At 45.5% G+C, this 119,975-nt stretch overlaps 2 protein-coding genes across 2 annotated transcripts; both read left to right on the top strand.

Annotated features, from left to right (window-relative positions):
- Positions 1 to 43,272: 43,272 nt before the first annotated feature.
- On the top strand, positions 43,273 to 55,528 carry LOC140719033 (guanylate-binding protein 1-like). Its single transcript, XM_073033386.1, has 9 exons — positions 43,273 to 43,502; positions 44,003 to 44,130; positions 44,699 to 44,808; positions 47,673 to 47,860; positions 48,493 to 48,738; positions 50,220 to 50,497; positions 50,924 to 51,136; positions 52,402 to 52,504; positions 54,737 to 55,528. The coding sequence occupies exons 1-9, from the start codon at positions 43,292 to 43,294 to the stop codon at positions 55,063 to 55,065; spliced, it is 1,806 nt and encodes a 601-aa protein (XP_072889487.1). The 5' UTR covers positions 43,273 to 43,291; the 3' UTR covers positions 55,066 to 55,528.
- Positions 55,529 to 79,161: 23,633 nt separating this feature from the next.
- LOC140719472 (guanylate-binding protein 1-like) lies at positions 79,162 to 111,330 on the top strand. The gene is made up of 10 exons (XM_073034170.1): positions 79,162 to 79,277; positions 89,020 to 89,231; positions 89,755 to 89,882; positions 94,098 to 94,207; positions 96,644 to 96,831; positions 98,315 to 98,560; positions 100,320 to 100,600; positions 101,079 to 101,291; positions 102,475 to 102,577; positions 109,785 to 111,330. Exons 1-10 carry the CDS (start codon positions 79,261 to 79,263, stop codon positions 110,147 to 110,149), a joined length of 1,863 nt encoding a protein of 620 aa, XP_072890271.1. The 5' UTR covers positions 79,162 to 79,260; the 3' UTR covers positions 110,150 to 111,330.
- The last annotated feature ends 8,645 nt before the right edge of the window (positions 111,331 to 119,975 follow it).

The raw sequence follows: 119,975 nt of genomic DNA, 5'->3' as shown, positions 1-119,975 counted from the left end.
TTCGGAACAATGGGGTGTCATCCATCTCGTCCAGGTGACTGATGCATCTTCACACCTTTCAGCTTCTCAAACAACTTCTCCTTAGTAATAGTAACTGCACTTATTTCTGCCCCTTGACACTCTCTAATTTCTGGCACAGTGAAGACTAACACAAAATATTGTGTATATTTGTCTGTCATTTCTTTGATCCCATTTCTATATCCTCAGTGTCATTTTCCAATGTTCCAATATCCACTCTCTGCTCTCTTTTACCTTTTATATTTATGAAAAAATGATATCCTCTAGCTTACCTTCATAATTTTATCTTTTCTCTCCTTATGGCTTTTTTAGTTCCATTCTACTGTATTCATTTTAAGAGCTTCACAATCTATAAATACACAAATTTATATCATATTATATGCCTTCTCATTTACTTTTATTCTGTCTTTGACTTCCCTTATCAGCCTCAGATGTGTCATCCTCCCTTTAGTATACTTCTTCATCTGTGGTCTCCATCTATCTACACTGTTACTAGAATCACCCCTATAATAATATCAGAGGCACAGAGAGAATCTGAGATTACCAACAATTACATTTATTGTCTAAATGATTGAAAACTAAGAAATAAACAAGTACCTGCATGCACAGACACTTGGTTTCCCTGACTCTCCTTAATAGCCAAACAGAAGAAAGGGTCTACACCAGCCAGATGTCCCTTGTTGTCAGGATTCACTCTCCACGTGTTTCACATAAGGTCTCACACCCTTGCTCTGTGATGGTTAATCTTCGAAGGTATCTCTATTTTGCCTTTGAAAGCCTCTGCTTTTATATTCATTCCTTATCAGATGTTGTTTTTAAGTGTCATTGGCTATGGATCATCTGACTGACTGATAACACCTTCTTATTGGCTTTGGTCCAGGCCAGCATCCATTTCAAAGATTCAAAGTATATTTATTATCACAGAATGTTTAAATTATACACCTTGAGATTTGTTTGCGTACAGGCAGCCAGAAAGCAAGAAACCCGAAGAACACAATTGGAAAGAAAAGAAAGTCTATAACCACTGCATTGAGAAAGAGAAAATAAAACACACACGCACACATTATGCAAACAATGGCATTCCGAACCAGACTGAGTCCTTAGATCCGCTCATCGGAGCAGCTGGAGTCATCCCAAGCCTCAATATTTGTTCTTCACCTGCAAAAATGCCGCAAAACTCTCAGACAAGTAGTTCACAGCCTCGGTGCTGCAGAGTGACAAATAGACGCCCCAGGAAAGCAAACAAAATCAGCCCAACCCTCGTCTCTGGTCCTGATGCTCAGGATTCCTAAACTCTCTGGACTGGCATTTAAACTTTCCAAGCACTGGGTAGTGCCTCTCTCTAGGACCCAGATCCCAGCGCTGCGATACACTTGTACACTTGTGATACAGGCACAGCCTGAATCTGTTCTCAATCTGACCAAATCAGCTCAGCATTTGGATCGATCCAAACTCACACCCGGGTTAGCTGGACAGGATCCAAAGCTGTTTAACACCGACTCCTCTCCAAATCGCTCACCCCAACTCCAGCAGCGATACCAACTACATCTGCAACTATGCCTTGAACAAGTTACACCTCGGCTTTGAAACGCAACTCCAGGGCCCATCCTTTGGATCTGCATCACCTCTGCTTGCTTCTTCATTGTTTGTAGTGATAGTTTACCACAATTTACTTCAGAAAAAATAGTTACCAATAAGGCTTTTAGTCATATATTTATGCACTGCCCTTCTTCCACAAATCATAAATGGTCATTTATGGCTCTTTGCTCTAAATCACTTACTACACCGGTAACTAGCTTGTATCACTCAGGGCAGACACTGACTCCAATATTCAGCAACCTGCAAGTTATATTTAACCAAATATCTCACAAATAACTTTTTAATTAGAAATTATCTCTAGGCCAGCCAATTACCTGGAGCATAATTGTGTCTACTTTAAAGCATTAATCAAGTCAAGCAATTCCAGTTCACAAAATGGACAATGCAGAGCAGCTTCACAAAATGGCAGCCTCCCTCTCCTTCAAGCACAATGCAATAAGAAAGACAATTGGTCTGTCTGCATCCACCGTCCTTGATTCATTCAAATTCACTGTCTTGTAGACTATGGTTCTTTACTGGCTTACAGCACCTTCTGAATTACTCCCAGAAACTCCAGCCGTTGCTGCACCATCCTCCAAGTGTACCCTTCCAATTATATTTTGTCAATTCATCTCTCATGCCTCCATAATTCCTTTTACTCCATGTCTGACTTTGATGTGATACATCTAACTTTGGCTTCTCACTCTCAAATTGTAGAGTGAATTGCATCATTTCATGCCTCCTTAGAGTTCCTTCATTTAAACTTCCTAATTGAATCCAATTCATTACATAGCACCCAATCCAGAATGGCTAATCCTCCAATGGAATCAACCATGAGCTGCTTATATACATATACATACGTGTGTGTGTGTGTGTGTGTGTGTGTGTGTGTGTGTGTGTGTGTGTGTGTGTGTGTGTGTGTGTGTGTGTGTGTGTGTGTGTGTGTGTGTGTGTATGTGTCATGAGTGTCATCTGCCTGCACTGACTGCTTTTAAGGTGCCAGTAGCTCACCTTTGCCCCATCATCTATCAGGAGAAACGATGCTGCTGGGATTAGCAGCTAAACCCAACGTGAAATCCAGAAGATCCTTGGCAGTGGGTTGCCGACTGGGATCTAATCCAGGGGCTTGGAGAGTTAATATTAGAAATACAGATCCCCAGGAGTGGGTTACAGTCTGCGATATACAGTAATCCAGGAGCGTGCACCGAGAAGTCTAGTCTCCAGAACCAGCAGGAAAGGTGTGTGTGACTCCCTTCAACCTTTCACCCTTAGCCAGTCACCTTCAAGCATGCAGATCACATAGAACAGAAAAGATTCTATCTGCTGGACTACAGAATGGTGAGAGAAATGAGAAAAACATTTAATTGCTGAGACATTTTGATAGCTTAGTTAATGGATAGAGAAAGTAATCAGGATAGTTCAAAGTAAAATTTATGATCAGAATGCATACATGCCATCACATACAATCCTGAGATTCTCTTTCTGCTGGTATAGTTAAACCAAATCAGTAGAATGGTAACTGTAAACATCAGGCATTATAAACTGTAAACAAACTGAGCAAATGCAGATATAAATAAATGCCTGTGGCGACCCACTTCCTAGCACACTCGAACCGGCTCACAATTAATCAGCGTGCAGGCACAAAGGCCAGGACCGCAACAAAGGGAGACAAGCCTGGGGGGGTTTGTGAGTACGTGTCTCTTGGAGCATCCGCGCCCGGGGGGGCCGGATGAGGGAGGCCTTAAAACAAGGCTGTGAAGTTCGAATAAACTTAACTTTGACTGCAGTTTACCGACTCCGTGTCGTTATTTTAGCGCTGCGTGTTGCACACCGCTACATGCCAATAAATAACGAGCATGAAATAACTATATAGTCATTAAATGAGTGTAATTATCCTCTTTGGTTCTAGAGCCTGTTGGTTGAGGGATAGTAACGGTGGTGCGAGTTCTAAGGTACTTGTACCTTCTATCTGATGCCAGCAGTAAGAAATGTGCATGGCCTGGGTGCTGAGGGGTTTTGATGATAAATGCTGCTTTTCTACAGCAACATTTCATGTAGATGTGCTCCACGGCTGGAAGGGCTTTTCCGTGATGTACTGGACGGAATCAAGTACCTTTTGTAGGATTTTCCACTGAAAGGCATTGGTGTTCCACACCAGGCCATAATGCAGCTAGTCAGCACACTTTCCACCACACATCTATAGAGGCTTGCCCTGGTTTTCAATGAAATGCTGAATCTCTACAACCTCCTGAGGAAGTAGAGGAGCTGTCGTGCTTTCTTTGTAATATTCTTATGATGTGTCCAGGACATATCCTCTGAGATTGTGACTCCCAGGAATTTAAAGTTACTGACCCCCTCTACCTCTGATCCTCCGATGAATTCTGGCTCATGTACTTCTAGATTCCCTCTCCTGAAGTCTACAATCACTTCCTTGGTCTTATTGACCTTGATTATTGAGTTGCTACTATTACACCACTCAGCCAAATGTTCAATCTCCCTCTTGCATGTTGATTCATCACCCCTTTGATACAGTCCACAACTGCGATGTAGTCATGGTTTTGGTGCTGTACTTTGCCACACAATCATAGGTGTAAAGCGAGTAGAGCAGGAGACTAAGCACACATCCCTGCTCCTGTGCTGATGGAGATTGTGGAGGAAATGTTTCTCCCCCAATCCGAAATGACTGGGGCTACAAGTGAGGGAATCTAGGATCCAATTGGATAAGAGGCTATCCAAGTACGTCGAGCTTACTGATTAGTTTAGAGGAGATGATAGTGCTAAATGTTGAGCTTTAATTGATGAGGGTATATTGATGTGTGCAGCTCTGCTGTCTAGATGTTCCAGAGTCATGTGAAGAGCCAAGATAGCATCTGCTGTAGACTTGTTCCTTTGGTACGCAAACTTGATCAGATCCAAGTCGCCATTCAGACAGGAACTGATATGCTTCAACACAAACCTCTCAAAACACTTCATCACTGTGGATGTAAATGTCACTGGGTGATAATCATTTAGACAGGTTACCACACTCCTCTTGGGCACCAGTATGATTGAAGCAGGCGGGTAACGCACTGGAAGAGCGAGAGGTTGTGGAGATCTGTAATCAGTTGGTCAGCACAGGTCTTCAGTGCTCAGTCGGGTACACCATCTGGACCGGATACTTTCCTTGGATTCATTCTCTTGAAGGCAGCCTGAATGTTATCTTCAGATATGAGACCAAGGGATCATTGGAGACATGGGGATGTGCGATGGTTCCTCCCTGTTCTGGTGGTCAAAGCAAACATTGAAGGCATTGAGCTCATCTGGAAGTGAAGCTCTGCTGTCCACTATGCCACTCAATTGATCTTTGTATGAGGTTCTGGCATTCAAACCATGCCATAGCTGCCAAGTGTCCCTCATTAACTCCAGTCTCGTCCAGAATCTACACTTCATAGCTGCCATGCGCCCCTCGTTGATTCCAGTCTTGTCTGGACTCTCCACTTCACCAGAAAGAGGACTTTCCGGAGATCCTACCTGCACCTCTTGGAGCATTCTTGATCTCCAAGTTTAAATGCCAATGAAATCTCAGTGGATTCTAGATTTCATTGTTCATACAGGGCTTCTGAATGGGGAAAACACTGAACAATTTCGTGAGGACACACTCATCCACAGCTGTTTCAATGAAGTTTTTAAGAACCCTGGTGTAATCATTCAGATTCTCAGATGAGTTCTTGAACATGGTCCAGTTCACTGATCCAGGCCAATACTGTAACCGTTCCTCAGACTCCCACGACCACGTCTGAGTTGTCTTCATCTCTGGAGCGTTCCTCTTTAGGCTCTGTCTGTATGCTGGTATCAGGATTCCAGCCAAATGATCTGACGTGCCAAAATGCAGTCTCGGGAAGGAACGACGGGCTTTCCTTATCGTAGTGTAGCAGTGAACTAGTGTGTTGGGACCGCTGTTGTAACAGGTTATGTGCTGGTGATTACTGTACAGGGTTTTCTTCAAACAGGCCTGGTGCAAGTCGCCGACTACAGTTCGAAATGCGCCGGGATGAGCTGTTTCTTGTTTACAGACTGCATCGAGCAGTTTCACGAGTGCTTATTGAAAGTCAGCTGCTGGTGGGATGTAAACTGTGGTCAGGATCCCGGATGAGAACTCCCGAGGCAAATAGAATGGTCTACATTTAATCGTTAGTTGCTTTTAAGTCGGAAGAACAAGAAGCTGACATAACCCAACGCCCGTGCACCGACTAGAATTGACTCTAAAGCATTCCCGCCATCTATTTCCTTCCGAGAACTCGAGGTTTGATCCATTGTGAAAATGGAAAAACCTTCTGGTCAGATTGCAGCGTCCGGCGTGTTTGCCGTTAACCAAGTCTCAATGCAACAAACAACTGAGAGCTGCCTCTGATACAGCAGTCTGGCCCGGAGATCGTCAATCTTATTTTAATGTGATTCTACCTTCTCAAACTAGATGCTCGAAAGAGGAGGCTTCATCCCCCTGCGCTTCAGCCTGGTTTAAATCCCGCTTCTCTTGCCGCCTTATCGGCCATGGCCGTGGCGTTGTCCCTTAAAGGAGCTGCTCCGAACCTCTCCGCATTTAATCGTCGAACTTGAGATCTGAATATCATTGATAGAGTTTCGTAGTCCGTTTCTAGGAGGAAATTTACACGTTGCAGTTTACAGTGAAAGAAGTCCAAAAGCAGTATACTTAAGAGGAAAGCTCGTGTGATTTCCTGCAGCCTGAAGAGAGTCGCCATTGTACTCTGACGCCATTTTAAGGAACAAAGCTTTTCAAACCACAATAATTTCTACAGACTTGAGAGGATGCTCCATGATAGGAGAAAGATCCAGAACTGTGGGTATCATGTTGGAATAAGGGTCAGCTCACTTCAGAGAGAGACAACTAAGATTTCTCCTTGTGGATCTTAGGAATTCTCATTAGAAGGGACAATGGGAAATAAAATCAGATGGAGGATATCATGGCTTCTCCATCATTCTATCATGGCCGATTTTTTTTCTCAACATCATTCTTCTGCTACCTGAAACCCTTAACCAATGAATAATTTATAATTCTGTGCATTAAATACACCCAATAATTTGGCCTTTGTGATATCAGATTCTTCTTCATTTCAGATCGAAATGGATGTTCCTTTATATTCTCAGATCCTAAACACTCCTGCTGAAGAAAAAAAAACCTCTTGGTGTCCAGCCTATCCAGCCTTTCAGTACCTTGTATGTTTTACTCAGATCCCTCCGCTCTCCAGCCTCCACACTCCCATTGAGTACAGACGAAAGGCATCATTATTCTTAAATAATGCTGAGACTGATGGATTTTTCAATTCCCGGTGCCTTAAAGGTTTGGAGAAAGACAGGCAGGCATTGGATGATTCATTAAAAAAGTGAGGTTTGTATCAGAAAGAATTATGAGGGCAAGTGCCACATGGAATAGAACACCAGAAGTGCAAACGGTTTGGAGGGGGAGGAGTTCGTGAAATGTATCTCAGAACTCTTCATCAATATATAGTGCGGGTGCAACACTGGACCCCTCTTAGGGAATGAGATGGGACAAGTAACTGAAGTATCATTTGAGAACATTTTGGAATGGGGACCTTTACTCAATCAGTTTTTATGTTTGAATAGGTATGAAGTAAATAGGATGGGCCCACAGGTTAAGATCCACTAAGCGTTACAGGTTGACACACAGGTGAGGAAAGGCATTGCAAAGTTGGCATTCATTTTAATGGCACGAGAATATAAAAGCAAAGATGTAAAGCTGAGGCTGTGCAAGCCATTGATGAGGCCTCACTTAGAACATTGTGAGTGGTTTTCGGGCCCTTGTTTAAGGAATGACGTGCTGAAACTGGAGTGGGTTCGGGGATGCTCATGAATACGATTTCAGATACAAGTCAGCAGGGTGATGAGGCATTTTCCACTTCTCTGGGTGGGATTAGTCCATGCACTCCACATTCACCACATTATATCTCTCCTATCTACAGCTAAGGAGTGTAATGGGATACTCCCACTTCTCTGGGTGGTATCCACATCTGCCACATGATCTCCTTCCCTCCTACGTCAGCAGTGTGCTGAAACACTCTCCACTTACCTGAGTGAGAGTGACTCAGCACCATCCAGAACAAACCAACCCATTCCATCTGCTCCCCATCCACCTGAAACACAATTGCTGTGCAACACTGACACACAGTGGCCGTTGTGTGCACATCAGCACCCTTTATCACAATTTAATTTATCACACTATTTGTCTATGTTACACACACAACATAGCATCTAACACACACACCTCTCTCTCAACCAGGACGAAGGCGGCAGGTAGAGGGAGCTCTTGGCTCACCCACCAATTCCTAGATCATACTGACTTGGATATACACTCAGTGGCCACTTTATTAGGTTCAGAAGGTGTATGTCCATGGTATCTAACTGATGTAGCCCATTCACTTCAAGATGCACTTTTTGTGTGTTCGGAGATGTTCTTGTGCACACCTCTGTTGTATCGTGTAGTGATTTCATTTACTGTCGTCATCCTGTCAGCTTGAATCAGTCCGACCATTCTCTTCTGACCTTCCTCAATAACGAGGTATTTTTGGTCACGCAACTACCACTCAAAATATTGATATTTTTGTTTTTCACGCTATCCCCATTACATTCTAAAGACTGTTTTGTGTGAAAATCCTCGCGGATCAGCAGTTTCTGAGACACTGAAACCATCCTGTCTGGCACCAAGAAACATTCTCTAGGCACTCAATCACATTTCTGATGTTTGGTCTGAACAACAACTGAACCTCTTGACCATGTCTTCATGTTTTTATGCATTGAGTTGCTGTCACATAATTGTTTGATTGGATATTCTTCGCAAGCGGAGGATTTCCGGACCAACTGTATGGACAGGCACTACGCTTTCAGTAGGAACGGCCTCGGGACCGGGAGGTTCGACGTCGGGGAGCAGCCCCATGGGTGACCCGGTTCTCACTGATTTCGCCAACTGAAATGTCGTGGAAGACTGAAACATCGAGACTGGAACACTGAGACAGCAAGCAGTGTGTCGGCTAAACGCAACCTGCCGTGAGAGGAAGGCATCTGTCCTTGAGCGTTCTATCTCTTTCGAGAGAGAGAGAACCCATTGGTCCTCGAGATGGGCGTCTTAGAGTAGGAACACTCAACATCTGCCACATTATATTACTCCCTTCTACAGATAAAGTGAATTTTGTGCAACATGTTTAAATTCTCTCTTATGTATATGGCTCCTCCTCCACTATTTATGATCTTACCTATCTTTACTTAGTAAAGTTTTTCCTTTAATACTATATTCATCACCATCCTTTGAGATCAGCCTGGTTTCAGTTACTGCTAGTATATCGTACTTATACACATACTATCAGCTCATTTATTTTATTCTTAGTACTTCGTGCATTTATACAAGCCATCCTTAGTCTATTGCTAATGTTTTTCATCCGATTCCGACACATTTTTATACTCTTGAAGCCTATAATCAATTTTTTATTCTCCACTAAGAAGTTTAAACAGATGAGCCTGGCCTGTTCTAAGTTCCCTGTCCCACCCCACTCCCTAGTTTAAACCGTCATCAACTCACTGAAACATAAACCTGCCCAGTGCATTCGTGCCCCTCCGGTTCAAATGCAACCCGTCCCATCGGTACAGGTTCCACCTGCCCCAAATGGCGCCCCAATATCACATAAACCAATGCCCCTCTAACCTACACCATGACTTGAGTCACACGTTAAATCTTCTAATCTCCTCCGTTTTACCTGGACTAGTGCGTTGCACAGGAAGGACTTCCGAGAAGACCACCTTGTCAGTTCTGTTCCTAAGCTTCAAATATGCCTGCCCTTCCCGATGTGGATAATGACTACTGTTTCCTCCCCAGCTGTGGGCAGGAGCTTATCTACTCGTCCAGAGAGGTATGTTACTTCTTCGCCAGATAGACAACACATTGTACGACACTGCTTGTCAGTATACATCTGATTCTCAACCCCGCTGACAACGGAGTCTGCTCCTATCACCATTTCCTTTTTACAAGATTTTGGTTTCGGATTAGGGGCCTGTGGGGCTCCTCTGTTCTGCGTTCCATCTCAGAGGCTTCATGTTGGTTGTCTACCATTGCTAGATGTTCAAAATGGTTGAACATTTCCAAGTCTGGAGAACAGTGTGCACCTCGTATCCTCCGCTTCCTTCCCACGGTCTGTCTGATCTGGGGTTTCAACCCGTGGTTCTCTTGAGTTACACACTACCTCCTTAAAGGATATCTGGAGGACTTCCGACAATTCTCTACAACATCACAGGTCAGACACACACTTCTCACCTGCAGCCACCTTGTTCCGGAGCTGTTGGATAAGCTGACATTTCTCGCATATGAATAGTCCAGGAAGCAACTGTCCGTAATCCGAACATAAGGCAAGATTGACATTGCAGAGGCTGCATATGGGGTCGTGGGTGGGATAACTACGGGAGATTAGTGTTTGTATTTATTTAAATTCTTAAAAGTAAACTACTGCTTGTACTACTATTCCTACTTTGCTCCCGATGTACCAGGTAACGCCGAAAGCTTAGCGTGTGCTTGGACTTACTAGATATGCGTCCCCTGATTCACATTCTCTGCCGGAAAACTATACCCCGAAGCGACACTTGGTCCCATTATGTTCGGCTTACAACAACTTCCCCACTATCTAAATATCGGCTCGCTTCTTCTTCGAAAACAAGCTAAACGCTTCTATTACCGCTCGCGCTGGCGAACAGCTTATGCAAAGGCGAAATAAAACGGCCGTCTAAAACAAGGGAAAGGTGGGGAGGGAAATCCTTTACGACCCCTGTAATGCGACTAAACATTAGTTATAAAAGTAGCCGCGTCCAAAATTTAAAATTGAACAAATGAAAACGAACAAATGAATGCTACAACCAAACTTTTTCTTACATTCTCACACTCAACTAATCGGCGCACACAGTTTGCCTACACCAATAACAGCACAGCACGGAAGTGCCGGGAAAGAGAATATCAGCAGCAAATTTCCCTTTCGGTTGACTCTCGATGCTAGGTTCCGACGGAGCGAAGCTGCCGGCAAGAGAACGCGTTGTCTTGATATTCCAGATATTCAGGAGAGAGGAGCACGAAAAAATTTCCTATGGATAATCTAAGTCAGTGTTTCCTAAACGTTTTTAGACCAACGCCCCCCTAAAGCACTTTCAGACTTGTCAACGTCCCTCTTAGGCATATATACTTTCCGGCCCCTATATTGTAAAAATATGTTTACCATATGCTAGCATAACAAAAAAAAATCTGCTTTAAATTTTTATATTTAAGTCGAGCTTACACAGAACCTGTGCGCGGTACAGCAGTATCAATATCAATGCGATCTTTGAGCTTCATGGTTTTTAGCAAGATTTGAAATATCTGGTTCAAGTTGTGACAGCAAAACCCTTACGTCCCGACGCGTAAATCTAGGCGGTTTCTGTTTTTGTTTTCTGTGAGTATGCGGTTCACTGCACTGAAGTCTCCTTCAACAAGGTAGGAGGATGGAAATGAAGAGCAGTTTGGCTCTTCTCCAAAGACCAGGAAACTTTGTATCATGATATAACCACACAGCGCAAGAGCTGACATTTTTGAAAAGCATTTTGCTTCTTCATCATTCTGAATGTCGATCATTTCTTCTTGCAACCCCTCTTCCTTTTATCCCACCTTACCCAGTCCGGAATTTTCAGATGGTTCAAATCCTTGAATCAATTCTGAAAAACCTTCAGTGACTGCAATCCACCGTCTCTGAGATTGAATGCCATACTTTCCATGCAGGAAAACTGATAATATCTTCTCTCAATGTTTTGCTTACTGTAGGGATTTCCTGTTTTTTTAAAAAAAATAAAAGCAGACATTGCATTTTTGGCCGGATTCAATGTTTTGTTTCGACATTTCCTGTTTCGAAGAAGTAGCTGGCTCATAGTTTGGCCTGCGAGATGTTGACGATGAATTACACAATGGATTGCAAATAGACTTGCAATTTATTTTTCCGATAACTGCCACTAAAACAATATTGCGACCTGTCATATGTGGTGCTCCGTCTGTTGCACAAGAAATCATGTTCCTAATCGGAATACTTCTATCCTCAAAATACATTTTATACATTGATACTCCGTTGATATTTGTTTTCAACATTTTATGAAAGAGAATCTCTTCATAAATTTTTTCATTCTTGATAAAGCATATACATGCCTCGTTGTCTCACACAGTTGATTCATCCAGCTGTACCCCAAATTCTATTTTTGTAGCACTGTGCATCGTTAGTACTCAATGTCTTCACTCATTTGATCAACACGACAAGCTACACTTATTATTGAGGAATTGATTTTAAAATACTGATATCTATTTTGAGAACAGTGGTGAACACTTCTGATACAGCAGCAGGTATTATTAATCTTTTACCAGTTGCATGAGATATTCCACACTTTGAAAACGTTAGAAGCAATGAGAGCACGATCAAGAGTTTTTTTTTAGCTTACTTCGCAAATGACTCGAGTGTGCAATGCTTTTCAAATCCCATAAGTAGCCTTTTCACGGTGTCTTTTACGGAACTGTTTCTGCAATCTTGATGGTTTCATGGCTTCATTAGAAGTACAGCATTACATATTAGACACATGGAGCTCTGCTGATCTGACGGGATCGGACTACAACCATGCTCCATGAATGTAACATTGTATTGACGGACTTTCTGTAGTCTCTGCTTCGTAGCAGAATTAGAACTCAAGGCTTCACTGTCTTCAAGCTATAGAGATCGCGCCATACGTTTTTATCCGTCATTAACCGGGCTAAATAGAAATAAAAACAAAACCCAAACTAGGAATGCCTATCGGATGTTTAAGATGGCAGTGAGTTCACACTGATGCATCGATAGTAGCGGCACGCAAAGGAACGCCAGGAGAACATGAAGACGATCACATCAGCGAAAATTACGCTGGCAAGGATTCAGATTGGAATGTGGATGTTATTTGGGATAGACCTGATATTCGGCAAACTTCTGTTATACTATTCCAGTTAGCGCGATTGACTAATCGCGTAAGGTCTGGTAATCCCCAGTGATAGTTCTTGACTGCACATATGTAGCCGAGGTCGCGTTGAAATCCTCAATAGGAGTCCTCGGGGATGACAATTAAATTGCATGAACTCGTTCCGCGTCTTGAGTCAAGGGGAATGGTTGGGCACCATGGCTGCTAATTTACGCATCCCCAATAACATCTGCTTGGTTGATAAGGTCTGATGAGATTACCGAGTTACAGACTCGTTGTGACGATGAGTGCGCACCGACTGCAAAGCTGTGGCTCTTCCTATGTACTAGTGCAATGTACGTTTTTGTAAGTGCCTACTCTACTAATGGTTGGTCAGGTGTCGTGCCTCAAGTTTGGTTGCCGCTTACTGCACCCCCCCCCCATCCCCCAAGAATCTCAAACGTCCCTTGACGACTTCTAGTTCCCCGAACGCCCCCTTAGGACACGCAACCGCTTCAGCTGGAAATTGCTTATCCACGTCCATCCGCATATATGCAATTTACCGGTAATTTAACGGATAACCGGGTCTGGAGTACCTGAGGTATAAGGAAAGATTATGTAATACTCTCACCGGGGATGGTATACAAACTTGCCTCGTTAGCCAACTCTGCTAACAGCCGCCTAACTCAGTGGTGAGAAGGCCACCTTTCGTAAGCAATATTCATCTTGGGTCGGTATGATTGGGAAACCTGATATTGGAATGGGATGATCAGGAGAGGAACATTGATTGTAGCAAATGGTGTTTATATAGAGCTCCATGTAAAGTTATCGCTTGCCAGAAAACTAACAGATCCTATTCCAGCATAAAATTACAAAGGAAATACATTTACCAAAATTTCAACTTTAACAGTTACCGAAAAGGGGGGGAAATTTTTTTTTTTTTAAAAAACCATTACGTTAAACGTTGAAGCTCATTTCTGGAGAAGTTAGGGTTATCGCTTTACTCACTCACTGAATCCACGTTCTTCATGAAGGACACCAGCCACAGTTCGGACTTCCCTCGATGACCACCGCAAACGAACTGGCTCTCTCAGGAATTTTGGCACTTCCTCCTTGGAGCCATTCGTCCGTACAAAGCACTTCTTACAATAGAGTGTTTCCTTCGAAGAATATTCTGCGACATCTTTCCTTGTGTCCCGCTCAAAATACCCCGAACCAGACTACTGTCCTTTGATCTAGACCAACTCTCCGGTGTCTTCCACTCAGCAGAAACTTACAACACGTAGCAAGACAGACCTGATTGACTGACACAACATACCTAAGTTGGACAACATGGCTCTTTATCTTTAGCTAAAATCAAAACACTATAACTAACTGGACACGCTACATTTGCAGAAAACTGTAACAATAAAAATTTGAGAACCTTTGTCAAGCATAGCTTCAGCATCGACACCTTCAATCAACTTCATCAGAGCGTGGTTCTAGACTACTTCAGGAGTAGCGTTTTGTCTTTAATACACTGATTGGAACATGTTCTCTCCGAAATGTCAGGCTAATCCTTTACTGGGTCCCACTGTAGCTTTGCTTCTTTTCTTCTCTGTTTGATTATCGGCTGATTTGCTTTCCAAAGATTTTCCTGTCCCTCACAGTCTCGCTTGAAATATCTATCTTCTCCATTGTTGTACCAGAAAGTAGCGGTCGCTCTTTTGTGGAGGAGAGGAAAAATTAAAGCAAGGAATGAGGAATGTAGATTAGTCGGAGGAGGGAGGGGAGTTGGTGGGAGGGATTAGTGAGAACAAGGCTCCCTGCAGGATGCTCACTCATTCTCACTCCTCACCGACAAATTCCAGCTGCAGCAGAAGTTAGCGTGGTGGGGAGGTAGGGTGGAGGAGCAGTAGAAGAGATGTAGGAGCAGAGGGAAAGGAGAAAATAATAGGCAGAATGGATGATGAGGAGAAGTGATGTATAAGAGGGGGAGGAGTGGTAGAAGAGGGGAAGGGGCAGAGAATGGAGGATCTGGAAGGAGAGTTGAGGGGGAAACCGGGCAAAGGGAGTTGCAAGAGAGGGCTGTCTCCCTACTAGAAGCTCATTTACTGAACCCCCCGCCAACAATCTCTGGCCTCGAGAAGATAGAATATGCGTGGAGGGGAAGGGGAGGAAGGTAGGGAGGCAGGGGAAGTGGTTGGAGGCGGGAGCGTGTAGAGGAAGAAGGAAGATAGGGGCAGCAGAGGATAAGGAAAGTGGAGTAGGTGAAGAAGCTGGAAGAAGGGGTGGGTAGGGTGTGGTGGAGAGGAGAGGGGTGATGGGAGAAGAGAAGGTGGCCTCACCACGGGATTCTCCCTCACGAACACCCCCACCAACTACACCCTCCAGCAGCTCCAGAAAGTGGCTGCATCAGTGGGGAGGTGGTTGGGGGGGGGGGGGCAATGGAAGGATAGATGGAAAAAAAGTCAGAAGAAAGGAAGCGAGGGTTAGAGACGGAAAAGGAGTGGAGGGGGAGGGGTCAATGGGAGAATAGATGAGGAGGGGGATGTGAGGGTCAAGATGGGTGAGAAGACAGGCGGTGAGGGAGGAAAGAAGAAAGGGGTAGAAGGGGAGTAAGGAGGAGATAGGAGGTGGGAGAAATAAGAGGAGGGTTGTAGGGTGAGGAAAAAGGTGGGAGGGAGAAACCTACGGGGAATTGTATCGCATGACTTCACCTGATCATTCCTCCTCTCTCGCCCATCTCCTCGATTCCAATCTCCCTCTCCTCTCTCCCCTTCGTCTACTCTTTTCCACTCTCCTTCTTTCTCCACCATTCCTCTCTCCCGCTCTCTCCCCTCTCTGCCCCCACCTCCTTCTTTCCCATCTCCTTTCTCCAGATCGAGGAATTTATCCAGCATCAACGGGAGGATCTGATGTCGGACCCCCACCTCTCCTACCAGAATCGTCTGATGAAGTGAGGGAGGGGTTCCTCATTACCCCTGACCCCCTACCCTCCAGAGACATGCCTTTTCCCCTTCACCCTCCGCAACTCCACCCCAACCCATAATAACCTTTTAATTAAGTTTATTTCACAACCAGGATATGCTTCTGTTCAATTGGTAGAGAAGAAATGCGAGAAAGTGAGGAGGGTGGAGTTGAGCGAAGGATGTGTTGGGGCGAGTGTGAGCAGGGATCATGACGAATTTTCACAAAACCTGGGAACAGGCGTGGTCTTTGGAAGTGAATTTTGGGCTAAACCCACCTGCCCCTACTCCAGCACGCCCCATAATCACTGTCCACCCTCCTGCTGTTCCTCTCCCAACCCGAACCTCTCGCCCAATCTCTCCCTGCATGATCTCCAGGCAGTTTCACCTGGATATCTCAGCATTGGAACATATTTAATCCCTGAGTCTACTTAACCCTTAAAGCACCATGCAATCAACTTAACCGCTGCTGTCTGCAGTCTACTGAAGCCCATTGATCTGTGTGTGGCATCTATTGATCTAGAATCTATTTAAACCCTTCTGTCTAGAGAATATTCTTAATTTTAGTTGTCTACAGAGTCTACTTAACCCCTGCTGTCTACAGAATCTACTTAATCCACGTTGTCCACAGAGTCTACTTAAGCCCATTGTTCTACAGAGTCTGCTTTTTCCCTGTTTCGTCAGAGTCTACTTAACCCCACTGTAATACAGTGTCGACTTAAACCCATTACAATACAGAATCCAACTTAACCCCTACTGCCTGTGTCGTGGTTTTTCATGCCTTACAAATGACCAGGAGACGCAGAAGATTCTTCAAGAAGGGTTAAACTTTAATTTGCAAATCAAAGCTGAGACAGTCATTGAGCTAGTCGCTGATTGCCCACCGATCCTCGGACACAGCAGCTTTTAAAGCAATCTCTAGTTGCATTTTACACGTGCTGCACGTACACTGTGCATAGCAAATAATAAACTCAGAACTGAGCAATGTTCTAATCTACATTTCTTTAGTTCTTTAGCTACCTCTCATTAACACACCATTGTCTTCTACATTCCTAAGATTTCATTCTACTAAATTGAGTAAATTGAGTACATGCATAGAAAATAATAAACTCAGAACTGAGCAATGTTCTAATCTACATCTCTTAGCTACCTTTCTTTAACACACCATTGTCATCTTAAGACTGCAGTCTCCTACCAAATTGGGTACCTGCATAGCAAATAGGAAACTCAGAACTGAGCAATGTTCTAATCTACATTTCTTTAGCTCTTTAGTTACCTCTACATTCCTAAGATTTCATTCTACTAAATTGAGTACATGCATAGCAAATAACTGACTTCATAGTTAAAGTTTATACTTTTATGCTCCAATACCTGCAGAATCTACTTATGCCTTTTGTACCAAAAACCCCACTTAACCTTGAGGCTCTCTACTTAACGGGATAATATTGCAGACTCTAGAAATCTCCATTGTACAATAGTGCGTACATAGCCTCCATTGTAGAAATAGTGTTTAATTGATCCCTGGTGTATTAGAGTCTTTAAGCCCTCTGCCTGCAAAGGAGGCCGCCCTGACTACTTGCTATGCACGCAGCTGTCGGTAGTCTACTTAATGTAGCATCAGTCAACAGAATATATTCCACAGAAGACCCTGAAACGGACGGTGCACAGAGTCTATTTCCCCATTGGTACAGCTGGGCTCCCCAGCCAGAAGACAGCGTGAGGAGGTGCTGACTGGGCCAGGGAAACGGCTCTGACTCGTCAAAGGAGCTCCAATCCCGCAGATCAAAACTGATGCGAAACAGCTATTCCCTTCGGAGAAAGGGAACGTAATGGGAAACTTGGGGTTGGCTTCGAATCAGCTCATGCGGCAACACAGCCACCCCTACACTAGTTTTCAAATCCCCGAGTGTTAATGTATCGAACAAGTCGGATGTGCTTTAGGGTGGTTAAGAAGGCGTATTGAGTTCAAGAACATCAAAGATCCCACACCATTAAGGCCACACCATTTTCTCGCAACTCCCATCGGGCAGGAGGTACGGAAGCCTGTAGTCTCACACCACCAGGTTTTGGAACGGATACTTCCCTTCAACCACTCGGTTCTTGAAACGACCGATATAACTCCAGTCACTTCCCCAGTTCAAAACACCGTGACAACCCTGCACTACAATTGGCTTTAAGTTTTGATCTAGATGTGTTTTCTTGTAAAATAATGTTTAATTTATGTTTAATTTATTGTTCTTTCTCGTGAATGTTGTGAATCTGCTACTATGTTTCTGTGATGCTGCTGCAGGAAAATTTTTCTCTGTACTTGTGCAGACGTGTATTCGCACAGCTGATGATGAATTGGCATTCATCCATTTATTTAATTATTAATTCAGTAACACAGCACAGAGTAGGCCTTTCCATCTCTTCCCAGCATCTCCCGATTAACACCAACCTAATCACGGGGGGGGGGGGTGGAGGGCAAAATTTACAATGACCAATTAGCCCACGTGGTACCTCTTTGGATTGTGGGAGGAAACCGGAGCACCCGGAGGAAACCCTCCCAGTCCACGGGGAAGACATACAGAGACTCCTCACCGAATGGCAACTGAATTGATCAAGGACCCATCTCAGAAACCAACATCAGAAATTGCAGAATTCACACATACCAACCAAGTGGTAGAGTAAGCATTTAGGGAAGGAACCAGGACTCCTATCTGCCCATCCGATTTTCTCCAAATGAGATAGTTGTTCCATTGCCAAGCTGACGTGGGGAAAGTGATCATGATATTATCAGTGACAGCGGGGGATCTGAATCCGAAAGGCTTCAGCGGGGAGGAATTGAGAAAATTGGAAAGTAAATGGCAGCTCATTTGTCTGTCGGTGGAGAAGCCGGTTGGTTCAAGGTCTCATCACAGTCTCCCTGATATCTCCCTTTCATGATGTCCCTGTACTCGCGTTTAAAAAGTCCAACCTAAAGAAGAAAAATTAACAGCTGCATTAACTTTAGTGTGGTACGGTGGGGTTTAGTGAGAGAGATGGATTAACATCAGGGGGATATAGACAATGTTACGGCGCAGTGGAGAGGGACGGTGTGAGGGAGCTGGTCTAATATCAATGCGGCTAGCTAAAATCGGCGACATGGCGCTGGGGGAGAGGGGTCTGAGGGATGGTGTGTGGGGGCTGGATTAACGACAGTGTGGATACAGTCAGCAAAATGGCACTGAGAAGAGGGGTCACTGTAGGATGTTGTGGGGAAGCTGGATTAATGTCAATGGAGATACAGTCAGCGATACAGGGCGCTAGGTAGAAGGATAACCAAGGAATGGTGTAAAGGAGCTGGATTAACGTCCGTAATAATACAGTCAGTGACACAGGGCGCTGGACTGAGTGGCGACCCTCCGAGAGCTGGTGAAATTCACAGCACAATTGCGGCTAAAAGGAGACATTGTAGAAAACGATCCCAACCAGGAGCAGAATTACGAATCTTATAACCCTCCCTCCGATAGCGTACGGCAAAAAAACCACTTCGACCAGAGGTTCAATGACGGTTACAATCTGAAAGGACAGGAGAATTCACAGTTAATATGAATATGATATCAGTGAGCCTGGAGTCTTCACAGGACAGAGAGGGATTGGAAGTGAGCGGGTCACAGATTCGGAGAGGGTGAAAGGGCGGTGGAGGTGTTGGCTCATGGAGATCGGAAGGAGTGAATGTGAGGAAAGGGGTCTCAGAGTCGGAGAGGGGTGTCGTGGAAAGATTAATGTAGAGGATGGAGAGGGCTGGGAGACCAGGATGCACGTAGCAGACACAGATGTTAACGGAGCTGAGCAGGAATGTTGGAGAAGGAATAGGTCACTAGAGCAGGGAGGTATGTCGGGAAAAGAGGGAGGAACGGAAATTGGGAGGGATATAGGGGAAGGTAGTGGGATCACCGAGATTTGGAAGGGGTGGGTGCCGACAACTGATCCCGCCCTGGTATTGTACCCACGTGCGCTGGGAGCAGGGTCTCTCCCTCGGCTCCTTCCTCGTCTCGGTAGTACCTTCGCCTGTCAAAGTCCAGGATTCCCGAAGTACGCAGCTCATACTTCCCCATCCTGGCCTGGAAGTGAAACAGGAGTTGGAGAGTGATTCCTTGTCAGGGTGTGTCCTTGCCTCCCCGCTCTGGAAACAGGACTCACTCAGCCCAACCGCTACAGGCCAAGGGTGTGTTGGATGTCTCCCCACTTCCATGCACACAACATCCACCACGTTACCCATAAGACACTACCTCTCTCCGTTTCTTTGGTGGTGGGGAGGGTGTAGTCCATACACACTGCAGACGCCATGTAGAGTATCCAGTTCACCGTCTAAGGTCAGGGTTGTGATGGGAGATGTATAGGTTTGTGAGGGGAGATGGGGCAGGTTGAAGATGCTGGGAATTACCACTCGCTCAGGAACTACACCCCTCTTGATCCCTATAGTAGTCACTGCCCTCCCCACCCCTCTCCCGCTTTACCTTGTTCTGACCATCAACGTAGAGTTCCCCTCTGAGAACGAGGGTCGGAGCCGCCTGATCGCTGAGCTGATCGACAGTACAGTTGATCACCTGATACTCCACTTGGTCACTGCCCTTTGGGGAGAAGTGGTGCAGTTTGGCTGGAGATAGAACGTACCCCATCCACAGATCCCATCCTCTTCCCCCGTCACCGATCCGTCAGCCATCCAGTTAATACTCTCCAACAGCTCACAGATATTCTAGCTGACTTTGCCCCAATCTACCACCGCCCCACCTACTGTCCACGGACACTCTTCCCCGACTTTGATTCTTTCTTCCCAACCCACCAAATCCCTTTCCATAGACCGCGGACTCCCTCGACCAGCATCGACTCTCCCCCGTCCACCCACCGAGTGCCCTCTCATAGCCTATGGCCACTCTCCACATGACCGACTCTCCCCTTCCCCGCCCACCGAGTTCCTTCCCATACCCCACGAGCACGCTCGCTACCTATTAAATCCCGCGCCAGCATCCCACGGACTTGTCCACATCGTCAAATCTCTGCACAGACACTTTCCCCCATTGCCAACTCTCGCTACCCGCCAAATCTTCTCCCACAGTGAACAGAAACACACCTCCATCATGGTTTCTCCCTGCACCCATCGAATCTCCACCCACAGCCTAAGGGCATGCTCCGCAATCAAGTCTCTCCCACCCACCGAATCCTCACCCACAGCCCAAGGACACCCTTGTCATCACTAACTCGCCGTGGGTTATTGGGCCGAACAATGGAAAGTGGAATTTCATTTAGAAGCATGCGAGGCATTGCATTCCGGGATGACAAACCATGGGAGGGCTTTCACAGGGAATGATAGGACCTTGGGGAATGTTACAGAACAGAGCGACCCAGAGGGTACAGATACATGCTCACCTGAAACTGGCATCTTTCGGCAAACCACGTTCAGAGCGTTAACAGGGCGGTGCAGAAGGCATTTGGCACATTGACCTTCGTCAGTCAGGGGCCCTGATTGCAGGAGTTAGAATGCTACTCGGGATCGCACTTAGAGTACTATGTTCAGTCATGTCGCCCTGCTCTTGGAAAGATACCGTTAAACTGGAAAGAGTGCAGAGAATATTTACGAGAACGTTGCCGGGACCATACCTGTTTGCCCTCGGTAACCGAGGAGTTGGCCTCCGACTCTCGACCTTTGACCACACCTGGAGGTAGGCAGTTGAGGACATTCGCCAAATGTTCCTGGGGTGGAGTGAGCCTTGAAGTTATAACTTCTGACCTGGTAGCATGAGTAGTGGGAAGAGGGTGTCATTCGAGGTCTGACCCATTACTTCAAGGATGCAGTGTCATCACGATGCTCCCTTCCTACACGTCCCTCCCCCTCCCTTCTTGTGCCCTCCCCCTCCCCTTGCGCCCTCCCTCCATTTTTGTGCCCCTATCTCTCCGCCTCACACCCCTTTCGTCCCATTCCTCGTACACTCTTTTTCTTCCTTAGTCCCTTTCCCTACCTCACCACTACTCCCTTCTCCCTCTCTCCCTCTGCTTTCCATGCCTCTTTCGCCCTTTCACTTTCCTCTCTTCTTGCCTATTTCTCTCCCCTCTCAATCCACCCTTCCTCACCCCACCCTCCCCTCCTTTGCACATCTCGCCCCGTTCCTCGCACCTCGCTGTCCCTCTCAAGCTCCCTCACCTGCTTCAATGTGACATTCTTAACATCCCACATGAAGATGTCCGATCTGTATCCAACGCAAAAGGAGATGGAGATGGGCAAAGACTGTTGGGCAGAGTTCATCAACTGCGGAGTAGGAGCCACAGAGGGTCAGAGAGAGGTGGAGGGGGGAAGGGGAGAAAGAGAAGAGGGAGAGACGTGAATGGTTGAGGGAGGAGAGGGGAGGAAGAGAGAAGAGAGGGAGAAATGAGAGAAGGAAGTGGGAGAGAGGCGGAAGTGAAGAGGAAAAGGGAGAGAACAGAAAGAAAGGAAGGGAAGGGAAGAAGGGAAAGTAAAGAGGTAGAGATATGGAGAGAAAGAGAGGAGGGAGGAGACAGGGGAAGCAGGGGATAGAAAGAGGGGGAAAGGAAAGAGAGGCAGAGAGGAGCAGTGTGGGGGCAGGATATGTTACAGAAGGAATTGGAGAAGGGAGAAAGGCAGAATCAGAAAGAGACAGGGAAATACATGGAGAGGGTGGAGACGTGAACATGGCAGGTGGGGAACCGTGGGGGACGTTGGTTACCTGGTATTTGTGAATGAGTTCATACGTAGAGGTCCGTCCCAGAGTGAAGTTGAAATATCCGGGGAAATGCACGCTGGGGACACAACACAGATTGTCAGAACATCACAACTCCAGTTTGCGGGAGGGCGGCGGGTGAGACGAAGGAGGAGTGAGGTACGGCTGTGAGGGGATGACGGAGCATGAGCTGAGGACGTTAGTTGAGTCAGATATTGTGAGAGAGTGGGAAACGGCGGAGAAGTGGGAGGATGTGGGTGGCGGAAGAGAGGGGTGTGACGATGCTGGGGCGGGGGTAATGCTAGATTGGTTGCCAGGATCGTTACCTGCGGACTGCGAGCTTCACTCGGTGATAGACACTGATGTTCAGTCTGTTATCCGCGAGCGCCTCCGGTGCTTCATTGTCAATGGGGTATTGGAGGGGAGGCATAGAAAAGGAGAAAGGTGGTGAGAGAGGGCAGGGAGCGAGAAAGCGAGAAGGGCGAGAGAGATGTCCAAGAGAAGGGAAGGAGGAGGCAGGTGCAGGAGAGGGGAAAGGAAGGGAAAGGGCAGATGAAGCAGAGGCGTGGGAGGGAGAAAGCAGAGGAACGAGAGTGGGGAAGAGAGACAAGAAGGATGGAGAGAGGGGAGACGGAGTGAGGGAGGAGAAAAAGGAGAGAGAAGGTAAGAGAGGGAAAGGGAGGGGAAGGCAACTGGTGGACGGATAAAGAATAGGAGTGGGTCATATCTGGGTGGCAGAGGGAGATAGAGAGGTTGAGAGGATAAAGAGAGGGTAAACGGGAGAAGCGAGATCATGAAAGAGTAAGAGGGAATTACGTAGTGGGAAGGGGTCTGGAGAGACAAGGAGAGAGGAAAGGGCTAGCAGAGAGATGGTGAAAGAGGAAGGGAAAAAAAGACAGAGAGAATAAGGTGATTGCAGAGGGAGGGGAGAGGGAGAGAAGCTTTAAAGGGAAGGGTGTTGCAGAGAGGAGATGGCGTGAGCGTACCGAGGGGAGGGGAGACTGAAGGGGAAAATGGAAATGGGAGGGAGCAGCAGAGGAGGAGCAGTGAATTAATGTAGGGTGGGATAGACAAGAGCCAAGCAGCATCCTTACCTGGATAGATTCAAATTCATCAGAAAAGAATCACTCAAATTCCCAGTGTCTGCTACATCAAAAGTCACCAATAGTGAAACCTAGAGAGGAAGAGAGAGTGAGAGTGTATCGTATACAACGCCTTATATTCCGTCTGAGTAGCTTCCAACCTGATGGCATGAACATTGACTTCTCTAACTTCCGTTAATGCCCTTCCTCCCCATCTTACCTCATCCGTTATTTATTTATTCATTATTTTTTCTGCTTTCTTTCTCTCTCTTTTTTCTCCCTCTCTCCCTCTCACTATAACTCCTTGCCTCTTCCTCTGCGATCCCCTCCCACTTTCTTTCTCCCTAGGCCTCCCGTTCCATGATCCTCTCCCTTCTCCAGCCTTCTATTCCCTTTGCCAACTTTCCAGCTCTTAGTCCATCCCTCCCTCTCCTGTCTTCTCCTATCACTTCGGATCTCGCCCTCCCCCTTCCACTTTCAAATCTCTTACTATCTCTTCTTTCAGTTAGTCCTGACAAAGGGTCTGGGCCAGAAACATCGACTGTACTTCTTCCTATAGATGCTGCCTGGCCTGCTGCGTTCCATCAGCATTTTGTGTGTGTTGCTTGAATTTCCAGCATCTGCAGATTTCCTCGTGTTTGTGTATTGTACACTGACCGGTGACTTTCCGTCCCTCTCTCTCAGGGGGAGAGCTGTACACTGACCGGTGTCTCTCCGTCCCTCTCTGTGGATGGTCTGGAATGTTCAGCTCAACTCTGTTTTCTCTCTGAGGACAGGATAACCGATGTTATATCTGGTGTGGACGTTGCCTGTGACATTGCCCCCGTCTGTGCAAGTAACTTGAACTTTTCTGTTTGACTGGGGGAGGCGATGAATTATCGTTAGATATGAGTGAACCGGAGAACGGAGGGGCGGCGAGGAGAGAGGCTGGCGAAGGGAATGCGAGGAGGGAGCACAGCGCAGCAGGATTGATGTTGTGTCGATTCCACCTTTACGACTGTAACTTTGTGGAACGAAATTCCCGCTGGATCTTCGAAATCCAGAACAGGGAGGCGGGCAAGTTCAGCTTTATTCTGCAACCGGATCGTTATCTTGAGCAGATATCCCAGTTTTCTCAATAAAACGCCCGAAGTATAGAAGACAACGAATTAGTTAGCCAGGTCACAAGCAACAGAAAATCTGCAGATGCTGAAAGTCAAACCAATACACACAAAATGCTGGAGGGACTCAGAGGCCAGGGAGCCTCTACGGAAAAGAGTAAACAGAGGACGATAGAGGCCGAGACTCTTCAGGATATCGGTCAACAGTTTACTCTGTTTTTACACATGCTGCCTAGCTGCTGAGTTCCTCCAGATTTTTGTGTGTATTAATTTACCAGGTGTCGGACACCGCCCTGTATCCATCTTTCCCGTCTAGGACCAGGTGTCCAGCACAAAGTCGTCTTCCCCCACCCCACCCCATGGAAGCCGGCATGAGATACACTCTTCTGTCCCCCACCCCTTTCTGGAATTGGGCGTCGGACACTCTGCCCCTTCATCCACACCCCCACCCCACACACACACCTTACCCTCTGTGATCAGGCATCAGGTGCATGTTCCTCCTCCACCCTTCCATTTGGAATTGGGTTTAGGGCACACGGTCCTCTCCTCACCACTCCTACCCCCGAGACCAGGCATCGACTCACCGTCCGCTCTCCCCTGGAAGTGTTGTATACACCTACCTTGGTAAGACAGCAGCGAGGTGTAAATCGGTGACGCATCTGTGCGCACCTCTGCAGGTGATATTGAACGGGACCTGTGAGTGTAGACAGAGAACGTCATATTTTCTGGGACAGAATTCCAGATGGAGAGATGAATCAGTCTCCGACTTCCCGTTCGCATCTCCCACCTAACTCCCGGTGTCTTCTTGTCCAAACCTTCCTGCCTCATACCTCAAACAAGAGAAAATCTGCAGATACCAGAAATCAAAGCAACACACATAGCTCTTCATGTTTTCCATCATCCATGTACCGATCTAACAATACCGTTAATGACACCAATATATCAGACTTTACCGTCATCATGGAAGTGCGTCCCACACGCCCACCATTCTCTGTGTAAAAAAAACAACAATGTGCCTCTGATATTCTCCCTGTTCTTTCAACTAATCACCTTAAAATTATTCCAAATCTTGTTATATTGTCGCTCAGTGAAAAATGGCATTGTCTGTGCACTCCATTTCTGACTCTTATAATCTTATACAATTCTGCCAGTTCCCCTCTCATTCTCCTACGCTCGAAGGAGAAAGCTTTTCTAAAGCTTTCATATCCTTCCTATAATGAAATGACCAGATCAGGACGTAATTCTCCAATACATTAAATGCATTAGGGGAAAATTAAGAGAAGTAAGCAGTTGAAGTTACTTGCTGATAATTTTCATTAAGACTGCACAGGAAGCGGCAGAAGCCACAATAAGAAGGTAGTGGCAAATGGAGGATTATAAATTGGAAGGTGTAAAGTGAAACTAGGAGATTACATTTTACCATGTAGAATGGGGTGGAGAGGGTAACCAGAGCGAGGCGACAGGCAGGTGAAGAGAACGGGTCAGGCTAACGACAACGGTGAAAGGGAGAAAAGACAAAGGATGGATGTTGAAGTTTTTCGAAGTTAGAGAAATCGACAAGAATGCTACTGGGAGGCTACAGAGACAGAAGATGAGGTATTGCTCCTCCAATTTGTGTTTGGCCTCATCGTAGTGGTTGAAATGACCATAGGCAAACATGTCAAAATGGAATCGGGAAACCGATCTACTTCTGTCTACTTCCTTTCCAGGCCTAAAGGTGGGTTTTGGCCCGAAACGTCGTGGGTTTATTCCCCTGGATAGATTGAGGGCAATGTGATAAAAAGAGTTAGATTGATCTTAGCATAGGTTAAAAGACTGGCACGTCGTTGTGCACAGAATGGCCTGTTTTGTGGTGTACTGGTCTATGCAGGAAGAGAATTGCCCAAGGTTGCAAGGATAGGATTCCCTGTCAGAGGTCACACAGGTGTAGAGCGTGATGAAGGATCTTGGTCGTAGAGGGCACTAAGTATCAGCAGTTGGAACGTTATGTCGCGTGCAGGTCTTGCCATCCCCATTAAAACGAGGGTGTGATTAATTGGAGAGATTTAGAAAATATTAACGGAGATCTTTCTGAGACTGGAGGGCTTGAGTTATAAGGTGGGACTGAAAAGGCTGGGACTGTTTTCCCTGGTGCAAAGGAAGCTGTCAGGTGACATGATAAAGATATATAAAGCCAGGAGGGGCGTAGATGAGTTAGGCCATCACAGTTTGCATCCTGCATGCTTGGGGAGTCCAATTCTAAAGAGCACAAAATTAAATGGAAGTTTTAAAGAACCCGGGGTGGGGGGCAAGTTGGTAGGGTGCATTAGATGTTGCATGGTGTGCTGGTGTAGTTGGGAAATTGAGCTCAAGAGCCACGAGCTGCTCTGGTCAGCTCTCCAGGTTCGGCAACATCCTGGTGAAAATTTTCTGTGCTCCCTGCAGTCGAAACCCGTCTTTTGTGTAGGACAACTAGAACCAGACATTTCTCCAAGTGAGTTCGCTCTAGCTTCTGAAACATCTACAATATAACCTCCCAGATTCTATACTCAGTGTCCTCTCCGATGAAGTGTCTTTCCGCAGCCTGTTGAACTGTGTCATTACCATCGGGGAACTTGCAGGCCATGATATCTCTATTCTACAACAGAGATCCCAAATAGAAGATAAATTATGAGCCCTTCAGCTCATCATCTACAGCCGACCAAACAAACCGACTCCACGGTCTAAACCTTCCCTCCTATACAGACCATAGTTCCAGTTGATCCAGATCCTTGTGTAACTTCTGTCAACTTTCAGAGGTGATAGGATGGGAAATGACCCAACACGAAAGTGGGCAGAGAGATGGCAGATGCAGTTTAATCCTCAGCAGTGCCGGCGCTGGAGTTTGAACAGAAGGGATAGGGAGAGGAAACGTACTGAAAATGGAAGTGCTCCATCATCCGATGAAGTTGGGATTTTTTGTTTTGCTGCGTCCTCAGTTCTGAACTTGTGTGTGTGATTTTTCTCTCTCTCTTGAAAGAAGAAGATTACATAATAGATTTCAGTCTGCGAATCTGACGGTTGGAACATGACAGAGATGGCATTACATTCGGGCACAGAGAGGATGTCTATGTATAACCTCGGAGAGGGACGATAATGGGGAGTACGAAGTTGGGAGGGAGCTGTACAGGAGGAGTAGTGAGCGTCATGCCGTGGGATGGGTGGTGAGAAGACCACAGCAGCAGGATCAGTCAGCAGAGAGGAAGCAATGTGAGAGAGGCAGTGCGGAGAGAGCGCTTCAGAAAAGGAGTAAGGAGGATAAGGAATTGAGAAAGGGGCCATGGTGAAGGTGCGGGGAATTAAGAGTTATGGAGAAAAGGAAGGTAGATGGATCTGAGTCCATGGCCAGATCAGTCATAATCATATTAAATGGCAAAGCATGCTCGACGGGCCAACATAGGTTTCGGGTGGGGAGGAGTTTCTGATGGAGAAACATGAGTTATGGAAAAGGGAGGATTCACTGTAAAAGGTATTCGAAAGTTTACTTTTCGGCTTCCAAATGAATTAGCTGTTTACTTCCTCTATGTCTCTATGACTTCCGGGTCTGACACTGAGTTGAAGCTCCCTCCTCACCTTCCCTCCAGGCACTCTTGGGGTCAGGCACAGAGTGAAGTTCCCTACACACCATTCCAACACACACTCCCGGTGTCAGACCCAGAGTGAACCTCCCTTCACACCGTCCCATCACGCATTCTAGGGTCAGGCATATGGAGAAGCTCCCTCATTTTCTGTCATCTCATACTCTTGGTGTGATACACGGAGTGAAGCCTCCTCAGCACCACCCGGATGTGCGAATGATCTCGGCAGCTGGTCCGAAGAGTCGGACCGGCCAGTATATCTCACTCCCCGAGACACACAATGTTGCTCCATCGCACTGGGGCCGAGGCTCAGCCACAAATTGAGGGGGCTGCTCCCTTCAGATACTCCGAAGGGGGTTGAATCCCGCTGCAAGTTAAGTGCGCCTTTGAGCAGACTGGGAAAGAAAATCTGCAATTCGGTTCAACAGGCGTCGAAAGTGATAGTTTCTCGCACCTCCCGACCCTGTTCGGCATCTCCCACCACAACCCTTCACCACCCCAAACTCGGCAAGGCCCTGATGGAGCAGGGGTGGGGGAGCCTTCGGCAGCTTTAATAACAGCAGCCATATGGACAGAAACTAGCAACAAATTCTGCGAAATGTTCTTGCGGCTAATGAGCAATGTCAATAAGGAAGCAAAACTCGCAAGCTTGCAAGCTGAAAGTAAACGTACGATCTAAGTACGCATACGTTGTCATATACTGCCTTGAGATATACTTTATTGGAAGCACTTAAAGGGAAAGTACAAAGGAATTTTACTTAGATGTAGTTGTACGGCTGGAGTGTGCGGTAATAAAGGAGAATGCAGTGCAATGAAGATATTGTGTATGTGGCCTGACTAAACAACAAAGCTATTAATAAAAATGATGGAAACGGGAGCTAAGTTTCATGGTTCTTTACTGGCGGAGCTCCGAACTGGACACACACGTACAGATCAATATGCGTCTAGTAGCGCATGTTCAATATGCGCCTAATAGCACATTCAACGACGTCTTTCTAAAACATAAAGTAGTCCCTTATTATACTGTTGGCTATATGGTTCACTGCTTCCCTGTTATTTTTATAGTGTATCAACTGTTTTCTTAACTGGGACACTATGCTAAACAAATATGTTTACCCTTAACATACAACGCCTACCATTGGTTTATTTAGTAACTTAATAATATCGAATTATAACAAAGTAACGTGATAATATCAAACTATAACAATCGCTTTTTTTACTTTTGGTCTAAGACCCATTTATAACTCAAGTCGCTAGCGGGGGTGGGGTGGGTGTCTTCTCTCGATTGTCCGGCACTGAAACAAACAAATAGTTCTTCACTATATTGTCTGGAATAAATTAAACAATTCACAAATTGGCAGGTTCCGGCCATAGACAGTAGTCACGTCCATCTTGCAAAGATGTCGAAAAGCAAAGTGAAATCCGTGAAAAGGTGAATGGTATTCTTAAAAATATGCGCAATCATCAAAGGTGAGGGTTGCAAGGAGCCCTGACACAGAGCCTTGACACGGAGATTTGGCTCATAGACTTAACACGGAGCTTTGACTCGGAGAGACGGAGCCTCATAGATAAACCTTGAAAATGGAGCTAAACTTAGAACAAATGTTTCTAAGCGGTCGGGAAACGTAGTTGTGTCACTGGAAAAAGACAAACGAACTGGAGACGAGTGGTTGTGACGCCGGGGTTCTTATACTGCGGTTCTTGATGGAAACCAGGTGTGCTTTCATCAAAGATAATTAGCAGTAAATGGGAAATTATAGGTCGGAATCAAGGCATAATCAAAGGATATTAACAGCAAGATAGGGAATTAACGATCGGGACCATGACACCAAGATGGCATTGGAAAGTGTCTTCAAATAGTTTGTTCTTCAAGTCTATAAACGTGTTTGTTTTAATACAGATTTCCTTATTAAAGTCATGAAATTTTGACTTCTGAGGATGGAGAGTTACGAAGATTTGTGCCTCCAAATTGCTAAGAGTTCTTGGCAGCATTTCGCCTCCGTATAATGAAGACTCCTCTGTGTAGTTGTCCTAGATATATATGCATCTTGGTGTTATCACTTGTCTTCCTTACCCATATCTCATTTGTTCCAACTGAGCTAATTACACAGCCAATCTTCGTATTCTCCTTAGATTCCAGATAGATAGCCTGACTTTTATGATACCATCTCTTAGCGTAATATAACTTTCCATCTTTTATTCGTGCTTCATATCTTTGTGCTGATGATTCACCAGGACTGCTGGGAAGATGCTCAGGAGAAGGCGGAGATGCTGGTCTTTTCGGAGATTTAAGTTATTAAGAGTTCGCAGATCTTCCATTATCTGTTCATTTGTTAACAAGCAATTTTACTGCGCAGGTGCAGGTTTTCGACTTTTGACTGGAATTGGAACAGGGTCATTGGGTCTCCTCTTTAGTTTCCTAGTCATTATTGGTTTTACCTCTATTGAATATCCCGTGAGTTCCATTGTTAGCCTCTCATTCTCAATCATCTTTTTTCTTTCATTCTAACTCAATCTTTTTATATTCAAATTCCTTCACTGCTGCTTTCTTCTCTTTAATATAATTCCTTCCCACTTGTTCTATCCCCAGTTGCAGAAAAACCACTGCATTTCGTATTGTTTCCTTGTACTTTTGATCTGGTTTATTCATCCCCTTTTCTGATACTCCTGCGAAGTGCCTTCCTGTAAATGCTGTAGCTGTTTTTTGAGAGATGTCAATTTCTCCTGGTACATCTGCTCTTTTACTTCCAGGTAGTCTTCATCACCTTGCTTATTGGCAATACCTGTCTCACTAGCATCCTCTATATCTTCATCAGAGTCGTGGCCATGGATATTCCTTTCTTCCTCATTGTCGACGCTATCTAGCTCCTCCTCATCGTTATAATAGTTGACAATGGGTGAGAGGAGAGCTGCGGACATGCCCCCCCCCCCCGAGCAGCCCTCCTTTGTGACACAACTAGTGCCTTGATGGTATGCCAATTCAACTGGATTTTCCTGAGCCAGTCACGCCCCAGCAACGGTGGTCTTCCATTTTTAAGTATAGAGGTTCAGCTGCTGTGTTTTGTCCTTTAGGTCACTGTCACTTTAATTTTAACTTTGGGACGCACTCTCTGTCCTGTGTAAGTCTTTAGCAGTACTTCAATTCGCTTCAGAGGTAAGTGCAAAATCAGTCGTTTATAGTCGTGTGTAGATATCACTGTTAAAGCTGAGCCTGTGTCCAACTACATTTTCAGTCTCACGCCTGCCATTGGTGGAGTGATGCATATTGCTCTTCGATCATTTGTCTCTTTCACACTGTGAGGTTGCAGACAAGTCAGTTCACTTTGGTCTGAGTCGTTTTCATCAGAACTGCTTTCATTCATTTTGTGTACATTGTTGTATTTTCCTTTCTAGGGTTTCTTTTTTTCTCTGTATTTTGTCCCTTTTTTGCTGTTTACAAGCTTTGTACACTCTGCCAATGTGGCCCTGTATGCCACAGTTTCTGCATTCTTTCACTTCAAAACAACACTCATGAGGGTCATGTGATCTGTTCACACAACGGTAACATTTCTTTCCTTCACTTCTGTTCAGTGATATTTTATTTGTAGCATATACCAGAGATTTTTGTTGTATCTCTGAAGCGCCCCGTGCTGCTGTTTCCCATGATATTGCAATGTTCAGCGCCTCCTCTAATGCAAGGTCTTTTTCACACAGGAGCTTCTTCTGTATGCTTTCACAGTGCATGCCACACACTAACCTGTCCCTCAATGCGTCTGATAGACCTGCTCCAAATTTACAAGGTTCTGATAGTTTGCGCAATTCAGCACAATATTCAGAAATGCTTTCATTTTTGCTCTCATTCCGTTTGTGAAATTTAAATATTTCATCAATGACCAGTGGTTTGAAGAGAATCGGTGAGGCTAACCAGAACGATAAATGAGAGAAAAGACAAAGGGTGGGTGTTGAAATTTTCGGAAGTTAAAGATAATCGATGGGCATGTTGTTAGGCGGCTACACAGACAGAATATGAGGTGCTGCACCTCCATTTTGCGTTTGACCTCATCGTAGCAGTAGAGGCGGCCATAGGCAGGCATATCAAAATAGGATCGGGAAACCAAACTGCCTCTGTTTCCGTCTTTGCCAGGCCTAATAAAGGGCTTTGGCCCGAAACGTCGTGCGTCTATTTCCCTGAATAGACTGAGGGCAATGTGGGGCAAGAGTTAGATTGATCCTGGTGAAGGTTGTGAACCGAAGGGCCTGTATTGTGTTGTACTAATCTATGAAGGAAGAGAAATGTCCAAGGCTGCCAGGATATGATTACCTTTCAGGAGTCACACAGGTCTAGAGCGTGATGGAGGGTCTACATCTTACAGGATACGAATTCCCAGGAGTTGGAACGTTATGTGGCGTTGTACAATACCGTGATGTGGCCGCACTTGGAGTATCATGCGCAGTTCTTCCCATCCCCATTGCGAGTCCAGAAACTGTGTCTGAGATAGTGGCGGTGGGCAGAGGGGTGGGTGTACTTCCACAATGCAGAGGAGGGAAGATGCTTGGAATTCCTGAAGTGGACCCGCGTTGTGAATTGTGTAGAAAGTTGCAATAGGTTACATCGGGACATTTACAGGGTGCAGAGCTGGGCTAAGAAGTGGCACGTGGTGTTCAGTCAGGGAAAGTATGATGTTATACATCTTGGAAGGTCAAACCTAAAAGCGATGTACAGAATTAGTGCCAGGATTCTTAGCAATGTGGAGAAACAGTGGCATCTTGGGGTCCACATCCATATATCGCTTAAAGATAGGGTGCTAAGAAGGCGTATGGTGTGTTCACTTTTTGACGGAATGAGTTCCAGTGTAACGAGGTGATTTCGCAACTCCGTAACACACCAGTTAGATCATTCTTGGAGTATTAAGTTCAGTCTGATTTCCCGATTACGGGAAAGATGTACATCCATGGAAAGCTGATCCAGAAAGTTGGCAGTGGTGAGATCCATGGAAACGTGGCTACGTGGAATCAGAATTGGCTTGTCGAAGGCAGTGAGTGGTAATAGATGGAGTGTATTCTGCGCGCAGTTCTGTGAACAGTGATATTCCTTTAGGGATTTGTTCTGCGACCCCTGCCCTTTGGGATTTTTATAAATGACTTTGATGAGGAAGATGAAGAACGGATTAGAAAGTTTGAGGTTGAGGCATATGTTGACGGAGGCGTGGAGAGTGTAGAAGGTTATCGTTGTTGCAGTGGAACGTGGCGAATGAGGCGAACCCAAGTGCAGGACACAGGCACGGAGATTGAGTCAGGATGCTTACACGGGTGTAAACGCCGAACAGCAAGCAAGAGGGATCCTGACACGGAGCCCTGATATAGAGCCTTGACACGGGCCTTGATACAGAGCCTTGACACGGATCCGTGACTCATAGACTTAACACAGAGCCTTGACTCAGAAAGGCGGAGTCTTACAGATAAACCTTGAAACCGGAGTTACTCTTAGAACAAATGGTTCTAGGAGGTCGGGAAACGTTCGTTATCACACAGGAAAAAGACCAACGATCTGGTAACTAGGGTTTGTAACGCCCGGTTTCTTATGCAGGTCCTGATGAAAACCAGGTGTGCCGTCATCAAAGAAAATTAGGAGTAATTGGGAAATTAACGGTCGGAACCGTGGCACAATCAAAGAAAAGTCGAGGAAACTAAAGAGTAAAGGACCAGGACGGTGCAGTACCTCACCCCCCTCCCCCGCCAACCTTAACGGGAACCTATAGGTGAATCACCAGGCTTGTCCTGATTGTCACAATGGAAATCACGAATGAGGGAAGGGTCCAGGATGAAGAAGCGTGGAATTCAGGAGCGCTCCTCCAGGCCGCATCCCTCCCAATCGACCAGGTACTGGAGGCCTCTGCCTTGCCGGCACACATCCAGTATTCGTCAGACAGTGTATGCTCGATGTTCGTCACTGATTTGGGCGGCTGGAGGGAGTTCGGCAGGAGGGCACAAAAGGGCTGACAGATACCGGTTTCAATTGGGAGACGTGGAATGTAGGATGAATGTGCATAGACATTGGCAGTTTGAGTCTGACCGCCGAGGGGTTGATAATACTCGCAATCTCGAATGGTCCCAGGCAGCGAGGGGCGAGTTTCCTGGGTTCACTCTTGAGGGATGGGAAAAGGCGCGTAAATGGGAGGAGAACGAGTAGAGGGAAGGAGGAAGGGAGAGTAGAGATGGGGAAGGGAGACTGCAGGAAAGAAGTGGAAGAGAGGAGTAAGAGAATGGGGACGCCGAATGAGGGAGGTGGTGGTGGAGAGAGTAGGGGAGAGGAGTGGAAGAACGTAGGTGTGAAAGACATACGGAGGAGAAGCAGGGGAAGGGCTGAGGAGGGGTAGGTAGGGAGCCTAAGGGACAGGCGGATAGAGAGAGAAAGATAGCGTGCCGGGATAAATAAGGAGGAGAGTGGGGTGGGGGAGAGATGGAGAGGGAAATGAGGAGGGGGAGAGACAGCGCAGAGAGAGGCACGGAAACAGGAGAAGGATATACCAGAGATTGAGAGAAATCGTACTAGGGGACCATTCAATAATTTTATAACAACGTGAGAGAAGCTGACCTTGAGCCTGGTGGGATGCGTCATTTGTAACTTCTGCACCATGGGCGGGGGGCGGGTGGGGACAGAAGACAAAATGTACGGTGTGGGTCGGAATTTTGATAGTACTGTAGACAGAATCCGTGGAGGTGGAACTGCTTTCACAATGTGCTGAATTATGTCCACGACCTTCTGCAGTTTCATGTGTAGAGCAGTTGCGCACCAAGCCGCCATGCGTCCCGATACGCTGCACACGACCAGTGATGGATTATGGGGAAGGATAGGGAGGTTACAGACAGACAAGGGAGGAGTTTTGTGTGTAAAGAGTACACTAACATGACCTGTTCCCACCTACAGAACAAGAATCTGAAGTGTAGGGACCCCATGGAGTATCCGAAAGACGCCATTCAGGATCTCCTCAAGGAAGAGGTTAGAGGGAGCAAGTGCGGGACAGCAAGGAAGGAGAGAGGGTTCGGGGCGAGAGAACGGGAGAGTGAGGAGGTAGAGCCACGGAAATGGCGGAGGGTGAGGAGGAGAGGCAACGAAGGAGGTGGGAGCTCCGGAACGCCTCTCTCCTCCCTCTCCACCCAACCTGCGAGCTCCTCCTTCCCAGATTATACAGCCTTCTCCCTCCCTCAATACTCCTACAATCCCCTCCCCCACTCCTTGATCCATCACTATTTATGCTGCACACTCTCCCCCGACCCTCGTACCAGCCCTCCGAATCCCCACCTCTCTCCAGCCCCGACAAGTAATCCATCTACATTTGTCCCCAGAACTCACTCGTCCCCCACCCGCCACAGCCCCTCCTGCCCTGGCTATATCAGCCCTTCCCTCTGCAGCTCGATCTCTCTTCCCTTTCCATCCCTCCCAGACTACTCCCCGAATCCTTCCCCCCTCCCGTACTTCACCCCACTGACCCCACCCGACCATACACCTATCTGCCGCTTCCCTCCCCATCCCCATCTCTCCTTCTCTCCCTACGCACTTTGCCCCCGTACCTCGACAGGCCCACCAGCACCCAGCGCTCCCTTGGACAACACCCTCCCTCGGACCATAAAGCAGGGAACTGTAGGTAGCTCTGGAGCGCAGCTCGTACAATCCGAACAGTTTGGGAGGTTTCCTCTGTTGCCTTTGCTGACCGCAGACCATCCTCTCCCCCCCCCCTCCCATCCCCGCAGGAGACACCCGGGATTCAGGTCCAGGCGGCCGTCTGCAACTTTCGCTCAATCCCCAAGATGACCGCATTCCACCTCAGGGTCTTCACACAGCTACTGGTACTGAGGGGATGGGGAAAAGGGGGTGGAGTGGGGACGGGTAGGACGTAGGAGTGTCACGGTGACGGGGAGGTGCTGGGGGGAATGGTGGGGCTCACGGAGACGGAAGGGTGTTGGGGAGGAGGAGGGTCAGAGACGGGCTTAGGAGAAGAGGTTTCTGGAAGTGGGTTCGAGCCGTCTCTGATCCCACCCTCATTCCATATGCCCACAGCCTAGGGGGGACACGCCCATGATGACGCTGTTGAGCTCGGCTCTCATCTCTGAGAACAGCTCCCACCACGCCAGACAGAATGGAGAACTCAGCCACCAGGCGATGGTATGGAACCCAGCCTGATCCTGGGCATGGCGAGGGTGTGAGAATTTTCAAGAATCCGTACGGCCCACCCGTCTCTGATACATTCCACAAAAAAATCTCCCCATAAATCACTCATTAAAACATACCCGCCTCTTCCTATTCTCTCCCACCGTCCGCAGCAACAATGGAACGCACCCCTTTCCACCTACTCCCAACGGGATCTTACTCCTTCCCGTCTCTCCCGCCTTCCGCACTCCCAATGGGAACAACACATTCCCGTTCACGCCCACTGTCCAAATTCCCAATAGGACCGCACCCCTCCGGTTCTCTCCCATCTTACACACTTCCATTGGGACGCATAACTTCCCACTCACTCCCATCGTCCGCACTCACAGGAGGACCCCACAGTTTCAAATTCACTCATTCATTCCGCCCTTACGACGGGAATCCGCCCTTTCACGTTGATCTCTCGCCTCCGCTCAGTGTTGGGATTTGTGTAACTCCCCACGCAGGGTCAGATGGAGGTGCAAATCGACCCAAAGATCAAAAGGACCCTGATGGTCATCGGCAGCGTGTGTGGGCTTTTTATCCTCCTCGTTCTTGTCCTCATCCTCGGAAAGTTTAGGGCGCTACATCTCTGGGATGGAGGGAAGGACGACGAGGAGCGAGGGAATGCTGCTGAAGGCAGCGAGAAAGGAGCGTGGCGCTGGGAGCCTCAAGCTGAGTGGGAGCACCGTCGGGATGTAACAGTGTAGGAGAGAGTGACGCAGGAAGGGCGGAAAGGAGGGAGTGTGGGATGGGTGATAAGGGGCAAGAAGGAATGAGCTAGGAGGTGGATTGAGGAGGGGATAGAGCAAAAAGGGAAGCTAGGAAAGACAGAATAGAGAGGCGGCAAGAAGGGAGAAAGGGCCGCCGGCGGGATTGCTTGGGCGGATGGAGCCCCTTATTGAACGGTTGCTTTGGAGGTAGGCTGGGATTGGACGCGCTCCCTCTGGGTCAGATCCTCACCCCCTGATTCCAGCCCTTCTCCCTGGTTCCCAGTGTGGATTCTTCAAGCGGACTTCCCCGGAAAGTTATGGCGGCGGGGTGTAAGCAGCCGGGAATCAGAAAATGATAGTGATGGATGGGAAGGCAAAGGCTTCGACAATGGCCAATAACAACAAGGGACCGGCGAACTGCAGCTCGCCATCGCCCATTGACAAAATGGCACCACCCAATGGCGACGCACCGTTGACCAATACGGAAGCCTCCCTGTCTCTTTGACCCCCTTCCCATGCCCGTCCCTCTCCCTGTTAACCCCTACAATACTCCCGCGACGTGCAACCCTTTTTCCCTTGCCCACACCTCGGTTCTGTGCCCCCCCCCCGCCCCCGTCACTTTCTTCCTTACTGCATCCACACAATGGACTAGGGTCATACTGTCTTTGAACTGAGAACTCAGCCATTCCGTCTGAAGGGTGGGGGAGGAGAGGGGTTAGCCTGTTCTGTCAGGCAACAGCGAGCGAATGGAGTGGTGGAAACGGTCTCAGATAGGGGTAGAGGGGGCGGGCGTTTATCCTCAGTCTTATGAAGGCATGGCCGGTGAGAACGAGCTGGATGGGATGGAGAAATCAATGCCGAATGGGGCGGAGGAGGCCGCTTCTGCTGTTCTAGAGGCTAAAAACAGTCTGTTGAGGAGCATCCTGTGGTAGTCCGAAAGAATCCTTCTGGACAGAACTGTGGAATATATCGTCGAGCCCCGGCTTCCATTTTCTCTGCCAGCCCTCCTACCTTCCATTCCTCCCTTCCCGTCTGTGAAGCCACTTCCACTTTCCAGCCCTCCCGTCTCCGTGACTCTCGCCGTTCCCGACTTACCTCCTCACCGCCGTGACCACCATTATCAATCTATGCGCAACACTCCAAATCCACCAGACAAAAACAAGACCAAAAACTAAAGCTATAAGACCTGCACAAAACCGCATAGTTATAACATATAGTTACAACAGTGCAAACAATAGCATAATTGATAAAAAAAAAAGACCATAGGCACAGTAAAAATAGTCCAAAGATGTTAAAGGAGTATAAGTTCAAAAGAAATCACCACACAGTTTCCACAAGTCCCCAGGGTCCCAACAAACTCGCCATCCCACGCCGGCGGCAGAAGGGAATACCCCCGCTGTGGACTTCCACGGCGCCGCCCGACTCAGCCTCGCAGACGCAGCACACACTGAAAGCGACCTGACTGCAGCGGATTCCGAGTCCGTCGAACCTCCGAGCCTCCGGCACAGCTTCTCCGAGCACCATCCTCTGCCGAGCGTATTAAGACGGCCCCGCCGATGGCCATCGGCAACGCGACCCCGAGGAGTGGGGGCTTGTTCTTCCCAGCAGAATCCCGGACCTCACAGCAGCAGCAGCAACGAAGAAGGTCTTCCTGGAGATTTCCGATGTTTCTCCGTGCTCCCAAGTACGTCTTCAATCTATTATGATTGCGCACGGCACCCCACTTCACAAATAACAGATAATCAGCTCCGGAGTGGCCGCTGCAAACTGCGTCGCGCCGCCATCTTGCCTTCTCAGTGACATTTATGAAGATAGTCTCATATTAATTAATATCAACTAAATTATTCTGACCAAACTAGGTTGGGAATTGAAGTGTGAAACAAAATGTCAGCTGCTGAATTTTCAATGTGACAGTTGAGGTGGGAAAGGTGAGCCAGTATTTTCCCTTACCTCCATAAGCAACTCTGGTGAGATCACTATAGTTCAAATTGTGAAGTTCTCAAATGCAAGTAACTGGATTTTGGATTTTATACCAGAAAATAGCAGGTACTATGGAGTGGATCAGAGAGGGACAAATATTGTATTTATTAATAGGAATTAACATGAGACATTATAACCTTTGATCATAATTCTTATATTGGTAGTTATATCACTCATGTTTATTATGTACTGATTGCTATTATATTAAATTCTGACCAGTGGCTCTATTGAAGGCACAATAATCAATGACCCAAACTTAGGCGACGTTGCAGAGTTGACAGGTTCGAATATCTGCTGAATGGGTTTGTTTGGTGAAAGGTATAATCAGTTTGTTGGGCCGCCAAGTAGGAACCAAAGCTTGTTTGGCCTGCTGTCAATTCTGATACTGTTGCCCCTACATCCAGCACCCACAGGTGCTACAGAGCAAATAGAACATCGACAAATACTTGTCTCAGGATTTGGTTCATCATGTGTGGCATGTTCTTGTACAGCACTCAGGTCAGCATCATTACTGCATCATTGGCTTGAACATCTGCACCTGTATTATCATTGGAACAAGTTAGAATACAAATATAGAGTACTAACAGTGGAATGACCACGAGCTGTATGTATGGACTCAAAGAGGCATCATTTTCAATGATGCTGAATCACTGCCTCAGAACTAGAGAAGGTAATTTATGTTCAAATTCTTCTGGAAGTGAATTAGAACGCAGGTCACTACAATGTTTACTAATGTTGGAGAGACATCAGTCAGGAAGGAAAATAATTGTTCAGGACCACTAGGGTTGGGATGTGAATTTCATCTTGGTTGGCCCTTTTAAGCGGTCTGATATCCACTCTCGGTGATCTTCACTTTCTACACACTGTGTCTGAAAAAGAATTAACATCTTCTTTTACATTATTGCCTAGTTTACCTTCATATTTTATCTCCTCTCTCCTTGGCTTTTTAGCTCCCTTCTATTTGGGTTTAAAAGCATCCCAATCCTCCAGTATCACGTTAAATTTTATCATATTGTATGCCTTCTCGTTTACTTTTAATCTGTCTTTGACTTCCCTGGGATGTGTAATCCTCCATTTATAAGGCTTCATCTTTGCGATGTATCTATCTGCACTGTTAGACGAGCACTAGAGAGAGGTGATGGGCAGATAAGGAGAAAAAGGGAGAGAGAATAAGGGGGAAAGATAAAGTAAAGATCTGAGAAGTTAATAGGTGAAAGGGATAGAAGGCCAGAGAAGAAGGAAAAGGAGGGAGGAGCACCAGACTGAGGCGATGAGCGGGCAAGGAGATAAGGTGTGGAGAAGAAAAGGGGATGGCAATTGGTAAAGTTGTGGGGGTGCACTAATGGAAGTTTGAGAAATCCATGTTCATGCCATCAGGTTTGTGGCTACCCAAATTGAATATAAGGTGTTGTTCCTTCAACCTAAGTGTGGCCTCATCACAGTGGAGAAGGCAATGGATGGACGTATCGGCATGGGAATGGGAAGTGAAATTAAAATGGGTGGCTACCAGGAGATCCCACTTCTTCTGGCAGGCAGAGTGTAGGTGCTCAGCGAAATGGTCTCCATATCTACATTGGGCCATCCATTTTAATTCCACTTCCTATTCCCATTCCTATATGTCAATCCATGGCCCCTTTCGATTGTCGCAATGAGGCCACACTCAGGTAGGAGGAACAACACCTTGTATTCCGTCTGGGTAGCCTCCAACCTGATGGCATGAACATTAATTTCTTGAACTTCCAGTAATGCCCCCAACACTACCTTCTCCTTCACCAGTCTCCAACCCCTTTTCCCTCTCTCACCAATCTCCTTGCCTGCCCATCACCTCCATCTGGTGCTCCTTCCCCCCCCCCACTTTTCTTTTTACCATGGCCTTCTATCCTCACCTATCAGAATTCCCATTTTCCAGCCTTGTAACTCTTTCACCAATCAACTTCCCAGCTCTTTATTTCATCCCTCCTGCTCCCACTTTCACCTATCACCTTGAGTTTCTCTCTCCCCTTCCCCAACTTTTAAATCTACTCTTTTTTTCTTCAGTCCTGCCGAAGGGTCCTGGCCTAAAACATTGACAGTACTTTTTTTTCCATAGATGCATGGCATTCTGAGCTCCTTCAGCATTTTGTGTGTGTTGCCTGGCGCTTTCTAATTATGCCATGAGTTTCCAAATGCTATCCCAAAGTATTTTCTCCAGCAATTTCCCTACAACTGACATGAGACTCACTGGTCCATAGTTCCCAGGATTTTCCTTTGTTCCCATCTTAAATAGAGATTCAATATTAGCCACTCATCAGTCCTCCAGGATCTCACCTGTGGCTAGAGATGACATGAAGATACCGGTCAAGGCACCAGCAATCTCGCCTCTTGCCTTCTTTAATATCCTATGGTAAATCCCATCAGATCCAGGGGATAACACTTTAATGCTCATTAGGAGACCCAACACTTCCTCCTCCTTAACCTCTAAATGCCCTAACATATTTATGCACACAGCTCTGATCTCCTGGTCCTCTCTGTGCTTTTCCTTGGTAAATACTGAAGCAAAGTACTCAATGAGTACCTCACTCACATTCTCCACATCAAAGCATGATATTGGTTCCCCTCCAGTTCAGGTGTAACCCACTCCTCTTGTACAGGTCACTCCTTCCCTAGAAAATATTCTAATGATCCAAGAACTTGAAACCCTACCCCCTGCACCATCTCCTCAGCCGCTCATTTATCCCTGGTATCACCCCATTCCTACCTGCTCTAGCCATGACACCGCTGGTAATCTGGAGATTAGTACCTTGGAGATCCTTCTCTTCAGCCTCTTTCTTAACTATATATACTTACTAAGTAGGATCTCTTTCCATTTTCTGCCTCTGTCAATGATGTGAATATGCACCACAAGCTCTGGCTGTTCAGCCTCCCCCAGATAATATCCTGCTGCCATTCCAATACATCCTGGACCCTAGCAGCCTAGAGTACACACAATCCTGGTGTCTCTTTTGCGGCCACAGAATCTCCTTTCTGACTCCTAATGAGTCCCCGATCACTACCACAGTGCCTGACTTTAATGTTGGCTGTTTACTCTTTTCCATAGATGCTGCTTGGCCTGCTGAGTTCCTCCAGCATTTTATGTGTGTTGCTTTGATGACTAGCATCTGCAGATTTTTTTCTTGCCAGTAAAGCCAAAGCCTTCCCACTCTATCTCTGGCACACTCCAATATTAGCCACTCTGCGTGACCCCATCTTCATTTATTTGCATCTGAGTTTAGGCCTCTGACGCCAACACTTACCATGTCTGTGAAGCCGAGAAAGATTGGCCTCACCCAAATCTGCTCCTTCTATACTGTCTCTCCCAAATTCCGTACGCCTCTGACAGTAACACTCACTGCACCTGAGCCACTGAAAAAGTAAAGTCGAGAATCACTAGGTTTATAAAGGATGTTGGCTGTCAGTTTCTCTCCACATATGGAGACAGGGAGAGCAAAAGAGTGAAGGGAGGTGTCAGAGATGGACCAAGTTAAATTAAGTGTATGGTGGAAGTTAGAGGCAATATTGATAAAATTGCTGAGCTCAGCGTGGGTGCACGAAGCAGCACCAACACAGTCATTCGTACTCTGCTGAGGTCACGATGTCTCAATCATGCTGTAACACGAGACCTATGGATGGTGGTTAACCCAAGTGCAGAGTAAGGTCCAGAATGAATTCAGACTCAAAATAAACAAGATGATACAAACAAAATCCAAAGACAAAAATCAGAAACAGTAGTACTGGAAATGAAACTTCCATGATTGAGCACTGAGTGCTCAGCGTGAGGCCTTTAAGTACAAACTTTTCATGAAGGAATGTGGCAGGCAATACTTGGCAGTCTGAGTCTCTGAGGGACAGTGGCAGTTAATCATACTCTGGGGAATTGGAGGGCTGGATCCTGGATGCCTGCTGCTGTTCAGTCAGGACCATGGCAATATCACAGCAGATTCCCTGGCTGGGGTTTTATATTGTACAACAACAGACTCCCAGGAGTGAGCTACATCCTGAGACGTAATCCAGGGGTTTGGAGTTTTCTATTTAGTAAATAAGCAGATCATTGGGAGTGCTTTAAAGGCATGGATTTGGAGAGATTATATGTTGAATAACAGATTCCTAGGTGTGTGTTATAGGCCATAATCTATTCTAGGTGTTCAGAGGGAGTATATATAAAATAACAGATCTCAGTAGTGATGTAGAGGCTGGGTTACAATCCATGGTATTTGGGATTGGTATGTACTGTAGGTAACAGATTCCAGTGTATAAAATAATGTTTGGGATCTACTCCAGGGGCTCAGGATTGAGATGCAGCTGTTTTGATGATGTGCTCTGTATTTTGTCAATTCCGTTTACTCTGATTCAATCAGCGTGTGATTCCCTTGCTCTGATTTTGTAGACAGTTCGGGAAAGGACTGTCTGATGTCGGTAAACAGGGACCCTGATGCCAACAAACAGAAGATGGAGAACCCCTTGCAGCTAGTTTTTAACAAGGACGGGAAGCTGCAACTTAACCCAGAGGCTCTGAGGGTCCTCCAGTCCTTTGAGGTTCCAATGGTTGTTGTGACTGTGGTTGGTGCTGCTCGTACAGGGAAGTCCTACCTCATGAACTGTCTCGCAGGAGACAAGAACGGTAAGGGCAGTGGCTGTAAACTTCCACCTCTAACCTTTCACCTCTGTTTATTATCTGTCTTGCAGAAGTTTTCCTGAGACCTGGGACACACAGAGCACACTTGCATTGTCAAGCTGTCAGTAGTGGGAGATGTACTGGAGACATCCATTTATCTTGGTGTTCCCATCACTGTTTTGGACAATAGATCTAGAGACATCTGGGGAATTTATACTGCATTCTTGCTACATATTTCGGATGCAGAGAGCACACTGGTCTTGTTAATGGCGACCAGAGTTACTTGCCATAAAACTGACTCTGCGCCAACCATCAATTGTTCTTTTTCACGAATCCTATAACAATCCAATTTTATTCTTCACATGTTCCCAACAATTCTACCTAACCCTCACTAACTAGGGATTGGGTACTAAGAAACTGCATGTCATTGGGCTATAGAAGATCATAGATCCACTTATGTTCTTGCAAAGTTTACCTCTCTATATCTCTGTCTCTCCCCTCTGCAGGATTCTCAGTGGATTCAACCGTCCAGGCTCACACCAAAGGAACCTGGATGTGGTGTCAATCCCACCCTCAAAGACCCAATGAGGTCCTCCTGTTGTTGGACACCGAGGGTCTGCGAGATCCTGAGAAGGTCAGTCCATCCCTCACAACTATTCTTCTCCTCAGAACAGTAGTTTCATTACCAAATGGGTAACCCACAGACAGGGGAATGATCCACAGACCAGAGTTCAAATCTCACCACAGGCAGTTTGGATGGTTAAATGCTTAATGTAAAACTGAATTAATTTGTTGATTAACTAACATTGTCAGCACAGGTTCACGCTGAGCATCAGGGAGCAATTCTGCCATATTTTCCTTTGGAACTATATGTGATACAAGTCTATTACCCACACCGTTTCCTGTCCCACCCACTCCAATTCCCATCCCCATCCTCCCAAATGAAAAGGATGATAAGGTGCCATGAGAATGTGCTCTCTCTCAGCACCGTGGTGGTGAGCAATTGTCGAGACTCAGTCTGTAAGGCTTCCCTTGGCCATACACCTGCCACTGGTGGCATTGACAGGAAGGATGCTGTGGAGTGAAGCCTCACCCACCAACCTCTGTAAACACTGAGCAAGAAATGTCCAGAAATGGGATGCTTATTTATTCGACTCATCTCTGAGCAAAAGCTCTCACTATCTGCTCTGTTCTACCTGCAGGGAGACAGCCACAATGATAATTCCATCTATACACTGGCCATCCTTCTGAGCAGCGTCCTCATTTACAATGGTAAAAATCAAATTGACCAGCAATCTCTGCAAGACCTACAGTATCCTTTCAGGGTGGTATCTGTACAGTGTCTTTCAGTTCCCCTCTCTCAGGACTATCTGCACATGACCAATGTCTCTCAGTTCCTCTCTCAGGAATGTCTGCACAGTGACTGATGTCTCTCAGACCTACTCTCTTAGGGAGATAATGTAGTCTGATCAGTTTATTTCAGTCCCTGTCTCTCTCAGTGGGGTATCTGTGCATGGACTGATGTTTCTCTGTCCCTTTCTTTTGGCATATATCTGTACTCTGTTGTCTCTCAATCACAGAGCCATTGAGTTTTACAGTACGGAAAGTATCCTGTCCGCCATGCTTGCCCATACTGACTAAAATGTATTCTCAAGCTGATCCAGCTTTCCAGCACGTTCCCATATCCCTCTGAGTTCTTGTCATCTTCATATCTGTCGACATACTTCGTAAATGTGTCTCATGTACGCGCCTCACCCACTTCGTCTGCTGGCTGGTTCAATATAATCACCACCCTCTGTCAATAAAAAAATGACATCACAGGTTCCTATTAATAATTTCACTCTAACCATAATACTATATCCAGTAGTTTTCATTTCCCCAACCTTGCAAACAAAGACCACTGACCGTATCAATGCCCTTCATGAGTTTGTTATTACAGCTGTGATATCATTCTTCAATCTTCTATGCTCCAAAGAATAAAGGTCACTCCGTTCCCTGACTCCTGGCAACCTCCTTCAAATGTTTCTTTTACTCTCTTTCTGGTTTAATCACATCCTTGCTATAACTGCATAGTCAGAACTGTACACAGTACTCCAAGTGTAACCGCACCAACAGTCCGTACAATCAAAGTGTAACCATCCACTTCAAACTTAGCACACTAACTGATGAACGCCAGCATGCTAAAATCTTTCTGCACACCCCTATCCTCTCTACATGTAAGTCCCTTTAAGGGAATCCTGCACCTCTACTCTGAGCTCCTTCTGTTGTGCAAAGGTAACCGGAGCCCCTGCAAACAATGTAAAAGTCCTTCACTGAATAGTCCTTCCGAAACGTAACTCTACTGTTACGTACCCCGTAACGGGTCAAAAGAACCAGCAAAAATGGAACACACCTGGAGTCTGGTATTGCTGTTGCCTAAAGCTATTTTATTAGTAACTACGCAATGCAGTAATATAAAAATTAGATAAATCAAACATGTTAGCAGAACTTATGCAAGTATAAGTGTAAATATAAAAGCCAAGCTTCTTCAAGCTTAGGAGATAATGGATACAGTCTTACGATGTTAAGTAAATGAAGTCAGTTCAGTTCGTGTTATTGAGTTGAGAGGTGTTGTGGCTGTCTGAGTAAGCCGATGCCGTCGATCCTCCGTTGTCCTCCGAAATCCTTTGAAGTCACCGAATGTGACCACAAAAAGGAGACCGTTTCCTGTGGTAAAGTTATCCACCCAGGCGAGGGTTGGACACACTTTCCACCAGTCACCCCTTTTCACACTGCGAGAGCCATTGATCGATTCTCCTGATCGATCCTTCAAAACCCACCTTTCTGTGGGCACACAAAACTCATCCGGTGTCCAAATCTGTGTGTGTCTGTCAGACAACCGGCTGACCTTGTGTTTATCCAAGCATGCTGAACACCAGCTGTCCATCAATTAACACCGCCCTCCGTCACCATGAGGACTCACGAGCAACTCATAGCTCTCTCTGTCTCTGCAGAAACTCACAAGCAGGCAGCGTCCTTGTATATTCAAAACAAGCTGCAAAGAAACCATAACATCGATAGTCTCTCTCTCTCTCTCTCTCTCTCTCTCTCTCTCTCTCTCTCTCTCTCTCTCTCTCTCTCTCTCTCTCTCTCTCTCTCTCTCTCTCTCTCTCTTCCTCTCTCTTTCTCTTTCTCTTTCTCTCACACACTCTCACACTCTCTCGCTCGCTCTCTTTCTCTCTCTCTCTCACACACACACACTCACTCTCTCTCTCTCTCTCTCTCTCACACACACACACACACACACACACAGAGTGTTTCTGAAAATCTCCGTTTTCGGGGGACGATAACACCATTTTAGGGTGGACGGATGGTAAAAACGAAGAAAAAAAGCTTCAGTTACGGATTTATCCGGTCTAGTGTGGACGTAGCCTGAGACCCCACTGCACTTGCTGGTACTCCTCTTCAGTGTCCTCTGTGACAGGGAAATAATGCTTGAGAACTGTGCCCATCTCCAGCACTTCCACAAATACATTTCCAACTTGCTCTTTCAGGGGCCCTATTCACTCCCATGTTACTGTTCTTTCATTAATATATTTGTAAAATCACTCAGAATTCTCCTTAATTTTCGTAACTAAAGTCACCTCATTCTCCCTTTTGCCCTCTAAATCTCCATCTTGAGTTTACTCCGGCATCCTCTATATATATATTCAATGGTTCACTTGATCCCAACTACTTGTATCTGGATCAAGACACCTCCTGTTTTCTTCAGCAAAGTTACAATATTCCTAGATATCCAGGGCTCCCAATTACCAGCAGCTTTGCCTTTTACTCATCAAGACCCTCTCTCTCAGGGAGATAACTCCACAATGACTGCAGTCTCTTTGTCACCCTCTTTCTGAGTGGGAGATCTGTACACTGATCACTATTTCAGTCCATCTTGCCAAGAGGGAGATCTGTACACTGCCCAGTGTGTCTGTCTGTCTTTCTCAGTGAGATATCTCCATAATGACAAGCATATCATATATATATTTCTTTCTTTCCCTCCCCCTCCCTCTCTCCCCCTCTCCCACACACACACACACACATCTGTACACTGACTAGTGTCTCTGTCTCGGGGCAGATCTGAACAGTGAATGACATTCCTCACTATCTTCCTGCCAACCCTTCATTCCTTTTCCTTGATATTGCTTCCAGTTTTGTGACTGAACAGTCTAAGCTGATCCAGATGAAGTCCCAGCCCGATGACTGTGACAGTTGGGACTTTGTCCGTTTTTTCCCTGAATTTGTTTGGTTGATTCGTGATTTCACTCTGGAGCTAGAGATCGATGGAAAACCTGTGACTCCAAATGAGTACCTGGAGCACAATCTGCAACTGAAGGACAGTGAGTATGTGGCTGTACCAGTCTCTGAGGAGATAGGGCAAACTTGGAAAGGGGCCAGAGAAGGAAAGGAGCAGGGTTGAAGTCAATGTCTGAGGGGTGGGAGAGGAAGGGGCAATCTTTACCTTTGAGAATCTGTGCACAAACACTCTAGGGTCTCCCGGCCCCTTCACATCTCTCATTTCCCCACTTACTCTGCATTCCTGCCCTGTTCACATTCACATTACCTCACAATTCCCTGCATTAACTTAACACCAATGTACACTGTCCTCTGGTTTGATGATATAAATGCACCACTCCCACCCAGCTGACACCTCCTTCCCATCAGAGTTTCATTTCATTGGCAGGGTGTCACTCTCCCACACACACACACCTCTCAATCAATATGACCCTCAACTACCGTTTCAATGTCACATCATCCCCCTCCATGACAAGTCATCCATCACCCAACTACAATGCACTTGATGCCCCTCTCACACATCCTGTCCCACTATCACACCTTGCAAACTGCCTCCCCTCTGTTTCCTTCCTGTCCTTCCCCTATTCCTCTCCACAGCCCTGTGGATAACAGTCACCACGTTTGGAACAGACTCAGTAAGGGTGATTCCTGCCTGATTCCTGGTTCTATTTTACAGGTGAGATCAATGAGCAGGACAAGAAATATAATGAACTCCGCAGGTGTATCCGTGATAATTTCCCCTCACGTTGCTGCTTTGCATTTCGCACTCCCACACTCTGGAAGAAACTCAAGCAGCTCCAGGAACTGGAGGACAAGGATCTGGATGAGGATTTTGTTACGGAGCGGCAGAAACTCATCAATTACATTCACACCCACAAGAAAGTCAAGAGAGTTGTTGGGGGTCAGCTGGTCACGGGCAGGAGTGAGTAACTGGGCAAAACCTCACCACCTCTCTTCAGTATAACACACTAACCTGGCATGAGAAAATCTGCTGATGCTGGACATCCAAAGCAACACACACAAAATGCTGGAGAAGCTCAGCAGGCCAGGGAACGCCTATGGAAAAGAGTAAACAGTTGATGTTTCGTGCCAAGCCCCTTCATCGGGACTGGAAAGGGAGGGGAGAAATCAGAATAAGAAGATGGGGGAGGGTGCAAGAGGAAAAAATACAAGTTGGTAGGTGATAGGTGAAACTGGGAGAGGGGCAAGGGTAAAGAAAGGAGCTGGGAAGTCGATTGGTGAAAGGGTTGAAGGCAGGAGAAGGGGGAATCTGATAGGAGAGAACTGAAGACCATGGAAGAAGGGGAAGGGATTGGAGCACCGGAAGCAGGTGATGGAAAGGTGAAAAGAGGTGTGAGAGGGAAGAAAGAATGGGGAATGGTGAAGGAAATGAGTGGGGGGGGGGGGGAATTACTAGAGTTTAAGAAATCAATGCTCATGCAATCATGTTGAGCACCTTCACTCTATCCGCTACAAAACGTGGGATTTCCTTGTGGCCACCCATTTCAATACTACTTCCCATTCCATTTCAACATGTCTGTCCATGGCCTCTTTTGCCCCAAGGGGGCCAGGCTGTATTCTGTCTGGGTAGTCTCCAACCTGATGGTATGAAGATAGATTTCTCAAATGTCTTACCTGCCCATCACTTCCCTCTGTTGCTCCTTCTCTTTCTTTTATTCCATGATCTTCAGTCATCTCCTATCACATCCCCCTACTCCAGCTCTTTATCACTTTCACTAATCGACTTCCCAATTCACCCCTCTCCTCCTATCCTGGTTTCACCTATCACCTGACAATTTGGATTTCTTTCTCTCCCACCTTCCTATCCTGATTTATCATATTCCTTTCCAGCCCTGGTGAAAGCTCTTGGCCTGAAACACTCACCTGGAATAGGAACATACTATCAGAGTATATGGGAATATGGACAGTGGGACTGAATGGGAAGGGATATGGATGCCATTAGAAGTGTGGACAAGGGAAGTGAATGGGAAGGTGTTGGGATCCCATTGGGAATGAGTGGGATGGTGTGGGATACCAGCATATGTGTAGAGGGTAGGAGTGAATGTAAAGAGATGGAATTCACTATGAGTGAACGGGGAGGTGTGGGATCCCTTTAAGAATATAAATTGTGGGATTGAATGGGAAAGGGGTAGGGTCCCATTGGAAATATAGTCTGGGGGACTGAATGAGAAGGGTTCGGGTCCCTTTGTGAGCATGGACTGTGGGATTGAATAGGAAAGGGGTGGAGTCTTATTGGGAGTATGCATGATGGGAGAGAATTGGGGGGAATGGGATCCCATTGGAAGTGAATGAGAGTGGGTTGGGTACATTGTGATATGGAGAGCGGGAATTGAGAGTGTGATCAGATCCCCAGGCACTGACCTCCAGAAATTTCCCACACAGGATTTGTTGAATTGACCAAAATGTACGTGGACATGATAGCAGATGGGGTCCTACCGTGTGTGGAGAGCTGTGTTGCCAAGTTAATGGAGGTGGAAAACCAAGCAGCAGTAGATGAAGCCCTGAAATTCTTTGATGATGAAATGAAAAAATTCTCAGAATCTGATGATGTTACTATGAGCAAACTCACAGAGTATTACCATATGAAGAGCAAAGAGGCATTCAATATCTTCCACAAAAGATGTATGAACAACAGTGACAAACACATCGAACAGCTGGAGGTGAGCTTCTAATCTTCAGTGATTTCCAACTGTCTCAACTGTACAACAGTCCCTGGATCCAACCCTTAAGAGTGAGAGACAAGGAGCATAGATACTGTATCATCCTGAACATAAAGGACTGAGAGGCACCGGATAGTATAGTTCACTCCCTGAGTGAGAGTGGCGGAGAGACACTGGTTTGTATACAGATCACTCCCGATCAGTGTATAGATCTCTCCCTGAGAGAGAGTGAGTCAGAAATATTATTAGTGTACAGATCTCTGACTGAGAGACAGTGGTCAGTGTACAGATCTCTCCCTGAGAGAGAGCAACTCAGAGATATAGTTGGTATGCAGATATACCACTGAGAGAGAGGGACTGTGAGACACTGGTCAGTGTACAATACTTTGTTTCCTAGTTTACTGTACATCTTTCCTTCATTCCCAGGAGACAATGAGTTCTAATTACAAGTCTCTCAAGGCCAAGATCAAGGAGAAGTCACGAGAGGAATTTGAGACACATCTAAAAAACGTAATGTCATCAATAAAACAAAACCTGACATCTGAACATTACCTGAGACCTGGTGGCTTCCAGGAGCTGAAGAAGGATCTTGATAAGGCCATCAAGGAGTATAAAGAAAAGACTAAGAATGAGATAGAGGTGTGTTCAATATTTTACAGCAAGACATTTACTTTTCAATTCTAATAGCTTTTCCTTCCCCTGCCGTACATGGATTCAGAAAACTCCCCCCTCTGCCTTCCATTAACCCAACAAAATTGAATTTGATTTCTGCTCTCCGTATCATCTGGAATGGGATTAATTGGGTAGATTGGGTCTATAATCGAGGAATGAGTGTTATAGGTTGTGGCAGGATTTTCAGTGGGTGGGGTCAGTGCCTGTGGGGCTGTGGGAAGGAATTTCATGGGTAGTGAGAGATTGTGATGGGGAGATGTTCGTGGGATGCGAGAAGGGATTCAGTGGTTGGAGAGTCAGTAATGGGGCTGTGGGAATTATCTTTTAATCCTAGTTTTCAAGAGCCTTCCAATCTCTCCCTTAAAAATCCTAACTCTCTGCTTCCACTGTGCTTCAATGGAGAGTTCAAAAAGCTAATCATGCATTGAGAGAAAAATGCTTTTCTCATATCTCCATTGATCCAGCTACCTGTTCATCCAACTCAGCTTTGTGACTCATGACCTTCTCTCCTACACTATCCATACAGTCCGTGACTCCTAATTCTGGGCTTTCCCACAGAAGTGTCTAGACCGAGCCAGTCCTACCTTCTTGAGAAAGGTAATCTGTCCTTCCAGGTATCAGTCTAAAACCCATCTCTAAACTGTGTCCAGTGTATTAATGTTAAAGTAGACCTATACAGTCCATATCCCAGATGTAATATCACCAAAACTTGATATAACTGAAGTATTTCCTTCCTACTTTTGTTACACATCCATCTCTTCCACTTAATTGAACACAAACGTTTTGCAAATCTTGCACTGGGACGCCCAGATCCCTCTACATCTCAGAACCTCACAAACTCTCCCATTTGGATAATATACTACTATTTATCTTTCTGCCATAATGGATATTTTGTATTATCCCACATTGTGCTCGATTTGCCTGATACTTGTCCATTCATACAACCTAGCTCTCTACTCTTTGTCACCAGTGTGTGTCATTTTTACTATTTAGCCTTTTGTCATTGAAAAAAAGAAAGAACTCTGCCTTCATTCAAAGCCATGATATAAATTGTGCGTCGTTTCCAGTTGTGGTTTTACTAGTTTCCTGTAGATTGGTAAGAGGAGCTCCTTAATTTTGTAACAGTCCCCAGCACTAGTTATTTGATGGGGAGAGCCTGTCACTGGTCTCCTGTGGACTGCTGTGATGAGAGAGAGTTGGACATGAATGATTGTATCTTCTCTTCTCTGTAGGGGTGTGCTGTCCTCACCCACTTCCTGGAAAAAGAAAAACCTCATCTAGACCAGGTACAGAAAATGGACAGCCGGCTGACGGAGGAACAAAAGCGTGTCTCTGGTGAGAAAATATACAAAATGCTGAAGACATTTTGGTCAGTGTTTATTCGTAGATTTAAAATTAACTCTTTGAGTCTGAAAACTAAAAATGTGAAACACTCCTGCTGGGTACTTCAGCTCAGAGTTCATCAGAAGGTCCAAAGTCATAGTGAGATCAGGGAGGGGTGTGCCGATGTTCTTGGACATGTTCACATGAAGAAGTTGGTGTTGGGTCTCTCGAAGAACATCAACAGAAATCCAGAGTGGGGTGCCCAAGAGTAGAAGGTAGATTTGAGGCTGGAGTAGGGGTAATCAGTGAGGAGTGGGTACTCCTTGTTGAAGAGATATAGGTGCAGAGAAAACCGAAGGGCTTGGCATATGATATCAGTGGAACTCGAGCAGAATGCCTACAGTTATACAAATGGAAAGTGCAATAGTTTGATCCAAAACCTGGTGTATTATGCCGAAACAAGGGAGAATACCATGGAATAAGAGAGGAGTTTGATAGTGTAGATTAGAAACACAGGCTACATGGTGGGAAGATGACTGCAGGAGTGGGACCCCAGCATTTACCCTGATCTCGGTTGTGGGTGATGGAAATGGAAAAAGGCCGTGGGACACCAAACCCTCTCATGGGGCAGAGTAAGGGTGCTCCAGTGGTTGGGGGACTGCCTGGTGTTGCTGCTGGGGCAGTGAATGGGGTAACAAGGAGGATGTAGACCATAAAGGTTGTGTTTTCTGTTCAGACTCCAGAGTAAGCCAAGAGCTGCCCATTTCTGAACGAGGAATATCTTACCTGGACTTGCTTACTAGGGTTCAGAGACTGTGCGAAGGGTTGCGGTGAGGAGAGCTGCTCCTCTCTACCTTAGAATGTGGCTCTGTATGGACTTCCAAAGCCAAGAACAATGAGGCCATCCTTCAGTCTGATGTTGAGAGTGTCCCTCCCCTGTGGTCACCAACAAGCCCAGATTCCCCTTAGTTCTCTGAGGATTCCTCCACCACTGATCCTGGGGTTAGAATTGTGTTGGAGATGGAACAAGCTGGTGGGTTTGGGACACCCACCGCAGAGAGAGGAATGCACGTGTCAGCTATGTGTGGCTTCTGCCTGGAGAGGGACAGGTACTTATGGTAGTTGGGGAGCTGGGGTCCACACCCCATCTTCCCGCAGGCATAACAGTGATAGGGTTCCTCTTATCCTTACCTATCACCCCAGGAGTCTCCGCATCCAATACATCATCCTCTGCAACTTTCACCATCTCCAAAGGGATCCTGCCAATAAACATATCTCCACCACCCTCTTCCTCCAATTTCTGTAGGGATTGCTCGCTCCACAATTCCTTTATCCATTCATCTCTCTACCAGCCGCCCCCCCCCCAACCCGATTCCCAAATATCATCCTCCCAGCACTTAACCCTGAAAGCAGTCTAAGTACTACACCTGCCCATACACCTTCCCCATCTCCTTTCAGGGCTGTCCTTCCAGGTGAGGCAATACTTCACCTGCAAATCTGCTGGGGTCTCTATTGTGTCTGGTGCTCCTTATGCGGCCTCTAGATTGGTGAGACCCATTGTAAATTGGGGGACTGCTTTGTTTAGCACTTCCGCACTATCCGCCACGAGTAGGAATTCCCAATGGCCAAACATTTTAATTACAATTACAATTCCTGTTATGACATATCGGTCCATAGCCTCCTCTTGTGCCAAGAAGTGGTGATACTCAGAGTAGAAGAACAACACCTTATATTCCATCTGGGAAGACTCCAACCTGATGACATGAATATCGATTTGGTAAACACATTTTTCCCACTCCCTCCTCTTTTCTCCACTCTGACAATTTACTTCTTCTCACCTGCCTATTACTAACCCCTGGGTTCCACCTCCTTCCCCTTCTCCGATAGTCCGCTCTCTTCGCCAATCAGATTGTTTCCTCTCCTGCTCTTGACCTTCTTTAACCACCTGCATTCACTTATCACCTTCCAACTAGTATCTTTCCCCTTTCCCCACCTTTTTATTCTGGGATCTTCCACCTTACTCCTCAGTCCTGAAATACGGACTCAGGTGAAACGTTGACTGTCTATTCATTTCCATGGATGCAGCCTGACTGGCTGAGTTCCTCCAGCATTTTCTGTGTGTTGTCTTAGATTGAACAGTGAGTAAAGCTCCCTCTCAATGTCTTGTCACACACACCTCGAGAAATTACCCCTTCACCACTCTCTGCATGGACTAACCAATTCATCCTTTGCCCCTTTTGTCAGCTTTGGAAGAGGAGCTCTCAAGAGTGAAACATGAGAGGGAGAAGATGGAGGAGAGGAGGAAGGCATTTGAGGAATGCAGGGATAAGGAGATCATGGAGCAGATCAAGAAGAGGATTGACGATGGTAAAATGTGCAGCGTGGAGGAGCTGAAGGAAGCCATGGAGCATATGGGGAGTGAGATGAAGAAATACAAAGTTGAAGGCAGGAACGAGGATGCAGAAAGGGCTCGACAGAGGTACGAGTACCTGAAGAAGAAATATGAAGAAGCAACAGAATCGAGTTTCATGAAATTCATAAGGAGACTGCGGAGATTATTTCAGAGCAGGTAACTGTGGTAGGTGCTGTGGCAAAATTGTATCCATAGCAGGAAAGCAGTCAAAAAATGCATACATTTAGAAATGTGACCACAACACCAATCCTCTGACATCCCAGCAGCTTCCAACCACTCCCCTCCACAGTCTGATCAATGAACTGGACCCCAAATATTGTCCACCACACACATTCCACATCCAATCCCTAGCCGGATATCAGAGGCACATGCTGAAACATTTGAAGTGGGGCCAGATTCCAGCTGGTGAATCTCAAAACCCCAGGGATGTGACTGAGCCAGTGTAATTATGTCCCACTCACTAAATCCCCTCACACAGCCGACGGACACTCTCACCCATGACTCACTCTCCTCACTGACTTAATCCCCTACCACAGTCCATGCACACTCACCCCCCCTCACTAAATCCCCTCCCACACCCCACAGACACTCTCTCCCATCACTGACTCCTCCCCCCATCAAATCTCCTCCCACAGCTCATGCACAATATTACCAATTACCAACTCCCCACCCCCCACCGAATCACTTTGCACATTCCATGTACGCTCTCTGTCATCACCAACTCTTCCCCCCAACTCATTGAATCCTCTCACAGCCTGTCTCCCTCATCACCAACTCCCCTACCTACTGTATCCCCTCACACAGTCCACAGACTCTTCTCAATTAGCAACACTCCCCACACACTGAATCCCCTCCTGCAGCCCACAGACACTCCCCCATCACCAGCATTTCCGCACCTAATGAATACTCTCCTGTAGCCCACGGCCACTCTTCCCCCCCCCATTGAATTCCCTCCCAGAGCCTATCAACATTCTCCCACACCAGCTATTTCCTCCACCCCAACCACTGAATACCTTCCCACAGCCCATGGACATAAAGCTCACTCGTATCCATTTCTTATCCATGTGTTTTCAATCCCCTGATATGCCTGTCCACACTGTACCACAATTACCTGAACTATCAATTATAAGGAGCTGTGTTTATCATTCATCAAACTCTCCCTGGCACAGAATGTCAGCTCCCACATCCTCCTTAACTGCTGGTTCAGTGTTCTGGGTCAACGGTCAGCTCTATTCAATACTGACACTGTGTTGATAATGTGGCCTTCCTCCACTCTGCTCTGTGTTCTGTGGATCCCTGTCTCACCAGCAGAGTTTCCTCCCAGAGCCTGATGGGGAACTTGTCATCTCCCTCTGGCTGCTACATTCTGACCACCAGCAACGAACAACTGGAAGCTGAAATGCGAGAATGGATGAACATTCAGCAGAGATACGTGATACTGCAGGTGCTGGAATCTGGAACAAGAGGGAAGATGGAGGAATTTTTAGTGGGTTGAGTAGCATCTGTTCGTGGGGATGGGGGAGAAGGGATTATTGGTGCTGGGTCAAGATCATGTATTAGAACTGATGGAAGTGTCCTCAGCACAGAGTGTCAACCCAAAATGTAGACAATTCCTTTCCTACCACAGATGCTGTTTGACCCACTGAGTTCCTCCAGCAGGTTATTGCTGTATATAAGTTGAGTGAATAGTTTTAGCTGATAGATTTGTTAAGTAACGTAGATGCTACATTTAACCACAACATAAATGCATCAGTAAATCAGTAATCTTTCCAATTAGCCAAATCAATGTAACTGCAATAATAGGAATCAGGATATATATGTGTGGATGAACGTAGATATTGGATCCTCATCCCACCACATGGAAGTGTGGATTTAAATACTAGCAGTTTGTATATACTGGTAAATCTATGAAACTTTAATAAAGGTTTGCTACGAAGCAAAAAGTTGCTCTCTATTGCATTTAGGACATTCCGGGAGTAGAAGAATATGATGGCCATATCTTTGTAGGCAAGATAAGAGATTATTGTTTCAAGGCTTCAACTCTGAGATTCTTATTCTCCAGATAACCATGAAACAAACCGAAATGCGTGACCATATACTTCCCAGCACTATATTCCATCTGCCAATACAAACCCCATTTCCAGAAAAGTTGGGATATTTTCCAAAATGCAACAAAAATAAAAATCTGTGATGTGTTAATTCACGTGAACCTTTATTTAACTGACAAAAGTACAAAGAAAAGATTTTCAATAGTTTTACTGACCAACTTAATTGTATTTTGTAAATATACACAAATTTAGAATTTGATGGCTGCAACGCACTCAACAAAAGTTGGGACAGAGTTAAAATAAGATTGAGAAGTGCACAAAATATTCAAGTAACACCGGTTTGGAAGACTCCACATTAAGCAGGCTAATTGGTAGCAGGTGAGGTATCATGACTGGGTATAAAAGTAGCATCCATCAAAGGCTCAGTCTTTGCTAGCAAGGATGGGTTGTGGCTCACCCCTTTGTGCCAAAATTAGTGAGAGAATTGTTAGCCAGATCAAAAGGAACATTTCCCAACGCAAGATTGCAGAAAATTTAGGTCTTTCATCATCTACAGTACATAATATTGCGAAAAGATTCAGAGAATTCAGAGGCATCTCAATGCGTAAAGGGCAAGGTCGGAAACCACTGTTGAATGCGCGTGATCTTCGAGCCCTCAGGCGGCACTGCCTAAGAAACTGTCATGCTACTGTGACAATTATAGCCACCTGGGCTCGGAAGTACTTCAGAAAACCATTGTCACTTAACACAGTCCATCGCTGGATCCAGAAATGCAACTTGTAACTGTATTACGCAAGGAGGAAGCCATACATCAACTCTATGCAGAAACACTGGCGAGTTCTCTGGGCCCGAGCTCATCTCAGATGGTCCGAAAGACTGTGGTACCGTGTGCTGCGGTCAGATGAGTCCACATTTCAGCTAGTTTTCGAAAAAACGGGCGTCGAGTTCTCCGTGCCAAAGATGAAAATGACCATCCCGATTGTTATCAGCGAAAGGTGCAAAAGCCAGCAAATGTGATGGTATGGGGGTGCATCAGTGCCCACAGCATGGGTGAGTTGCATGAATGTGAAGGTACCATTGACTCTGAGGCGTATATTAGGATTTTAGAGAGACATATGTTGCCATCAAGGCGACGTCTCTTCCCGGGATGTCCATGCTTATTTCAGCAGGACAATGCCAGACCACATTCTGCACGGGCTACAACAGCATGGCTTTGTAGACACAGAGAGCGTGTGCTTGACTGGCCTGCTGCCAGTCCAGATCTATCTCCTATTGAAAATGTATGGCGCATCATGAAGAGGAGAATCAGACAACGGAGACCACGGACTGTTGAGCAGCTGAAAGTCTTCTATCAAGCAAGAATGGACAAAATTCCCAATTGCAAATCTACTACAATTAGTATCCTCAGTTCCAAAACGATTAAAAAGTGCTATTAAAAGGAAAGGTGATGTAACACAATGGTAAACATGCCTCTGTCCCAACTTTTGTTGAGTGTTTTGCAGCCATCAAATTTTAAATTTGTGTATATTTACAAAATACAATTAAATTGGTCAGTAAAACTATTGAAAATCTTTTCTTTGTAATTTTGTCAGTTAAATAAAGGTTCACGTGAATTAACATATCACAGATTTTTGTTTTTATTGCATTTTGGAAAATATCCCAACTTTTCTGTAAATGGGGTTTGTACTTTGCCCATTTCTCTCATCTAAGTCTTTCTGCAAACTCCCTTCCTTCCTCATTTCAACCAGCCCTCCACTTATCTTTGTATTTTCTGCAAACTTGGCCACAAAACCAGCAATTCCGTCATCCAAATCATTGACATATAACTTGAAAAGAAGCAGTCCCAACCTCAACCTGTGCAGATCACCATTAGTCATCGGATCATTACAAATATCTCCACAATCTCTTCAGCTACCTCTTTCAGAACACTGAGCTGTCGTCCATCTGGTCCAGGTGACTGATGCACCTACAGACTTTTCAGCTTCTCAAGCAATTTCTCCTAATTAATAGCAACTACACACATTTCTGCCACCGACACTCTCCAATTTCTAGCACAGTGAAGACAGACACAAAGCATTTGGTAAATCTGTCCATCATTTCTTTGATCCCATTACTACATCCTCAGTGTCGTTTTCCAGTGGTCCGATATCCACTCTCTGCTCTCTTTTACTCTTTATACAGTATATATGAAAAAAATTGATATCCCCTTTTATATTATTGGCTAGCTTACCTTCATATTATTGTCCTGTATTGTTCCGGTACCGAAGAAACCACAACAAAAGGAGTTGAATGACTTCAGACCTGTTGCCTTGACATCGCACGTGATGAAGACCATGGAGCGGCTGATAATACAGAATCTGAGGCCACAAACCAGGCACGCCCAGGATCCTCTTCAGTTTGCGTATAAGGAGAAGGTGGGAGTGGAGGATGCTATCACGTATTTGCTGCACAAATCACTCTCTCACCTAGAGGGGGTCAGTTGTGTTGTGAGGATTACATTCCTTGACTTCTCTAGTGCCTTTAACACCATCCAGCCCAAGATCTTAAGCCACAAACTAACGGAGATGGGAGTAGACTCTCACATGGTGGATTGGATAGTGGACTACTTGACAGATAGACCTCAGTATGTGCGGTTGGGAGACTGTAGGTCTGACACGGTGGTCAGCAGCACAGGGGCGCCGCAGGGAACCGTACTCTCTCCGGTCCTGTTCACCCTGTACACATCAGACTTCCAATATAACTCAGAGTCCTGCCATGTGCAGAAGTTCGCTGATGACACTGCCATAGTGGGGTGTGTCAGGAATGGACAGGAGGAGGAGTATAGGAAACTGATACAGGACTTTGTGATATGGTGCAACTCAAACTACCTGCGTCTCAATATCACCAAGACCAAGGAGATGGTGGTGGACTTTAGGAGATCTAGGCCTCATATGGAGCCAGTGATCATTAATGGAGAATGTGTGGAGCAGGTTAAGACCTACAAGTATCTGGGAGTACAGTTAGACGAGAAGCTAGACTGGACTGCCAACACAGATGCCTTGTGCAGGAAGGCACAGAGTCGAATGTACTTCCTAAGAAGGTTGGCGTCATTCAATGTCTGTAGTGAGATGCTGAAGATGTTCTATAGGTCAGTTGTGGAGAGCGCCCTCTTCTTTGTGGTGGCGTGTTGGGGAGGAAGCATTAAGAAGAGGGACGCCTCACGTCTTAATAAGCTGGTAAGGAAGGCGGGCTCTGTCGTGGGCAAAGTACTGGAGAGTTTAACATCGGTAGCTGAGCGAAGGGCACTGAGTAGGCTACGGTCAATTATGGAAAACTCTGAACATCCTCTACATAGCACCATCCAGAGACAGAGAAGCAGTTTCAGCGACAGGTTACTATCGATGCAATGCTCCTCAGACAGGATGAAGAGGTCAATACTCCCCAATGCCATTAGGCTTTACAATTCTACCACCAGGACTTAAGAACTTTTTAAAGCTATTATTAATGCTTTTTGAGATGATGATTTAAATGCATATCATATTTTTTTTTACTGAGTTAAGTATTGTATGTAATTAGTTTTGCTACAACAAGTGTATGGGACATTGGAAAAAAAGTTGAATTTCCCCATGGGGATGAATAAAGTATCTATCTATCTATCTATCTATCTATCTATTTTATCTTTTCACTCCTTATGGCTTCTTCAGTTCCCTTCTATTAGTTTTTAAAAGCTTCCCAGTCCTCTAGAATCACACTAGTTTTTATTATATGCCATCTCATTTACTTTTATTCTGTCCTTGACTTCCCTTGTCAGCCTAGGATGTGTCATCCTCCATTTAGAATACTTCATCTTTGGTCTGCATCTGTCTGCACTATTACAAGGATCACCCCCTGTAATAATGATCAGAGAGGCACAGAGAGAATCTGTGATTACCAACAAGTACCTTCATTGTCTAAACTAACAAGTACATGAAAACTAACAAGCAAACAAGTGCCTGCTTGCACACACACTCACTTTCCTGACTTTCCTGAATAGCCAAACAGTAGAAAGGGTCTACGCTGGACAGGTGTTCCTTGTAATCCCAATCAGTTCTCCATGTGTTCCATGTAGGGTCTCTCACCCTTGTTCTGTGATGGTCAATCTTCGAAGTTATCGCCGTTTTGCCTTTGAAAGCCTCTGCTTTTATATTCAATGCTTATCAGATGTTGCATTTCAGTGTCATTTGCTATTAATCATCTGACTGACCGTCAACATCTTCTTATTGGTTCTGATCCAGACCCGTATCTATTTCAAAGATTCAAAGAGCATTTATTATCAAAGAATGTATAAATTATACACCTTGAGATTTGATTGCTTACAGGCAGACACAAAGCAAGAAAACTGAAGAAAACAATTTTTTTTTAAAAGGCCATAACTACTGCGCTGAGAACAAGAAAATAAAACATACATATACACACACCATGCAAACAATCGGAGCAAACGGCGGCATCACAAACCAGACTGAGTCCTCCTCCAGGTCCTCATGCCTCGGTCGAGACAAAGCGTCCGCATCGAGATTCCGGCTCCCCAGCCGGTTCTTCAGGCTAAAATCATATGCAGCCAGGGCGGCCAACCACTGATGACCGGTGGCGTCCAGTTTCACCGAGGTCAGGATGAGGGTAAGCAGGTTGTTGTCCGTCTGTACCTCAAACTTGGCCCCGTAGAGATAGTCACTCAGCTTATCCACCACCGCCCATTTCAATGCCAGAAACTCCGACTTGTAGGTGGGATAGTTCCTCTCGGAGGGTGCCCTGATCCTGATGCTATTAGGCCCCTAACCTGTCCCGACTGGCATTGTTCTGTAGCACATAGGGCAATCAGGAGTCTGCAAAGCCAGCACCGGCATCTGAGTCAGAATCTCCTTCAGTGACTGAAAAGCTGCTTCACATTGGTCACCCCATCTCTTTCCGAAGGGCTCTGCCGGGTTGAAATATTCTCCAGCCTCCCATCCTCTCCTCCCTTTCCCTTTCTGTCCCAGTGGAGGGTAGCCACGCAAAAGCTGGTTCGAGGGATGGCTCACCTTTGCGTAGCCCTTCATGAATCTCCGGTAGTATCCACAGAACCCCAAGAACGAGTGCAGACCGCTCACAGTCTGGGGCCTCGGCCAGGTGGTCACAGCTTCGATCTTAGCCGGGTCTGTAACTACTTCATTCTGCGAGATTATATGTCCAACATAGCTAACAGACGTCTGGCAAAACTAGCACTTGTCCAGGGAAAGTTTTAACCCTTCATCCTTCAGCCGGTTGAGCACCTTCATTAGCCTCGCTTCATGTTCTTCCAAGGTGGATCCAAATACCATCAGGTCGTCCAAATATACCAGCACTTCAAGCAAGTTCATATTCCCCAAGGTCTTCTCCATGACCCTCTGGAAGGTGGCAGGGGCCCCCGATATGCCCTGGGACATCCTTTCGAACTGGTAAAATCCCAGAGGGCATATAAAGGTCGTCTTCTCCTTATCCGCCTCACTCATCAGGATCTGGTAATATCCACTCCTCAAATCCAACACACTGAACCATTTCGCCCCACTCAAACAGGCCAGCGCACCTTTGACCCTGGGGTCTGTACACTCGTCAACCACTGTGCGCCTATTCAGGGTCCTATAGTCCACACACATATGAATCTTCCTATTTTTCTTCCTGGCCATGACTATCAGGGACGCATAAGGGCTACAGGACTCCGTAATGATCCCAGCTTCCTTCAACTTACACAAATGCTGCAGCACATCCTCCACATCTGCATGGGCCAGTCGCCGCGACTTTTCTTGAAATGGGGAGTCTTCAGTCACCGGGATGGTGTGGCGAGTGCTTTCCATAGTGCTTTCCCCTCACATTCCTTCTTCAGCTTTCCTTCCTGTCCCCTCCCCCACCCCTTGATCTTTCCTCTTACTGGTTATTCACCTGGCAGCTACCAGCCTTCTCCTTCCCACTCTCCCGCCATCTTCTTTATAGGGCCCCTGCCTCCTCCCTCTTCAGTCCTTACGAAGGGTCTCGACCCGAAACGTTGACAGCTTGTTTCCACGGATGCTGCCCGACCTGCTGAGTTCCTCTAGCGTATTGTACGGTACAATAGTGTGACCTACGACACAATGTCGAGTATGGCTTTTGCATCTATTCCCTCTATCCGGATCGACACACTGGAAAGGGGTCCCACCAATCCTTCTGGGACAGAGTCTTTTCCTCTTGGGGGTCCCGTGACACATTGCTGGGAACGTGTTTTCCCAGAGACTCCAGGCTGTTCCCTTACTGGATCTCCTCTAAGTTTATCGAACCCCCTCCCTGCTGGGACACCCGTGGAGTCTCCCTCCGAGGGGCTCCCAGCCGGTCACATTCCCGCCTGAAGTGGCCCTCTTCCCCACAGTTATAACACACACCTCGTCTCGCGGGACCTCGGCTTCCCCCCGGGCCTCTGTGCAATCGGTCCCTTCATTGAGGGGCCCTCTCTGCCAGTGCCGTCACGCGGAGGGACCCCACCTGCCGCGTCCCCCCTCACTATCTCCCGATTGGAGCTGGTCCCAGTTACTTCGCTACAAAGGGCTACCACGAAGGACTGCACTGTACTGACAGAGCCCTCTTCCGACTCCATTGCGTCCTCCTCCTCCCTCACCTCTCTGAGCAACTGATTGGGCGGGGGCGCGATCTACGGGACTGCCGGAGACTCGTAGCAATCACATCATGCCTCTGGGCGCCCCGGGCTACCTGGTCTAACCTTATCTGATTCACCTCCGTCTCCGAAATGACCCCCGTCGCCTCAAACAATTTAGCCTTCTCTCTACCCGGAAAAAATACTCAGAAAGTTTTTCCCCTTTCTCCTGACGCAGGCTCTGAAGGTCCCCTAAAAGTTCCACCGTGTCCCCCGTCAGACCAAACTCCTCCAATGCTTCCAGATACTTCTTCCAGGTGCCTCTCACGCCTTTTACTACTTCAGCTGCCACCCCTCTCAAACTATCTCTGCCGCTTCTCTTCCTCAGGACACTGCCACTCACCCAGCAGCCGAGTGACATGTTCTATCCAGGTCTTATGATCATCCTCCCCTTCAGGATGGGAGTCCACCCTGAGGAAATTCTTAACTTCTGGCGAGGACCCACCGCTTTGTTCACCAAGGAGTTAATGGCTGACGCCAACTCCGAACCACCCCTTTCCGTGGGAGAGGGGAACTAATTAGATTTTCCAAATCTGACCGCTCCCTTCCTTCATCCTTCAAAAACGATAGGACCAGCTCTCGAAAATCTCCGCGCCAAGAGGCTGGCAACTCCTCTGGTGACCCATCAGACCCTTCAAACCTTTCCTCCGTGACAATGTGCGCGCCCCATGGCCCCGCGTCACTGAGGTCACCGATAGACAGTGACAGTCCCAACGTCAGCACCAATCTGCGCTAACACAGAGCCTAAATCTCCCATTTTACCAATCGTTCTGCTTACGATTTTGACCTTATCGATAGCTCCAACCGTACTCAAACATCGAATTAACACTTCGTCTGAGGTACGCATATCCACCTCACTTAACACGCAGGCATGATTAACCGGTAATCCCTCGATCTCAGACCAGAATTCAATCTTATCAAAATCCATCTCCCCTCGTTTAAACCGGGGCAAATTACACCGTATCTGACAAATTCATATTCAGATCCCGGACGATAAACACCACAAATGTAGCATCCGTGCCCCCAATTTACCCCCGTTCGCCTAAGGTGAACCGCCGTCGCCCCGCCAATAGTGCGATACTTCGGTGTAAATATGGTGTAATGCCCCCCCCCCCCAGTACACGCTCGCAACACAAATACCAGACAACACACCAAAGATGGATAAATAATTGCAGCTTTATAGTTATTTCTTAGTGATGGGTTAGTAGAAACATAACCTAAAGGCGCCAAATCAGTAAGTTTATCAGTTTGTGCACATAATACGTTGAAGTTCACGCATCCGGTTCCATCCACAACGACCTTCCGACCCTTCGCCCACCGTCTGAACCGCCGACGTCCAGTATCCGCCACCCTGGAACCGCTGTCCGCTCCTCACACGTCCGTCCTCCTCGCTTGCCTCCCGAAAAAGACCGCGAACTCCCGCTCAGCTTACACATACAAAATAGCATAACAATTCTCCATTGGTTAGTTCCCCCCTTATCTGCAGTCATAACCCAAATATTCCAGACACAGAAACCCATTACAGCATTAAGTAACGTTACAGAAAAGCTATTTCATTATAACAATACAGAGAGGCCATTTTGTTAGCCTGAACAGTTAACACCACAGTTAATGGTACTGAGAGCCCATCGTTGCCTACGTGCAGGACAGGGGGATGGACGCCTGCCTGGACAGCTTGAACCTGGAGAAAGCCTTTGACAGGATATCGTACACATGGTGGACGAAAATGGGATTTGGGGAGGGAATCCGGAATTGAATCAGACTGCTCTAAACAGACATCTGTAGTGCAGTCCAGGTCAACGGGTGAGAAACAGACAGCTTCCCCATCAGGTCTGGATTCAGGCAGGGTTGCCCTCTCTCCCCTGTCCTGTTTGTGTGCTGCATAGCACCCTTTGCCGAAGCCATCAGGAGGGATGAGGGCATAAGAGGGGTGACACGACCACGCAGTGGAGGGACCCAAGTCAAGACCTCCCTGTACATGGACGACGTCACCGTCTTCTACTCTGATCCGAGGTCAGTTCGCAGGCTGTTCAGCATCTGCGAACAGTTCGAGCAGGCGTCAGGGGCCAGGGTCAACCACACGAAGAGTGAAGCCATGCTCTTCGGCAACTGGCCCGACCGATCCAGCGTCCCCTTCACCATCAGGTCTGATCACGTGAAGGGGTTGGGGAATCTGGATCGGAGGGGCCGAGGCGTGCAATGAGAACTGGCAGGAGCGGTGAAACAGAAACTGAGGCTGTGGGGAGGGCACTCCCTTTCGATAACGGGAAAGAACCTGGTAAGCAGATGTGAGGTGCTCTCAGGGCTGCTGTACTTGGCGCAGGTGCGGCCAGTTCCCCGCTCCTGCAGCTCGGAAATCACCCGAGCCGTCTTCAGATTCGTCTGGGGGTCCAAGATGGAGCGGGACAGACGGACCACCATGCACAGGTCCCTGGACAACGGGGGCAAAAACGTTCCCAATGTCGCCCTCACCCTGATAGCCAGCTTCGTGTGTGGCTGCATCAGGTTGTGTGTGGATCCCAGGTACGTGGGCACCAAGTACCACAATGTGCCCAGGTTCTACCTGTCGCCCTGGTTACGAAGGATGGGTCTGGCCCCTTTCCCGCGCAACACCCCTGTCAGCTGGTCGTTGCCGCCATGCCTGTACTTCGTAGAATTGTTATCCCGGGTCAACGCCTTTGACCACAGGGCCATCAGGCAGTGGTCAGCACGTAAGGTCCTGCAGACACTGCAGGAGAAGGACGTGATGGACACAGTGGGGTAGTTCCCTGAGCAGACTGTCCAGTTCATCTGGCAAAATGCCTCATCGCCAGACCTCACCAACAGGCACCAAGACCTCGCCTGGCTGGTGGTGAGAGGGGCCCTCCCAGTCCGATCCCTCCTGTACGCCCGGAACGTCGTCTCCACACCCCGCTGCCCACGGGAGGACTGCAGTGAGGAGGAGTCGGTGACCCACCTCGTTGCACACTGTGGGTTCGCGGAGAAGGTGTGGAGGAGGATGGAAGGGGCAGTGTCGAGGTTCATCCCCAGCAGCTGCGTAACAGAGGACTCTCTGATCTACGGGCTGTTCCCGGGGACGCACACGGAGGCCAACATCCGGTGCTGCTGGCAGATCATCAGCTCGGTGAAAGACGCTCTTTGGTCGGCCCGAAACTTGATGGTCTTCCAGCACATGGAGATGTCCGTGGGGGATTGCTGCCGACTGGCACATTCTCGGCTGCAGGAGTACGTGCTGAGGGGCGCACTGAAACTTGGTACAGCCACCACAAGGGCCCGGTGGGGAAGGACCACAGTTTTAAGAGTTCTTCTCCCATGGGAGTGGGAGGGGTAGGGTGGCGGGTAGTTTACCCCTCAACAATAGTATTTAAAGATGAACCAACATAGTGCCACCTGAGTGGCTGAAAGTGTGGAAATGTACAGAATGTAGAGGAAACGACTGTAGCAGATTGAATGTCGTTGAATGGTTTATTGTAAATAATTTTATTTTTGAATAAAGTGTATTTTGCTTAAAAAATTTCTGGCCACAGAACTGCCATTCAAAATAACATTCCCTTTAAATTCTAGAGACTGTTGTGTGTGAAAAGCCTAGGAGATCAGCAGTTTCTGGCACACTGAAATTATTCTGTCTGGCACCAACAAGCATTCTATGGTAAAAGTGTTTTATATTAGTTCACATTTCTGACATTTTCGCTGAACAACAACTTGACCATGTCTGACCATTCTCTTGACCATGTCCGCATGCTTTTAAGCATTGAGCTGCTGCCACATAATTGGTTGTTTAGATATTCTTCGCAAGATGTGGGTTTCCAGACCAACTGTGCAGCCAAGGGCTTCAGTTTCCCCAGGAACTGACTGGAAAACTTGACCCATCAGGTCTGGGAGGTTCGAAATCAGTGTTCAGCCCCATTGGTGGCCTGGTTCCCCACTGATTCAGTGACTGAAATGTTGTGGAAGAGTGAAACATTGAGACTGGAACCCGGTGACAGCAGATGGTGTCTTTGCTGACAGCCAGCTGCTGTCAGAGGAAGGTCCCTGCCCTCAAGTGATCCCTCTCTCTCTTGAAACGGGGGTTTTGGAGTAGCAACGAGGAAGACTGTAACATCGGAACAGTGAGTTGCCTTTCTCTACTCTCGTTGTTGCAGGAGCAACCTCTCCCTCTCTCCCTCACCGGAGAGTGAGCCTGTCTGAGATACTGAAGTTCTGGCTTGTGAACTGTAGTTTGATGGAATCTGGATCCAAGGACTCTTTGGGTACTTCAGCTACTGCTTGTATAGTAGACGGACTAGGGGTGTCGGTGCTTCTGCTGGTGCTGTTGTTTGTGGGAGGGAAGTTTCAATTATTTTGCTACTGTTTGTGTGAATGGAGTGGGAGGGTAGCTGCGGGGTTGATATTTCTATCATTCTATGGGTCTTTATTTTTGTTTTGTGGATGTCTCTGAAGAGGACAAATTTCAGGTGATACACTATATACGTACTCTGATATTAAATGTATTTTGAAATTTTGAACTTTATTTGCATTAATAGACAAGTGTACCTGATAAATTGGCAGAAGATCAAGGAATGGCCCAGCCCACCCATCTTCTAACCATCAATGTCAAGATCCTGGAAATTAATAACGACGTCTGTCATGCCCAGTCAGAAATTAGTCTTTTCTGAACTTGAGTCTATAAGGTCTTGGAAATGAAGTCAATTCTCAAGTGTAAGACTTACCATTCCCAGAACCAGCCAATAAACCTTCAGTGCAGTCCACCTCTGGTAAGAATATAAGGACCTGCCTTAAAACTTTCACTGTAACCTCATCAGTCCCCTTTCGCTGTAACTCTCTCAGGCCCTTTTTCTTCTTCCTATCATTGTAACCACCCAGACGAACCCTCTCTCTGAAGGTAACATAATGCCCTCAGGTGCTAAGACTCTTCCATATCTCTATAAACACGTCAAGCCTTGTCACACCTCCCTCTCTGTAAATCTCCCCAGTGCTCCACCCCAATGGTTCTCAACCTTTCTCTGTTCATGGCCCACTTGTGACTTTCATTTATGTCTGTGCCCCTCCAAACCTGACAGTCTTCATTAGGTGCTGAAGTTTTTTAAAGTCAACTGAACTAATTTTTCATATGTCATCATTTGAAAGTGTAGGCATACACTTTCACAGTGGTATCCTTTGTCCTGTGGGCATGGAATGAAACCATGGCCAAGATACTTAATGCAATATTGCTGATGGTTTTTTTTGTTGCAGTAGCTATCTGTTGTAAAAAATTAAAAAAATAAAAGTATATACATGTGTGTTTGTGAGAGTGAAAGAGAGAGAGAAATGTTGTTAAGAACAATACCATTTTTTGAGTAGGCTCTAAACAAAATTAGTAAATGTTGAAGAATTATAATAAGTGTTATCTTAGATGAAAAGGTATCAGTATTGTTAGATCCCTGTAGATCTCAATTCCTGGTTCTTTATGGAGTTCAGGAATCAGCAAGAAATTTTAATTCAGTGATTCTTTGCTTTTATTCATTTTTAAGTTTAAAAAAGATACGGACTCAGTAGCAAGGCCCATGAGAGACAAGAGAAATTAAACCAATCCAGTAGCTTCAATGACAAGATGACACCTTTGAATAATCTATCACCTTTATACTTGAGATAATAGAAATTCCACAGGTAACAGAATCCGATCAAAAGGAAATTTAAAAAATTATACTGTGTAGAATGTGCTACTGCATAGCCAACTAAAAATGAAAATGGTAAACCATTTGTAGCTGATATAGGTAACTGGTTTGTAACTGATATACTGCTTTCTGCCGGTAAGCATGGATGAACAACCACATACTCTGACAAATACATGAGTTTGTTAAAAATATAAATTGTTATAAGTACAAAGTATGGTTTCTTTTTAATGTCATAAATATTTTTAACATGCTACTACTTATGCAGATTTCTGGTGGGAATAAAGGCTGTGTACTCACCAAGAACAGTGCATCAAACTTCCGTTGAAAATATAGTTAAGTATCAGGGATTTAATGTAAGTTGTAGTGGTAGGTAGTGATGCAGTGGTAGACTTCATGTATTCTCGCCTCTCTGTAGTTTGGCTGTTTTTGACAGAATACCCGAGTACAGTAACTGCAGCCTGCATGTCACAGTTTATAAGTATAATACACATGGTTAGAGGAAGGCAACCATGCTGGGAGTGCATTCCATTTTTGGTAAAGCCTCTACCCACCGGGTGAAGTGATCCATGATCATCAGACAGTGTCTGCTCTCCCTGCTTTTTGACAAGGGCCCCATGAAGTCCATCTGGATGTTTTGCCAGGGCCACCCCAGCAGTAGCTGGTTTGCTAGCCTCGCTTTTATGCCCTCCACAGGGTTATGCTGAGCACAAATATACAACAGCAACTGAATTTCTCAATATCCCCATCCATCTCTAGCCAACACCAGTCCTGCCAGAAGATCATGACCCTGCTCTGTCTTCCCTGATGCAACACCCCTTGATATAACTTCAGTAGTATCCATCACAGCGATTCCTGCTTCCCCATAAGTCCAGCTCCCATGTGAACCTTCCTTTGCTCCCTTTCTCCTCTGCTTCCACCTCTTTGTGTAAGTTTACTAAACTGCCTTCAGTAGTTCCTTCCTGTACCCTTGCAATTTCAGCTGCTTCATGTTTGACTGCTGCCACCTTCACACTGATGTCTGCCCACTCATTTCCTTTCTGCTCCTTACTCTCCCCTTTCTGGTGACCCTTTAATCAGTTCAAGTCCTGCTGTCAGCCTCATGGGTTCAAGCAGTTCTTGTATTAGGTGCTCATACTGAATACCTGCCCCTATTGATGTTACAAATCCTCGTCGTGCCCACACCATCAGATAATCATGCACCACCCCAAAGAAATACCTGCTGCCTGTATATATATTTACTCATCTGCCTTTACAGTAGCAGAGTGCTTTTGTCAGGGCCACCTGACTGCACCTGAGCTGACGAGCCTCCTGGCAATTCTCCAACAGCTAATTTATCACGTTTCCTTCACCACATCCCATCCAGTCCATGGCTTCCCTTCTACAGTATGTACCTCTGAGACCCATCTAATAAAATATTCCTCTGCACTACCGCTGTGTTGTAATTCCCTCCCTGATTGCTCCAGTGGAGGTGAAAGGGATGAACCGCATCTGGTAACACAAGTGCTGATGCAGAAACAAGGGCTTTTGTGATCACTGTACCCTTTTCCTCATCTGGCCCCCATCTTACATCCTCCAGAGGGGAATTCCCTCCCTTAATTAAGGCCTGGATCAGTGCCACTAGTGCTGAGAACTCTGGTAGAGCGGCATGTTATTATATGTGTACATGTAGAACTTCAGATCCCAGTGGCAATGCAGGCGGTTCACCCAGAACCAGAGGTGATGTTGGTGGACTGGGGGCATGAGCCAAAACTGTAGAGCTAGATGCCATGATGGTCTCCAGTTAATAAATCTGTTAGTGTTTAAACCCATGCAAGATTTGTCTTTCTTAAAGAACAAACGTAACATGGTGTCAGAAGTCGGCGTGAGGTCCAAATACGAAGTGTAACTGAATACCATGAGGGACTAAGAATCAGACATTAGATCATTAGAAAGTTTTTGACAAAATCAGGCCATTCAACCCAAAGCCTGTTCACATAGTGTTTTGAAATAACTATCCTTTAGATTTGAACGTCTCTAAGTGATTACTCACTGTGTAAAGAAATGTTTCCTGATGATGTCTGAAATCTCCCTTCAACCAGTCTCTACCTATGGCCCCGTGACCTTGATGATAGATTAATTTTGAAGAGTAGCTGGATCCACCTTACTTATACACATAATGATTTTGAACACTTCTATCATGTCTCCTCTCATTCTGCATCTACTTAGGTTGAAAAGATTTAATTATTTCAATTTTTCTTCATAGTTCATAATCTTCAGACCTGGAATGAGTCCAGTTGCCATTCTCTGAACGATGTCCAGTGTCCTCACATCCCTCACACAATACAGAGATCAAAATTGTACACCATATTCCAGGAGTGGCCTCAAAAGCAACTTAAGGAGAACATTTCGAGATTTGAAACTCCACTGAGTGCATTATATAGCTGAACATTCTATTAGCCTTCGTAATCACTTCTGTGCATTGTCTGGATGTTGATAGTGATGAGTCTACCAAGATGCCCAAATCCTTCTCATATCATGCATTTTCTAACTCAAGACCCCCATTGTACATTTATATCCAATATTTCTACTTCCTATATGTCATACCTTAAACAACAGCACACACAAAATGCTGGTGGAACACAGCAGGCCAGGCAGCATCTATAGGGAGAAGCGCTGTCGACGTTTTGAGCCGAGACCCTTCGTCAGGACCCAAAACGTCGACAGCGCTTCTCCCTATAGATGCTGCCTGGCCTGCTGTGTTCCACCAGCATTTTGTGTGTGTTGTTGTTTGAATTTCCAGCATCTGCAGATTTCCTCGTGTTTGTCATACCTTAAATTTCATCTGCCATTTAACTGCTGACATCTGGATTTTGATTACATCTAACTGAATTGATTCTCCTGCCTGAACGTGATCAATGGCAAATAATTTTGTGTAATTGGCAAACCCTACTAGTTTATTTTTTATGTTTCTCCAAATCATTACTGCAAATTAAAAACAGCAGTGACCCCAAAACTGGTCCTGCAGAATCCTACTTTTATCGTCTTTTAGTTGTGAAAATGATCCTCTCACCGTACCTTGTTTTCTGTTTTTGAGCCAATTCTGTGCCCATTCGCACACCTTATCCTGAAGCCCTATCTCCTGTAATTTGATTATTAACCCCCGAAAAGCCTTTTGAAAGTCAAAGTAAATATATCAACTGCTCTATTGTTGTCATAAACTTTAATTGTATCTTCATAGAAGTTCAGCATATTGGTAAAACATGATTTTCCTTTTCTGAACCCATGCTGGCTTTCTGCTAACATGCTTGTTCTTATCATCTGCTTTCCCAACTCATTCATTGTTATTATTTCCATTATTCTACCTACGATACATGTTAACCTTACTGGTTTATAGTTACTAGTGTCAGTCCAATCACCCTTCTCGTATACCGGGACAGTGTTATCCCATTTCTGGTCCTTAGGGATTTAACCAGTCTTCGCTGTTTTTTGAAAAATATGTGGTAGAGCTTTGTACATATAATCACAAACCTCTTTAAGTACCCTTGGATATATGTTGTCTGGCCCTGGAGATTTATTAAGTTTCAGCCTTTTCAGTTGAAGTAAGATCTCACTTTCTAAGATCTCCAAGTCACTTAAAACAACCTTTTTTTCTATCCTAACTGGCATATTGTGAATAACTTTTCAGGTGAGTACTTCCACAAAATATGAGTTAAGAGAATCTGCTACGTCCTTCTCTGCATAATGCATCACTCCACTATTATTCCTAATGCACTTAATTTCCCCCTTGACATTTCTTTTACTACAAATATTGAAAAAAAAATCCCTTCAGGTAACTTCAGCATTGTCAGCAATATGTTTCTCAGCCTTCCTTTTGACAATTTGGATTTCTCTCTTGACCATAGCTCTCATATTTTCATATGCCCTGCAATTAACATCATTACTATATTTTTTCTATTCCTTCTATAACTGTCTTTTCTTCAATAATTTTTAATCATCCATGTAGTTGATCTATTGTTTTTATTGCTTCTTCTGACCTTGGGTGTGAACATTTCCTGCACTGCATGTATTATCTCTCTAAACTGACCGCATTGTTTCTCAACTGACTCAACATCAACACTTCCTTCCAGTTTACCTTCTGAAGGCTTTGTCACATCCGCACACACTTTGTCTTTCTGAAATTCAATTTAATGGCTTTCGTTGCTAATGATATACCCTCCCGAAAAACTTGAGACTAATAATATTATGATCAATTGTCCCTAAAGGCTCAACAACTTCTGTACTCAAAATTCTATCCTGATTGTTATAGAATAGCAAATCAAGATAGGCCTCTCCTCTTGTTGGAGCATTAACATACTGGGTCAAAAAAACTAACTTTCAATAACTCAATGAATTCACTTTCCTGTAATCCCTGTGTTCTCCCACTCAATTTTTGTGAAATTTAAATCTCCATAACATCATTCACAGAATTTTCTTTTTTTACTATTCTTCCACCACCCTGAGACCAGACATTGTCCTTGTGTCTGAGTCTACGAAGCAGGTGGTGATGCTGGACCTGACAGTCCCATGGAAAGATCGCTTGGCAGCAACTGCCAGCAGGCTGGATGAAGAGTGAGGTGTCTCCCAGTGGAAGTTGGTTGTAGGGGATTTGCAGCCCGTTCCTTAGCAAGAGCCTTCAGCAATTTGGGCATCGAGGTAGAGGGGAAGAGGAGAGAACAATACCACCAATGCAACAGAGAGGGCCTCAAGATGGCTGTCACTCAAAAAAGGGGAGCCATGGAGTCATAAGTAGCTAGCCAGCTGCACATAACCTGGGGTCTGATCAGCCCTGGCTGGGTCACCTGGAGGAGTGTGTATGATGTTGAAAGACCTGAAACACCCGATGATCCCAGGAACATCACTGAAGATGTGTCCAGAGGCATCAGTAAATGTATGCACACAGCAGATAGAGTTGTTTACTAAAATCACTATCAGCATTTGGGCATCTATAACATATACCCAATGTTATCCCTTTACCCTTACAGCTTTCAATTCTCCCCCAGATATCTTCACTGAGAGATCACTGGGCGCAAAGAAAAGGCTGGGAATATCAATAACTGTAGCGCTTCTCTTCCTGACGAACTTAACGTATTCTACGCAAGATTCGAACAGAAGAGGAGCAACCCGCCCCATCTGGGTGAACCGGACATGGTGGCATCAAGATTCATCATCATCGAGGAAGACATTAGAAGAGCCTTCTTGAAGATAAATCCAAGGAAGGCAACGGGCCCAGATGGCATCCCAGGACAGGTTCTCTGGGCCTGTGCAAGCGAGCTAGCTGGAGTGTTTGCTGACATCTTCAACTGCTCCCTGCTTCAGTCTAAGATCCCCTCATGTTTTAAGAAAGCAACGATAATCCCGGTGCTGAAGAAGAGTAAGGTGGCATGCCTGAATGACTACCGACCTGTGGTTCTAACATCAATTGCTATGAAGTGTTTCGAGCGATTGGTTATGGCACACATCAGCCATAACCTACCAATCAACCTTGACGCTTTGCAACTCGCCTACCGGAGCAACAGGTCAACGGCAGATGCCATCTCTCTGGCACTACATTCCTCCTTAGAACACCTGGAGAATAAAGACCCATATGTAAGGCTCCTTTTCATTGACTACAGCTCTGCTTTTAATACCAATCTTCCAAATAAACTGATTCCTAAGTTCCGGAAACTGGGTCTCAGCACTCAGATCTGCAGCTGAATCTTCAACTTCCTCACAGACAGGACCCAGGCTGTAAAAATAGGGGACAAGCTCTCCTCTACAATCACTCTGAGCACCGGTGCCCCACCAAGCGGCTATGTACTCAGGCCCCTGCTTTACTCACTGTACACCCATGATTGTGTAGCCAAATTTCCATCAAACTCAATAGTTAAGTTTGCTGATGACACCACAATTGCAGGCCACATCTTGGGTAATGATGAGCCTGAGTACAGAGACGAAATTAAGAACCTGTTAGCATGATGCGAAGACAATACCCTATCCCTCAAAGTCAGCAAGACAAAGGAATTGGTTGTTGACTTCAGAAGGAGTAGCGCACCGCATGACCCCATCTACATCGGTGGTGCGCAGGTGGAACAGGTCAAAAGCTTTAAGTTCCTCGGGGTGAATATCACAAATGACCTGACTTGGTCTAACCAAGCAGAGTCCACTGCCAAGAAGGCCCACCTGTGCCTTTACTTCCTGAGAAAGCTGATGAAATTTGGCCTGTTCCCTAAAATCCTCACTAATTTTTATAGATGCACCATAGAAAGCATTCTTCTAGGGTGCATCACAACCTGGTATGGAAGTTGTCCTGTCCAAGACCAGAAGAAACTGCAGAAGATTGTGAACATAGCCCAGCACATCACACAAACCAATCTTCCATCCTTGGACTCACTTTACACCACACACTGTTGGAGCAGTGCTGCCAGGATAATCAAGGACAAGACTCACCCAGCCAACACGCTTTTTGTTCTACTTCCCTCCAGAAGAAAGTTCATGAGCATGAAGATTCATACAGCCAGATTTGGGAACAGCTTCTTTCCAACTGTGATAAGACTGCTGAACAGATCCTGACCCGAATCTGGACTGTACCTTCCAAATATCTGGACCTGACTTGGACTACCTTACTTTCCCCTTTCTATTTTCTAATTATGATTGATTTTGAATTTTTGTTATATTTACTTCAATTTGTACTTCAAAGAGTGCGAAGCGCAGAATCAAATATCACTGTGATGACTGTACACTCTAGTATCTATTGTTTGGTGACAATAAAATATAATGGTAATGGTAATGGTTTTGATTCATCTATCATAAGCTGCCTCATGTTTAAATTCTCTCTTACATATAAGACTACTCCTCCACCTTTACGATCTTGCCTATCTTTACTAAGTGCAGTATATCCTTGAATACTATATGCATCAGCATCCTTTGAGGTCAGCCAGGTTTCAGTTATTGCTATTATGTCATACTTATACACATACTATGAGCTCATTTATTTTATTCTTAGTGCTTTTTGCATTTATACAGGCCATCCTTAATCTATTACTAGTGGGTCCCTTCTCGCAGAATACTGGCCACCTACAGCCTTCTGCATCATCCATCCCCTGAGGTGGTCCGCCTCTCCATCAGTTCCATCATACGGGTGGCACACCCACTGATAAAAACTGGGACATCTCAGTTCTCAACTCTGCCATGATCTCTTTTACCACACCCCGGGTTGTACTCTCCATGGTCACTTCAACACAAGGGGCTACTACCGAGGACTGTACTCTGCTGATGGAGCCCTCCAGCACCTTCGATGTGTTCTCCTCCTTCTCCTTACGCATGTTCTGAAACCCCATCATGAGCTCCTTTGGGCTTCCTGTCATCCCAAATGCATTTCCCAGTGCTTGCATGTAAGCATCAGCAGTGGTAACAGGGTACTGGGACTTTACGGTTCTCAAAACGTCGGCACCCACCCGCTCAAACTCTCAAACAATCTCTGTCTTTTTACACTATCAGAGCACTGCCACTCATATAACAACTGAGCGGTCTGCTCTGCCCAAGTCTCATATTCCTCTTCCCCCTTACTCCTCAGAAATGAGAGAACCCGGTCTTTGATGTCTCCGACCCCAGCTAACGGAGACTCGACTTGCGATTCAGCCCGCTCTACTACACTCTTCACCTCCTGGAGAGTATGGACAGCCCACAGCACTCCTCTCCTGAGGCCCCAATAGTATCCGACAGTTCCACTGCTGTGACGTCAGCGGTAGTCTGAACTAAAACAAAGTCTGTGCCAGCCATTTTATCAAATCTCTGGCCCACAATCGTAACTTTGCCGACAGCTTTAATAGTACTTCAAAATCGAATTAACAATTCTTCGGGGTACAAATATCTACCTCACTCGGCACGCATGCATTCGTTATCAGTAACCTCGTGAATGCACACCACCGCTCAACCCTGGCAGCAGCCATACCCACGTATGGTACTCACTTTACTGGACAATAGTTCAGCACTGACTTAAACTCACAAACCACTGGTTCAATGCTCAGGGCATCCAACAAAATCAATCCTGGACGAGCCCCCACAATTGTATCCCTCAGGTTCAGCCGGTGGCATTAGTCTAGAGAAGACAGTCTCTGGCCCCGCCAAATGTCTGAAATCTGGGGTGCAAAACCTCCTGTTCCTTCCCTTCCACTGGTCCTCCATCAAATTTCCCAGGGTTCATCGACTCCTGGCCCCATTCCAAGTCGACTCCTTCCTAGTATCTATGACCTCTCCTTTCTGGCATCTTCTCTCTTCATCTTCCGCCAAACAAAAGATCCAGATCACCTTGGTCATAGGCACACATCAGTGGAAAAAACACTCACTTCATTGGACGGTGGACATTCCAAAGCCCTCCTTATCTGTAGCTATAACCCAAACATTGATAATACAGGGAAAAAAAACACATTACATTAGCAGTGAAACATTTCCCGGGGAATGCACCAGGCCCACCCCATTTCCTAGTTGAAGCAGTCCTCAATTCACTGAAGCATAAGCCTACACAGTACATTAGTGCCCCTCCGGTTCAAATGCAACCCATCCCATCGGTACAGATTCCATCTGCTTCAAATGGCGCCCCAATATCCCATAAACCTATGCCCTTCTAACATACATCATGATTTGAGCCACACGTTAAATCTTCCAATCTCCTCCATTTTACCTGGCATTGCACAGGAAGAACTTCTGAGAAGACCACCATGTCAGTTCTGTCCCTGAGCTTCCAAGCTCACTCTTTTGTCTTACAGAACTGAAAGACTGCCCTTATCTATGTCATTTTTTCCGGTGTTGACGATGACAACTGGATCCACCCCAGCTCTGGTCAGGAGCTTATCTACACATTCAGAGAGGTTTCTTACTTGTGCTCCAGGTAGGCAACAGACCATGCGAGACTCCATGTCAGTACAGACCTGATTCTTCACCCCGCTGACAATTGAGTCCCCTGCTATCACCACTATCTATTTACGAGGTTTTGGTTTACGATTAGGAGCCTGTTGGGCTCCTCTGTTCTGCCTACCATCTCAGAGATTTCATGTTCGTTGCCCCGCATTGCTAGATGTTCTAAATGGTTGAACACTTCCAAGTCTAGAGATGATGCCCCCGGACAGTGTGCACTTTATACCCTGCGCTTCCTTCCCACGGTCACCTACCTCTCTTTCTGGTCTGGAGTCTCAACCCGTGGTTCTCTTGCGGTGCACACTACCTCCCTGTAGGACATCTGCCAATTCTCTACAACATCGCAGGGCAGCAACCCCCTTCTCACTTTCAAACAAACCTTGTTCCCGAGGTATCGGATTAGCTGGCATTTCTAGCATATCAATACTTCAGGGAGCAACTGTCCGCGAGTCCAAACACAAGGCAAGACTGACATTGCAGAGGCTACATTATTATACCTCCGGGGGTGGGGGAGGGAAGAACTACTGAAGATTAGTGCTGTATTTGTTTTAATTCTTGAAAGTAAACTACTGTTTATACTACTACTTTGTTCCCTGGGTACCAGATAATGCCGAACGATTAGTGTGTGCTTGGACCTTCTAGATATGCGTCCCCTGATCGATTAGCATTCTCCGCCAGAAAACTATACCGCGAAGAGATTCTTCGTGCCGCCATGTTAGGCTTACAACAACTTCCCTACTATATAATTATATATAGTATAATTATATACTATATAATTATAGTATATATTAATTATAGGGGGGTATCCTTTGCGACACACGTAAGGCGACGAAACACAATTTATAAAAGTAGCTGCGTTCAAAATTTAAAACTGAACAAACGAAAACGGAACAAATGAACGCTACAACCAAACTCTTTCTTACACTCTCACACTCAACCAATCAGCGCACACAGTATGCCAACACGAATAGCAGCACAACACGGAAGTTTCGGGAGAGAGAATTTCAGCAGTAAATTCCCCTTTCGACTGACTTTCGATTTTAGGTTCCGACGGAGAGAAGCTGCCGGCAAGAGAGCGAGTTGTTTCGATGTTCCGGGTATTCAGGTGAGAGAAGCATGAAAAATTCTCTTACGGATAATCTAAGTCAATGTTTCCTAACCTTTATTAGCCCATCTCCGCTCTAAAGCACTTTCATACTTGCCAACGTCCCTCTTTCCGGGCCCCAATGATTTAAAAACATGTTTTCCATATGCTGGCATGAGAAAAATTATTCTGCTTTAATTTTTTTTATCTTTAAACCGAGATTACACAGAAACTATGCGCGGTACAGCAACATCAATATCAATATGATCCTTGAGCTTCATGGTTTTTAGTAAGATTTGAAAAATCTGGTTCAAGCTGTGACAACAAAGCTTTAAATCCCCACGCCTAACAATGTCCAAGCGGTTTCTGTTTTTGTTTTGTGAGAGTATGCGGTTCACTGCACTGAACTAACTCACTTTCAACAAGGTAGGAGGATGGAAATACAATGAAGAGCAGTTAGGCTCTTTTCCAAAGACCAGGAAACTTCGTATCACAGTGAAACCACACAGCACAAAAGCCGATATTTTTGAAAAACATTTTTGCTTCTTCATCATTCTGAATTCCGATGGTATAGTACAGTACAGGAGCGGTACAGTATAGGGACTCAGATGATCCGAAGGTGCCTAGAGCAGGGATCCAAGTGAGGACTGGCAGGAAGTGAAGGGCAGGGGAAGCTGTTCAGGAAGCAGAGGCAAGGCTGCGTCACAGGAGGCTGGTGGGAGTGGTCACATGATGCCGAGCTGGGCTAGGATCATTTCCAACTCTCAAATGGACACCATCAGAGGGAAAGAAAGGCGCCATCTAGTTCAGGAGGAGGTAAGAGCAGCAGTGGAGGAGACGAAAACCTGCAAGGCGGTGGGAATGAAGCAACAGGGAGCTTGGACAAGATGAGAGAATGTGGTTGAGAGGAAAGTGACATGGGCTGAGCTTTGGAAAGCCGAGCCACACTGCATCCAATTTCTCATCCAGTCAGTGTACGATGTGATTCCAAGCCCATCAAACCTGAACAGATGGGGCAAAAAAGAGTCATCTGCGTGCCCACTGTGCTCCAAGCGAGGAACCTTGGAGCACATCCTCAGCGGCTGCACAAAGTCACTTGATGAGGGACGGTACCGATGAAGGCATGATCAGGTCCTGAAGACCATCGCTGAAGTCATCAGTGCAGGAGTGGAGTGGGCGAAGCGGTCCCGACCCTCCAAGTAGGCCATTCCCTTTGTCAGAGCTGGGGAGCAGCCAATACCCACCAAAAGAACATCTGCAGGTATCCTGACCTCTGCAAGGGACTGGCAGCTGTTGGTGAACCTCAAACGCAGCTGAAGTCCCCCAACCATATCGCAGCCACCACCCTGCGACCAGACATTGTCCTTGTGTCTGAGTCTACCAAGCAGGTGGTACCGCTGGAGCTGACAGTCCCATGGGAAGATCGCTAGGAAGAGGCCTTTGAAAGGGAGCTCTCCAACTATGCGGGACTGGTCAGCAACTGTCAGCAGGCTGGGTGGAGAGCAAGGTGTTTCCCAGTGGAGGTTGGATGTAGGGGATTCACAGCCCGTTCTTTGGCCAGAGCCCTCAGCAATTTGGTCATCGAGGGAGAGAGGAAGTGGAGAGCCATTTGACCTTATCCAGCTCTCCCGCATCTTCCACTGTGGAGAAAGTTACAACACGTACAAAGGCATACCTGATTGGCCGACACAACATTCCTAAGTTGGACAACATGGCTCTTTATCTTTAGCTAAATCAAAAAATACTATTACTAACGGGACACTCTGCTTTTGCAGAAAAGTGCTGAAATAAAACCTTGAGAACATGTATCAAGTATGGCTCCAGCATTGACACCTTCAATCAGTATGGATGCATCAGAGATTGGTTCCAGAATCCTTCAGGAATAGCGTTTTGCCTTTAATACACTGATTGGAACGTGTTCTCACCGAAATGTCAGGCCAGTCTTTTACTAGGTCTCACCATATTGCTTCTTCTCCTCTGTTTGATTGAACGCTGACTTACTTTCCAAAGATTTTCCTGTCCCACACAGTCTCGCGTGAAATATCTATCTTTTCTACGGTCGTAAGGGTCCGGTCCATCCGGAATCCGCGTTCCGGGTCTCGATCCGGTCCGAGTGCTCCGGACTCCGGGTCCTGCAGTTGCCCCTCCCATCACCCGTGAACTAGTTAGGACCCTCCTGGCTCAAGGAGCCACACCTGTGACTCATTGAGCTACAGGTGTTTATAAGGGGCCTTGGGACTAGGACCAGGCGGGTGGTCGTTTTGTTCTGTATCCTGTTCTACCCTGGTTGCTGGACTGTTCTGTATATGCTCTATCCGGTTGGTCTTGTCCCCCTGCTTCTCTCCTGTGCGCTGGTCCCGCTGTTCCGCCTTATTCTCCCTGCTTGCGCTGCCACGCTGTCGGTTGCCTTTCCCAATTTACCGGTGTATCACGGTAGTACTGCTGTTCACCCTGGACCCAGCATCCTACCCGTTGCCTCCATTGGGCAGGAACGGCCGGACTGCCGCTGCCCGGTGGGGTTCTGCCCTCTCCTACCCATTGCTTCCGTCGGGCAGGTCCTACCCCTTCCACCTATTGCTCCCTAAGGGTTGTGTCCTGCACCTGCCCAGGTGTCCGCGACTGGCCCAGGCCTCTGTGTTTTCTGCCTGGGAGGTGGGCCTGCCCGGGATCCATGTGGCCCGCCCTCGGGACTCCTACCCTTTCCTCCCCTCGTGACCCATGGGTTGTGCCCTGCACCTGCCCAGGTGTCCACGTCTGGCCCAGGCCTCCGTGTTTTCTGCCTGGGAGGCGGCCCTGCCCGGGATCCCTGTGGCCTGCCATAAGGAATCTGCCTGCCTGCCTGTCCCGAACTGTGGGACCTGCCTGCCTGCTTGCCCCGAACTCCGGGAGCCCGCTCCGCTCTGCCTGCCTGACACTCTATCTACCTGATCCCCAGCTCTGCCCTTAAATGCCATGGCATCCCCATCCTGTCCTCTCCCTAGTACTTCAGTGTCTGCGTCCTGCGTTTGGGTCCATCCGGCCCCCGTTCCTGACAACATTTGCAGTAGAAAGTACTGGTCGCTCTATTGCCAAAACACCCTTTTCAGCAGCATTGCAGGTCCTACAGGTGGGTCGTGGTTCTCAACATAGGTGTCATGTTTAGCTGAAACATTATCCAGTCAGATCAGCTTGAATGGTTTTCACCTTATTCCTCAAAATCTCTGTCTGTGGCATCAGGGGTCACTTTAGCCTCAGAAGCTACCTCTGAAGACATTACACGAGGAAATCTGCAGATGCTGGAAATTCAAACAACAACACACACAAAATGCTGGTGGAACACAGCAGGCCAGGCAGCATCTATAGGGAGAAGCACTGTCGATGTTTTGGGCCGAGACTCTTTGTCAGGACTAACTGAAAGGAAAGATAGTAAGAGATTTCTCTTACTATCTTTCCTTTCAGTTAGTCCTGACGAAAGGTCTTGGCCCAAAACGTCGACTGTGCTTCTCCTTATAGATGCTGCCTGGCCTGCTGTGCTCTGAAGACATTACTCAGCTTTTGGAAATGTTCCATTTCTCAGTCGTTTTTCCCCCTCTCTAACTTCTCTGAGTAACTCGGTAAAACATGGAGGAGGGTGCATCTTGTGGGTCATTCAAATACATGCAGCAATCATGTCACGTGACAGCACTCCCTTCACAACTTCATACACCCTCTAACAATTTCTCTCAGACAATTGAATGCCCCTTTTGTGATACAAGCAGTGCAGCCAAAGCCTCATATTTGTCTTCCCCATCAGTTGTAGGCTTAACTCCAGAAAGCATTTTCAGCCAATGAGAACTTCTCACATCAGACAACTCCTTTCCCTCACTTCACAGAAATGAGAACAACTTGACTTTAAAATCTTCACCATCAGCCACATTCCCCCGCCTCTCCAGAGATATGAACTGACCATGGCCCCGTCTCTACCCCACTGGGCAGCGCGACTTCAATCACATCACTGGTAATCTCGTTGCAAGGGGGGCCACTGGGAGCAGACTCAAATGCAAGACACAGACACTGAAGTACTGGGAACAGTACTAAGATTATCCAGAAAGCAAGAGAAGTCGAGTGGAAATGACGCTGGACATGGACACGGGCCCTGAACGAGACAAGGACACCGGGCCTGGGCTAGGACTCAAACTAGGAAAGTGGGACCTGGACAAGAAACTTGTAACTAGGAGCTTGGACTAGGACTCCGAGCCAGAGACTGGACAGGGATCCAGAGCATGGGTTTTGACTCAGGCTTGGAACCCAGATGCAGGCGAGGACTCAGGACTAGGATCAGACTAGACACAAGATAGTACTGGGAATACAAAGCCTTGGCTTGGACTGGACAAGGTTCTTGGATGTGACTTGGACTGGATGAGGTACTCCAGCACAGAACGAGGAATCTCCAGCACCGGTCTGGGCGAGGAACTCCTGGGCTGGGCGAAGAACACGGACTGGATAAGGACACGAAGCTCTGACTTGGACAGGGCTGAAACACGATTCCTGGACTAGGTCTTGGAACACAGAGCCGGGACCCTTCCTTGGAAACAGGACATAGGGCCTGGACTTGTACACGGAACACAGAGCCAGGACCCCTTCTTCACAACAGGACTTAGGACCGGGGCTCCACACAGAGTCAGGAACCCTCCTTAGGGACAGGACGTAGGGCCGGGACTCTTCTTTGACACGGACGCTAAACGCAGGGACACAAAGAGACAGTTCCAAACTCAATGATAGTTCCTTATCTTGGCGTGGCAAGGCTCTGGTCTCACTCAAGTGGTTGAACTTGATGGTGATACAGGCGAGGACACAGGCAAGGTTGCAGGCAACGGTAACAGATGAAGGTTAGTGCCGAAGTAACTGTCAAGATACACTGCTGAAGTAATTGCCAGAGATTCAGAAGGGAGGAGAGAGAGATAAAACAGTCCAGCGGGGAATCCCTGGTTTGCAGAGGTATTTATGTGCCAGTCCAAATTGCAAATCAGGTGCCTCAATTAAGGCACCCAACAGAACAAGGGAAAAAACAGAAGACCTGGAATACGGATGAAATGGATCGGATCTGAACTGGAATACAGATTTCACGGACCGGACCATGACAAGTCTGGACTAACACGACATCCATACCAGCAAATTGGTAAAAAAAAACCATTCAATTAGTGTAACTTTCCCTACTTTTACAGAACACAGCACTCTAAGTAGCAGTTTATTGGGAATTCGAATATCGACCCTGCACACAACAAAAGCATTGCTTGAGGATATATTCTTTGAATTGCACCAAACATTAAGCCCCGCAGCAACCATAATAATGTGCTTTAATTAAGATGCACCTCACTTTCCACAAACACCAGTTTAAACACTAGCTTAGCACACAAATAAAGCTCTTAACGAATCCTTATACAGTATTCAAGCATTCACACAGCATCCGAATGCCTGAAGACCCCTACAACTGTAACCCTCTCACCGGGTCTCGAATACAAACTTATAGAAAAGGAAAAGAAAATTAACTGGGCTGATTACAGTTCATCCAGTGCAATGTGCACATAAATGACGGAGCTCATTTCTGGAGAAGTCAGGGGTATTACTTTACTCATGCGCCAAAGACAAAACACTATTATTAACAGGACACAGTGATTTTGCAGAAAATTACTTAAATAAAAATACCTCACAGCACAGCAGTAGAAATCTTAACCAGGGCATTACAATTAAATAATTTAGGACTGTACAGATAGAAGATAGATAGACATAGAAAACAGAGAGAAGATTTGAAAGAGGTTTGCAAAATCTGCAAGGCTTTTTCCACTGAGGTTGGGTGGGACAACAACTAGAGGACATGGCTTAAGGGTGAAAGGTAAGCTTTCAGGGGAACATAAGGGGAAGCTTCTACACTCAGAGGGTTGTGAGAGTGTGGAATGAACTACCTGACCAAGGGGTACATGCAAGCTTGATTTCAAAGATTAAGAGAAGTTTGGATTTGTACGTTGATAGTAAGGAGATGGAGGGCAATAATCCCAGTTAGGTTGATAGGAGTAGGCAATTTAAATGTCTTCTGCATGGACTAGGAGGGTCTGCTCTGTGCAGTACCTCTCTATGACTCTATAACAGGAAACGCTTCAAACAGCAATTCAGTATATACTTAGGGGCGAGTAGAGTCAGAGGGGAAGAGGAAAAATTGAAAGCATCTATCTTTCTACATATAATTGGTAAAGATGTTTTGGACATCTACTACAGCTTTCAAGTTGATGAGGCAAACTTTAAATCGGACACTCTGATGACAAAATTTCAGGAGAATTTTGTCCCAAGTAAAAAAGTTATGTTTGAGAGATACATGTTCTTCTCCTATGAAAAGAAAGAAAATATTACCTTTGACCAATACTTAGCTGGGCTTCACACACTGAGTTAGTCCTGTGACTTTGGAAACTTGAGAGACTCACTAGTCAGAGACAAAATAGTTTGTGGAATCCCAGATAATAGGCTCAAAGAAAGCAATCGATATTCATGCCATCAGGATGGAGGATACCCAGATGAAAGAAAGTATTTGCTCCTCCACCCTGAGGGTGGCCTCATCTTGGCACAAGAGCACATCCTGGATGGATTTGTCAGAACGGGAATGGGAATTGGAATCTAAATGTTTGGCCGCCAGAAAGTACCACATCTGGCGTATGGTGTAGAGGTGCTCAATGAAGTCATCCTCATATTTACAATGGGTCTCACCAGCAGAGAGGAGTCCACACCGGGAGCAGAGCACACAATTTACGAACTCAACAGATTCGCAGATGAAGTGTTGCCTCACCTGGAATGACTGTTTATGGCCCTGAATGACAGACAGACAGACAGACATTATTGATCCCAAGGGAAATTGGGTTTCGTTACAGTCGCACCAACCAAGAATAGTGTAGAAATATAGTAATATAAAACCATAAATAATTAAATAATAATAGGTAAATCATGCCAAGTGGAAATAAGTCCAGGACCAGCCTACTGGTTTAGGGTGTCTGACACTCCGAGGGAGGAGTTGTAAAGTTTGATGGCCACAGGCAGAAGTGACTTCCTATGGACGCTCAGTGTTACATCTCGGTGGAATGAGTCTCTGGCTGAACGTACTCCTGTGCCTAACCAATACATTATGGAATGGATGGGAGACACAGCATCCTCTTTTCGGACAGCACCGTCAGAGAGTCCAGTTCCACCCCCACAACATCACTGGCCTTACGAATGAGTTTATTGATTCTGTTGGTGTCTGCTACCCTCAGCCTGCTGCCCCAGCACACAACAGCAAACATGATAGCACTGGCCACCACAGACAGAAGTGAGGGCAGAGGTGTTTGGGCATGTGTAGCACTTGGGCCACTTGCAGGGAAACAAAATGCATTGAGGGAGATTGCTGGGGAGGGAGGAATAGACAAGTGAATCACAGAGGGTGTGATCCCTGCAGAAATTGAAGGGGAGAAGATAAAGATAGTTTAGTGGTAGGATCCCTTTGAAGTTAGCAGAGGTTGCGGTGGATAATGTGTTGGATACTCTGGCTGATGGGGTGGTATGCAAGGACAAGGGGAAATCTGTCACTATTAGGGCAGTGGGAAAATGGGGTGAGCTTGGATGAAGGAGAAGTGGAGATATGGGTGAGGGCAGCATCAATGATAAAGGGAAGGAAACTCCAAATTTAAAAGGACGAGGACATCTCTGTTGTCCCGGAATGGAAAACCACATCCTGGGAACTGATGAGGCAGAGGAAAGGAAACTGAGAAAAGGGAATACTATTTTTAAAAGAGGCATTTTTAAAACGAGTATAGAACATAGAACAGTACTGCACTGAAACAGGCTCTTCAGCTGACAATGTTGTGCTGAACCAGCTAGAAAGCAAATCAAAAATACCCAAACACTAATCCCTCCTACCTACACCATGTCTATATCCCTCCATCTTCCTTCCATCCACGTGCTTATCTAAATCTCTCTTAAAAACCTCACATGTATTTGCATCCACCACACTCAGTAACAAACCTACACCCCACATATCCTTTGAACCTACTGCCCTCACCTTCAACATATGCCCCCTTTTTCAAACCTGTCTACTCCCTATCTATTTTATATATGCCTCTCATAATCTTGTAAACCTCTGTCAGATCTCCTCCCAGCCTCCACCGCTCCAGAAAATTATGGTTGAAAATGCATAGGTTTATTAAAGATATCGGTTGACTTTCTCTTCAGAGATGGAGATATTGAGATCAAGAAAGTGGAGGGAGGTGTCAGAGATGGACCAAGTGAATTTATGTGCAGTGTGGAAGTTAGAGGCAAAATAGATATAATTGCTGAGTTCAGCATGGGTGCACTAAGCTGCACCAACACAGTCATCAAAGTAGCGGAGGAAGAGTTGGGGAGTAAAATGGGCAAGGTTTCAAACATAAACTGTTCTACATAGATGGTAAAGAGGCAGGCATAGCTTGAGCCCATACGAGTGCCCATAGCTACCCCTTGGGTTCAGAGAAAGTGGGAGTTCAAAATTCAAAGTAAATGCATTATCAGAGTATATACATGTCACCACATACAACCCTGAGATTATCTTCCTGCGAGCATACTTAGCAAATCAAAAGTTTTTAGCATACTCGCCTTCATCAGTTAGTGCACTAAGTTTGAACTGGATCATTACACTACATTTGTACAAAGCATTAGTGTGGTCACATGGAGTACTGTAAACATCAGGAACTGCAAACTGGAGAAGCTGAAGAAAATAATTTCAGGGTGAGGACCAGTTCTGTCAGACAGAGGAGGGAGATGGTGGAGGAGAATTGGATGGTTCTTTTGTCAAGAGACAAGCAGGGGGCTCTGAGACCTTCCTGATGGGGGATAGACGATTATTGACAGAGTCTCTAGCATGAATATTCCTGGAATTGGCAGTCACTCCGACCGAAATTGGATCCTGCCTACTGGAGTATGACAGTTTCTGGAGAGTGGTGAGGATTTCCCAAAGCATGTTGTCAGGTCTCCCTACAGTTGCTCCCTGGTAGGCCAATCTGGTTTGCAGACATTCGTAGTCTGCTGAGTTCATGATGTCTCAATCATGCTGTTACATGAGACATGTGGATGGTGGTTAACCCAAGTGCAGAGTAAGGTCCAGAATTATTTCAGACTCAAAATAAACAAGATGATACAAACAAAATCCAAAGGCAAAATCATAAACAGTAGTACTACAAATGGAACTCCTATGATTGAGCACTGAGTGCTCAGCACGAGGCTTTTAAGTACAGACTTTCCATGAAGGGATGTGGCAGGCAATAATTGGCTGTCTGAGGGACAGTGGCAGATAACCATACTCCAGGGAATTGGAGCGCTGGCTCTTGGATGCCTGCCACTGTTCAGTCAGGACCATGACAATATCACAACAGATCCCTTGGAGTGAGTAACAGAAGGGTTCTTTGGGGTGTTATATTGTACAGCAGTAGACTCCCAGGAGTGAGCTACAGGCTGAGACCTAATCCAGGGGTTTGGAGCTTTCTGTATTAAACAGATCACTGGGACTGCTTTAGAGGCGTGAATTTAATGCAGGGATTTGGGAACTTAATATGTTGAATAACAGATTCCCAAGAGTGAATTATAGGTCTTAATCTATTCCAGGTGTTCAGAGGGAGTATATATAAGTTAACAAATCCCCAGCAACGATGTGGAGGCTGGGATACAATACATGGTATTGGGGGCTGGTATATACTATAGATTAACATTTACTCTTATTCAATCTGTGTGTGATTCTCTTGCTCTGACCTTGTAGCTATTTCTCAAATGGACAGTCAGATGACAACAAACAGAAGATGGGGAAACCCATGCCGCTGGTTTATAACATAGACAGGAAGCTGCAGCTGAACCCAAAGGCTCTACAGGTCCTCCAGTCCATCGAGGTTCCAATGGTTGTTGTGGTTATGGTTGGTGCTGCTCGTACAGGGAAGTCCTACCTCATGAACTGTCTCGCGGGAGACAAGAAGGGTAAGGGCAGTGGCTGTAAACTTCCAGCTGTAACCTTTCACCTCTGTTTACTATCTGTCTTGCAGAAATTATCCTGAGACCAGGGACACACACAGCACACTTGCATTGCCAAGCTGTCAACAGTGGGAAATGTACTGGAGACATCTGCTGGTGTCACATTGGTGTTCCCATCACTGTTTTGGACAATTGATCTAGAGAAATCTGAGGAACTTAAACTGCATGCTTGCCTCATATCTTGAATGCAGAGAACACACTGGTCTCATTAATAGCGACCAGAGTTACTTGCTATAACACTGACTCTGCATTGACCATCCTTTTTCATCCATTGATTGTCCTTTTTCACAAATTCTACAACAATTGAATTTTATTCTTCCCATGTTCCCAACAAATCCTCTCAAACTCTATCCCTCACTCACAAACGAGGGATAGGATACTCACAATCTGCACGTCTTTGGGCTATGGAAGATCACAGATCCACTTACGTTCTTGCAAAGTTTACCTCTCTGTCTCGCTCCCTCTGCAGGATTCTCAGTGGATTCAACCCTCCAGACTCACACCAAAGGAATCTGGATGTGGTGTCGATCCCTCCCTGAGAGACCCAATGAGGCCCTCCTGTTGTTGGACACTGAAGGTCTTGGAGATGCTGAGAAGGTCAGTCCCTCCCTCTCAACTATCCCCCTCCTCAGAACAGTGGTTTCTTTCTTTTCAAATCTTTTTATTATTATTATTATTATTATTCAAAAATACACAGGTACATCAAGGTAACAACACTTACAATGCCTCAAAAAAATTATCTTAAAGATTGAAAATTTTTGTGACTAAGAAAAACCCTACTAAACAAGAAAAGTGAGGAAAAAAAAGAAACCCATTGAGGGCACAATCCCAGAGCCATGTGTCATATAGAAAGCTTCTAAAAATAAACATCAAACTGCCAACAAGAAGAAAAAATATATCAAAACAAAATTTACACTTAGATCATGGAGGAAATCTATCAGTTAACTGAAATGATAGTAACGAGCAAATGAGCCCCATCTCTTCTCAAAATCAAATAAAGCTTCAAAGGTTCGACTTCGAATTTTCTCCAAACTGAGACACAGCATCACTTGAGAGAACCATTGTGACAAAGTAGGAGCAGATATATCCTTCCATTTTAACAAAATGGCCCTCCTAGCTATCAGTGTAACAAACGCAATAACATGTTGGTCAGACAGAGAAATACCATGAATATTTTCAGGAATTATTCCAAAAAGCACAGTCAATTTATTAGGTTGTAAATTGATTCTAAGTGCTTTAGAAATTATCAAAAAGACTGACTTTCAGAACAGTTTTAATATAGAACATGACCAGAACATGTGTGTCAGTGTAGCTATCTCAGTTTTACATCTATCACAATACTTGTCAACATTGGGAAATATTTTAGAAAGTCTCTCTTTTGTCCAATGGTAACGATGCACAATTTTAAATTGAATCAGTGAATGACAAGCACAGACCAATGAAGAGTTATCCAATTTCAGAATCCACATCCAATCCTCCCATATAAAAGTCAAATTGAGTTCTTTCTCCCAATCCTGTTTAATCTTAAGTAAAGGACACTTATCCCATTGTAATAATAAATTATAAATTCTTCCAATAGAACCTTTCATCAAGGGGTTCATATTCATAATAGTATCTAACAAGTCAGCCTCCAATATATAAGGAAAATTTCTTAAATATTTTTGTAAAAAATGTCTAACTTGATATTGTAAAAAATGTGAATATGAAAGAGAATATTTATCGACTAATTGTTCAAAAGACATCAATCTGCCTTCTTTAAATAAGTCCAAAAAAGACTTAATACCTTTATTTTTCCAAAGTCAAAAAATTGGATCACTCCAGGAAGGTTTAAAACAGTAATTACGATAAATTATACTACAAAATTTAAATTTTTTAAGATTAAAAAATTGCAGAACTGGAGCCAAATATGTAAAGAGTGCTTAACCACAAGATATAAATTTAAATTAGCAACTTTAGCTAATTGTATAGGTAGAGCAACTCCTAATAACGAAGTTAAATAAAACTGTTTCACAGCTCTCAGTTCCAGGTCTACCCAGATTAGCCGATCATTCCTATCACCCCAATGTAACCAAAAGGACATATATCACAAATTAACAGCCCAATAATACATTATTAGATTAGGCAAAGCGAGACCTCCGTCCTTTTTCAACTTTTGTATGATTTTTACTTATCCTTGGTTTTTTATTATCCCAAATAATCATCAGTTATCAACTGATAATAAGTTATCAACTCCTTTTTGATCGATTTTGGGTTGATCTAATTATGGAGGCATTTACACCCTGATAATAGAGAATATTCTTTCTTTTCACATGTCCACAAAAACTATTCGAGGATTGATTATATTATAATTGATCCCCACCTTTTGCCTAATGTTAAAAACTGTGAATATGACGCTATTGCTATATCTGATCATGCGCCTTTGAGTTTGTCCTTTGAATTTGATTATGTCATTTTTGTCCATCCACCATGGCACATGTCTCAGACTTTACTGCAAAACTCTGATTTTATCAGTTTTATTGAAAGCCAGATAAAAGATTTTTTTCTTTTTAATGATGTAGGAGGTATGTCTAAATTAATTATATGGGATACATTCAAAGCATTTTTACGTGGTTAGATTATTTCTTATTCAGCTAAACTCAAAAAACAGACAAAAGCAGAATTAGATAAAATTTCAAAACAAATTAAAGATTTAGATCATGTCTATGCGGTTTCCCCTAATATTGACTTATTTTTTAAAAGGGTGGAACTTCAATCACTATATAATCTATTATTAACTCATCCAATCGAAGTTTATCTACTTAAGTCAAAGAGCCTATTTTATTTGTTTGGAGATAAAAATAATAAATTACTTGCATTTCAATTAAAATCGGCTGGAGCCAAAAGGCAAATTTTGAAAATTCGTAGAAAGGATGGTATCTTGGCTGGGGAATATGAAGAAATCAATAAGATTTTCCAAGATTTTTATACTGAACTTTATAAATCTCAATCTTCAGTAGATTCTTCTGAAATGAATGCCTTTTTACGAAAGATTGTTTTCCCTAAAATTTCTGCTGAGGATCAAAAAACTCTCGATGCCCAAATTACTGAATCTGAAATCCATAAAGCTATTTTTTCAATGCAATCTGGTAAGACCCGGGACTTGATGGTTATCCCGTAGAATTTTATAAAAGAATTTGGAAAACTGCTTTCTCCATATATGTTGGAGATGTTCAAAGATTCTTTTGTGAAAAGTGACTTACCCTCTACTTTCTATGAAGCTTCTATTACTTTAATCCTCAAAAAAGGATAAAGATCCTACTGATTGTGCCTCATACAGACCTATTTCATTACTGAATGTTGATGCTAAGATTCTCTCAAAGATAATGGCCAATCAGTTGGAGAGTATTTTGGGTTAAATCATTTTTAAAGATCAAACAGGCTTTATAAAGGGTCGTTATTCTTTTTCAAATGTTTGGAGATTACTTAACATTATATATTCGCCCTCTTCTAAAACTCCACAATGTGTTATATTTTTGGATGCTGAAAAAGCATTTGATCAAGTTGAATGGAAATATTTATTTAATGTTTTAGAAAAATTTGCTTTTGGTATTAATTTAATAATTAGATTAAAATTATATATAAAGCTCCTGTTGCTACTGTTGTCACCAATAACTGTAGGTCTCCCCTTTTTCAGCTATCACGGGGGACAAGACAAGGTTTTCCATTAAGTCCTTTGTTATTTAACTTAATATTAGAACCCCTTGCTATTGCTCTTTGTGAAGCTAGAAATATACATGGGATTTTTATGAATGAGACCATGCATAAGATCTCTCTTTATGCTGATGATTTATTGGTATATATATCTAAGCCTGAAGAATCTATTCCTGCTTTGCTAAAGTTATTTGACAAATTTGAAGATTTTTCAGGATATAAAATAAATTTTAGTAAAAGTGAATTACTTCCTTTAAATGAATTTGTCTCTATATACGATAATATTCCTTTCAAAGTTACGGATTCTTTTAGATATTTAGGTGTCAGAATTACAAAAAAAAAGGATCTTTATAAAGCTAATTTTCCTCCTTTAGTGGACTCTATGAAGTACTCATTTAGTAGATGGAGCCCACTTACATTTTCACTTGTTGGTCATATTCATATACGTTTGTAGTTAAAATGAAGATTTTACCAAAATTTTTATATTTATTTCAGAATATTCCTGTTTTTTTGACTAAGAAGTTTTTTGATCGGATTGATTCTATTATTCTATCTTTTATTTGGGATAATAACAGAACACTGGTTTCATTACCATATGGGTAACCCACAGACAGAGGAATGATCCACAAACCAGAGTTCAAATCCTACCACAGGCAATGGGGATGTTTAAATTCTCTCCACAATCTAGATGTAAAGTAAAAATTTATTAATTTGTTAACTAATTAACATTTTAATCACTTGTACATGCTGAGCTTCAGGGAAGAATTCTGCCATCTTTTTCATTGGAACTGTATGTGATGCAAGACCATTACCCACTCCGTTTCCTGTCCCACCCACACAATTCCCATCCCATCCTCCCAAATGAAAATGATGTTAAGGTGCCACGACAGTGTGATATCCCCCAGCACTGTGGTGGTGAGCACTGGGCGAGGCTTCCCTTGGCCATACATCTGCCACTGGTGGTATTGACAGGAAAGATGCTGTGGAGGGAAGCCTCACCCACCAATCTCTGTAAACACCGAGCAGGAAATATCCAGAAATGGGACGGTTTTCTATTAGACTGATCTCAGAGCAAGAGTTCTCACTAACTGTTCATCTATCCTACAAACTTTGTACATGCAGGGAGACAGCCAGAATGATAATTTAATCTATTCGCTGGCTATCCTTCTGAGCAGCGTCCTCATTTACAATGGGCAAAAAAACATAGACCAGCGATCCCTGCAAGACCTACAGTATCCTTCACTGGTGTCTCTCAGTCCTTCTCTTTCAGGGTGATATCTCTACAGTGACCAGTGTCTCTCAGTATATCTCTCTCTCTTTCTCTCTCTCTCTCTCTCTCTCAGAAATATCTGCACAGCAACCGATGTCTCTCAATCCCAGTCTCTTGGGGAGATATTGTATGCTGACCAGTTTTTGTCAGCCCCTGTCTCTCTCAGTGGGATATTGTATTGGTAAGTGTACGGGTGAGATGTGTGGATCTGAAAAATGGACACAGCAAGGAAATGGTTAACATTTAGAAATTTGTGGGTTTGTCCTGTTTTGAAGGTCTACCTGCATGTTGGGCAAATTGACCCTTGATATTAGATAAGGGTAGAACAATGTGATTCTTGGTCTACCTGATTAAATGGTCTGAAAGCAAACCAAAAGTGCTGATTTGTGTAAAAGTAATTAATCACCTTTCTTTAAAGAATGTTTTGTTTTTTACATTGTTTGGTTGTAAGATTAATAGAATGCATTGTCCCTGAGGAGGCAGAGGCCAATTGCTGAAGGTCACCTGACGAAAAGGTTAGGGTCATGTAAATGTCGGATTGGATGCCTCACCCCTACCAGCTGGACTGGGAGGTGGTGATAGGTGGGCAAGTTCTTTCTTGGGCAGACTACTTGCCAGGGTCCCACCTTCAGGCCAAGCAGCTGAACCAGCACCAAGGACCTCCACCCTAGCAGGTCCACAGTTGATCGCCTGCTTCAGGGACCACGCAGACGTTGCTAAGTATACTCGGCGGTGTAGACTACGAGGGGTTGCTTAAGTTAGCCCTACCTATTAGTGGTGTAGGTAGTGTACAATATAAAACATTTCTCACACCTCTCTATTTTCTTCTCTGTATTATCAAGCATCCACTTGTAATGGTTATACTTTTTTGGTTATCAGTTTTTGTGGAACAGATATTTGTGCACAGACACACATTTCTCTGTCCCTTTCTTTTGGCATATATCTGTACACTGATCACTGTCTCTCAATCATAGAGTCATTGAGTTATACAGCAGGGAAGGTATCCCTTTGGCTATGCTTGACCATACCGACTAAAATGTATTCTCAAGCTGATCCCATTTTCCAGCACTTTCCCATATTCCAATGAATTCTCATCATCTTCATACCTGTCCACGTACTTCATAAATGTGTCTAATGTACGTGCCTCACCCACTTCCCCTGCTAGCTCGTTCAATATACTCAACATCCTTCATGTATACATAACCGATATCTCAGGTTCTCATTAATCCTTTCACTCTAACCGTAATACTATATCCTGTAGTTTTCTTCTCCACAACCTAGCAAACATAGACCACCAACCCTATCAATGCCCTTCATCATTTTTGTTATTACAGCTGTGAGATCACCCCTCATTCTTCTATGCTCCAAAGAATAAAGGCCAAGGTGTTTATCCTCGCAGTTCCATGACTCCTAGACACATCCTTCAAAATGCTTCTTTGCACTCTTTCTGGTTTAATCACATCCTTACTATAACTGCATGACAAGAACTGTACACAGTACTCCAAGTGTGACCACATTAACACTTTGTACAATCATAGTGTAACCACCCACTTCAAACTTAGTTTACTAACTGATGAAGTCCAACATGCTAAAAACTTTATTCACACCCCCGTTCTCTCTACTTGTGTCTCCCTTTTAAGGGAACCTTGATCCAACACTTCAAGGAGCTTCTGTTATGCAGAAGTATCTAGATCCCTTACATTCAATGCAGAAGTCCTCCAATGATTAGTCCTTCCACAATATAACTCTATGTGCTTGTCTGAATTCCATTTCACAATCCTGAGCCCAGCTGCCCAGCTGACCAAGATCCCACTGTGCTTGCTGGTACTCATCTTCAATGTCCACTGTGACAGTGAAATAGTGCTTGAGAACTGTACACATCTCCAGCAGTTCCACAAACACATTTCCATCTTGGTCTTTCAGAGGCCTTATATTCCCTATGTTACTGTTCTTTCATTCATATATTTGTAGTGTCACTTAGAATTCTCCTTAATTTTACCAGCTAAAGTCACCTCATGCTCTGTTCTGCCCTCCAAATTTCCACACAGAGTTTACTCTGGCATTCTATATATGTGTTCAACGATTCACTTTCTTCCAGCTGCCTGTTTCTGAATCAAGACTCCTTCTTTTTCCACGATCAAATTTACAATAATCCTTGATATCCAGGATTCTCAAACACCAGCAGCTTTGCCTTTTACTCATCGAGTCCCTCTTTCTCGGGGAGATATCTCCACAATGACTGGTGTCTCTTAAGACACACTCTCTCTGAGAGGGAGATCTGTACACTGACCAGTGTCTCTCAGTAACTCTCTCTCAGGAGCAGATCTGAACAGTGACTGACATTCCTTACCATTTACCTGCCAATCTTTTATTCCTTTATCCTTGACGTTGCTCCCAGTTTTGTGACTGAACTGTCTAAGCGGATCCAGATGAAGGCCCAGCCCGATGACTGTGACAGTCGGGAATTTGTCCGTTTCTTCCCTGAATTTGTCTGGGTGCTCCGTGATTTGACATTGGATATGCACATTGATGGAAAAGATGTGACTCCAAATGAGTACCTGGAGCACAGCCTGAAACTGAAGGACAGTGAGTATGCAGCAATGCCAGTCTCTGAGGAGATAGGGAGAACTTGGAAAGGGGCCAGAGAATGGAGGGAGCAGGGTTGAATTCAATGTTTGAGAGGGTGGTGGAGGAAGGGGCAACCTCTTACATTTGAGAATTTGTGCACACACTCCAGGGCAGGCATGGGCAAACTACAGCCCGTTAAGCTTTTTAATCCGGCCCGCAGAACTTGATGAAATTATATTAATAAACCTTGTTAACACCTCAGATCCATCCTGAGAATCGCCACAACAAAACTAAATCCAGACTTTGATGCGCTGGCTAAAAAGGGAGACCAACAACACTGTTCCCACTGAAATTAAAAATAAGTTTCTTCGTTGTGTTATGTAAAAAATGCATTTGAAAATATTTTTTTCAATAAGCCTTACATGTTACATGTCATTTCTGTTAAGTGATGGACATGAGTAGTGCGCAGGTGCACGTACGTTCTCAAAATAAAAAATGCGCTCCAGATCAAATAACGCACTCCGCATACTGGCGTGCTGTCACTGTTCTGTCCTTGTGCTGGTCGTTGTTGAGTTTTGGCACAGGGGACAATTGAATAAGAAGGAGCAGGACAAGTAGACCTGCATCTCCTACCGTTTTTGCAATAAAGACAGTCAGGAGGAGAGTGATGATGATAATATCTTGAAGGATAACAGAATTTTCAGTGCTTTAAAATAATAACTGTTACTATTAAAAAAAGGTGTATTTTATTCATTTAATTTTCAGTGTTTTAAAAGTCATTTCAATAAATAGCTAAATACCATGGGACTTCAAAGACTGATATTTTGTTGTAATGTATTTGTTCATTTTCAATTGAAATTAAAGCACATGTTTTCTACATATCCCATGATATTTTATTTTCTCTTATCAGGTGTATTACCAAAACACTCCGTCCATCTGCTCCTGGTCCGGCCCCCCTGTCAAATTTTAGAACCCTTTGTGGCCCACAAGTCAAAAGGTTTGCCCACCCCTGCTCCAGGGTCTCCATGGCCCATTCACATCTGTCATTCCCACTGACTCTGCATTCCCCTGCCCTGTTCACATTCACATTACGTCACAATTCCCTGCAATAATGATACCAAAGTACACCATCCTCTGGTTTGATGGTATAAATGCACCACTCCCACCCAGATGACACTCCTTCCCATCAGAGTTTCATCCGATTGGCTGATTGCCACTGTCCCACACACACCCCTCTCAATGAACATGATCCTCAACTACCCTGTATGTCACATCATTCCCGTCTATGACAAGTCACCCATGACCCAATTACAATGGACTTGATGCCTTTCCCACACATCCTGTTCTTCACCATCACACCTTGCAAACTGTCTCCCCTCTATTTCCTTCCTGTCCTTCCCCTGTTCCTCCCCACAGTCCTGGGGGTAACAGTTGCCTTGTTGGGAATGGGAGAGCAGACTCATTAAGTTATTCCGGCCTGATTCCTGGTTCTTTTTTCCAGGTGAGATCAGTGAGCAGGACAAGGAATATAATGAACTCCGCAGGTGTATCCGCAATCATTTTCCCTCACGTTGTGGCTTTGCATTTCCCACTCCCACATTCCGGAGGAAACTCAAGATGCTCCAGGATCTGGAGGACAAGGATCTGGATGAGGATTTTGTCAAGGAGCGGCAGAAACTCATCAATTACATTTACACCCACAAGAAAGTCAAGAGAGTTCTTGGGGGTCAGCTGGTCACGGGCAGGAGTGAGTAACTGGGCAAAACCTCACCACCTCTCTTCAGTATAACACACGAACCTGGCAGGAGAAAATCTGCTGATGCTGGACATCCAAAGCAACACACACAAAATGCTGGAGAAGCTCAGCAGGCTAGGAAACATCTATGGAAAAGAGTAAACAGTCGTCATTTCACTCTGTGACTCTAAATCAGTACTAGAAAGTAAGGGGAGAAATCAGAATGAGTAGATTGGGTGGGGGGAGGAACAAGTACAAGGTGGCAGGTGATAGGTGAAACTGGAGGAGGTGGTGAAGAAGGGAGCTGGGAAGTTGATAGGTGAAAGTGATAAAGGGTTGGAGAAGGGGGAATCTGATAGGAGAGGAGAGAAGAGAATGGAAGATAGATAGATAGATAGATAGATAGATAGATAAATAGATAGATAGATAGATAATTTATTCATCCCCATGGGGAAATTCATGGGAAAGGGAGGAGCACCAGAGGGAGGTGATGGGCAGGTAAGAAGAGAATCTATGAGCGGGAAACAAGGATAGGGAATGATGAAGAAGATGAGGTTGGTAAATGACCGGATGTTTGAGAAATCGACGCTCATTCCATCAGATTGAGCACCCTCACTCTGTCTGCCCAAAAACACGGTATTTCCTGGTAGCCACCCACTTCAATTCTACTTTCCATTGCCATTCCAACATGTCAGTTCATGACCTTGTCTACTGCCACGATGAGGCCACATTCAAGTTGGAGGAGCAGCACCTTATATTCTGCCTGGGTAGCCTCCAACCTGATGGCATGAATATCGATGGGATGTTTGTGTAACAGGCGTGAATGAAAAGCAGGTTGGATTCAATTGGAGCAGCACCCAGCATCTGCAGATTTTCTCCTGTTTGTGATTTGATTACTACTCTGCGAAGTCTCTTCCAGGGTGCCAACCCTGAAGAAGTTTAAAACTTTACTTCGAAGTGAGTTCAGTGAAACCTTCTCTCACTGCTCCCCTTTGTGATCTCTGCTGCTCTTCAACACTTTGACCACATGCTTACCCAGACCATTCTCCTTGTGTTTCTCTCTCCCCTCCCCACCTTTGAAATCTACTCCGCAGCTTTTTTCCCCTCCAGTCCTACAGAAGGGTTTTGGTCCTAAACGTCAACCTTTTCCATAGATGCTGCCTGGCCTGCTAAGTTCCTCCAGCATTCTGTGTCTGTTCTTTGGATATCCAGCATTTGCAGATTTTCTCTTGTTTGTGATGGGATCCAGATGGAAGTCTGTATACTGGAATTGAATGGGAAAGGGGAGGGACCATTGGAATTGTGTTAAGTGGATGTGAAAGGGAAAGGGTTGGGATCACATTGGAAGTGTGTACAATGGAACAAAATGGGAAGGGGCTGAGATCCCATTGGAAGTGAGTACAATGGACATTTATGGGAAGAAGTTTGGATCCCATTTGTTGTGAGTACAATGGAAATTAATGTGAATAGGTAGATGGGAATGAGTGGGATGGTGTGGAATACCAGCATGAGTGTAGAGGGTAGAAATGAATGAATGAAATCATTGCGAATGAATGGGAAGGTGTGGGGTCCCACTGGGAATATCAACTGTGGTCTTGAATAGGAAGGGTTGGAAGCATGGACTGTGGGATTGAGTGTATGAATGATGGGAGAGAATTGGAGGAGGTGTGATTCCATTGAAAGTGAGTAAGAATATGTTGTGATGTGGAGAGTGGGAATTGAGGGTGTGATCAGATCCTCAGGCACTGACTTTCCAAAACATTCCACACAGGATTTGCTGAATTGACCAAGGCATATGTGAGCATGATGTCGGATGGGGTCCTACCATGTGTGGAGAGCAGTGTCGCTAAATTAGCGGAGGTGGAAAACCAAGCAGCAGTAAATGAAGCCCTGAAAATCTATCACAATGAAATGGAAAAAAACTCAGAATCCGATGATCTTACCATGAACGGAATCACAGAGAATTACAGGATAAAGAGCATAGAGGCACTCAGTATCTTCCACAAAAGGTCTATGAACAACAACATTGACAAATACATCCAGCAGCTGGAGGTGAGCTCCTAATGTTCAGTGATTACCAACTGTCTCATCTCTGAACACCTGTCCCTGGACCCAACCCATACAGACATAGACTGAGAAATAGAGAGCAAAGATATATCATCCTGAAAGTGAGGGACTGAGAGACACTGGATAGTGCAAGTTACTCCATGACTTAGAGGGGCACAGAGACACCGGTTTGTATACAGATCACTCCTTGTCAGAGTACAAATTTCTCCCTGAGAGAGAGCAACTCCAAGACACAGTCAGCGTACAGATCTCTCCGTGAGAGAGAACGAATCAGAGATATAGTTAGTGTACAGATCTCCCACTGAGAGACATTGGTCAATGTACGGATCTCTCCCTGAGAGAGAACAACTCAGAAATAAAGTTATTGTGCAGATCTTCCCCTTATAGAGAGGCACTGAGAGACACTGGACAGTGTACAATACTTGGTTTCCTAGTTTATTGTACTTTTTTCCCTCACTACTAGGAGACGATGAGATCCACTTACAGGTCTCTCATGACCAAGATCAAAGAAAAGTCTCAAGACCAATGTAAGGCACAACTTGAAGAAGTAATGGAATCAATTAAGGAAAACCTGACATCTGGACATTATCAGAAACCTGGTGGTTACCAGGAGCTGAAGAAGGATCTTGATAATTCCATCAAGGAGTATGAAGAAAAGACCAAGAACCAGATCGAGGTGTGTTATGGCAAGGCATTTAGTTTTCAATTCTCATAGCTTTTCCTTCCTCTGACTTACATGAATTCAGAACACTCCCCTCTCTGCCTCTTTCCATTCAGCCAACAAAAGTGAATTTGACTTCCACTCTCCTTAACATCTGGAATGGGATTAACTGGGTAGATTGAGTCTGTAATCGGGAAACCAGTTATAGTGGCTGTGGGAGGAGTTTCAGTGATAGGATTTGTCAGTGATGGGGGTAGTGCCTTTGGGGCTGTGGGAGGAGATTCAGTGAGTGGAGAGTCAGTAATGGAGCAGAGTATGTGAGAATTCTTTCATCACTGGTTTTCAAAGCCATCCAATCTCTCCTTTAAAAAATCTTAACTGTGCTTCAGTGGAGAGAGTTCCAAGAGCCAATCCTGCATTGAGGGGAAAAAAATTATTTTCATATCTCCGTTGATCAAGCTACCTGTTTATCTAACTCAGCTTTGCAATTCATAACCATCCAGTCCATTTGCTGATTCTGTGTTTTCCCACAGAAGTGAATAGTCCTAATCTGTCCTACCTTCTCTAATAAGGTAATATGTCCTTCCAGGTATCAGTCCAGGAGCCCATCCCTGAAGTGTTAGTGTTAAAGGAGATCTATACTGTCCATAATCCAGATGTAATCTCACCAAAACCTGATATATCTGTAACTAAAGTATTACCCTTCCACTTTTGTTACACACTCTATCTCTCCCTCTTACTGGCACATAAACATTTTGCAAATCTTGTACTACGAAACCCAGATCCCTCTACATCTCAGAACTTCATAAACTTTCCCATTTGGATAATATGCTTCTATTTGTCTTTCTGCCACAATGGTATTTTGCATTATCCCACATTGTGCTTGATTTGCCTGATCCTTGTTCATTCACAGAAAATATCTCTCTACTCTTTGCCACTGCTATTTGTCGGTCTTGCAACTTATCCTTGTGTCATTTAGGAAATAAATTCTGCCTTCATCCAGGCCACAATATAAATTGCACATAGTTTTCAGTTACGGTTTTACCAATTTCCTGTAGATTGGTAAGTTGAGTTCCCTTATTGCATATCAATCCCCAGCACTAGACATTTGATGATGAGAGCCTGTCTCTGGACTCTTGTGGACTGGTGTCATGGAAGAGAGTTGGATATGGATGATTGTATCTTCTCTTCTCTGTAGGGGTGGGCTGTCCTCAACAGTTTCCTGGAAGAGGAAAAATCTCGTCTAGACCAGGTACAAGAGATGGACAACAAGCTGACAGAGGAACAAAAGCGTGTCTCTGGTAAGAAAATAAACAAAATGCTCAAAATATTCAGGTCAAGGAGCATCTGCAGATTTAAAATTAATTCTTCATGTCTGAAAACTTAAAATGTGAGACATTTCTGCTGAGTATTTCACCTCATTGTTCATCAGAAACATAGTGAGATCAGGGAGGGATGTGCTTATGTTCTTGGACATCTTCATATGAAGAAGAGCTTGGTGTTGGGTCTCGCGAAGAACATAAATGGAAGGCCAGAATGGCATGCCCAAGAAGAGTAGGTAGATTTGAGGCAGGAGTACGGGTCATCAGTGAGGAGTGGGTAATCCTTATTGAAGAGTTATAGATGCAGAGACAACAGAAGGCCTTGGCACGTGATGTAATTGAAATTCGAGCATAAATACCAACTCATTAATCCTTTATTGTGCACTGGTCATTTATGTTTGAAATGTATATACTATATGTCATTGCCCTATACTGTAATGCTGCCACACAACCATAGAACCATAGAACATTCCAGCACAGAAACAGGCCTCTTGGCCCTTCTTGGCTGTGCCAAACCATTTTTTTTGCCTAGTCGCACTGACCTGCACCTGGGCCATATCCCTCCAAACCCCTCTCATCCATGTACCTGTCCAAGTTTTTCTTAAATGTCAAATGTGAGCCCACATTCACCATTTCATCTGGCAGCTCATTCCACACTCCCACCACTCTCTGTGTGAAGAAGCCCCCCCCCCCCCCCCCCATGGTCCCTTTAAACTTTTCCCCCTTCACCCTTAACCCATGACCTCTGGTTTTTTTCTCCCCTGGCCTCAGTGGAAAAAGCTTGCTTGCATTCACTCTATCTATACCCATCATAATTTTATACACGTCTATCAAATCACCCCTCATTCTCCTACGCTCCAGGGAATAAAGTCCTAACCTATTCAACCTTTCTCTGTAACTCAGTTTCTCAAGTCCCGGCAACATCCTTAAACCTTCTCTGCACTCTTTCAACCTTATTAATATCCTTCCTGTAACTAGGTGACCAAAACTGCACACAATACTCCAAATTCAGTCTCACCAATGTCTTATACAACCTCACCATTGCATTCCAACTTTTATACTCAATACTTTGATTTATAAAGGCCAATGTACCAAAAGCTCTCTTTACAACCCTATCTGCTTGTGATGCCACTTTTAGGGAATTATGTATCTGTACTCCCAGATCCCTCTGTTCTACTGCACCCCTCAGTGTCCTACCATTTACCTTGTATGTTCTATCTTGGTTTGACCTTCCGAAGTGCAATGCCTCACACTTGTCCTCATTAAACTCCATCTGCCATTTTTCTGCCCATTCCTCCAACTGGTCCAAATCCCTCTGCAAGCTTTGAAAACCTTCCCCACTGTCCACTACACCTCCAATCTTTGTATCATCAGCAAATTTGCTGACCCAATTTGCCACATTATCATCCAGATCACTGATATAGATGACAAATAACAATGGACCCAGCACTGATCCCTGTGGCACACCACTAGTCACAGGCCTCCACTCAGAGTAGCAATCCTCCACTAACACTCTCTGGCTTCCCCCTTTGAGCCAATGTCTAATCCAATGTACTACCTCTCCATGTATACCTAGAGGCAGAATCTTCCTAACTAACCTCACATGCAGGACCTTGTCAAAGGCCTTACTGAAGTCCATGTATACAACATCCACTGCCTTCCCTTCATCCACTTTCCTGGTAACTTCCTCGAAAAACTCTAATAGATTGGTTAAACATGATCTACCACGCACAAAGCCATGCTGACTGTTTCTAATAAGTCCCTGTCTATCCTATCTCTTAGTATGCCTTCCAATAATTTACCTACTACCGATGTCAAACTTACTGGCCTATAATTTCCCGGCTTTCTTTTTGAGCCTTTTTCAAACAATGGAACTTACATGAGCTACCCTCCAATCCTCCGGCACCTGACACGTGGATATCGACATTTTAAATATATCTGCCAGGGCCCGTGTAATTTCAACACTAGTCTCCTTCAAGGTCCGAGGGAATACCCTGTCAGGTCCTGGGGATTTATCTACTCTGACTTGCCTCAAGACAGCAAGCACCTGTCCCAATCTACACTTTTAGAACTTCAACCCGAGAATCAGATCTATCTTTATCCATGATCAAGTTGAAACTAATGGTGTTATGATCACTGGAACCAGTGTTCCCCTACATGCACTTCCGTCACCTGTCCTAACTCACCTCCTAATAGGAGATCTAATATTGTATCTTCCCTAGTTGGTACATCTACATATTGATTTAGAAAACTTTCCTGAACACATTTCACAAACTCTAACCCATCTAGACCTTTAACAGTATGGGAGTCCCAGTCAATGTGTGGAAAATTAAAATCCCCTACAATCACAACTTTCTGTCTCCTGCAGTTGTCTGTTATCTCTCTGCAGATTTGCTCCTCCAATTCTTGCTGACTGGTGGTCAATACAACCCTATTAATGTGGTCATACCTTTCCTGTTTCTCAGCTCCACCCATCTAGCCTCAGTAGACAAGCGCCCTAATCTTTCCTGCTGAAGCACTGCTCTAATATTTTCCCTGACTAGCAAAGACACCCCCCCCCCCACCCTTCATCCCTCTGCCTCTATCATGTCTGAAACCTCAGAACCCTGGAACATTGAGCTGCCAGTCCTGCCCCTCCTGTAACCAAGTTTCAGTAATGGCTATGATGTCATAATTCCATGTGTCAATCCAGGCCCTCAGCTCATCTGCCTTTCCCACAATACTCCTCACATTGAAATATACACACCTCAGAAGATTGTTACCACCACACACAACCTTACTATTTACGACTTTGCATGAACTACTAACATCATTTATTTTTACCCCCGTTCCACTATCTACTCTGGCACTCTGGTTCCCATCCCCCTGCAAATCTAGTTTAAACCCTCCCCAATAACACTAGCAATCCTCCCTGCAAGTATATTTGTCCCCTTGTAGTTCAGGTGTAACCCATCTCTCTTGTACAGGTCCCACCTGTGCCAGACGAGGTCCCAATGATCTAGAAATCTGAAGCCCTGCCCCCTACACCAGTTTCTCAGCCACGTGTTCTTCTGCCAGAGCATCCTCCTCTTACCCTCACTGGCACGTGGCACAGGCAGCAATCCAGAGATTACTACCCTCGAGGTCCTATCTTTCAACTTCCTACCAAGCTCTCTGTACTCACTCTTCAGGACCTCCTGACTCTTTCTACCTATGTCATTGGTACCGATGTGTACCACAACATCTGGCTGTTCACCCTCCCACTTCAGAATGCTGTGCACGCGATCAGAGACATCCCTGAACCTGGCACCCGGGAGGCAACAAACCATTCGGGAGTCTCTGTCACGACCACAGAATCTCCTGTCTGTATCCCTGACTATGGAGTCCCCTATCACTACTGCTCTCCTCTTCTTCCTCCCTCCCTTCTGCACTGCAGAACCAGACTCAGTGCCAGAGATCCGGCTGCCGCAGCTTGTCCCAGGTAAGCCATCTCCCTCAACTGTATCCAAATCGATATACCTGTTCTGGAGGGGAATGGCCACAGGGGAACCCCGCACTACCTGCCCTTTCCCCTTCCCTCGTCTGATGGTAACCCAATTACATGTGTCCTGTTCCTTAGGTGTAACTACCTCCTGGAAGTTACTATCCATAAACTGCTCAGTCTCCTGAATGATCCGGAGGTCATCCAGCTCCAGCTCCAGTTCCCTAACGCGGTTTATTAGGAGCTGCAGCTGGATGCACTTCTTGCAGGTATCATTGTCAGAGACATCGGAGGTCTCCCTGACTTCCCACATCCTGCAAGAGGAGCATTCCAACATCCTGCCCAGCATATTCTCTAGACTGAACAAAAAAAAAGAAGAAAAACAGAAACTGACCGGAACTTACCCTCGCCGCTGCCTGTTTCTCGCTAAAGCCTGATTGAGCCAAAGCTGTCCCACTCCGACTCAGTCCTCTCCAACGATGGCCACTGTATATGGCGGTCTCCCTTTTAAATCTTGGCGTGCTACATCCCAGGAGCCTCTTTTCCCCGATCAGTTAAAGGAAAGAAAAATGACCTCCCCTCCACGATACTTGAGTCTTTCACTCTTAACCTCTTGCTTCGATTGAAAAGCAAGAAACAACATTAACAACATTCTCATTAACTCTCATTAACTCTCATTCTCATGTTGTTAATTCTCATTAACAACAACAAATTCACGTCATATGTTTGTGATAATAAACCTGATTTTGAACTCTGAACTCATTGAAGGGGAAGGGAAAGCCATTGCTAAGGACAGGACGCTCCACTTCAGAGAGAGGAAGATCAGCTAGGCTATTGAAGACATAGCAGGATGTGTGGTTGGGGTCAGGGTTGGGTGGAGGGTCAGAGGAATTGTACGAAGTAGGGAGGCAAAAAGCGGAGGGCTCAGAGGGTTGAAGTGGTTGTGGGATACTGGGAGGCATGAAATACCAGAAGTGAGTGGGGAAAGATGGTGGAAGACAAGGAGCAGTAGGACCCAGTGGTGGCATGAAATAACAAAATTACAGTGGCAGAGGCAATAAACAAAAATATCCAATGCTTGTTAGAATAGATCAGCAGGTGTGATGGGGACTTACTCATTGTGTGGACAGATCGAATTGGCCAAGGCAATCTTGAGAAAGACTACAGAGAATGCATTTGTGATAGCTTTCTGAAACAGTGTGTTACTGAACCTACAAGGGAACATGCTATCTTTTGCTCATCCTGGATAATGGGAAAGGATAATGATCTTGTAGTTAGAGATAATCTTGGAAAGGGTGATCAGAGTATAATTAATTTCTCATACAAATAAATGGAGGGTGCAATAGTTTGATCCAAAACCCGGTATATTATGCCGAAACAAGGGAGAATACAATGGGATGAGAGAGGAGTTGGATAGTGTAGACACAGGCTGGTGGGGCAATGGCTGCAGGAATGGGATCCCAGCATTTATACCGATCATGGCTGTGGGTGATGGGAATGGAAAAATGCTGTGGGACATCGACCCCTCTCATGGGACAGAGTAAGGGTGCTCCAGTGGTTGGGTGAACATTGAACTGGAACTGGCTAACAAGGGGAACACAGACATTAAAGGTTGTGTTTTATGTTCATAATCCATAGTAGGCCAAGAGCTGCACATTTCTGAATGAGGAATATTTTCCCTGGACTTGTTTATCAGGGTTCGGAGACTGCGCAAAGGGTTCTGGTGAGGTGACTTGCTCATTTCTACTTCAGGGCGTGGCTCTGGATGGACTTCCAGAGCCAGGAACAATGAAGCCATCCTTCAGTCTGACACCTGATGTGGAGAGGGTCCCTCCCTGTGGTTACCAACAGGCCCAGATTCCCCTGAGGTGTCTGAGGATTTCTCCACCACTGATCCTTTGGTTAGGATAGTGTTGGAGATGGAACAAGCTGGTGGCTCTAGGAGACTCGCTACAGAGAGAGGATTGCATGTGTCATCTATAAGTGGCTTCTCCCTGGAAGGGGGCAGGTACTTGTGTGGTTGGGGTGGGGGGTGGGGATCTGGTCTCCATTGACTGTGAGAAAATGGACTGCTGTGTGTTCTCTACAATGATTCCTCTCATCCTAGTCCTGCAACAAGACACCACTGGCTACTGACTTCTAGCTTAGAAATGGCACAGCTCATGAGGTGTGTCCACACCATTCTCCAGTACACCTGGTGCTGTGTTAGGACCACCACCTGTTGTGGGCAGAGTTCATTCTATCACACATGTGGTCAGGGACCACATACCAGCACTTTAAAAACTAGCACTTTAATAGGCTGGAGGACAGCCCATTTCCAAGATTTGTTCTGACTGTTGTGTGAGATGTAGAGGATAGCAGGGATGTTTCCCTCTCCAAAGGTCATGGGCAAAGCTCACATTTGTCTCTTCTGTCAGGAGTATATTTGGGGGCCAACCAAGGAGAGGAGGAGATGTGAGAAGGAGAAGTTGTTGTCCTTTGTATATATATTTGTAAAGAATAATCTGAGAAATATCTAAAAGATTACTTTTTAAAAAAAAAAACAGGTTTAATAGCGATGCCCTTCTTTAAAGAATGGGATTTCCCACCCTCCAATTTTGATACTGACCTCACACTCATCTCTTCCATTTCCCTAACATCTGCACTTACCCCATCTTCTCGCAGCCTTCATAGTGCTAAATTCCACCTGTCCTTACCTACCACCTCATGATCCCCCAACACATCATTCTCCACACCTTCCATCATCTCCAAAGGGGTCCTACCAGTAAATATATCTTTACCACCCACACTCTGCTTTCTGCAGAGATTGCTCCCTCTGTGATTCCTTTAGCCATTCAACCACACCCCCTCCCAAATAATCACCGTCCTGGCACTTATCCCAGCGAGCAACAGAAGTGTTCACCTGCCAATATGCCTCCTCCATCATCTCCATTCAGAGCCCCAATCATTCCTTCCAGTTGAGACAACACTTCAGATGCAAATCTGATGGGGTTGTCTATTGTATCTGTTATTCCCGATGCAGCATCCTCTACATTGGTGAGACCCGTTGTAAATTGGGAGACAGTTTTTCGAGCACCTCCACACCATCCGCCACAAGTGGGACTTACCAGTAGCCAAACATTTTAATTCTGATTCCCACTCCGACATGTTGGTCCATGGCTTCCCCTTGTGCCAAGAAGAGATCACCCTCAGGGTGGAGAAACAATAGCTTATATTCTATCCAGGAATCCTCCAACATGATGGCATGAGTATCGATTTCTCCTTCTGGTAAACAAGTTCCCATCACTCCTCCCTCTATTCCCCCCGCCCCCAGCCATTTACTTCTTCTCACCTGCCTATTACTACCCCCTGAGTCCCCTCCTCCTTCCCTTTCTCCTATAGTCCACTCTCCTCTCTTATCAGATTGCGTCCTCACCAGCACTTGACCTTTCTCACCCAACTAGCTTCACCCATCATTTTTCAGCTCGCATATTTCCCCTCACCTCCCCTTTTTATTCTGGCATCTTTCATCTCAGTCCTGAAATAGGGACTCTGGTGAAACATTGACTGTCTATTCATTTCCAGAGGTGCTGCCTCTGCTGAGTTCCTCCAGCACTTATGTGTGTTTCTTAAGTTGAACAGTGAGTGAAGCTCCCTGTCAATATCTTGTCTCACACACCTCGAGATGTGACCCCTTCACCACTCTCTGCATGGACTAACCAATTCATCCTTTGCCCCTTTTGTCAGATTTGGAAGAGGAGCTCTCAAGGATCAAAGAAGAGATGGAGAAGATGGAGCAGAATAGAAAAGCGGCTGAGGAACGCAGGGCAAAGCAGATCATTGAGCAGATCAAGAAAAAGTTTGAAGAGGGTAAAAAGTGCAGCATGGAGGAACTGAAGGAAGCCATGGAGCATATGAAAAGTGAGATGGAGAAATACAGAGTCGAGGGCAGGGAGGAGGATGCAGAAAGTGCTCAGCAGATATACGAGCACCTGAAGAAAAAACATGAAGAGACAACAAAATGGAGTTTCACAAATTTCATACAAAAGATGGTGTTTCAGGTTCTGTTTCCATTCCTGAAAGGCTTGGTGGGAAATCCATTTTCATCATAAGACCTTAAGACGATAAGAAATTGGAGCAGATTTAGGCTCTTTGGCCCATTGAGTCTGCTCCACCATTTCATCATGGCTAATCATTTTTCTTCTTCTTAGGCCCATTCTCCTGCCTCTTCCCACCCCCATCTCACACACTACCTCTCCTCCTGGACACTCTCCCCCACCAAGTAGGGTCATGGACATTCAGCAGTTGTTGGACTCTGGAGCTACTGCTACCAAAGTATCTCCTGAGGTTCATTTTATGCATTCCCACATCAAGGTTCTAGACTCTGCCAGCTTTTTGGTAGCTAATTATACAGGTACTATACGTCTCCAGTTCTTATCCATAGAGTATGTGTTTCTCTAATCCTCTCATATACCTGTCTACACTGCACCACAATTACCTGAAATATCAGGTCTGTAATTTTAAGGGGGTGTGTTTATTCTTGGGCAATTCATCAAACTCTCACTGTCACAGAATGTCAGCTCCACACCCTCCTTATCTGCTGGTTCAGTGTTCTGGGTCAGTGGTCCGCTATATTCAAGACTGACCCTGTGTTGATAATGTGGCCTTCCTCCACTCTGCTCTGTGTTCTGTGGATCTGTCTCTCACCGGCAGAGTTTCCTCCCAGAGCCTGATGGGGAACTTGTCATCTCCCTCTGGCTGCAACATTCCCACCATCAATCCATGATCAGTGTGATTACTGGATCACACTAATTATCCAGGCAATAAATCTGACCACCAGCAATGAACAATTGGAAGCTGAAGTGCAAGAACAGATGTACTTTCAGCAGAGATACATGAGACTGCAGGTGCTGGAATCTAGAACAACAAACAGGAAGACGGAGGAATCTTCAGTGGGTCAAGCAGCATCTGTTGGTGGGGGTGGAGGTAAAGGAATTGTTGATACTGGGTCAAGATCAAGTATTAGAATTGATAGAGGTGTCCTCAGCACAGGGACTTGACCCAAGATGCTGCTTGATCCACAGCTCCTCCAGCAGGTTATTGCTTTGTATAAGTTGAGTGAATAGTTTTAGCTAATAGATTTGTTAAGTAACATAGATGCTACATTTAACCACAATATAAATTTATGAACAAATCAGTAATCTTTCCAATTAGCCAAATCAATGTAACTGCAATAATAAGAATCAGTATATATATGTGTGGATGAACTTAGATATTGGATCCTCATCCCACCACATGGAAGTGTGGATTTAAATACTAGCAGTTTGTATATACTGGTAAATCTATGAAACTTTAATAAAGGTTTGGTGTGAAGCAGAAAGTTATTCTCAGTTGCTTTTAAGACATTCTGGGAGTAGAAGAATGTGATGGCCGTATCTTTGTAGGCAAGATTAGAGATTATTGGTTCAAAGCTTCATTTATTAGCAAAGTATGTATGCAGTATGGAACTCTGAGATTCTTATTCTCAAGATAACCATGAAACAAACCGAAATGCATGACCATACACTTCCCAGCACTATATTCCATCTGCTAATACCATTTCTCTCATCTAAGTCTTTCTGCAAACTCCCTTCCTTCCTCATTTCAACCAGCCCTCCACTTATCTTTGTATTTTCTGCCAACTTGACCACAAAACCAGCAATTCCGTCATCCAAATCATTGACATATAACTTGAAAAGAAGCAGTCCCAACCTCAACCTGTGCAGATCACCACTAGTCATCGGATCATTACAAATATATCCACAATCTCCTCAGCTACCTCTTTCAGAACACTGAGCTGTCGCCCATCTGGTCCAGGTGACTGATGCACCTACAGACCTTCCAGCTTCTCAAGCAACTTCTCCTAATTAATAACAACGACACACATTTCTGCCATATATATATTTCAGTTATACATGTGTGTACACACACACACACACACACACACACACACACACACACACACACACACACACACACACACACACACACACACACACACACACACACACACACACACACACACACACACACACACACACACACACACACACACACAACATTCCAGACCAGACTGAGTCCTGAGATCCACTCCCTAGAGCAGCCAGAGTAGGCCCACGCCTCAATCTCAGTTCTTCATCTCTCACAAACTCTCAGAAACAAGCAGTTCATAGCCTTGGTGCTGGAGAGAGAGGAATGAACACCACAGGCGAGCAAGCAAAATCAGCCGAACCCTCACCGCTGGTCCTGACACTCGAACTTCCCAGTCTACCTGGACCGTCATTTAAAACTCTGAGCTCTGGGTAGTATCTCGCTCTAGGGCCCAGTTTCCAGCACAGCAACAACCTTGGGCTGCACAGGCCAAAGCTGTACTCGAGATCACCATATTGGCTCGGCATTTGGATCAATCCAAACTCACACCCCGGTTAGGTGACTGGGCATTGAAACACTTCCACATTGATTCCTCTCCAAATTGCTCACTCCAACTCCAACAGCGATACCAAACTCCAGCTGCAACTTTGCCTTGAACAAGTTACACCTTGGCTTTGAAATACACATGCACACCCTTCCTTTCAATCAGCATCACCTCTTCACCATTTCATGCTTCCTAATTAAATCCAGTTTATTACATAGCACCCAATCCAGAACAGCTGATCCTCTAATGGGATCGATCATGAGCTGCTCTAGAAAGCCATCTCATAGACATACTACAATTTCCCTCGCTTGTGATCCAGGATCAACCTGATATTCCCAATCTACCTGCAAATTAACCCCCCCCCCCCCAAGACTAACCCAACATTGCCCTTTTGACGTCCCTGTTCTATCTCCCATTGTTATTTTTAGCGTATATCCTGGCTACTGTTCCTAGGCCTATATACAACTCTTATCAGGTTCTTTCTACACTTACACTTTCTTAACTCTAGCCACAAGGATTTTGCATGTTTAAATAATGAAATTAAATCGTTAGAAAGAGGTGACATAGGATCAGAAGACACTACCCAACTTCCTTACTGCCTGTCATTCTGATTCAATATGTATTCTCTGCAGTGGTAAGTGAATATCATGAAAAGGCCGTGGATTGGTCACTGCATCTTTCATAATATGTGATATGAATGCACCTATACCATAAGATGAGGCATCACAGGAAAACTTCTCTGGACAGTGTGGATCATAATGTGTCAGTACAGTGTCTCATGTCACCATTTATTTTAACTTTTTGAAAGGGGAGAGAAAGGTGAGAAGAGAGTGGAGGGGGAAAAGAAGGGGTTGGGGAGAAGAAGGGGTAGAGGGGAGAAGAGGGGAAGGAGAGGGGAGAAGAGGGGGGTAGAAGACTAGGGAGGGGAGGGGAAAAGAGAGTGGGAGGGGGAGAAGACTGGGGAGGTGAGAGGGGGAGAAGTGTGGGAGGGGAGAGGGGGAGAAGAGTGGGAGGGGAGATGGGGAGAAGAGTGGGAGGGGAGGAAGAGGAGGGCGAGTAGGGAGAGAAGAGGAGGGAGAGGGGGAGAAGAGGCGGGAGGAGGGGGAGAAGAGGTAGTAGGGGAGAAGGGTGGGGGATAAAGTACAGTATGTAAAAGGATTAACACATTAGTTAAGCAAAAGCAGCCTGTGCTTTCTAAAGGAAATCACTGATGATCAACAAATGTGCTAGGCCATGCTGAGCCATCTTTCTTCTCAGAGTCAGACAGCATTTCAAGGTCCTTGTTTCTTTGTACAGTCGTACATAGAGATAGGACAACTCCAGCCTGTCTGTGGATAAAGGCATTATACCTATGTAGGGCTCTCAGTACCGTTAACTGTGGTGTTAACTGTTCAGGCTATCAAAACGGCTTCTCTGTAATGTTACTTGATGCTGTGATGGGTTTCTATATCTTGAGTATTTGGGTTATAACTAGATAACAGGGGAACTAATCAATGGAGAATTGTTATGCAATCTTGTACGTGTGAGCTGAGCGGGAGTTCGCAGTCTTTTTCGGGAGGCGAGCGAGGAGGACGGACGTGTGAGGAGTGGACAGTGGTTTCAGGGCGGCGGATACTGGACGTCGGCGGTTCAGACAGTGGCTGAAGTCTCGGAAGGTCGTTGTGAATGGAGGGGTGAGCTCCAACATATTAAAATTTCATGGGCACAAACTGATAAACTTACTGATTTGGCGCCTTTAGGTTATCTGTTTCTACCAACCCATCACTAAGAAATAACTATAAAGCTGCAATTATTTTCTCACCTTTGGTGTATTGTCTGGTATTTGTGTTGTGGGATGACGACGGTTCACCCTAGGCGAACGGGGTAAATCGGGGGCACAGATGCTACACCTATTCTGCAATTTGTCTCTCGGTAATGTCAAACACTAGTTAAGTCTGGCTCCAACTTGGATGTGTGGGGGTATCTGAAAACTATATCTCTTCTGGAAGGGGAATTGTGAGTTAGTTGGTGGATCGAGCAGGAACAGACACAGACTATTCCTGTTTGATCGACCAACTGAATAAGCCCTGGGTGCTTTGAATAAAGAGGTTGTACTTATCCGGTCTCTGAGTGAGTTTATCCGGATTTGACTTCCACATTTGGTGCTGCGAGCAGGGTTCCAACATAGGGACTGTGACACAGAGGCGGGCTGAGTAAGTGACAGACTGAACATTTCTATGTCTATGATCGGTCTATGGAGACCGATCGGGCCCAGAAAGATGAATTGTCTTTGTCGCTCCCTACGATACCGGTGTGAGTCTCTGCCCCTCATCTGGACCTCAACACAGGACCTTGACACGATCCCGATCAAATCTGCCGAGAGGCCCGTATAAGGTAGGACGATTATTTGATCATTGTACAGCTGACAGGTGCTGGGTAAAAGTTAAAATCGGGTAAGAGTTAAAGTTGAGTCAAGAAAAACCAGGAGAACTGAACAGTAAACACCGTGTCTGGTTAAAAAAAAGGATAAACTTGGACAGGTGGCACAAATCAGGTGAAATTTGAAGTCGTCTAAGAATTAAAGTTAGGTAAACAAATCAGGAGAATTGAACAGTAGATACCGTGCGCAGGTATGGGAAAAAAGGTTAAAGTCAGGTCGGGATCAAGGTCTGGTAAAGACACCAGAGAATTGAGCAGTAGACACCGTGCCTGGTTAAAAGCCAAAAACATGGGCGTGATAAGAAGATACAGGAACTTCACCAGGCAAAAAGTATGAGTAGTTTCATGATAAAGAGAGAGATCTACGTGTTTTAAGTGGTATGTTAGGTAAGAAATTGGGGACAAAGTGTGGCAATGGGGAGGGACTTGGGATGTGACAAGCTGTGACCCAGCCATAAAAATGGACCGAAGAAAGATCAGTCATAATAAATGCAGAACCTTGACCAAGGAATAAAACCGAAGGCCAAAAGCGACAAATGCATTGACAAATGGGGAATGAAATACAGAATCCCAGGAGCATGTCTGGCTTACCGACCCTGTTTGATGAAAGTGGTCACGATAAATACTGGCGAGTAATAAGACCCCGGAGCCTGAAATTTCTCCGGGGTTTTCTGACACCGTGGGACGAAGGGTGAAACAAAGGGGGAGGGGGAGGACAGAGCCCCTTTATCCAAACATGCCGCGAGGTGATACTGAAGAACGGATGAGCTCAGTCCCCGAGAAAAGTCCCCCGCCCGAACCTCAGAGACAGTAACGTACCCGATTGATGCCAAATCCCAGGGCGCGGGAGCAAGATCAGCCGGAGGTTATCCCTGTCTATGCCCCATGGAAGTCACAAGACATGATCATGATAAAGAATCAGGCCCCTGACAGAAAGGAGAAACCGGCGCTTTTCGTACAATATGTGCGGAGCACAATTCAAATGTATAACGCTACCCCCCAGGATCTTTTCGGAATTTGTTGCGGACGAGGGACGGAAATGGAAAGCAGAACTGGGATACCACACCTGGCAAGAACTAAAAGGGGGGTTGCCAAACGATGAGGACCAGACCAACCAGCTAATCCAGGGCATGGAAAGGCCACCCCAACGACCTTATCCCCCTGAGCGAAAAAATGGGCCACCCCAGCGAGCGCCCATGCCCGGGGGAAGCTCAGCCTGGACTGCGTTTTAAATGTGGCTGACCAGGACACTGGAAGACAAGATGGTCCTGCGGATAGCAGAGATGCCCAGTTTCAAACCGGACAGTCACCCCCTTTTCGCTATCTGACCCTTGAAAATGCTGCCCGTTGTAAGTAGCGACCGCAAGACCCAGCATAATCCTTCAGCTACCTAGAATTCAGTTTCCATTTATGATTGATACGGGGGCACCCACTTCCACCCGCGATCATGAGGTAGTGTCGGAACATGAATTCCTGCTTTCCTTGGCCACCATTGCCCTCTCGGGGTTCGAGGGGTCTGAACGAACATACCAACGGACGCGACACCTATGGGTGAAATTTCAGAGTAGGCAGGTTACCTTACATCAGCCTGTAAATCTACTCTCTTTCCACTCGGTGGAGCTTTTATCCTCTTGACAGACACAGCACCTCACTCAGGCGCGACAAAATCACTATGAGACAGCCTGACTGTGCAACCCGCTACTGACATTTTCTAACTGTTCCACTTTAAACCCGGCCACTTTCCTTAAGTCGCCACCCCAGGTTACAAACGATTCTGAACATCGACCAACCCCTACAGGACCCTGACATAACCTTGTGTGCCGATGGTAGATTTTCCGTTGGCCCTCAAGGCCAGAGATGTTCCGGCTATGCTGTGGCCACAGTTAACGCGGTTCTCGAGCAGGCAGCCTTTGACCCGGCCGTGTCAGCACAAAAAGCAGAATGAGTTATTTGCCCTCGCTCGTGCCTGCATCCTCGCCGCCAACAAACGTGCAAACATCCACGCTGATTCTCGATACACCTTCGGGGTAGCTCATGACTACGGAGCGCTTTGGGAATGCCGGGGTTTCCTCGCCTCCTCAGGGCATCCTATTAGCAATGCTACGTTTGTACAGAATCTCCTCACTGCCTTGCAACTTCCAAAACCATTGTCAAATGATCTGCTCATACCCATCAGGCTGATAAACCACCGGTAACGCCATGGCTGATGAGGCTGCCAAAGCCGCAGCTCGGACGCTCGAAATTATAGTCCCATCGGGGCCACACTGAAACACCCTGCGCCTCTCAGACAGCACGGGTATGCCAGACATGCAAGCCGTACGTACCTTCCAGGGGGACGCCTCTGAGGAGCAACGCAGACTATGGTCACAGATGGGCTGTAAGGAGGGTCCCGTGACGGGCATCTAGTACACCTCTGCGGGACAGGTCTGCGTCCCCACCCAATTTCTACCAATCCTCTTTAATTATATACATACTTGTACTCACCTCGGAAAGGACGGAAGGGTAAGCAGTTTGCTGCAAACATAGTGGCATCCGAAATTGCAGCAAGCGGCAGCAAAGAGGGCAAAAGCATGTTTAATATGCCGTAAGAACAATTTGGGAAAGGGGACACCCTGTGTGTCGGTCGCCTCCCCTACCTGGAGGCCACTTTTCACGTTTAAAAATTGATTTTATTGAGCTGCCTAGAGTGCATTGTCACAGATATTGCTTAGTGATCATAGATGTGTTTAGTAGCTGGATCGAGGCAATCCTTGCCATGAATAATACAGCCCGGATAGCAGTTAAAATACTGTTGCGACAAGTGATCCCCCGCTATGGGTTACCAGAAATACTGAGCTCAGATAACGGTCCCCACTTTGTAGCAAAATTAACTGAGGAAATCTGCAATGCCTTATCCATTAAACAACAATTCCATCGCTCTCACCATCTCCAGGCTGCAGGTATAGTGGAAAGGGCAGATGGTAAGTTAAAAAAAGACAAATTGGCAAAACTTACGGAGGAAACGAGGCTTAATTGGTTAAAGGTATTGCCCTTAGCATTATTCCATATGAGGGTCAACCCCTGGAAAAAAAAACGGACTGTCACCAGCTGAAATCATCTTCGGAAAGCCCCTAAGGACTCCATGGGGTTCGGCGCGTTTCCCATTCTTGATATAAACGGACTACCTAACGAAGATTCTCCAAGCCTTACATTCACAGGTGTGTCAGGCATACAAGGACGAAGACCATACGACAAGCGAAGGCGACTACCCCAACATCGAACCCGAGGACTACGTACTAATTAAGAACTGGAACCGTGGCAAATTAGAACAACGAAGGAAGGGACCATTCCAAGTACTGCTCACCAGGCCCACGGCAGTCAAGTTGGAAGGACAACCGTGGTGGTCCTGACTGAAAAACATTATGGAGTAGGGGGGGCTGTTACGGACTTCACCATGTACTGGGCCGTTGTCTTTTTGCTTTCTTTTTGCATGGCTTCCAGTCAACTAGAGTCATGTATAAGGGCGGAAGCAGTGGCCACCGAAGACGTGGCAGCTCCCCATCGGTTAAAACCATCTTTTTCCCAAGGCCCACGCAGGGAGCAGTTCCCCAAGTGCATTGGCCAAAGCATCCCCTACTCTCTGATTTTGCCCATAATACTTTCCTGTCCCTTTGCCACAACTATGCCAAACACTAAGAAGCAGGGGGATGTTGGATATGTGCGCAGCTACCCTCGCATGGAAAGACTATGGTATAGTTGTCAGTGACCCCCTCAATTCTAGCGAGGAACTCTCTGCTTGGGGATTCTTTAATAACATCCGGGGTAGTGAGGTCCAGAATTGCAAGGGGACTCCGAGCGATGGCAAATGTCAGCGTTTTGAAGGGTGGTACCTCAGGTCCCCATTGAATATAACCTCCTTCCCTGAAGCCTCTTGACAACACCGACGTGTGCCCCGCACCCAGGTGGCAAATACAACTTGTTACTGTAATCGCCAGGGGAAAGTTTTCCTGGGGAACAGCATTTGCAGCATCTATAATTATAATGTTAATGGCGGATTTCTCCCTCGGCCTTTGAATAGCACCTATTGGGTTGTGAAGATAAAGCCTACTTGTGGCTACCCGGGGAAGCGACCAATAGATGGGACCGGCAGCTGCTCCAGAAGAAGTGGAGCCGGTGCTGTTATCTAGCTTACCTAGTCCCCAGCCTAAGGGACCACCCCCACTGACAGAGGAAGAAACGGGGAATCACGGACTCAGAGAGGTTCTGGATGATTGCCTTCCCACCTGGGCTAGGAACTCCCAAGGAAGCATTAAGTTGGTAGCTTCCCTGGAGGAATTGGCAAATGAAACTGCCAGTGTTCTATTAGGCACTCAAACTCGGGTGGCTGAGGTGATCACGGAAATGTTAGCCATCCAACAAACAGTCCTACAGAATCCTATGGCTTTAGACTTTAATCTACCTGAGAAAGGGGGAACTTGTGTTGTCATTGACACAGAATAGTGCACCTAAACCCCTGATGAGTCTACCAACATTACCTACCTCTCAGAGCAGGAGAGACAGCAACAAGAAAGCAGGACAGGATTTACACGGGTTCACCAAGGGGTCTAAATGCTGGTCCTTTGAAGGCCTATTCTGTAATATGTGGAGCATGATATTGCATTATGGCCTAATAGTTGTACTTATCATTGTTATAATTACTGTTGTAACGCTGTTTTTAGCCACTGATGCTGCACTCGGTCGCTTTCTCTGTAAAAAAACAACTACTGCTTCATTGATCATGTAATGATAAAAAGGAGGGAATGATAAAGTACGTAAAAGGGTTAACACATTCGTTAAACAATAGCAGCCTTTCTCTCTGAAAGAAACCGCTGATGATCAACAAATGTGCTAGGCCATGCTGAGCCATATTTTTTCTCGGAGTCAGACAGCGTTTCAAGGTCTTTGTTTCTTTGTGCAGTGAAGCGCAGAGAGAGGACAATTCCAGCCCTTTTGTGTATGAGGCCATTAAGCCTATTCTGCAATTTGTCTCTTGGTACTGTCAAACAATAGGTAAGTATGACTCCAGCTTGGTATGTGTGTGTGTGTGT

Source organism: Hemitrygon akajei, chromosome 31 (assembly GCF_048418815.1).
Source record: "Hemitrygon akajei chromosome 31, sHemAka1.3, whole genome shotgun sequence".
Lineage (NCBI taxonomy): Eukaryota > Metazoa > Chordata > Chondrichthyes > Myliobatiformes > Dasyatidae > Hemitrygon > Hemitrygon akajei.
Note: the sequence above shows the minus strand (reverse complement) of the source record. Positions and strands in the feature narration are given on the sequence as shown.

Excerpts from the sequence above, each read along its gene's own strand:
- LOC140719033 (XM_073033386.1), top strand. The coding sequence starts at position 43,292 with ATGTCGGTAAACAGGGACCCTGATGCCAACAAACAGAAGATGGAGAAC. Across the intron at positions 44,131-44,698 it reads GTCTGCGAGATCCTGAGAAG|GGAGACAGCCACAATGATAA; the intron begins GTCAGTCCATCC and ends TTCTACCTGCAG. Across the intron at positions 48,739-50,219 it reads TCAGCTGGTCACGGGCAGGA|GATTTGTTGAATTGACCAAA; the intron begins GTGAGTAACTGG and ends TTTCCCACACAG.
- LOC140719472 (XM_073034170.1), top strand. Across the intron at positions 94,208-96,643 it reads CGATCCCTGCAAGACCTACA|TTTTGTGACTGAACTGTCTA; the intron begins GTATCCTTCACT and ends CGTTGCTCCCAG. Across the intron at positions 102,578-109,784 it reads GGAACAAAAGCGTGTCTCTG|ATTTGGAAGAGGAGCTCTCA; the intron begins GTAAGAAAATAA and ends CCCTTTTGTCAG.